Here is a 125,783-nt window from a genome sequence, read left to right on the forward strand (position 1 = left end):
ATTCATTAATTATGAAAAACTTTTTTAAAAAAATAGCAAATTCATTCATAAACATGATTCCGGGTAACTAAAGAAATGAAAAGCAAATTTCTTTTTATTTTTTTAAAATTCATATTTCAAATGTATTTTGAATTTTGAATTTAATTGGGTAAGATTTTTTTTAGTAATGACAGTGCATGTGTATATTAATAGAAAATGGTAGTAATATCCATGCAAGGATTGGGTTAAGAGAGTTTCACGTTGTACCTATTGTGCTTTCACTTTAAAAAAAGATCACGTTAGGGTTAACCCCAAATTGTTTCAAAACAATATAATTATAATATATTTTACGTAGAAAAACTAATCAAAAGAGGATAGAAACCACGGACAAAAAGAAATTTCACTATAATAAAGGAGAGTATAAATGATGGAGAGAATTAAAAGAAAATCCTGAAACACTACAAGAAAAATCCTTCGAAACAAAGAACAAAATTATCTCAATCTAAATATTTTTTTGTTGTGTAAAACCTACCATAATTAAAACCTATTTATAGAATGAAATTCGTAGCATCTAGGTTAATTAGAGTTTGAGTGGGAAACTAAAAATAGAGTTTAACTAGGGGATGAAAAACCAAAATAAATTTTGGTCAAAATAAGAGGTATTCTCCCACAAAGGAACTTGCAATCTAAAACGTTGCATCAACATCTTTATCATTTAGGGTCTGTTTGTTTGCATGTAAAATGTTTTCCGTAAAACATTTTCATTGTTTTGTTGTAACACCCTATACCCGATCCGGTCGTCAAGCCCGAGTAACAGGAGGCTACACCACGGTCACACATCATGCACATTATAAATTGTCTCATTGTGAAGCGAACATATTTTATTTTAGCATTTTGTAAGAAGTTTAAGTCAAACATACTCTAATAATCATTAAAACATAATAAACACTCATCAAGCAAATTTAAAACAAAAGTTAAACATTCTTTTAAATCACTAAAAAAATTATGAATTAATCACGTAGGTAACGATATTGAATCAATGGTATTGATAATACTCATGGATGGTATCGGTACCACCCTGAAAGTGGTACCAAACCAACATTTTATTTTTTGCTTAAAACCAAAACCCAATAATTTATCGATACATTTGAAAAAGTATATGTTTTATTTCCCCGAGTATCGATACTCGTGATATGGTATCGATACCAAATTGTGTTACTAACTTCCTGTAGATTCGAAATACCAAAATGTATCATTTTTAAAACCTGAATATCGATACCTTTGCTCCAAACAATAAAATACAACATAATAAGGCATTGAATTCATTCTAACTAATAACTATTCAACATGCATCAATTACCTCATCAAACCATCGTCAAAATGACCAAAATGACAATTCAAAACATCAAAAATATATCCGAGCTGCAAGAATCATCCTGACACGGTCCAAGTCCTTAAATCCTAAGAGCAATATGATCTGGCAGCTAGACTGCATTTCAGTAAATGTGTCAAATTGACACTATATGGTGTGTAGGGTTGGATGGATATTAAATGCCCTTAACGGTGTGTCGGGATGGTCAGAGATGGTGTGTAACAGATGGGGGTAGGAATAACTGCATATGCTTCTGATATGTTCTGTATCTGAACTGGAACTGTTCTGTTATATAGCTGTTATGTTAATCCTGCACCGAATATTATCTGACTCTGATTGGAACTTGAGATTTGAGAACCTTTAATTAAATTGTGTTTCTAATTGAATCCATATTGATTACACACTAAATTCTCTAGTCACCGTGTGGTTAACTAAATTTCAGGTAACTCACAGACTTGATCGGGTCTGTGTAGGGGAAGCTCGGTCAATCTACGTTATTATCATATTATTTAATTGTAATGTAGTTAAGGTATTTATTAGTGCTACGACTTTTCTAAGATTGTTGAACCGTCTGTTTGATTTAATGGTTTTTATGACTTGATATTGGGTTTATCTATACTTATGAAAGTTGATTTTCATGACAACGTTAATGTAACTCTTCGGACTTGGTCTAGATGCTTTGGTCGAGTTTAGGTTGTTACATTTAGTGGTATCAGAGCCAGGTTAGTCAACACTCGAGCTTTGCTTTCAGCCCATAATGTGTGATAAAAGGTAGTTAAATGAAAATATGATATCTAAGTTACTCTAAAACTGATTTTCTAGTACATGACCGAGCCTACGACGCCGAACCTGTAAGTATCTCTGTGTTATTATGATGATTAACGGAAACACTGTAGTGATTATACAAAATGCATATAACAAAACTGTAAGAGGTGTTTGGAAATGTTCAAGCATTAATCAATTTATTTGCTCAGACAAAAAATTTTGTTTCAAAAGGATTAATAAAAATACTTACGCATATTGGGTTTTGCTATTTAGAGATCTCTTTATTTGTTGATTTCATGTATAAAATTTGAAAAAAAAAATTGTTGAATGATTTTGTTAAAATAATATTTTTTTATATCAGATGATTTAACTAATTATATTATTTCATAATATAAAAATTCATGATGTTCATGCATCATAAAATAATACATATCACAATAAATGGTTACAACGACAAGTCTTATTATGGTGAATGATGGATTCAACATGAGTCATGACCGTGTGCTTCATAAGTTTTATCACCAATCTTTAGTGCATCCAATTAATTGCGAAAGTTGAGAAAATAGAAAAAGCTTGAGATGGTCGAGAAGAGGTAACATGATGATTACCTCCTTTCACCGTTAAGAATTTTAGTAAGTCCCCAAACTCATACTTCAACCCTCCTTCCTGTTAAATATTTATCATTAATTTTATTAAATTAAGAAAGAAAATTTATAGATATAAATAGTGTTATTTTGAGTTGGTTTATTCAATAAGAAAAAACTCATTTCTATGTTCAATATATATGAAATACTGCAAATTTATTTTCTTCTAATAAATGATTACTTTTAAACTACCAAATCTTATCGCAATCCTACCTATTGGCTCAACTAAATATTTAGAAAATATAAAATATGTATAAATTAAAATTTTCGCATTTAAATAAAAATTCAAGACAAGTTGTCTAAATTTTTTGAAAAATATTGTCCACGGCCTAGCATGTATTGGTAAAGCCTATTGAACTAGATAGGTAGCGTGAGCTTGCCTTGAAAGTGCTAATAAAGCCAATCGAGTCAACACTTAAAACTTCTTATTCAAGTTTAAACCCAAGCTGGGTAATCATATCAGAGGGATAGTTTGATAATTAAATATATCTAATCATAATATAAAAAAGGAAGCTAATATATATATAATAGAACAGAACAGATATTACATGTTTATGAAGAAACCCAACCCAGATTCATCCATAACACCCCCGTACCAGTCTTACACCATGTGGGGAGACTACTCGACCCACCCAACCGCTACACACCACAGAAATCGCAGCGAGGCTGCCAGATATTGTGACGAAGTCACCAGATACAGATATTGTGGCAGAGTCATCAGAACAGATGTATGTGGTAGAGCCACCAGATCAGATAATTGTGGCATAGCCACCAGGACAGGACGCTTCCTCAATAGTATAACCCAAGTCCCCATGCAACAGATATATAATCATGGCATACATCATACAGAATCAGATCGTCATGCTTTTCAGTCAAAAGTAACCCTAGGGGTATAATGGTAATTTTGCAGACATAGGGGTATTCAAGTAATTTAACTATTCTTAAGGTTTTCATACATAACATAGCCATTTACGTACGATCAAAAACACTTACCGCGTTTTCTTACCAATTTGGGCCCGTTGGCCCATTATCCCGTTTTTGGCCCATTAAGCCCAAAAATATCGAAATGCACAGAATCGCGCACTCTGCAGTCTTATCACTTTAATTTACCATATACATCAAACTATTAATCTCATGAGCATTCACACACTCACAAGATCTCAAAATACCGGCTTTTTGGCATTTCAACTTTTCGGCTTGTGCCGATCTAGTCTATAAGAGGGTGTTAGTTACACACCTGTTTGCGACGATATGCTGACGAGATCCACACACGAACTGCCTACAATTGGATTACTAACACGTTAATCTAACTATTCAAATACGAACTACGTATTAACCCCTTACAATATTCGGCCAACCACACCTACAGATCATAGTAACTTATAAGAAATCAATAAACAACTCATTAATAAATTTTTGTCAATGTTTACCACATAATCATAATTTTACTGCAAGCTGTCTTCCTGAGCAACAGTCACTAAATCATTTATAACTGGAGCTACGAAACTCCAAATCAAGTGCCGTTAATTTTCCCTAAAAATAGACGCATATATCTTCTATCCATAAAATTTTCAAAATTTTTGGTTTGGCCAATAAATACCAGATTTTTCTTAAAGTTTCCCATGTTTCACTATTTGACTAATCTGAACACTCTTCATTACGAATCAAATTTCTCATTGTAAAGAATTCAAAATATGTTCTCGTTTATTTCATTTGAAACTAGACTCATTAAGCTTTAATTACATAATTTATTCAGCTTCTAATTCATCTCCCACAATTTATGGTGATTTTCCAAAGTCACGTTACTGCTGCTGTCCCAAGCAGATTTATTACCAAATCACTCTTTCACACGTACCTTGCATGCATGTTATTTAAACATGTATATCACCAATCAATCATCACATATCTATGATTTTATTTAAGTATAATCTCCATTTCATCATTTTAAAGCACAACATGTTAGCCGATTTTTCCCTTTAGCATCTAAGGCACATGCATGCTCATTTGTTTGGCTCAACTTCACCTATCTTCCATTTTTCATCAAAAGAACATGAAACAACAACCATTTCCTTCATTTTAATTCATGACTAAATGCTCACAACACAACTAAAAACCAAAATATGCTTCAAGAGTTAAGGTAGAATCAAGAAGAACTCATGAACCTCAAAATAAAAGCAAACTACCATGAACTTACCTTCAATTTTCTTCCCCAAGTGACCGAACATTCAAGAGCTTTCTCCTCTCCTTTCTCTTCTCTAACTTTAGGCTATGATGAACAAAGATGGACAAAACTTTGTTCTTTTCACCCCTTTTTTTTTAATAAAATTTCATATTTCATCCATTTAATTTTTTAATACAAAAGACATGAAATTCCCATCATGGAACATTTACCTAACCCATTATCATGAAACATTTACCTAACCCATTATCAATTTGTATCAATTTGTACCATAAATTATGGATATCAAGTGCACATTTTGTCTACAACAACATGATGGCCGGCCACTTCTTGTAAAATGGGAGGTTTGACATACAAATCCTCCTATTTTGCACTACTATTTATTTGGCCACTACAAATTAGCCTATAGCATTTTCAAACATTTTCACATAGGTCCTATTTCATAATTTCACTCACAAATGACAAAATCAAAGCATGAAATTTTGCCAACATTCACAGAATTCCTGAAAATTAGGGCGTTACAACTCTACCCCCTTAAAGAAATTTCAGCCTCGAAATTTACCTGATCCAAATAGTTAAGGGTATTGTTGACGCATAGTCTCTTCTGATTCCCAAGTAGCTTCTTCCCTTCCATGATTACGCCAAAGTACTTTCACTAACGGGACAAATTTCCATCTGAGAACCTTAACATCTCAAGCCAATATTTGCACAGGCTCCTCCTCAAAGGTCAAATCAGTCTGAACTTCAATTTCTGCAACTGGCAGGACATGAGCAGGGTCAGAACGATAACGCCTTAACATGGAGACGTGAAAAACATCGTGAATCCTGTCTAACTCTGGAGGCAATTCCAACTGATAAGCCACTGGGCCTACTCGCTTCAAAACCCGATAAGGCCCAATAAACCGCGGACTCAACTTGCCCTTCTTACCGAACCTTAGTATCTTCTTCCAAGGAGAAACCTTTAAGAAGACCATATCACCTACTGAGTACTCAATCTCCTTACGCTTCAAATCTGCATACGACTTTTGCCTATCAGATGCTTCTTTTAACCGGTCCCTAATTATTCTGACCTTATCCTCAGTATCAGCTACCAACTCTGGTCCAAGAATTTGTTGCTCTCCTAGTTCAGTCCAACAACTAGGTGTACGACACCTTCGTCCATACAGTGCTTCATACAGTGCCATTCAAATACTTGCCTGGTAACTGTTATTGTATGCAAATTCTGCCAACAGCAAGTAATCCTCCCAACTACTTCGAAAATCAATCACGCATCCCCTCAACATGTCCTCCAGAATCTGAATAACCCTTTCCGATTGACCATCAGTCTGGGGATGGAAAGCCATACTAAAATTCAATCGCGTCCCCAACGCCTCATGCAACTTTTTCCAAAACCGAGATGTAAATCTGAGATCCCGATCAGAAATAATTGAAACTGGGACTCCATGAAGTCGTACAATCTCCGCTACATACAGCTTTGCTAACTTTTGAAGCGAAAAGTCAGTACGTACAGGTATGAAATGGGCTGATTTGGTCAACCTATCCACAATCACCCACACCAAGTCCTTCTTTGATGGTGTCAAAGGCAACCCACTCACAAAGTCTATGGTTACCCTCTCCCACTTCCAAAGTGGTATCTTCACCGACTGTAACAGTCTAGAAGGTAATTGATGCTCAGCTTTCACTTGTTGGCATGTCAGACATTTTCCTACAAACTCCGTTACTTCTCGCTCAAGTCCAGGCCACCAGCACAATTCTCGCAAACCGTGATACAACTTATTTTCTCTAGGATGCATGGCACATAGTCCCTCATGAGCTTCCTTCAATATTGTCTGCCTTAAATCAGAGTCCCTCGGAACATAAATTCTTCCTCGGAAACACAGAACTCCATCACCATTTAAACCGAACTCAGAAGTTTCCCCTTCTTTAACTTGTTGAAAACGAGCAACCAAAGACTCATCTTCCAACTACTTTTCCTTAATCTGGTCCACCCAGGTTGGCCTTACTTGCAATTCAACCAACAAACTGCCATCATCATACAGACTCAAACGAGCAAACATTGCTCTCAGATCAGATACGGTTTTACGACTTAAAGCATCGACTACCACATTAGCCTTGCCTGGGTGATACTCGATCGAACAGTCATAATCCTTAAGCAACTCAATCCATCTCCTTTGCCTAAGGTTCAGCTTCTTCTGAGTCAACAAATACTTAAGACTCTTGTGGTCTGTGTATATAATACACCTCTCTCCGTACAAGTAATGTCTCCAAATCTTAAGTGCAAATATCACTGCCGCCAACTCCAAATCATGAGTAGGATAGTTCCCTTCGTGAGGTTTAAGCTGTCGTGATGCATATGCAACCACCTTACCCTCCTACATTAACACGCAGCCCAAACCCACGTGTGATGCGTCACTGTACACAGTAAAATCCTTCCTAGACTCTGGCCGAATCAACATAGGTGCTTCAGTCAGAACTTTCTTCAACTTCTCAAAAGCTTCCTGCTACTTCTCAGTCCATACAAACGGTAATCCTTTCCTTGTGAGTTTTGTCAGAGGTGCTGCCATCACAGAAAAACCTTCCACAAACCTTCTGTAGTATCCTGCCAACCCTAGGAAACTTTAAATTTTCGACACCGTCCTAGGTGGCTTTCACTCCAAAATTGCTTCAATCTTTCAAAGGTCCACCTTAATCTCTTCGGCAGAGACCACATGTCCTAAGAAGGTTACCTCCCTCAACCAAAATTCACACTTGCTGAACTTCGCAAAGAGTTCATTCTCTCTTAACACTCGCAGCACTATACGGAGATGCTCATCATGTTTCGCTTCAGTTTCAGAATATACCAGGATATCATCAATGAAGACGACTACGAATCGATCCAAGAATGGTTGGAACACCCGATTCATCAGATCCATAAATGCTGCAGGAGCGTTCGTCAGTTCAAATGGCATAACCAAAAACTCGTAATGACCATACCGAGTCCTGAATACCGTCTTATGGATATCTGCCTCCTTGACCCTTAACTGATGATATCCAGATCGGAGGTCGATATTAGAAAATACAGAAACTCCTCTAAGCTGGTCAAACAGATCGTCAATCCTTGGCAGTGGATACTTATTCTTAATTGTCAGTTTGTTCAACTGGTGATAATTAATGCACATCTGCATTGTACCATCCTTCTTCTTCACGAATAGCACCGGTGCTCCCCATGGAGACATGCTTGGCCTAATGAAGCCCCTATCCCACAACTCTTGAATTTGTGCCTTTAGCTCTACTAACTCATTCGGTGCCATTCTATACGGTGTGATAGACACTGGTGCCGTTCTAGGCAATAAGTCGATTCCAAACTCCACTTCTCGGTTCGGAGGCAATCTTGGAAACTCCTCTGGAAAAACATCTTGGAACTTTTTTACGGTCCTAAACTTATCCACTGTCAGTCCCTCCTCTTCCGATTGACTTACAAATGCCAAATAGGCCTCACAACCTTTCCGAATCCACTTCTCGGCTCTTAATGCCGACACCACATTGGACAAATAATCTTTTCGCTCACCTATCACCATAACCTCCTCATCCTTTGTGGTCCTTAACACCATTCATTTAGCATCACAATCCAGGGTCGCCTTATGCTTAACAAGCCAGTCCATTCCCAAAATGAGATCAAACTCTCCGAACGGTAACTCCATCAGATCTCCAGGGAAAATCTTGCCTTGAGTTTCTAAGGGTACATCCCTATATAGTTTGTTTACCCTAACCGAATGACCTAAAGGACTTAACACAGGTACCCCACTCACCATCTTCTCAGAGTGTACACCCAACAACCCAGATATGGCACATGCAACATAGGAATGAGTAGATCCAATATCCACTAAAGCAGTATATGGCATGCCAGAAACCAAGAACGTACCAGTTATGACGTCAGGTGCGTCGCCCTCCTCTCGACGACGAGCTGCATAACCAAAGCTGGCTGTCGAGCTTCAGCATTTTTGACACCCCTGCCAGGTGCCCCCCGACCTTGACTGTTTCCATTTCCACCCCTACCTTGTCCACATCCTCTCGGTGGTTGGGGCCTACCCCTTACGGGTTGAAAAATCCTCTGTTCAGCAACTTGAACCTGATCAGCTTTCTGAGGGCAGTCCCGTACTCTATGCTCCATAGATCCACATCGAAAACAAGAACCAGAGCGTTTCCTACACTCGCCCAAATGTACCTTACCACAGTCTCCACAGATTGATGGTCTGACCACATTCATTGGCACTGCTCGAACTAGTTCCTCCGCTCTTGCTTTCTTAATAATCCTATTTGCACCACCCGAGGGTCCTGAATCCCTCCGAAAATGGTTTCGGTCCTTCTCCAGATTTTTCTTTTCAGCACGCTTAACCTCCTCAGCGATCCTTGCCTTCTCCACCAAGACCGCGAAGTCTCGCTCCCTCTGCGGAGCGATCAACACCCTGAGGTCATCTCTAAGACCATCCTCGAAGCGCACACTTCGCTCATACTCCGTAGCAACTATGCCCACGGCATACCGGCTCAACCTCAAAAACTCGACCTCGTACTCGGGAACTGTTTTACCTTCTTGCACCAGATTCAGGAATTCCTTCCTGCGGGCGTCCACATAACTCGCTCCAACATACTTCCCTTTAAAGACCGTCTTAAACAGTTCCCAAGTTACCCTATCAGCTGGGGTTCCTTCTCTCACAGTGAGCCACCACTGGTAAGCCTCGTCCCATAGCAACGATACGACTCCCTTCAGCTTCTGCTCCACAGAGCAATCCAAGTCATCCATAATTCGTTCTATGGCCTCCAACCAATATTCTGCCACATTCAAGGCGATACCAGGCACACCCCTAAAGATCTTCGCTCCGTTGGCCCGGAGTCGTTCAGAAATCGATCCTCAAATTCTGTTGCCCGAACTTATCCCGGCAACCCTTTTCAGAACACGAAGCATTGCCTGCGACAGGGCATCATCCTCGACACCGCGGTCATGAGACTCTACCTGTTTTGCCGGTGGTATTGGTGCATCCACCATCGACATATGTCCCGAAGACGAAGATCTCGCTCGAGCACTTCCTCGGCCCCGTCCATGGCCTCTTCCACGAGCGGCTCTTGTACTCATATCGTATTATCCGATTATGAATTTTTATGCATTAATTCAATATTCCAGTGTTTATTACGGATGTTTTATGAATCAGACAGTAATTCAGAGTTTGTTTTCGCAGAATCGAAGTCTAGCTACAGTTTCAGTCTCTTATCAGATTTTCCTATGGTTTCAGTATCATCCTATCTAGAGTATCCTAGCAGGATTTCAGTACAGATAGATAAGTCAAAAAAATATTCAGAAGAGTTCAGAGTAATACTTACAGGCTTGGGCCGGAGATTCGGAATGCCACCTTCTAAAGATCTAAATTTTGAAAATCGCATTTTTCGCAATCTTTATAATTTTTTTTTGTTTTTGAAAATCTTTATTTTTTTGTAAACCTATTCCACAGCCGAGTTGTTGCAACCTAGGCTCTGATACCACTAAATATAACACCCCAAACCCGGCCCAGACGTTATGACTGGATCCGACATGCCACATCGAAGCGTTCAAAACATTTTATATTGTTGATCCAGAAAAACTTACTTAGTGCTTTAAAAGATAATTTCATTATAGGTTAAAGTGAATAGAAGCTGTGCACCAGGTAGGAAACCGGAAAAGAGGTGGTGAGTCCATCAGACTGCTTAAGTACCAAGCTCCCTTCGGATCCAATCCTAGACATGCATACCGCCATTGCCACACCTTAACGTCATGGATATTTCTAGGAAACCGATTTGATTAAGTCATTTTTAGGAAAAGTGATTAATTTTGGAAAATACTTTCATTGCGGAAGCTTTGCTTGTTGTCGTGTTATTTTGAAATCAATTGTTGTTTTTGAAAATGCGCCCTAAAGCTATCCAATTTCAACAGTTAAAATAAGTAATACCTATCTTAGTAATACATATTAAAACCATAAAAAATAATTAAGCGGCCTTATTACATTTAAAAAAAATCCCAAAACTTCAAACGTAAAAAAATGGATGTCTAGTTCACCAGAAGAAAATCAAACTTTCGGAACGGGTGGCCACTCCAAATTCCCTCACAGCTCCAAGCCCACTATGGTTGGGGATTACCTGCGTGGATGAAAATAAAAGGGGTGAGTTTGGGGAAACTCAGTGTGTAAATTAACCCAACCATAGCCTATATCAGCTCAAACCACAGAAATAGAATAAGTTGGCCTTAGCCCAGAACAGAATTCAGAATAAAGCCCATAGGCCCATAACAGAACAGAATAGATATTACATGTTTATGCAGAAACCCAACCCAGATTCATCCATAACACCCCTGTACCAGCCTTACACCATGTGGGGAGACTACTCGACCCACCCAACCGCTACACACCACAGAAATCGCAGAGAGGCTGCCAGATATTGTGACGAAGTCACCAGATACAGATATTGTGTCAGAATCACCAGAACAGATCTATGTGGCAGAGCCACTAGATCAGATAATTGTGGCATAGCCACCAGGACAGATATATGTGGCAGAGCCACCAGATCAGATAATTGTGGCATAGCCACCAAGACGCTTCCTCCATAGTATAACCCAAGTCCCCATGCAACAGATATATAATCATGGCATACATCATACAGAATCAGATCGTCATGCTTTTCAGTCAAAAGTAACCCTAGGGGTATAATGGTAATTTTGCATACATAGGGGTATTCAAGTAATTTAACTATTCCTAAGGTTTTCATACATAACATAGCCATTTACGTACGATCAGAAACACTTATTACATTTTCTTACCAATTTGGGCCCGTTGGCCCATTATCCCGTTTTTGGCCCATTAAGCCCAAAAATATCGAAATGCACAGAATCGCGCACTCTGCAGTCTTATCACTTTAATTTACCATATACATCAAACTATTAATCTCATGAGCATTCACACACTCACAAGATCTCAAAATACCGACTTTTCGGCATTTCGGCTTTTCGGCTTGTGCCGATCTAGTCTATAAGAGGGTGTTAGTTACACACCTGTTTGTGACGATATGCTGACGAGATCCACACACGAACTGCCTTCAATTGGATTACTAACACGTTAATCTAACTATTCAAATACGAACTACGTATTAACCCCTTACAATATTCGGCTAACCACACCTACAGATCATAGTAAGCTTATAAGAAATCAATAAGCAACTCATTAACAAATTTTTTTCAATGTTTACCACATAATCATAATTTTTTTCATCCATTTAATTCTTTAATACAAAAGACATGAAATTCCCATCATAGAACATTTACCTAACCCATTATCATGAAACATTTACCTAACCTATTATCAATTTGTATCAATTTGTACCATAAATTATGGATATCAAGTGCACCTTTTGTCTACAACAACATGATGGCCGGCCACTTCTTGTAAAATGGGAGGTTTGATATACAAATCCTCCTATTTTGCACTACTATTTATTTGGCCACTACAAATTAGCCTATAGCATTTTCAAACATTTTCACATAGGTCCTATTTCATAATTTCACTCACAAATGACAAAATTAAAGCATGAAATTTTGCCAACATTCACAGAATTACCAAAAATTAGGGCGTTACACAAAACATCAAAAATATATTCGAGCTGCAAGAATCATCCTGACAGGGTCCAAGTCCTTAAATCCTAAGAGCAATATGATCTAGCAGCTAGACTGCATTTCAGTAAATGTGTCAAATTGACACTATATGGTGTGTAGGGTTGGATGGGTATTAAATGCCCTTAACGGTGTGTCGGGATGGTCAGAGATGGTGTGTAGCAGATGGGGGTAGGAATAACTGCATATGCTTCTGATATGTTCTGTATCTGAACTGGAACTGTTCTGTTATATAGCTATTATGTTAATCCTGCACCGAATATTATCTGACTCTGATTGGAACTTGAGATTTGAGAACCTTTAATTAAATTGTGTTTCTAATTGAATCCATATTGATTACACACTAAATTCTCTAGTCACCGTGTGGTTAACTAAATTTCAGGTAACTCACAGACTTGATCGGGTCTGTGTAGGGGAAGCTCGGTCAATCTACGTTATTATCGTATTATTTAATTGTCATGTAGTTCAGGTATTTATTAGTGCTACGACTTTTCTAAGATTCTTGAACCGTCTGTTTGATTTAATGGTTTTTATGACTTGATATTGGGTTTATCTATACTTATGAAAGTTGATTTTCATGACAACGTTAATGTAACTCTTCGGACTTGGTCTAGATGCTTTGGTCGGGTTTAGCTTGTTACATTTAGTGGTATCAGAGCCAGGTTATTCAACACTCGGGCTTTGCTTTCGGCCCATAATGTGTGATAAAAGGTAGTTAAATAAAAATACGATATCTAAGTTACTCTAAAACTGATTTTCTAGTACATGACCGAGCCTACGACGCCGAACCTGTAAGTATCTCTGTGTTATTATGATGATTAACGGAAACACTGTAGTGATTATACAAAATGCATATAACAAAACTGTAAGAGGTGTTTGGAAATGTTCAAGCATTAATCAATTTATTTGCTCTGGCAAAAAATCTTGTTTCAAAAGGATTAATAAAAATACTTACGCATATTGGGTTTTGCTATTTAGAGATCTCTTTATTTTTTGATTTCAAGTATAAAATTTGAAAAAAAAAATTGTTGAATGATTTTGTTAAAATAATATTTTTTTTATATCAGATGATTTAACTAATTATATTATTTCATAATATATAAATTCATGATGTTCATGCATCATAAAATAATACATATCACAATAAATGGTTACAACGACAAGTCTTATTATGGTGAATGATGGATTCAACATGAGTCATGACCGTGTGCTTCATAAGTTTCATCACCAATCTTCAGTGCATCCAATTAATTGCGAAAGTTGAGAAAATAGAAAAAGCTTGAGATGGTCGAGACGAGGTAACATGATGATTACCTCCTTTCACCGTTAAGAATTTTAGTAAGTCCCCAAACTCATACTTCAACCCTCCTTCCTGTTAAATATTTATCATTTATTTTATTAAATTAAGAAAGAAAATTTATAGATATAAATAGTGTTATTTTGAGTTGGTTTATTCAATAAGAAAAAACTCATTTCAATGTTCAATATATATGAAATGCTGCAAATTTATTTTCTTCTAATAAATGATTACTTTTAAACTACCAAATCTTATCCCAAGCCTACCTATTGGCTCAACTAAATATTTAGAAAATATAAAATATGTATAAATTAAAATTTTCACATTTGAATAAAAATTCAGGACAAGTTGTCTAAATTTTTTGAAAAATATTGTCCACGGCCTAGCATGTATTGGTCAAGCCTATTGAACTAGGTAGGTAGCGTGAGCTTACCTTGAACGTGCTAATAAAGCCAATCGAGTCAACACTTAAAATCTCTTATTCAAGTTTAAACCCAAACTGGGTAATCATATCAGAGGGATAGTTTGATACTTAAATATATCTAATCATAATATAAAAAAGGAAGCTAATATATATATATATAATTAAATGAGTAAACATAAAACCTTGGTTCTAAAACTCCATGTTTCCTCTTTTGTTAACTTGATGTTTAACTCCTCAGCCAACTTTTCCAAATGTTGTAAGGTTCCCTCTGTCGGTATTATACCATCTTGATCTCCACTATAACATGGTAATCATATTAATAAAATAAAATAAAAAAATCAGTCTAATGGCATGAGAATTTCTTTTCAAAATCGTTCACTTTGATTTTTCATACTTAGTTAACTTAATTCAAGAAAGTATTGGAAAGAAAAGCATGGCATACAAATACAATACCAACCTGAATATTGTAATGGGAACAGATTGTTGAAGAAGGTTTTTAAGCGCAGGAAGCATGTCAAGGTCCTTATCAGCTTCGTTGTATTTAAAATTAGCTCTAAATAAATAAGAGCCGCATATAATGAAAATTTTAAGGTTAACAAATTTTACACAATGTTCACCTCAATAAAACAAGTAATTTATTTATTTTTCTTAAGAAAGAAGTGACAATATGGAGATAGAAAAATTTACCGCGAGTCTTAAATTTCGAATTTAAAATAATTTCTAAAAGTAATTATATGAACATATCGGGGAAAAAAAGTTAATTTTGTTTCAAAATTTAGGGGAAAACTTACGTGAAGCAACCCTGCCATCTATACGACAAGTTGGTTCGGTTCCCGTGGAAAGCCTTTTGAACTTCTGGGATATTAAAGTAAAATTGCACCCTTAATGGAAGGCACATGTCTACTTCTGTGCTAACTATAGGAACCTGGACCAAAATATAAAGTTTTACGCTTTTGATATAACCAATAAAAGAAACATACCACAAAATTAATTTTACTCAATTGATTAGTTAATTCGATTCTATAGGAACTTATGTTTGTTATAGTTTCAAATCGAAGTAAAGTAAGAGGAATGTAAAGAAATAAATGAAAACCTGTTTTGTTAAGTTCAAATTTAGCTCATTTTCAGTGCAAGGGGGGCGAAAGACATCAAATAGCTTCTGCGGGGAGTAATTATGAGCATCGGTCTTGAAAGCAGCCAAATCGGCCTCGAACACAAGGTTTTTGCATTTTGTGGTCCAAGTGGTTTTGATGCTAGAAAAGTAATTATTTTCATCAATGGCATTGCATTCTTTCTTGATTTCATTATACAACGAGCTGTTTATCATCTCCCGAGAGAAAAAGAAATCAATTTTTGCAATCTCGTCTAGCTTTTTACGAAGCATTGGGTTTCCCAACTGTTCAAAATAGTTACAATTAGAAAAAATAAAGTTCACAACAAAATCTTTAAATTAACTATGAATTGAACCTAAGCATGTTTACTGGAGAGTTGAGTTGCAACACATGTTATTTTTGTTCTATATGGGCCCAATAAAGTTCCTGAAAGTATTTCAGGATTATTTAAAACTTTTTATGTTAGTGCCGATACTGAATTTAAATAAAAATTTATTGTCTATGATATCAGTAATGAACAATAATCAAAGTCATAACGATTTGATCCTAAACGTAGAAGTCGGTATCCTAATCCAATCTAATAAAGCCTTCTCGAATTAGGCAAGTTACTCAACCATGAACATTTCTCACTAATCCTTCTATGCAAATTTATATTAAAGTGGAAATAAATTTGATTGATTAGATACTATTTTACTTACAACCAATCCTTTGAGATTAAATTTGGATTGCTTGGATTGATTGTTGTCGTCGAGCAAAGCATTAGCAAGATTTGGTACGAAGTGTCCTAAAAATAAAAATCCACAAATTTAGTTGAAGTAATGAACATGTTATATTGTTTGTATTGTTGCGTGGAGACTTATTCATAACTGGTATTAAGTCGAGATAATTTGATTGTTATTTGTTTATTCAATAATTAATTCGACATATTCAATTCAAGAAGTATGTTAAAAAAAATAATTTATGAATTCATTTATATTTTTTTGAATTATTTAAAAAAACAATTGTTACTTTAATAAGAAATTTGATTAATTATTTGAGTTTGAATCTAAAAAAATAATGATGCATGCTTGATATGTAAATAATAAAGTACAATATATATATATTAGAGAAAAAAACTATATGCTAGAGATCACATTATATTTTGTTTCTCTAGTCATTAAGCATATTTTGGTGTATTAAAAATATGTTGATGTGCTACCAAATGAGAAGAAGAAAAACAAAAGAAATTGTTCACCTGCAAAACTTGATCCAGCCATATATAGATCTTTGGACTTGAAGACTGGATACTTTTCATACCATTTTTGCATGAATGTAACTAATATTTTATCTGTAAGAAACAAATAATTGAAAAATATCCATATATATATATAATACCCAAACTATTTTATTTAATAACGAAGAATATACATTATGATCTTACTAGTGCTATCATCTCCGTTATTATAATCACTACTTGAGTTTGAATATGACCATCCAGATCCAATAGGGGAGTCGATGAACAATAGATTTGACACTGAAACATATTTTAGACAGAACTTTATATAGATATGGAAATAGAAAAATATACATATATATAAGAAAGGCAATGCAATTCATTTAAACACGATGAAAACTAGACGTTCTGTAATATTTTATGGTTCTAACACATTTAATATTTTATTATAAATTTATATGGATATGAAAGAAATAACTATGAAACATGATATACTTACACACACAAAAAAATCAATAAAAAAATAATCATAGGAAATTAGACAACCTTTGTTCCAAGAAAAGGAATTTGTTTGGAGACCATGAGCATCTTTCGTAACAATGAAAGGACCAACACTTCCAAAGGCATCTCCAACTGAAGAACACCCTGGTCCTGAATAGTATTACACAACAGATTTTATTGTATGTGAGTAATCAACTAAACTTGTCGGCCAGGCTTAAGTAAAGCTAGAAAAATAGAGTAATGGTTTGATCTAATGTAATGACTAGTCTAATTCGACAAGTATTTAGTATATGTTTAAAGGTATGGCTTTTCAGATGAGTTAAAAAATGATAGTCAGATCAAGGCTATAAATTTAGTGTTAGGGATGGACATAAACCTAAAACCTTTGCATGGAAACGGGCTAAATTGAATCTTTACTTTCTAACGAGGGCCAAAAGTGATAATGTTTCCATTCGAAGGGGCTAAAAGGGATTAAATTTAATTATAAATTTTTGGGAGAGGCTAAAAAAGAAATTGTAACATTGAACCGATGGGGCCGAAGCCCTAGCTTTCCCTTGGCTTTAACTTGCTCATGGTGAACGTTTTCTAACTCATTCATATAGGATACCAACTAGGAAATCCGCATAACATCATAAACTACAATAAAAGGAATTTAAAGAACTTAACCTCCAGTTAACCAAATTGTGAGGGGTTGAGTCAAGGGATCTTTCTCAGCTTCAACAAAATAGTAAAAAAGACTTCGACCATCAACATTTTCATCCACTTCAATATATCCAGCAAATTGCCTAAAATTAACATTTGGTTGTCTTGGCAATTTGCTTATCAAATCATTCGTTGGGAAGGCATTGGAATCAACTCCAATTAGAAGAAAAAGAAAAAGAATAAATATTACTCCTCGAAATTCCATTCGAAATGCTGCTAATATCAAAGAAATAAAGGTAACTAATGCTTATTGAATTCTTTACTTTATAATGCTTAAAATTAATGGAGAGAGCTACCTTATATATAGTGTTTGTCTTTTTTAAACTAAATATGTTGTTTTAATAGTTAACATTTTGAAACTGTGAAACATAGGTTTCGAGTTGTCATTGTTTTTCAGCACTATTTTGTTTTGTTAGTTTTCCCAATAATTTTTTTTATGATGAATAACATTTATGAATTATAGGTTTACTTGATTTAAATATATTATAGGATATAACACCAACATATTCATTAATTATGAAAATTTTTTTAAAAAAAATAGCAAATTCATTCACAAACATGATTCCGGGTAACTAAAGAAATGAAAAGCAAATTTCTTTTTATTTTTTTAAAATTCATATTTCAAATGTATTTTGAATTTTGAATTTAATTGGGTAAGATTTGTTTTAGTAATGACAGTGCATGTGTATATTAATAGAAAATGGTAGTAATATCCATGCAAGGATTGGGTTAAGAGAGTTTCACGTTGTACCTATTGTGCTTTCACTTTAAAAAAAGATCACGTTAGAGTTAACCCCAAATTGTTTCAAAACAATATAATTGTAATATATTTTACGTAGAAAAACTAATCAAAAGAGGATAGAAACCACAGACAAAAAGAAATTTCACTATAATAAAGGAGAGTATAAATGATGGAGAGAATTAAAAGAAAATCCTGAAACACTACAAGAAAAATCCTTCGAAACAAAGAACAAAATTATCTCAATCTAAATATTTTTTTTGTTGTGTAAAACCTAGCATAATTAAAACCTATTTATAGAATGAAATTCGTAGCATCTAGGTTAATTAGAGTTTGAGTGGGAAACTAAAAATAGAGTTTAACTAGGGGATGAAAAACCAAAATAAATTTTGGTCAAAATAAGAGGTATTCTCCCACAAAGGAACTTGCAATCTAAAACGTTGCATCAACATCTTTATCATTTAGGGTCGGTTTGTTTGCATGTAAAATGTTTTCCGTAAAAAAATTTCATTGTTTTGTTGTAACACCCTATACCCGATCCGGTCGTCAAGCCCGAGTAACAGGAGGCTACACCACGGTCACACATCATGCACATTATAAATTGTCTCATTGTGAAGCGAACATATTTTATTTTAGCATTTTGTAAGAAGTTTAAGTCAAACATACTCTAATAATCATTAAAACATAATAAACACTCATCAAGCAAACTTAAAACATAAGTTAAACATGCTTTTAAATCACTAAAAAACTTATGAATTAATCACGTAGGTAACGATATTGAATCAATGGTATCGATAATACTCATGGATGGTATCGGTACCACCCTGAAAGTGGTACCAAACCAACATTTTGTTTTTCGCTTAAAACCAAAACCCAATAATTTATCGATACATTTCAAAAAGTATATGTTTTATTTCCCCGAGTATCGAAACTCGTGATATGGTATCGATACCAAATTGTGTTACTAACTTCCTATAGATTCGAAATATCAAAATGTATCATTTTTAAACCCTGAATATCGATGCCTTTGCTCCAGACAATAAAATACAACATAATAAGGCATTGAATTCATTCTAACTAATGACTATTCAACATGCATCAATTACCTCATCAAACCATCGTCAAAATGACCAAAATGACAATTCAAAACATCAAAAATATAGCCGAGCTGCAAGAATCATCCTGACAGGGTCCAAGTCCTTAAATCCTAAGAGCAATATGATCTGGCAGCTAGACTGCATTTCAGTAAATGTGTCAAATTGACACTATATGGTGTGTAGGGTTGGATGGGTATTAAATGCCCTTAACGGTGTGCCGGGATGGTCGGAGATGGTGTGTAGCAGATGGGGGTAGGAATAACTGTATCTGAACTGGAAATGTTCTGTATCTGAACTGGAAATGTTCTGTTATATAGCTGTTATGTTAATCCTGCACCGAATATTATCTGACTCTTATTGGAACTTGAGATTTGAGAACCTTAAATTAAATTGTGTTTCTAATTGAATCCATATTGATTACACACTAAATTCTCTAGTCACCGTATGGTTAACCAAATTTCAGGTAACTCATAGACTTGATCGAGTCTGTGTAGGGGAAGCTTGATCAATCTACGTTATTATCGTATTATTTAATTGTCATGTAGTTCAGGTATTTATTAGTGCTACGACTTTTCTAAGATTCTTGAACCGTCTGTTTGATTTAATGGTTTTTATGACTTGATATTGGGTTTATCTATACTTATGAAAGTTGATTTTCATGACAACGTTAATGTAACTCTTCGGACTTGGTCTAGATGCTTTGGTCGGGTTTAGGTTGTTACATTTAGTGGTATCAGAGCCAGGTTAGTCAACACTCGGGCTTTGCTTTCGGCCCATAATGTGTGATAAAAGGTAGTTAAATGAAAATACGATATCTAAGTTACTCTAAAACTGATTTTCTTGTACATGACCGAGCCTACGATGCCGAACCTGTAAGTATCTCTGTGTTATTATGATGATTAACGGAAACACTGTAGTGATAATACAAAATGTGTAATAGCCCAAATTTGACCAGGCCCTTAACTAAATAAATAAAATAGAAACAAAAAAAATTAATGTTTATTTATTTTAAAAGTCCATTCGAAAATAAACAGTCCATGTTACAAAGCCCAAACAGTGGGCCCGAAATCAAACATCTCAGACCCGTTTACCCGGATACCACCTAGTAGGCCGAAGGCTACCCAGTGGACCCACTTACAACCTTAACCCAAATACACCCGAAGCCCAGACTTAAACTAGACCCAAACAATAGAGGCCCAAAAACCTAAAATTATCAGCTAGGGTTTTCAACCCTAGCTTTTTCCCCTAGCGTCGCAACAGATTCTGGATGGTTCGGGGAGCGTTTGTCCAGCTCCCCAATCGAGGCCATCACTCGAGGCTCTGCCTCCATAATCAGCGCCTGACCAACACTGTGAATCCACACAAGCACAGTCATTGCCGGATTCCTCGATTATACCTGCAAAAGAAGGAAAGAAACACAGCAGCAAACAAAACAAATATGGAAGAAAATAAAAAGGTTTCTTTCCAAAAATGTAATAGCAACAGTGGCTATAAAAGCCCGAATTAAAACAGTGTAAAGGACCCTTTTTTTTTTACAGAATAGAAATATACTTGTAATATCCCGAATTACGGCCTAATCAGAATAGTGGTTTTGTGACCACAAATCCGAGATAGAAATAATTATTTTATAATTATTTTGATGTTTATGATATGATTTCATAATTTTGTGAAAATTTCGTGAAGAAATTTTTGGCATAACGAGTTTAATTTAAAGTTAGGGACTAAATCGAATAAGTTGCAAAACTTGCATTCTAGAAGTTTTTAGTATGAGATTGCTTTGAAATATTAATTAGGAGGTCTTAAATGGTACTATGACAAATTTTAAGTTCATGGACAAAATTAGGACATGGAAGGAATTTTTTTGAAAGTTTAGTAAGGAGGGGCATTTTGGTCATTTGGATATTAAATGAAATAAAAAGGGCTTAATCAGTAAAAATACCTAATAGTCATAAGTACATGTTAGAGTGTGAATTTGATGTTGCCATAGAAGGGAAAAATTATCAACATGTCATAAAACATAAGAATAAGGGATGAAGTTTAATTCCCGAGCCTAGGGGCAAAAGTGTAATTATGCAAAAGTTTAGGGGCAAAAATGTAATTTTTCCAAAGTTCGTATTAAATGCTGTTTTGATGAATGCATGTATTAAATAAGATTAATTTGGCATTATAGATCAAGAGAAACGAGATTCAAGTCGCGATCGAGGGAAAAACAAAGTTTACGAAGAATAGGCTCGATTGCTAATAATTTTGTACCGAGGTAAGTTCATGTGTAAATGTAGTAACATAATTGTCATTTTAAGCAATTTAATGTTGTTTATATGATATGATGCTGATTATTATTATGAAATATTATGTTTTGTGGTTATTGTTGAATAATATGTAATTATGTGAATTACTTGATGAGTATGAACTATCACCGAAGTATCGATTTCGATATTCCGTGGAAGACGACAAAGATGTGTGATCGAGGAAAATGCCCGTTTGAACCTTGGAAATAGATTAGAATACAAATGACATGTCACTAGGATGGTTGAGTTCCGAACTCGTTGAGTTGAGTCCGAGTTCGTGAGATGTAACTAGGCATCAGAGCTCGTTGAGTTGGGTCCGAGTTCACTTATGGGTGGGTTACATGGTAGCTTGGCTACATAAGTTCTGCAGGCTATTGAGTTTGTCTAACTGCGGGTATGGCTCTTATGTTCATGAGATCCGCGTATTCGAACTATATTCTGATGTGTTCAACGGGTGAATCTTAAGTGAGTAAGAAGAAGGCCTAAAACGAAGGTGACATGTTGGTAAGTGCGGTAAATGAGAAAATTTGACAGGTATGTGCTTAAACCCTCGGGTTGAAAACTTGGTATGATGAAATCGTAGAAAGATATTAAAAGTAAATGAAACATGAATGTCCTGGTGTTGTTTATGCAAATGATGTTTTATGTGAGACTATGTGATTATGTTACTTGCTATTTGCATGTGAACTTACTAAGCATTTGTGCTTACTCCCTCATTTTCTTTCATTGTAGTTTTGACAAGCCGGCTTGAGAATCGGGATAGGTCGAAGACTCGTTCACACTATCCGAAGGCTTAAATTGGTAAAATGGCTTGTGTATTTTGAATGTGGCATGTATGGCAAAACACTCACTTTGTGTAATTGATCTTATGATACGGCTATGGTTTGGTAAGGAAAGGGTTTGTAAATGATTAGCCATTGGAATGGCCAATCTAAGTCATATTTGATGTTATGTATGTTTAAAATGCTATTTAGTCCATGAAAATCCTTAGTAAAGTGAAATTTGCCATAAAACAGAATCAGACAGCAGCATTGATGTAAATTTGACAAATCACTAAAATAGTAGAAATGGAATTAAATGATGAGTAAGTTATGAAATTTAAGCTTAATTAGTCTATTTTCATATGGATTGAACAAAACAGGTATATAAATTATATTTTATGAGATATTTGAATTTTTGTGAAACAGGGCCAGAGTGATTTCTAGATCCCCTGTTTTGACTTTAAAAATTCATCATAAATTGTAAAAAAATAATTAGAAGTCATGATTTATATTTACAGATTCCTTATTGAGTCTAGTTTTAAGAGAAACAAACTTCATAGTCATTGAAATTTTGTACAGAGAGATATCTGAGTCGTAATATACAGAGGTCAGAGCAGTCGAACCCTGAAATGGGGGAAAATTTACTAATAAAATGTACTAATTGGCTTGACCAAAAATTCTAGAAAAAAATTATTAAATATATATATATATGAGTCTAGTTTCATGGAAAATTTACGGAATTGGATTTCAAGTTTTGGAACTCGAGATATGAATTTTTAAGCGACTGTGACGCAGATTGCTAGCTTGACTAGAAATTTTAAAAATAAATTATTTGAGCTGTTTAAGTAATGAATTAAGTCTGTTAACACTTCGTGTTCGACTCCGGCGATGGTCTCGGGTATGGGGGGTTACATTTGGTGGTATCAGAGTAGGTTTAGTCGGTTCTCGGACTACGTGTTGTATGTACGGATTTTACTATACATGCCATATGTATAAATTGTGATAGTGTGACGACTTCTGACCTTTTTAAATGATTTTTTTATATATAGTAAATGGACCCCAATCCAGCTATGGCAGATGAAGTAGAGAGTAATGCGCCAGCTCCGGCTAAAGGGGCAACGCCGACTGAAAATCCACCCCCTACTGTTGGTCAGGGAGGAGGAGAAAGGGATCGGGAAGCCTTTCTCCAGATGATAAGTGCCTGGTATACTGAGTTCGTTTGTACGAACCCGAATGCACAACCTCCCCCACCTCCCCCAATTCCTCAACCTATACCCCCGATGCCTCAGGGTGTGGATATGATAAAATTTCATAAAACTCCAGTTGATAGAATTCGTAAACAAGGGGCCGAAGAATTTAGGGCAAATATTGATGATGATGCCGAGAAAGTAGAGTCCTAGCTTGAAAATTCTATCCGGGTATTTGATGAATTATCTTGTACACCTGAAGAATGTTTGAAATGTGCTGTATCTTTGTTGAGGGATTCAGCCTATAATTGGTGGAAGACTTTGATTTTGGTGGTACCGAAAGAGAGGATAACCTGGGAATTCTTTCAAGAAGAGTTTCAGAAGAAATATATTATTGAAAGATTTATTAATCAGAAATGTAAAGAGTTTCTTGAGCTGAAGCAAGGTAATATGACAGTCACAGAATATGAAAGAGAGTTTGTTCGATTGAGTAAGTATGCCAGAGAATATGTTCCTACAGAGGTCAAGATGTGCCGACGATTTGAAGACGGGCTCAACGAAGACATCAAGGTATTTGTTGGGATCCTTGAACTAAAAGAAATGGTGGTACTTGTCAATCGAGCTTGCAAAGCTGAAGAACTACTTAAGGAAAAGAAAAAGGTAGAATCTGAGACACGAAATTGGAAGAAAAGACCAATGAGTAATGCACCCTTACAGCAACCCGGAAAGTCAAGAAATATGAATCTTGTCCCCAAGTTTCAGCTGGGCAATCATATGGGAATTTTAAGAAGCAAAATGTGGGTCCTAAGTCCTAAACTACTTCGGCAGCCAGTGTAGAGAACTCGAGATTTGTTAAACCCGAGTGCCAGCGGTGCGATAGAAATCATTTTGGTCCGTGCAAAGCAAATGAATGTTTTCGATGTGGTTCTCCGGATCATTTTATTAGAGACTGCCCAGAGAGAGCTGAGAAAGAAAAATTTCAGTATACAAAAGCAAGTGGTGCGGATTCGAGGGAAAGGTATCCAAGAAAAGCTGGGAGTGAAGCAAGCAGTAATAATGTAGCCAGTGATGCAGCAGTTAGACTTGAAGGAAGGGCTCCGGCTAGAACTTATGCTATTAAAGCGCGTGAAGATGCTTCCTCACCCAATGTGATTACTGGTATATTTTCTCTTTATGATGTTAATGTTATTGCTTTGATTGATCCCGATTCTACTCATTCATATGTAATCATGAAACTGGTGTTTAGCATGAATATACCTGTTGAGAACACAGAATTTATGATTAGAGTGTCGAATCCGTTAGGCAAATGTGTGATAGTTGATAAAGTATGCAAGAGATGTCCTTTAATGATTCGGGGTCATTACTTTCCGGCCGACTTGATGTTGTTGTCGTTTGATGAGTTTGATGTTATTTTGGGTATGGATTGGTTGACGTTGCATGATGCTATAATAAATTGCAAAGAAAAGGTTATAGAATTAAAGTGTGAAAATAGTGAAACTCTGCGGGTTGAATCAGATAAATCAGAGGCATTGTCTAGTGTGATTTCTTCAATGTCGGCTCAAAGATATTTGAGAAAGGGTTATGAAGCTTATTTGGCGTATGTAATTAATACAAAAGAAGTTGAAAAGAAAGTTGAATTAGTACCGGTTGTGTATGAATTTGCGGATGTATTTCTAGAAGAATTTTCGGGTTTGCCTCCAGTCAGGGAAGTAGATTTGGTATTGATTTGATACCAGGAACAGCTCCGATCTCGATTGCTCCATATTGAATGGCACCAACAGAGTTAAAAGAGTTAAAGTCGCAGTTGCAAGAGTTGACTGATAAAGGCTTTATGAGACCGAGTTGTTCACCTTGGGGTGCTTCCGTGTTATTTGTGAAAAAGAAGGATGGTTCTATGACGTTGTGTGTTGATTATCAGCAGTTAAACAAGGTGACAATCAAAAACAAGTATCCGTTGCCAAGAATTGATGATTTGTTTGATCAACTAAAAGGAGCGACATGGTTTTCAAAGATTGACTTGAGATCTGGGTATTACCAGCTGTGAGTAAAAGAGTCGAATGTGCCTAAAACTACTTTTAGAACAAGGTACGGTCATTATGAATTTTTAGTTATGCCATTCGGGTTGACAAATGCACTTGCTGTGTTTATGGATTTAATGAATCGCATATTTCGACCATACTTAGACAAATTTGTTGTGGTGTTTATAGATGATATTTTAATTTATTCAAAAGATGAGACAGAGCATGCTGAGCATTTGAGGATAGTTTTGCAAACTTTGAAAGATAAGCAGCTGTATGCTAAATTTAGTAAAAGTGAATTTTGGCTCTGGGAAGTTGGATTTTTAGGTCATATTGTTTCAGGTGATGGTATACGGGTTGATCCTAGTAAAATTTCAGCCATTGTTGATTGGAAACCATCAAAAAATGTAACCAAAGTTAGAAGTTTCTTGGGGCTAGCTGGGTATTATCGGTGGTTTGTAAATGGATTTTCTATAATTGCTGCTCCTATGACTAGACTACTCCGAAAGAATGTTAAATTTGAATGGACGGAAGAATGTCAACAGAGTTTTGAAGAATTGAAATTGTTATTAACAGAGGCACCAGTGTTAGTACAACCCGAATCAGGTAAAGAATTGTGGTGTATAGTGATGCTTCTCTAAATGGTTTGGGGTGTGTACTTATGCAAGAAGGAAAAGTGGTGGCTTATGCTTCGAGGCAGTTAAAACCTCATGAGAGGAATTATCCTACTCACGATTTGGAATTGGCTGCGGTGGTGTTTGCTTTGAAGATTTGGCGACATTATTTGTATGGTGAAAAGTGCCGGGTATATACCGACCACAAAAGTCTTAAGTACTTGATGTCACAAAAAGACTTGAATTTGAGACAGCGAAGATGGTTGGAGTTATTGAAAGATTATGAGCTTGTTATTGATTATCATCCGGGAAAAGCGAATGTGGTTGCCGATGCTTTAAGCAGAAAGTTGTTGTTTGCTTTGAGAGCTATGAACACTCAGTTGAAAATGTCAGATGATGGTTCGATTCTAGCAGAGTTAAGAGCAAGACCGATGTTTTTACAAGAGATTTCTGAAGCTCAGAAAAATGATCAAGATTTGCAAGCCAAGAGAAAGCAGTGTGAAGCTGATACAGGATCAAATTTTAGAATCGGTTCTGATGGTTGCTTGATGTTTAAAAATCGGATTTGTGTACCGAAAAATGATGAATTGATTCAAAAGATTTTGCATGAAGCACATAATGGCTGTTTGGCGATTCATCCGGGCAGTACGAAAATGTATAATGACTTGAAGAAACTGTACTGGTGGAGTGGAATGAAAAGAGATATTTCCGAATTTGTATCAAAATGCTTAATTTTTCAACAGGTGAAAGCTGAACACCAAATGCCTTCGAGATTACTTCAGCCTATTATGGTTCCTGAATGGAAATGGGATCGGATTACAATGGATTTTGTTTCAGGGTTGCCATTGACTCTAGGAAGGAAAGATGCAATCTGGGTAATAGTTGACAGATTAACTAAGTCGGCTCATTTTATCTCGGTACGTATAGATTATTCTCTTAACAAGTTGGCTGAACTATATGTTAGAGAAATTGTTAGACTACACGGAATACCATTGTCGATCATTTCGGATAGAGATCCGAGGTTTACCTCGCGGTTTTGGCAAAAGTTGCAAGACACGTTAGGTACGAAGTTAAATTTCAGTACTGCTTTCCATCCACAAACTGATGGGCAATCAGAGAGAGTAATTCAGATTCTTGAAGATATGCTTAGATGTTATGTATTGGAATTTCAAGGAAGTTGGGAAAGATATTTACCGTTGGTAGAATTTGCTTACAATAATAGTTATCAGACGAGTTTAAAGATGGCACCTTATGAAGCATTGTATGGTCGTAAGTGTCGAATGCCTTTGTATTGGACTAAACTCAAGGAAAATTAGATTTATGGAGTTGATCTAATAAAAGAAACCGAAGAAAAGGTGAAAGTGATTCGAGATTGTTTGAAAGCAGCTTCAGATAGACAGAAATCTTATGCGGATTTGAAACGAAGGGAAATCGAGTTTCAAGTTGGTGATAAGGTATTTTTGAAAGTGTCTTCATGGAAGAAAGTCCTTAGATTTGGACGGAAGGGTAAGTTAAGTCCGCGTTTTATTGCACCATATGAAATAATTGAAAAAGTTAGACCGGTAGCATATCGGCTAGCATTACCACCTGAATTAGAGAAGATTCATGATGTGTTCCACGTATATATGTTACGTCGATATCGTTCGGATCCTTCACATATAATTTCACCGACAGAAATTGAACTACGGCCGGATATGACTTATGAAGAAGAACCGATTAAGATTTTAGCTCGAGAAGTCAAACAATTAAGAAATAAAAGTGTCGCTCTCGTGAAAGTATTGTGGCAAAAGCACAGGGTAGAAGAGACTACATGGGAACTTGAAGAAACTATGAGAAACCAATACCCACACCTATTTACCGGTAAGATTTTCGAGGACGAAAATTCTTAAAGGGGGGAGAGTTGTAATATCCCGAATTAGGGCCTAATTGGAATAGTGGTTTCGTGACCACAAATCCGAGATAGAAATAATTATTTTATAATTATTTTGATGTTTATGGTATGATTGCATAATTGTGTGAAAATTTCGTGAAGAAATTTTTGGCATAACGAGTTTAATTTAAAGTTAGGGACTAAATCAAATAAGTTGCAAAACTTGCATTCTAGAAATTTTTAGTATGAAATTGCTTTGAAATATTAATTAGGAGGTCTTAAATGGTACTTTGACCAATTTTAAGTTCATGGACCAAATTAGGACATGGAAGGAATTTTTTTGAAAGTTTAGTAAGTAGGGGCATTTTGGTCATTTGGATATTAAATGAAATAAAAAGGGCTTAATCAGTAAAAATACCTAATAGTCATAAGTACATGTTAGAGTGTGAATTTGATGTTGCCATAGAAGGGAAAAATTATCAACATGTCATAAAACATAAGAATAAGGGATGAAGTTTAATTCCCGAGCCTAGGGGCAAAAGTGTAATTATGCAAAAGTTTAGGGGCAAAAATGTAATTTTTCCAAAGTTCGTATTAAATGCTGTTTTGATGAATGCATGTATTAAATAAGATTAATTTGGCATTATAGATCAAGAGAAACGAGATTCAAGTCGCGATTGAGGGAAAAACAAAGTTTACGAAGAACAGGCTCGATTGCTAATAATTTTGTATCGAGGTAAGTTCATGTGTAAATGTAGTAACATAATTGTCATTTTAAGCAATTTAATATTGTTTATATGATATGATGCTGATTATTATCATGAAATATTATGCTTTGTAGTTATTGTTGAATAATATGTAAATTATGTGAATTACTTGATGAGTATGAACTATCACCGAATTATCGATTTCGATATTCCGTGGAAGACGGAAAAGATGTGTGATCGAGGAAAACGCCCGTTTGAACCTTGGGAATAGATTAGAATACAAGTGACATGTCACTAGGATGGTTGAGTTTCGAACTCGTTGAGTTGAGTCCGAGTTCGTGAGATGTAACTAGGCATTCGAGCTCGTTGAGTTGAGTCCGAGTTCACTTATGGATGCGAACGCCCGAGCTCATTGAGTTGAGTTCAAGTTCACTTATGGGCGGGTTACATGGTAGCTTGGCTACATAAGTTCCGTAGGCTATTGAGTTTGTCTAGCTGCGGGTATGGCTCTTATGTTCATGAGATCCGCGTATTCGAATTATATTCCGATGTGTTCAACGTGTGAATCTTAAGTGTATAAGAAGAAGGCCTAAAACAAAGGTGACATGTTGGTAGGTGAGGTAAATGAGAAAATTTGAAAGGTATGTGCTTAAACCCTCGGGTTGAAAACTTGGTATGATGAAACCGTAGAAAGATATTAAATGTAAATGAAACATGAATGTCTTGGTGTTGTTTATGCAAATGATGTTTTATGTGAGATTGTGTGATTATGTTACTTGCTATTTGCATGTGAACTTACTAAGCATTTGTGCTTACTCCCTCATTTTCTTTCATTGTAGTTTTGACAAGCCGGCTTGAGAATCGGGATAGGTCGAAGACTCGTTCACACTATCCGAAGGCTTAAATTGGTAAAATGGCTTGTGCATTTTGAATGTGGCATGTATGGCAAAACACTCACTTTGTGTAATTGGTCTTATGATATGGCTATGGTTTGGTAAGGAAAGGGTTTGTAAATGATTAGCCATTGGAATGGCCAATCTAAGTCATATTTGATGTTATGTATGTTTAAAATGCTATTTAGTCCATGAAAATCCTTAGTAAAGTGAAATTTGCCATAAAACAGAATCTGACAGCAGCAGTGATGTAAATTTGAAAAATAACTAAAAATAGTAGAAATGGAATTAAATGATGAGTAAGTTATGAAACTAAAGCTTAATTAGTCTATTTTCATATGGATTGAACAAAACAGGTATATAAATTATATTTTATGAGATATTTGAATTTTTGTGAAACAGGGCCAGAGTGATTTCTGGATCCCCTGTTTTGATTTTAAAAATTCATCATAAATTGTAAAAAACATAATTAGAAGTCATGTTTTATATGTACAGATTCCTTATTGAGTCTAGTTTTAAGAGAAACAAACTTCATAGTCATTGAAATTCTGTACAGAGAGATATCTGATTCGTAATATACAGAGGTCAGAGCAGTCGAACCCTGAAACAGGGGAGAATTTAACTAATAAACTGTACTAATTGGCTTGACCAAAAATTCTAGAAAAAAATTAGTAAATAGATATATGAGCCTAGTTTCATGGAAAATTTACGGAATTGGATTTCGAGTTTCAGAACTCAAGATATGAATTTTTAAGCGACTATGACGCAGATTACTAGCTTGACTGGAAATTTTAAAAATAAATTGTTTGAGCTGTTTAAGTAATGAATTAAGTCTGTTAACACCTCGTGTTCGACTCCGGCAACTGTCTCGGGTAGGGGGCATTACAATACTCACAGATATTCATTCAAAAAATACCAACAGTCTCTCAAAAGGTGATTTAATCGCATATCTCGTGCTTTATTTTGAACATATATGAACTGTTCTAGCATATACAAGTAAGGATCTAAGGGAAAAGGGGTTACCTGTGGAAGGACGAGGGTTTTTAAGCCTTCAGACCACCGTGTACGATGGCGCGTAAGGCGCGTGTGCAAGCACTGCACCGTGGCTGGAGGCCAGGGCCGGGGACCTCTCTCTTCCCTTCTGCAGAGCATTTCAGGACTTTTTTTTTTAGACCGGTGTTAAAATGAATTTTTTAAGCTGCAAAATTGGCTTATATAGCCTCTTTGGAATGACATCGTTTCTGCTTAACTTAATAAGCTCAAAACGGTGTCGTATTAAGCCATAGGATCCGCGCGTTGACCCGGTTACCCGGGGAGGATCCGCGTGTTTTTTAGAATTGGGTTAATTACCCAATCGGTCCTTCCACCTCTTTTAATTTATAATTACGTTTTATTATATTTTTAATTTGGCCCTAATATTTTACAATTGTTTCAATTTAGTCCCAACGGTTATTAAATCACATTCTGGAAAACGGGGCCATTTTGGGAATAGGGCAATTTGCCCAGTGAGTCCCTTTTGTTTTACGCGCGTTTTAATTGGGACCCTAATTCAGTTCTATTTCTTTTGAATTCGCCTTGTAATTTTGCTGAACTTTAAATTTAGCCCTATATATTTATTTTTATTACTATATATATATATTTCATATATTGTTATTTGTTTTTATTTTTAACCTTGCTTTTATATTATATATTGTAAGATTATTTTATTATATATATTAATATTATTTATTATCTATTACTTTTCACAAATTATTATTATTTTACATCATTATTTTTTTATATTATTATATTTTTACTTGTATTACAAATTTATTAATTATTTATATATATTGTTTTTACATATATACTTTCATTATTATATTATATCTATTATATTTCTTATTTTCTATATATATAAATTATATTTTATTATATAACATTTTATTATATTTTTATTTTTATTCTATATTACTTATCATTTTTTTATATATGTTATGTATATCATATATAATCTATTAGATTATTTATGTTTATATTATTCATTATATTATTTAAAATTTGTAAATTTGTAAATTAAATTATATTTTTAACTCATATTATAAACATATTAAATTATTAATTATTTATTTATTATGTATTATTCTACTTTAAAATGATATTTTTATATTATGTGTTATTTTATAAATTCTTTTACATACTTTTATTTTATATATTTTTTAAACCCCATATATTTTATATATAATTATTATTCTTTTATAAATATTTTGTTATTATGTTTTATATATTGTATAGCAAATACTATTTTAAAATTATTATTAAATATTATGTCTTTATTTGTGTTATATGTATATTTTGTTAACAATAACTCATTTCATTTTTTTTTATATATTGCATATATCATGTGTTATATGTTATTTTATATTTATTATTTGATATTACATTTCATGAATATGTACATTGATATTGTATTACTCTTTTTTGTATATCATGCATTATTTAATTATTACTTTTTTGTATATCATGCATTATTTAATTACTACTTCGTATGTTTGTATGTTTTGTTTATTCATTCTCAATACATGCTATATATATATCTTTGCATGCATATTGTTAATATTTGCTATATATGTATATTATTTTTATATGTATGTATCTAATGCACGATCTTTATATTATTGCCATCATTTTGTTTAAATGCATGTATTATTTACCTACTACAATAATATGTTACTATGTATGATTTGTAATGCAATACAATTCCCCACGCATCATTTTTTTAAAAAAAACAAGGCTCCAAAGTTTTCAAAAAATATAAAGGCAATGCTTGGTGTTTGGAAATTTCAAGAAAGTAGTGCCCTAACTTATTGGGTTGCAACTTTTCTCGTTGAGTTTGAATAATCAAATACCCTTCTAAGTTTTTAAATGTTTTCAAAATGTGAGCAACTGTCTTGGAATTGCAAAGCAATATGTCCTAACTTACTGGATGTGGCGTTTTGTTGTTTCGAGATAGAGATTTCTAAAAAGCTAACTTAGTGTCAATACTTTGATACGAGTGAACTCCAATTTACAAAATCAAAATATTTTAAAGAGGATTACATCTTAAAAGTTTTAAATTTCCGACATTAGAAACACTTGGTAATCAATTAGGTACCAATTTTTTGGGCGTTACGAGGGTGCTAATCCTTCCTCGTACGTAACCGACTCCCGAACCCATCTTATGATTTCGTAGACCAAGACTAATGATTTTAACACAAAATGTTTTAAAGGTGATCCAATCACACCTAAAAAGATTGGTGGTGACTCCCGTTTTCGTTTTTCTTAAAGTCGATTCCCATTTTCCAAAACTCGATTTAAAAATGGTCTCGACAAAATGCATATAACAAAACTGTAAGAGGTGTTTGGAAATGTTCAAGCATTAATCAATTTATTTGCTCCGGCAAAAAATCTTGTTTCAAAAGGATTAATAAAAATACTTACTCATATTGGGTTTTGCTATTTAGAGATCTCTTTATTTGTTGATTTCATGTATAAAATTTGAAAAAAAAATTGTTGAATGATTTTGTTAAAATAATAATAATTTTTTTTATATCAGATGATTTAACTAATTATATTATTTCATAATATAAAAATTTATGATGTTCATGCATCATAAAATAATACATATCACAATAAATGGTTACAACGACAAGTCTTATTATGGTGAATGATGGATTCAACATGAGTCATGACCTGTGCTTCATAAGTTTCATCACCAATCTTCAGTGCATCCAATTAATTGCGAAAGTTGAGAAAATAGAAAAAGCTTGAGATGGTCGAGAAGAGGTAACATGATGATTACCTCCTTTCACTGTTAAGAATTTTAGTAAGTCCCCAAACTCATACTTCAACCCTCCTTCCTGTTAAATATTTATCATTAATTTTATTAAATTAAGAAAGAAAATTTATAGATATAAATAGTGTTATTTTGAGTTGGTTTATTCAATAAGAAAAAACTCATTTCAATGTTCAATATATATGAAATGCTGCAAATTTATTTTCTTCTAATAAATGATTACTTTTAAACTACCAAATCTTATCCCAAGCCTACCTATTGGCTCAACTAAATATTTAGAAAATATAAAATATGTATAAATTAAAATTTTCACATTTAAATAAAAATTCAGGACAAGTTGTCTAAATTTTTTGAAAAATATTGTCCACGGCCTAGCATGTATTGGTCAAGCCTATTGAACTAGGTAGGTAGCGTGAGCTTGCCTTGAAAGTGCTAATAAAGCCAATCGAGTCAACACTTAAAATCTCTTATTCAAGTTTAAACCCAAACTGGGTAATCATATCAGAGGGATAGTTTGATACTTAAATATATCTAATCATAATATAAAAAAGGAAGCTAATATATATATAATTAAATGAGTAAACATAAAACCTTGGTTCTAAAACTCCATGTTTCCTCTTTTGTTAACTTGATGTTTAACTCCTCAGCCAACTTTTCCAAATGTTGTAAGGTTCCCTCGGTCGGTATTATACCATCTTGATCTCCACTATAACATGGTAATCATATTAATAAAATAAAATAAAAACATCAGACAAATGGCATGAGAATTTCTTTTCAAAATAGTTCACTTTGATTTTTCATACTTAGTTAACTTAATTCAAGAAAGTATTGGAAAGAAAAGCATGGCATACAAATACAATACCAACCTGAATATTGTAATGGGAACAGATTGTTGAAGAAGGTTTTTAAGCGTAGGAAGCATGTCAAGGTCCTTATCAGCTTCGTTGTATTTAAAATTAGCTCTAAATAAATAAGAGTCGCATATAATGAAAATTTTAAGGTTAACAAATTTTACACAACATTCACCTCAATAAAACAAGTAATTTATTTATTTTTCTTAAGAAAGAGGTGACAATATGGAGATAGAAAAATTTACCGCGAGTCTTAAATTTCGAATTTAAAATAATTTCTAAAAGTAATTAAATGAACATATCAGGGAAAAAAAGTTCATTTTGTTTCAAAATTTAGGGGAAAACTTACGTGAAGCAACCCTGCCATCTATACGACAAGTTGGTTCGGTTCCCGTGGAAAGCCTTTTGAACTTCTGGGATACTAAAGTAAAATTGCACCCTTAATGGAAGGCACATGTCTACTTCTGTGCTAACTATAGGAACCTGGACCAAAATATAAAGTTTTACGTTTTTGATATAACCAATAAAAGAAACATACCACAAAATTAATTTTACTCAATTGATTAGTTAATTCGATTCTATAGGAACTTATGTTAGTTGTAGTTTCAAATCTAAGTAAAGTAAGAGGAATGTAAAGAAATAAATGAAAACCTGTTTTGTTAAGTTCAAATTTAGCTCATTTTCAGTGCAAGGGGGGCGAAAGACATCAAATAGCTTCTGCGGGGAGTAATTATGAGCATCGGTCTTGAAAGCAGCCAAATCGGCCTCGAACACAAGGTTTTTGCATTTTGCGCTCCAAGTGGTTTTGATGCTAGAAAAGTAATTATTTTCATCAATGGCATTGCATTCTTTCTTGATTTCGTTATACAACGAGCTGTTTATCATCTCCCGAGAGAAAAAGAAATCAATTTTTGCAATCTCGTCTAGCTTTTTACGAAGCATTGGGTTTCCCAACTGTTCAAAAGAGTTACAATTAAAAAAATAAAATAAAGTTCACAACAAAATCTTTAAATTAACATTGAATTGAACCTAAGCATGTTTACTGGAGAGTTGAGTTGCAACACATGTTATTTCTGTTCTATATGGGCCCAATAAAGTTCCTAAAAGTATTTCAGGATTATTTAAAACTTTTTATGTTAGTGCTGATACTGAATTTAAATAAAAATTTATTGTCTATGATGTCAATAATGAACAATAATCAAAGTCATAATGATTTGATCCTAAACGTAGAAGTCGGTATCCTAATCCAATCTAATAAATCCAAGCCTTCTCGAATTAGGCAAGTTACTCAACCATGAACATTTCTCACTAATCCTTCTATGCAAATTTATATTAAAGTGGAAATATATTTGATTGATTAGATACTGTTTTACTTACAACCAATCCTTTGAGATTAAATTTGGATTGCTTGGATTGCTTGTTGTCGTCGAGCAAAGCATTAGCAAGATTTGGTACGAAGTGTCCTAAAAATAAAAATCCACAAATTTAGTTGAAGTAATGAACATGTTATATTGTTTGTATTGTTGCATGGAGACTTATTCATAACTGGTATTAAGTCGAGATAATTTGATTGTTATGTGTTTATTCAATAATTAATTCGACATATTCAATTCAAGAAGTATGTTAAAAAAATAATTTATGAATTCATTTACATTTTTTTTGAATTATTTAAAAAAAAACAATTGTTACTTTAATAAGAAATTTTATTAATTATTTCAGTTTGAATCTAAAAAAAATAATGATGCATGCTTGATATGTAGATAATAAAGTACAATATATATATTAGAGAAAAAAAACTATATGCTAGAGATCACATTATATTTTGTTTCTCTAGTCATTAAGTATATTTTGGTGTATTAAAAATATGTTGATGTGCTACCAAATGAGAGAAAGAAAAACAAAAGAAATTGTTCACCTGCAAAACTTGATCCAGCCATATATAGCTCTTTGGACTTGAAGACTGGATACTTTTCATACCATTTTTGCATGAATGTAAGTAATATTTTATCTGTAAGAAACAAATAATTGAAAAATATCAATATATATAATACCCAAACTATTTTATTTAATAACGAAGAATATACATTATGATCTTACTAGTGCTATCATCTCCGTTATTATAATCACTACTTGAGTTTGAATATGACCATCCAGATCCAATAGGGGAGTCGATGAACAATAGATTTGACACTGAAACATATATTATACAGAACTTTATATAGATATGGAATAGAAAAATATACATATATATAAGAAAGGTAATGCAATTCATTTAAACACGATGAAAACTAGACGTTCTGTACAATTTTATGGTTCTAACACATTTAATATTTTATTATAAATTTATATGGATATGAAAGAAATAACTATGAAACATGATATACTTACACACACAAAAAAAATTCAATAAAAAAATAATCATAGGAAATTAGACAACCTTTGTTCCAAGAAAAGGAATTTGTTTGGAGACCATGAGCATCTTTCGTAACAATGAAAGGACCAACACTTCCAAAGGCATCTCCAACTGAAGAACACCCTGGTCCTGAATAGTATTACACAACAGATTTTATTGTATGTGAGTAATCTAAAAAACTTGTCGGCCAGGTTTAAGTAAAGCTAGAAAAATAGAGTAATGGTTTGATCTAATGTAATGACTAGTCTAATTCGACAAGTATTTAGTATATGTTTAAAGGTATGGCTTTTCAGATAAGTTAAAAAATGATAGTCAGATCAAGGCTATAAATTTAGTGTTAGGGATGGACATAAACCTAAAACCTTTGCATGGAAACGGGCTAAATTGAATCTTTACTTTCTAACGAGGGCCAAAAGTGATAATGTTTCCATTCGAAGGGGCTAAAAGGGATTAAATTTAATTATAAATTTTTGGGAGAGGCTAAAAAAGAAATTGTAACATTGAACCGATGGGGCCGAAGCCCTAGCTTTCCCTTGGCTTTAACTTGCTCATGGTGAACTTTTTCTAACTCATTCATATAGGATACCTACTAGGAAATCCGCATAACATCATAAACTACAATAAAAGGAATTTAAAGAACTTAACCTCCAGTTAACCAAATTGTGAGGGGTTGAGTCAAGGGATCTTTCTCAGCTTCAACAAAATAGTAAAAAAGACTTCGACCATCAACATTTTCATCCACTTCAATATATCCAGCAAATTGCCTGAAATTAACATCTGGTTGTCCTGGCAATTTGCTTATCAAATCATTCGTTGGGAAGGCATTGGAATCAACTCCAATTAGAAGAAAAAGATAAAGAATAAATATTACTCCTCGAAATTCCATTTGAAATGCTTCTAATATCAAAGAAATAAGGGTAACTAATGCTTATTGAATTTTTTACTTTCTAATGCTTAAAATTAATGGAGAGAGCTACCTTATATATAGTGTTTGTCTTTTTTAAACTAAATATGTTGTTTTAATAGTTAACATTTTGAAACCGTGAAACATAGGTTTCGAGTTGTCATTGTTTTTAGGCACTATTTTTGTTTTGTTAGTTTTCCCAATAAATTTTTTTTATGATGAATAACATTTATGAATTATAGGTTTACTTGATTTAAATATATTATAGGATATAACACCAACATATTCATTAATTATGAAAAACTTTTTTTAAAAAATAGCAAATTCATTCACAAACATGATTCCGGGTAACTAAAGAAATGAAAAGCAAATTTCTTTTTATTTTTTTAAAATTCATATTTCAAATGTATTTTGAATTTTGAATTTAATTGCGTAAGATTTTTTTTAGTAATGACAGTGCATGTGTATATTAATAGAAAATGGTAGTAATATCCATGCAAGGATTGGGTTAAGAGAGTTTCATGTTGTACCTATTGTGCTTTCACTTTAAAAAAAGATCACGTTAGAGTTAACCCCAAATTGTTTCAAAACAATATAATTATAATATATTTTACATAGAAAAACTAATCAAAAGAGGATAGAAACCACGGACAAAAAGAAATTTCACTATAATAAAGGAGAGTATAAATGATGGAGAGAATTAAAAGAAAATCCTGAAACACTACAAGAAAAATCCTTCGAAACAAAGAACAAAATTATCTCAATCTAAATATTTTTTTTGTTGTGTAAAACCTAGCATAATTAAAACCTATTTATAGAATGAAATTCGTAGCATCTAGGTTAATTAGAGTTTGAGTGGGAAACTAAAAATAGAGTTTAACTAGGGGATGAAAAACCAAAATAAATTTTGGTCAAAATAAGAGGTATTCTCCCACAAAGGAACTTGCAATCTAAAACGTTGCATCAACATCTTTATCATTTAGGGTCTGTTTCTTTGTATGTAAAATGTTTTTCGTAAAACATTTTCATTGTTTTGTTGTAACACCCTTTACCCGATCCGGTCGTCAAGCTCGAGTAACAAGAGGCTACACCACCGTCACACATCATGCACATTATAAATTGTCTCATTGTGAAGCGAACATATTTTATTTTAGCATTTTGTAAGAAGTTTAAGTCAAACATACTCTAATAATCATTAAAACATAATAAACACTCATCAAGCAAACTTAAAACAAAAGTGTCGAAACCATTTTTTTAAATGGGATTGAAAAACGGGGTTCGACTTTTTGAAAAATGAAAATGGGAGTTGCCACCAACCTTTTTAGGTGTGAGTGGATCACCTTTATAAAACATTTTGGTCTACGAAATTCAAGAAAATAGGTTCGGGAGTCGGTTACGCACAAGGAAGGATTAGCACCCTCATAACGCCCAAAATTGGTACCGAATTGATTATTTATTGTCCTAATATCGAAAATTTGAAAAGATTTTAAAACTTGAACAATTTAAAGTTGAAACTTGAGATTCCTTTGTTCCGAAAGTGTACAAACATCACATCCAGCATGTTAGGACACGATGTTTTAAATCCTCGTAACTAAAATTATCTCATGATTTTCAAAATTTATTAAAAGGATATTTGGTTATTTAGTCAAACGAAAAATCGCAACCCAGCATGTTAGGGCACTATTTCCCGAATTTCTAAACACCAAACATTGCCTTATTTAAGAAAAACGTTTTCAATTAAATGAAATATATATTTTTTAAAACAATGAATAATATACAATTTAATAAAAAAATAGTTTGATATAATACTAAAATTATTAAAATATATATATATATAAGAGAATTAAAAATCAAGGAAATAGGGATTAAATCAAAATAAAAAAAAGGTTGAAAATGAAAATGAACAAAGAATAAATAAGAACAAACCGTAGAAAATAAGAACGCAAGAGGGAGTGAAATTTGAGTGAATGCTCTTAAGAATTCTTATTGCTTCCCCAAAACTCAAGTGTGTTTACAATGAAGGGAGAGGCCTCTATTTATAGTTGAGCCTTCCCAAATCCAACGGTACAGATCAATTACATCAACGGTTAAGATTAAAGGATATCTACAAATTAAATCTCCAAGATTACAAAATCATATCTTCTAAGATTGTATATCATATCTAAGATTGCAATCATATCTAAGATTGTATCATATCTAAGATTGCAATCATATCTAAGATTGCAATCAGATTGTATCATATCCAAGATTGCAATCATATCTAAGATTGTAACATATCTAAGATTGCATATCACATCTAAGATTGCATATCATTGAAGATTATATTTCCATATGAGTTAAACTTGTAGATGGACCTTAAATCTTTTCAAGTAATGGGCCATTCCGATCGGGCCAAATTATATTTGTATTTCTGGACTGAACTTGGACTTCGTTTTTTTGGGGGTTTATTATTTTTGTTTTTTGACTTATTTCTGGGCCCGGGCAAAATTGAGTGTCTACAGCTGCCCCTCTTTGCTCATTGCTGTGTAACAGGAATAGAGCAAAGACTATAAAAGACCAATTTTGCCCGGTCTTGCCGAGTCTTGAGTTCTTGATCTTCTTTAAATGGCCTCTTGACGGCTTCAATCTGCTTCTTGCAAACTCATGACTGTCATGTTGATATCTTCGATCTACTCTCCATCGAACACAGAGACGCTAAATCTGCTTCTTCAATTTGTTCCCTGACAATACAGAGATGCCAAATCATCTTAGATTTGCTTCAGCGTAAACACGCGAAAGCCAAATCAGCTATGTCTTCGATTTGCTCCTCATAAGCACAATGATACCAAACCATCTTGGATCTGCTTCAGTCTAATCATCTGAAGGTTAGATCTGCTATATGTCTGTCCTCTGTCGAATATGGAGACGCCAAACTTCGATTTGTTCTCTGACAATACAGAGATGCGAAATCATCTTAGATTTGCTTCAACGTAAACACGTGAAAGCCAAATCAGCTATGTCTTCGATTTGTTCCTTGTAAGCACAAGGATGCCAAACCATCTTGGATCTTGCTTCAGTATAAACATCTGAAGGCCAAATCTGCTATGTGTCTGCCCTCCGTCGAATATGGAGACGCCCAACTTCGATTTGTTCTCTGAAAATACAGAGATGCCAAATCATCTTAGACTTGCTTCAACGTAAACACGTGAAAACCAAATCAGCTATGTCTTTGATTTGTTCCTTGTAAGCACAAGGATACCAAACCATCTTGGATCTTGCTTCAGTATAAACATCTGAAGGCCAGATCTGCTATGTGTCTGCCCTCCGTTGAATATGGAGACGCCAAACTTCGATTTGTTCTCTAACAATACAGAGATGCCAAATCATCTTAGACTTGCTTCAACGTAAACACGTGAAAGCCAAATCAGCTATGTCTTCGATTTGTTCCTTGTAAGCACAAGGATGCCAAACCATCTTGGATCTTGCTTCAGTATAAACATCTGAAGGCCATATCTGCTATGTGTCTGCCCTCCGTCGAATATGGAGACGCCAAACTTCGATTTGTTCTCTGATAATACAGAGATGCCAAATCATCTTAGACTTGCTTCAACGTAAACACGTGAAAACCAAATCAGCTATGTCTTTGATTTGTTCCTTGTAAGCACAAGGATGCCAAACCATCTTGGATCTTGCTTCAGTATAAACATCTGAAGGCCAGATCTACTATGTGTCTGCCCTCCATCGAATATGGAGACGCCAAACTTTGATTTGTTCTCTGATAATACAGAGATGCCAAATCATCTTAGACTTGCTTCAACGTAAACACGTGAATGCCAAATCAGCTATGTCTTGGTCTATTACCTTACTGCTTAGGGGTTAAGGTGCATTGTCTTAGATCTGCTCCTCTATTGCTTAGGGAAATAAGATCTGCAAATTTAACCTGTTACCCTACTACTTAGGGGATTAAGACGAGTCGTCATAGATCTGCTCCGCTACTGCTTAGGGAGATAAGATCTGCGAACCTGTTACCCTACTGCTTAGGGGATTAAGGCGAGTCTTCGATCTGCTCCACTACTACTTAGGGGGAATAAGATCTACAAATTTAACCTGTTACCCTACTGCTTAGGGGATTAAGGCGGGTCTTCGATCTGCTCCACTACTGCTTAGGGAGAATAAGATCTGCAAATTTACCTGTTACCCTACTGCTTAGGGGATTAAGAGGCTGAATTTTGTAATTTTCAATCAATCTTGCTACATTGTCCATTGGGAATCCACCTGTAGAATTGATTTCCTGGAATTTATGCTTATGCCAAATAATTAAGATGCCATGATCGAAATGAGTCAAATGCTCCTAATTAGACATACTATGATGCAAAATGTTTATGAAAATAACTCCTATTTCGGACGTCATCACTCATTCATCTATCGAGCTTCCCACCTCATTTTTCTCGACATATCAATCATACTCTGCTCGTATGCCTCGAATCTTCTCCATCAATTTGGTCTAACCTAACATTCCCCAAATGTTACGACCCACTGAAGATGTTTATGAAATGATCCTTTCTTAAGATCAATATTGCTTAAAACGTCCAACCACCTTTTGGACTAAAGAAGAAAATCTCTCGAGTATCTCCAACCCATACATATAAGAATTCCTTAAACAATTGTCTTGTTTCAATTTCTTGTATTATTTAGAAATTTCCAGAGTAATATGCAAAACTTCATTTGTGAAGATATTTTAGTTCATCTATCATTATTTCAATGCAACATGCTTTATGAATAATGGGAGACAAATAAATTGATCCTGAGGATAATTAAATTTGGACAAATTATTGGAAGGAATGCAAAAATATTAACCTGAGAACATATCTTTCCAAAGATAGAAAATAGGACAGAAATTAGATGCCCCAGATATCGCCGCTTGAGCATCTATACACCAGCTCCATGAAGATTTTCTTGAGTTCAACATGTGTTTAAAAGATCCAAAGTAATTCTTTGATGCCTCAATATGTAACATACTTCACTTCTCGTCGAATCCGGTATAGCAAGGTCACTGCATGACTTTCCAAATTTGAGCTGCCCTTTTGGGTTTTCAACTCAAAACCCCTTTGGTCTCAAGGCGCCCTTTGCGGGTTTTCATTGGCCTCTCTATTTTTCTTTTTTTCTTTTTTTTTTTTTTACTTTTGAAATAGAAGTCCCAAAGTGCCCTTTGCGGGTTTTCACCTTGGCTTCCTTCAGACAAAGTACTCATTGACCGAGTCTGAATTCACTAGATCAGATAAATTCTTCCTATCCATTTCTTGTCAAAATCAGTGCACCTCTAGAGAAAGCCCTCTTCACAACATATGACCCTTCCCAATTCGGCATCCTTTTGCATGGGAATGATCTCTTTCAGCACAAGGTTTCCTTTATGAAATCCTTTTAGACGAACTTTCTTCGTCATAAGTCTATGTCATCCATTCTTGGTACGTTTGCTTAGGATGAATACTTTCAAGTTAAGTTTACTAAAGGTATTCAATTCTTGACTCCATCAAAGCTTGGAGGAAAAATCTTGATTCATAAACCCATGAAAGGAATTGCCCCAGCAGCAGTTCTGGCTGTTGTGTGTCAAACCCTACAAAAAGATAGTTCAATGATTCTCAGCAGACAAGAATGAAGTTGCTGACTTTATCCTTCAACCTAGAAAGCTGAGGTACAGAGATTACTCCCGGAGCATACATCCCACCATGACTCGATGATGTTTCTGAAGCATCCCTAATCTTCATAAATTGCCCCCAACTGTGAAGCTGCCAAATGAGCGTAGAAAATAGGAGCCACAACAAATATGGTGTGGTGCTCTTTTGATACATATAGGATAGAGAATCAACAAACTCTTGCAGATCATCAGCCAAAAACCCATCCTGGTCTAAGAGAATATGATAGTGGGTCTACCTCGTGATTCCAATCATTCCATCGTGGGTACCAAGATAAAAAAAAAACCATTGTTCTTTGGATGGCATATTTTGTTGTCAATGACAGTACCATGTAACACATTGTCAGGAGATCCCTACTAAAAAAAACTTGGTATGATGATTTTTCGTACAACAATAACCACAATCTTTAGGGTTCCACTTCTTGTCAAGGAACTTGCAAGCCTCAACAACTTGATCAAAACTTGATTGAATTGAGACTCGCTAACCCCATCCCTGAAAATAATGATTTGATCAGGTTTCATCTTCCTTGAACTTGTATAAAAGTCTAAGAGAGCTTCCTTCATGATACCGTCATCCACTTTGTCAAAAACTAGTTTTGAAGAAAGAATCTATCATTTTAAGCTTCAGAGACTGTGTACGGCCTGATTCTCCATAGCTGGAAATCAATGGCCACCACCTGGAGCTAACCATCGCAGCTATTGATGGCATATCAGACTGCTCAGGAAAGCCAAACAATGCACCCATTCCAAGGATGATGGTTGGAACCTTTGAAACAACTAGAATTGAAGGTGTTTGCCCCAGCGTAAGCATAGAGAGTAGGCGGTAGTTTCTTATGCCAATTTTTACCAGTCTCGGTCATCTTCTGTAATTTTTTTTCATTTTCTTTTCTTTTGGCAACCTTTGTTGTACTGTGGTATGGCGCACTATCTTTGAAAAGACTGCAAACTATTGGCATTGTGCAGTTATATATAATTTTTTTCTTTTTTTTTCTTTTTTTTTGAAATGGATGACTTTTGACTTTGTAATATTGGCATATGAAGCTATCTCCCCTCTTAATGGAGCAGTTGACGTCCACAAAGATGAGTCATTGTCAGCTTGAAACTTTTGACGAGCTCGGGCCCATCAGTCTTAACTCCTTTAAACCTGGCATTCATTGTACAATTGATGCGATCCCTTTTCATGGTGGACCAATAGTGCCCCAAAACCTCATGTTTATCCTGGCAATTGCAAATCATCCTGCATACGTCTTTGGACCACATTTTTGAATTCCCATAATAGTCTTAACAAAGTCTTGTTTTGTCTCATCAGCTAATTCCGATTTCGTAATCTTTCCTTCCTCTAAGGCTATATTTCCTACCACCACTTCATGGGGTAAAAACCATTTTCAACAAATTCAGAAACAAGTCACATTTTCTGTCACCTTCAAAGTACTGAGATTCCTCTAAACACATATCTCACTCAAAAGGAACTCTAAATCTGTAGTATCGCTGCCCATGTCATTGATATCTAGGGATCTATGATAGGCACACAAAAGAATATACAAGGAATAAATGAATTCAAGAATGACTATTTACATGAAATGAAAATTTATAAAGAATGTCAAAGGTCAAAAGAATTAGAATGAAAGAATATTTACTCGGATAAATAATAAAAGTATATTTTATTGAAAATAAAAATATCTGAACATGAGCCCACTTCTCAAAAGAAATCTCATTACTCCTAGGCTTTAGAGCAATAAGAGTGTTCTGAATATTACTCCATAAAATTCCTAAAGATTACAGGAAGTTCTTCTGCAGTCCAATTGTTTAAAGAACTTCCCAGTTCGTAAGGGCGAATGCCCTCAAGGTTTCTTTGTTCAGTCCCTTCCTCATTGATGATTTTCATTTCCAAACACCCCCTTCTCCGGGTAAGCTATCCCTCCTGACACAAAAGTCGGGGATATGTAAGGGAACGTCGTTAATTCCCATTCAACTTCTTTTTCACTCAACTGTGACCCTCTTCTCTCTCTCTCTTTTTCTTTCTCTTTTTAATAACTTTAACTTATTAGGATCTTTTTATGGATTTAAATGCATGTGATGTGATGCAATGCGAATGCATGAATGCAAAAGAAAAGGAGATGTTGATCTTGAATTCAATTCCATTAGAATAACTTTTCTAGAAAACAGATTTCTTTACATGAAAATAGATTACATATGCGATCTTGCCCTTCTTAGTCCAAGTAAACACTGATCTTTTCTTCATGGTCGAATCCTGTAAATTCTCCAAAAGATGCCTTTGCTAGCTCCTTGCTGCTTAATCTGAGCCTCGATCTCTTGCTTGCTTATCTCTATGATACTCATCAAAAAGTGTCGGCTCTTGGATAATCTTCGTTAGCAATTAAATCAAGTCATGTATTCCTTCGTGGACTTCCGGCTTTCTCTCGTCATGCTCTTGGATAACCTTTGTTGGCTTGAATCTCTGGCAATTACATCATGTATTCCTCCGTGGTTTACCAGCTTTCTCTCGTCGTGTTTACTTGGACTATATTCAGATGACCGCACTATAATCTACTTTATCAAGAAATTTGTTTCCTTATGACAAACTATTCTATTTAGGAATCGAATTTCGAATCAACACCTTCTTTTCTTTGATGTAATGTAATGCAAATGCATGAATGTAAAAAGGTATCGATCTCGTTTCAGTTTCATTTTAGAAAACGTTATTTAAGGAACAAAAGTCTTTTCATAAAACGGGTTACAAATACGCTTTCGCTCGTAGGCCCAGAGTCTTAACCCTATCTAATAACAAAGCTAACTTTCAACCATGATCTGACTGTAGCTCATATTGGTGCTCAACGTGCTCGCCCTTTCTACCAGTATCTGTAAATGATCAGCTATCTTTTGAATTTGAATTACGGCTTCACCTATGAAGTAAGCTCTACAGCCAAAGACACCTCCTCCAATGTCTGTGAAGTTGCTCTAATTACCTTGAAAGAAAGATTGGCGAACAATTAGGCATTCCAGCTCCGCAGCATACTGTCTTAAAATGATATCAAACATCCTCAGTACTTCTTGAGAGTCTTCAAATTTCTGCCCCCACAGAACATTTTGAATTGCTCGCATGGGTATCTTCGTAGCATAGCTAATCTCTACTTTAAAAGTTTTTAAACAATACGATCTTCTTTAATCTCATGCTCATTTAGGCTATCCCGGCCATTAGGTCTTGCATTTCCATTATTTCTGATAGGTACAATCATTCTAAACTACCACAGTAAATTCCAGCTTGTTGTTTGGTAGCAGTCCTATAGTAAGTGAGCCTTTCTACCATCATAAGCAAAATTCTTTCCATCCAATTCAATTTTGTATATCTTATACCCCTACCATCCACGAGGTGACTATCTTCATCTGTAATGGTAGAAGTGTCCCTCAATACTCCCCACGCTCACCTTGAATTGTTCATCTATCTTCATGTCAAACAAATACTGCAATTCCCCATAACTGTTGTAGAACAACTGCTTGGCTTCATTACTCCATTAATCCAATATTTCCTTTAACTCTTGGAGGTTATTTTGCATCACACTAATGAGAGTGTAGTCCCATAATTCTGATGTGCATCCTTCGATAACACTATTTCCTTTTTCTATCTGTGTTTTCTCTGAGCAAGCACAAACGAAAGAGTTGTCCTCCACTTTATTAAGATATTCATTCCCCATTACAAAACTTTCTAACTCAGAAATTGAACCTTGAATCGACATCTTTTAATGATGAATGACATGCAATGTTAGCAAAATAAGAAAAACAAGTCAGTGTCACATATATAAAAAAATATAATAAATAAGAACTTATAAAGTTAGGCACTAAAGGTCATCATCATACTACCTGGGGCGAGCACTTAAAGTTCACTAAATGTAGTTCGGTTCTAAAGCAAGGGTACCTGAACCAGCAGATTCCTCGATCCTCACCAATTATAGGCTCATATGGACCAAGTTCGGTTCAGGGGGACACATTTCCCTATGGCCATGCGGAGATGAAAATCTCACGAAGACATAGGTACGGATGTATCCCGGAAGCAATCCACTAGCCCATGCGGAGGTGAAAACCTCACGAAAGCATAGCTTCTCACTCCCACTTAAGGGTGTGACCATAACGGTCATGCAAATGCAATGTGTGCGTAAACAATAACAAACATATGCAACAAACACATGTAAAAAATGACTTATTTTAAAAATTTTCCAATTTTCTGACATTAAGACAAAAAATAATCAATTTTTGGCTTGACTCTCTTATAGGTCCCTAGTGGAGTCGCCAAGCTGTCGAAACCATTTTTGTAAAGGGGTTTGAAAAACGGGGTTCGACTTTTTGAAAAATGAAAATGGGAGTCGCCACCAACCTTTTTAGGTGTGATTGGATCACCTTTATAAAACATTTTGGTCTACGAAATTCAAGAAAATAGGTTCGGGAGTCGGTTACGCACAAGGAAGGATTAGCACCCTCGTAACGCCCAAAATTGGTACCGAATTGATTATTTATTGCCCTAATGTCGAAAATTTGGAAAGATTTTAAAACTTGAACAATTTAAAGTTGAAACTTGAGATTTCTTTGTTCCGAAAGTATACAAACATCACATCCAGCATGTTAGGACACGATGTTTTAAATCCTCGTAACTAAAATTATCTCATGATTTTCAAAATTTATTAAAAGGATATTTGGTTATTTAGTCAAACAAAAAATCGCAACCCAGCATGTTAGGGCACTATTTCCCGAATTTCTAAACACCAAACATTGCCTTATTTAAGAAAAACTTTTTCAATTAAATGAAATATATTTTTTTAAAACAATGAATAATATAGAATTTAATAAAAAATAGTTTGATATACTACTAAAATTATTAAAAAAATAAAATATAAAAGAGAATTAAAAATCAATGAAATAGGGATTAAATCAAAGTAAAAAAACGTTGAAAACAAAAATGAACAAAGAATAAATAAGAACAAACCGTAGAAAATAAGAACGCAATAGGGAGAGAAATTTGAGTGAATGCTCTTAAGAATTCTTATTGCTTCCCCAAAACTCAAGTGTGTTTACAATGAAGGGAGAGGCCTCTATTTATAGTTGAGCCTTCCCAAATCCAACGGTACAGATCAATTACATCAACGGTTAAGATTAAAGGATATCTACAAATTAAATATCCAAGATTACAAAATCATATCTTCTAAGATTGTATATCATATCTAAGATTGCAATCATATCTAAGATTGTACCATATCTAAGATTGCAATCATATCTAAGATTGTATCATATCTAAGATTGCATATCACATCTAAGATTGCATATCATTGAAGATTATATTTCCATATGAGTCAAACTTGTACATGGACCTTAAATCTTTTCAAGTAATGGGCCATTCCGATCGGGCCAAATTATATTTGTAATTCTGGACTGAACTTGGACTTCGTTTCTTTTTTGGGGGGTTTATTATTTTTGTTTTTGAACTTATTTCTGGGCCCGGGCAAAATTGAGTGTCTACAAAAAGTTAAACATGCTTTTAAATCACTAAAAAAATTATGAATTAATCACGTAGGTAACGATATTGAATCAATGGTATCGATAATACTCATGGATGGTATCGGTACCACCCTGAAAGTGGTACCAAAACAACATTTTGTTTTTCGCTTAAAACCAAAACCCAATAATTTATCGATACATTTCAAAAAGTATATGTTTTATTTCCCCGAGTATCGATACTCGTGAGATGGTATCGATACCAAATTGTGTTACTAACTTCCTGTAGATTCGAAATATCAAAATGTATCATTTTTAAAACCTGAATATCGATACCTTTGCTCCAGACAATAAAATACAACATAATAAGGCATTAAATTCATTCTAACTAATAACTATTCAACATGCATCAATTACCTCATCAAACCATCGTCAAAATGACCAAAATGACAACTCAAAACATCAAAAATATATCCGAACTGCAAGAATCATCCTGACAGGGTCGAAGTCCTTAAATCCTAAGAGCAATATGATCTGGCAGCTAGACTGCATTTCAGTAAATATGTCAAATTGACACTATATGGTGTGTAGGGTTGGATGGGTATTAAATGCCCTTAACGGTGTGTCGGGATGGTCGGAGATGGTGTATAGCAGATGGGGGTAGGAATAACTGCATATGCTTCTGATATGTTCTGTATCTGAACTGGAACTGTTCTGTTATATAGCTGTTATGTTAATCCTACACCGAATATTATCTGACTCTGATTGGAACTTGAGATTTGAGAACCTTTAATTAAATTGTGTTTCTAATTGAATCCATATTGATTACACACTAATTTCTCTAGTCACCTTGTGGTTAACTAAATTTCAGGTAACTCACAGACTTGATCGGGTCTGTGTAGGGGAAGCTCGGTCAATCTACATTATTATCGTATTATTTAATTGTCATGTAGTTCACGTATTTATTAGTGCTACGACTTTTCTAAGATTGTTGAACCGCCTGTTTGATTTAATGGTTTTTATGACTTGATATTGGGTTTATCTATACTTATGAAAGTTGATTTTCATGAAAACGTTAATGTAACTCTTCAGACTTGGTCTAGATGTTTTGGTCGAGTTTAGGTTGTTACATTTAGTGGTATCAGAGCTAGGTTAGTCAACACTCGGGCTTTGCTTTCAGCCCATAATGTGTGATAAAAGGTAGTTAAATGAAAATATGATATCTAAGTTACTCTAAAACTGATTTCTAGTACATGACCGAGCCTACAACGCCGAACCTATAAGTATCTCTGTGTTATTATGATGATTAACGGAAACACTATAGTGATTATACAAAATGCATATAACAAAACTGTAAGGGGTGTTTGGAAATGTTCAAGCGTTAATCAATTTATTTGCGCAGGCAAAAAATCTTGTTTCAAAAGTATTAAGAAAAATACTTACGCATATTGGGTTTTGCTATTTAGAGATCTCTTTATTTGTTGATTTCATGTATAAAATTTGAAAAAAAAATTGTTGAATGATTTTGTTAAAATAATATTTTTTTTATATCAGATGATTTAACTAATTATATTATTTCATAATATAAAAAGTCATGATGTTCATGCATCATAAAATAATACATATCACAATAAATGGTTACAACGACAAGTCTTATTATGGTGAATGATGGATTCAACATGAGTCATGACCGTGTGCTTCATAAGTTTCATCACCAATCTTCAGTGCATCCAATTAATTGCGAAAGTTGAGAAAATAGAAAAAGCTTGAGATGGTCGAGAAGAGGTAACATGATGATTTCCTCCTTTCACCGTTAAGAATTTTAGTAAGTCTCCAAACTCATACTTCAACCCTCCTTCCTGTTAAATATTTATCATTAACTTTATTAAATTAAGAAAGAAAATTTATAGATATAAATAGTGTTATTTTGAGTTGGTTTATTCAATAAGAAAAAACTCATTTCAATGTTCAATATATATGAAATGCTGCAAATTTATTTTCTTCTAATAAATGATTACTTTTAAACTACCAAATCTTATCCCAAGCCTACCTATTGGCTCAACTAAATATTTAGAAAATATAAAATATGTATAAATTAAAATTTTCACATTTAAATAAAAATTCAGGACAAGTTGTCTAAATTTTTTGAAAAATATTGTCCACGGCCTAGCATGTATTGGCCAAGCCTATTGAACTAGGTAGGTAGCGTGAGCTTGCCTTGAAAGTGCTAATAAAGCCAATCGAGTCAACACTTAAAATCTCTTATTCAAGTTTAAACCCAAACTGGGTAATCATATCAGAGGGGTAGTTTGATACTTAAATATATCTAATCATAATATAAAAAAGGAAGCTAATATATATATAATTAAATGAGTAAACATAAAACCTTGGTTCTAAAACTCCATGTTTCCTCTTTTGTTAACTTGATGTTTAACTCCTCAGCCAACTTTTCCAAATGTTGTAAGGTTCCCTCGGTCGGTATTATACCATCTTGATCTCCACTATAACATGGTAATCATATTAATAAAATAAAATAAAAACATCAGACAAATGGCATGAGAATTTCTTTTCAAAATAGTTCACTTTGATTTTTCATACTTAGTTAACTTAATTCAAGAAAGTCTTGGAAAGAAAAGCATGGCATACAAATACAATACCAACCTGAATATTGTAATGGGAACAGATTGTTGAAGAAGGTTTTTAAGCGTAGGAAGCATGTCAAGGTCCTTATCAGCTTCGTTGTATTTAAAATTAGCTCTAAATAAATAAGAGTCGCATATAATGAAAATTTTAAGGTTAACAAATTTTACACAACGTTCACCTCAATAAAACAAGTAATTTATTTATTTTTCTTAAGAAAGAGGTGACAATATGGAGATAGAAAAATTTACCGCGAGTCTTAAATTTCGAATTTAAAATAATTTCTAAAAGTAATTATATGAACATATCAGGGAAAAAAGTTTATTTTGTTTCAAAATTTAGGGGAAAACTTACGTGAAGCAACCCTGCCATCTATACGACAAGTTGGTTCGGTTCCCGTGGAAAGCCTTTTGAACTTCTGGGATATTAAAGTAAAATTGCACCCTTAATGGAAGGCACATGTCTACTTCTGTGCTAACTATAGGAACCTGGACCAAAATATAAAGTTTTACGTTTTTGATATAACCAATAAAAGAAACATACCACAAAATTAATTTTACTCAATTGATTAGTTAATTCGATTCTATAGGAACTTATGTTAGTTGTAGTTTCAAATCTAAGTAAAGTAAGAGGAATGTAAAGAAATAAATGAAAACCTGTTTTGTTAAGTTCAAATTTAGCTCATTTTCAGTGCAAGGGGGGCGAAAGACATCAAATAGCTTCTGCGGGGAGTAATTATGAGCATCGGTCTTGAAAGCAGCCAAATCGGCCTCGAACACAAGGTTTTTGCATTTTGCGGTCCAAGTGGTTTTGATGCTAGAAAAGTAATTATTTTCATCAATGGCATTGCATTCTTTCTTGATTTCATTATACAACGAGCTATTTATCATCTCCCGAGAGAAAAAGAAATCAATTTTTGCAATCTCGTCTAGCTTTTTACGAAGCATTGGGTTTCCCAACTGTTCAAAATAGTTACAATTAAAAAAAAATAAAATAAAGTTCACAACAAAATCTTTAAATTAACATTGAATTGAACCTAAGCATGTTTACTGGAGAGTTGAGTTGCAACACATGTTATTTCTGTTCTATATGGGCCCAATAAAGTTCCTAAAAGTATTTCAGGATTATTTAAAACTTTTTATGTTAGTGCTGATACTGAATTTAAATAAAAATTTATTGTCTATGATGTCAGTAATGAACAATAATCAAAGTCATAATGATTTGATCCTAAACGTAGAAGTCGGTATCCTAATCCAATCTAATAAATCCACGCCTTCTTGAATTAGGCAAGTTACTCAACCATGAACATTTCTCACTAATCCTTCAATGCAAATTTATATTAAAGTGGAAATAAATTTGATTGATTAGATACTGTTTTACTTACAACCAATCCTTTGAGATTAAATTTGGATTGCTTGGATTGCTTGTTGTCGTCGAGCAAAGCATTAGCAAGATTTGGTACGAAGTGTCCTAAAAATAAAAATCCACAAATTTAGTTGAAGTAATGAACATGTTATATTGTTTGTATTGTTGCATGGAGACTTATTCATAACTGGTATTAAGTCGAGATAATTTGATTGTTATGTGTTTATTCAATAATTAATTCGACATATTCAATTCAAGAAGTATGTTAAAAAAAATAATTTATGAATTCATTTATATTTTTTTGAATTATTTTAAAAAAAACAATTGTTACTTTAATAAGAAATTTGATTAATTATTTGAGTTTGAATCTAAAAAATAATGATGCATGCTTGATATGTAAATAATAAAGTACAATATATATACATATATATATTAGAGAAAAAAACTATATGCTAGAGATCACATTATATTTTGTTTCTCTAGTCATTAAGTATATTTTGGTGTATTAAAAATATGTTGATGTGCTACCAAATGAGAGAAAGAAAAACAAAAGAAATTGTTCACCTGCAAAACTTGATCCAGCCATATATAGATCTTTGGACTTGAAGACTGGATACTTTTCGTACCATTTTTGCATGAATGTAAGTAATATTTTATCTGTAAGAAACAAATAATTGAAAAATATCAATATATATAATACCCAAACTATTTTATTTAATAACGAAGAATATACATTATGATCTTACTAGTGCTATCATCTCTGTTGTTATAATCACTACTTGAGTTTGAATATGACCATCCAGATCCAATAGGGGAGTCGATGAACAATAGATTTGACACTGAAACATATATTAGACAGAACTTTATATAGATATGGAAATAGAAAAATATACATATATATAAGAAAGGCAATGCAATTCATTTAAACACGATGAAAACTAGACGTTCTGTAATATTTTATGGTTCTAACACATTTAATATTTTATTATAAATTTATATGGATATGAAAGAAATAACTATGAAACATGATATACTTACACACACAAAAAAAAATTCAATAAAAAAATAATCATAGGAAATTAGACAACCTTTGTTCCAAGAAAAGGAATTTGTTTGGAGACCATGAGCATCTTTCGTAACAATGAAAGGACCAACACTTCCAAAGGCATCTCCAACTGAAGAACACCCTGGTCCTGAATAGTATTACACAACAAATTTTATTGTATGTGAGTAATCAAACAAACTTGTCGGCCAGGCTTAGGTAAAGCTAGAAAAATAGAGTAATGGTTTGATCTAATGTAACGACTAGTCTAATTCAACAAGTATTTAGTATATGTTTAAAGGTATGGCTTTTCAGATGAGTTAAAAAATGATAGTCAGATCAAGGCTATAAATTTAGTGTTAGGGATGGACATAAACCTAAAACCTTTGCATGGAAACGGGCTAAATTGAATCTTTACTTTCTAACGAGGGCCAAAAGTGATAATGTTTCCATTCGAAGGGGCTAAAAGGGATTAAATTTAATTATAATTTTTTGGGAGAGGCTAAAAAAGAAATTGTAACATTGATTCGATGGGGCCGAAGCCCTAGCTTTCCCTTGGCTTTAACTTGCTCATGGTGAACTTTTTCTAACTCATTCATATAGGATACCTACTAGGAAATCCGCATAACATCATAAACTACAATAAAAGGAATTTAAAGAACTTAACCTCCAGTTAACCAAATTGTGAGGGGTTGAGTCAAGGGATCTTTCTCAGCTTCAACAAAATAGTAAAAAAGACTTCGACCATCAACATTTTCATCCACTTCAATATATCCAGCAAATTGCCTGAAATTAACATCTGGTTGTCCTGGCAATTTGCTTATCAAATCATTCGTTGGGAAGGCATTAGAATCAACTCCAATTAGAAGAAAAAGAAAAAGAATAAATATTACTCCTCGAAATTCCATTCGAAATGCTTCTAATATCAAAGAAATAAGGGTAACTAATGCTTATTGAATTCTTTACTTTCTAATGCTTAAAATTAATGGAGAGAGCAACCTTATATATAGTGTTTGTCTTTTTTAAACTAAATATGTTGTTTTAATAGTTAACATTTTGAAACCGTGAAACATAGGTTTCGAGTTGTCATTGTTTTTAGGCACTATTTTGTTTTGTTAGTTTTCCCAATAAATTTTTTTATATGATGAATAACATTTATGAATTATAGGTTTACTTGATTTAAATATATTATAGGATATAACACCAACATATTCATTAATTATGAAAAACTTTTTTTAAAAAATAGCAAATTCATTCATAAACATGATTCCGGGTAACTAAAGAAATGAAAAGCAAATTTCTTTTTATTTTTTTAAAATTCATATTTCAAATGTATTTTGAATTTTGAATTTAATCGGGTAAGATTTTTTTTAGTAATGACAGTGCATGTGTATATTAATAGAAAATGGTAGTAATATCCATGCAAGGATTGGGTTAAGAGAGTTTCATGTTGGACCTATTGTGCTTTCACTTTAAAAAAAGATCACGTTAGAGTTAACCCCAAATTGTTTCAAAACAATATAATTATAATATATTTTAAACAATAAAGCTTACCTTCTTATTTAACCCAAAATTATGTTTGAATTAGTAAAATTGCGTTTCAGTCATGGATGACTCGTATGTTAGATTTAATGGTTTTTATGACTTGATATTGGGTTTATATATACTTATGAAAGTTGGTTTTCTTGATAACGTTAATGTAACTCTTCGAACTTGGTCTAGATGTCTAGGTCGTGTTTAGGGTGTTACATTTAGTGGTACTAGAGCCAAGTTAGTCAAATGTGCTTTCGGCTCATAATGTGTTATAAAAGGTAGTTAAATGAAAATATGATATCTAAGTTTCTCTAAAACTGATTTTCTAGTACATGACCGAGCCTACGACGCTGAATCTATAAGTATTTCTGTGTTATTATGGTGATTAACGGAAACATTGTAGTGATTATATAAAATGCATATAACAAAACTGTTGTGTTAGTATGATGATTAACGGAAACACTGTAGTGATTTAAATATATTATAGGATATAACACCAACGAATTCATTAGTTATGAATTTTTTTATAAAAAATAATTAATTCATTCACAAACATGATTTTGGGTAGCTAAAGAAACGATTTTGGATTGGGTTAATAGAGTTCCATTTTGGACCTGTTGTGCTTTCCCTTTAAAAAGGATCATGTTAGAGTTAACCCAAAATTGTTTCAAAACAATATAATTATAATATATTTTAAACAATAAAGCTTACCTTCTTATTTAACCCAAAATTACGTTTGAAATAGCAAAATTATGTTTCAATAATAGATGAACTAAGCTCCCAAAATAGCCTACTTGAAACAGAAAAGTTAGAAATTTTGAGTAAGTTGTAATTGTAATAGCCCAAATTTAACCGGGCCTTAAAACCAAATGAAATAAATAAATAAATGATTTTTTATTTAACAGTCCATATAAAGTCCAGTTTACAAGAGCCCAAACACAGGCCCAAATACCTCAGACCCGTTATACCCAAACAGACCGGCTACAGCCCAATAGCCTAGACTACCCATGTACCCAAATACACCCGTAGCCCAACTTAAACTAGACAGACCCAGGACTAAAGTGGCCCAACTGGCCTAAACCATTACACCAAGGCAGGAAACCCTAGGGTTTCTGCCTTCTTTCTCCTCGAGCCATCACCGTTTCTGGAAAGTTCGAGGAGCGTTTGTGCAGCTCCTAAATCGAGGCCACCATTCAAGGCGTTGTCTCAGGGTCTATCAGCGTCCCATCAACGCCTCACCGTTTCCACGAATCCTCACCACCAGACCTCATGCCTCCATTAACGCCAGCAGCCCTTGAATCACCGAGATCCTCGCGGTCACCTGCAAGAAAAGGAAAGAAATCAAAGCAAAACTACAGCAAATAGATTAGAACAGGGTAAGGAAAGAAATCGAAAGATTTCTTTCCAAAATAGGCAGTAGATTAAGGCTATAAAGCCTTTTCTCAAATCTGTAAAAAGGGGGACGATAATACACAGAGAGATAAGGAAAAACACACCACAAAAGCATTGTACACCAAACATTTGCAATAATATTTCAGAAGGTGATTATTTTTTCATACCTTGTTTTCTTTTCTCTTTTACGAACATATAAATTGTTTTTTTTTTAAGTAACGATCAAAAGAAAAGGGAGTTACCTGTGGAAGGACGAAGGTTTTAGACCCTCAAACCACCGTGTACGACGAAGCGTGGGGCGCGTGTAGGACCGATGACCGGAGCGTGGCCTACGGAGGCCAGACCCAGAGCTCTTCTCCTCTCCCCTCTTTCAGAGGAAATTTTAAAGTTTTTTTTAACTCGGGTTTCAAAAGAATATAAAACTAAAAATTTGGCTTATATAGCCTTAACAGAACGACGCTGTTTTAGCTTAATCCAATAAGCTTAAAACGTCGTCGTATTAAGACTAAGGATCCGCACGTTGACCCGATTACCTGGGAAGGATCCGCGTGTTTTTGAGGATTGGGTTAATTACTCAATTGGTCCTTCCACCGTGTACGACGAAGCGTGGGGCGCGTGTAGGACCGATGACCGGAGCGTGGCCTACGGAGGCCAGACCCAGAGCTCTTCTCCTCTCCCCTCTTTCAGAGGAAATTTTAAAGTTTTTTTTAACTCGGGTTTCAAATGAATATAAAACTAAAAATTTGGCTTATATAGCCTTAACAGAACGACGTTGTTTTAGCTTAATCCAATAAGCTTAAAACGTCATCGTATTAAGACTAAGGATCCGCGCGTTGACCCGATTACCTGGGAAGGATCCGCGTGTTTTTGAGGATTGGGTTAATTACTCAATTGGTCCTTCCACCTTTTTTGTGTTTATAATTATGTTTTATTTTATTTATGATCTAGCCCTAATATTTTGTTTTAGTTTTGATTTAGTCCCTGCCATAGCTATTTTAAGTCCAGAGTTAAAACGCTGCCGTTTTGGGAATAGGGCGTTTTGTCCAATGAGTCCCTTTCGTTTTATGCGTGTTTTAATTAGGACCTTAATTCAGCTTTATTTTTTTTTAAATTCGCCCCTGTAATTTTATTGAATTTCAAATCTAACCCTATATATTTATTTCTATTATTATATATATAATTTTATTATTATTATTTGTTTTATTTTTAACCTTATTTTTATATTATATATTATATAATTATTTTATGTTATTATTATTTATTATATATTACTTTTCACAAAATATTATTATTTTACATTATTATCTATATATTATTATCATTAAAGGTTTTAACTTGTATTATATACTTATTTTTATGTTAATAATTACTTTACTTATATTCTATTATTATACATTTTGAAGATATTATAATATTATAATTTGTATAATACGTATATTTCATCATTAATTACTTATTTTATATTATTCTAAACTTATATTTATATATATTATATAATTATTTTATTATAAATATAAATTCTTTTACATATTTGGTATTTTATACATTATTTTTCTAAACCAATATATTTTTTTTATTTTATATATAATTATTATTCTTTTATAAATTTTTGTTATTATATATTGTATATTAAATACTATTTTAAAATTATTATTAAATATCATATTTTATTTGTATTATATGTATATCTTGTTAACAATTACTCACTTTATTTTATATTTTTATATATACTATATATACTAACTCTTTTATATTTTTATATTGTATATATCATTTAGGTATTAAATGTTATTTTATAATTATTATTTGATGTTATATTTTATGAATGTGTATATTGATACTATATTACCCTTTTTTTATATATATATTAAATTGTATATCATGCATTTTTTAATTATTACTTTGTATGTTTTGCTTATTCATCTTCAATATATGCTATGTATATCTTTGTACATATGTTGTTAAGATTTGCTATATTTATTTTTTTATACGTATGTATCTAATGCATGATTTTTATATTATTGCTATCATTTTGTTTAGATGCATGTTTTATTTACCTATTACGATAATATGTTATCATGCATGATTTATAATGTAATGCGATTCCTCATGCATCAATTTTCCAAGTTTTCAAAAAATATAAAGGCAATGCTTGGCGTTTGGAAATTTCGAGAAAAATAGTGCCCTAACTTATTGGGTTACAACTTTTCTCGTTGAGTTCGAATAGTTAAGCACCCTTCTAAGTTTTAAAAGTTTTCAAAGTGCAAGCGACTGTCTTGGAATTTCAAGGTGATGTATCCTAACTTATTGGATATGGCGCTTTGTTGTTTCAAGATAGGGATTTTCAAAAAGGTTAGCTTGGTATCAATATTTTGATACAAGTGAACCCCAATTTTCAAAATCAAAATATTTTAAAGAGGATTGCATCTTAAAATTTTTAAATTTCCGATATTAGAGACATTTGATAATTAATTAGGTACCAATTTTTGGGCGTTACGAGGGTGCTAATACTTCCTCGTGCGTAACCGACTCCCGGACCCGTTCTTTTATTTCGTTGACCAAAACTAATGATTTTAAAACAAAATATTTTAAAGGTGATCCAATCACACCTAAAAAGATTGGTGGCGAGTCCCGTTTTTGTTTTTTTTTTAAAAGTCAATTCCTATTTTTCAAAACTCGATTTAAAAAATAGTTTCGACAATAATGATTTTCAATGTTTTGAGCCACAAATTCTTAAGCTTTTGGTAAATCTTTCTGATAAAACGAAAGTTCTAGTTTTAGAATTACATTTTACCTTTAAATTAATATTCTTAAAATTGCAAAATATTTGAACAAGCATAGAGTTTTGATGGCTTAAAACGAGCCAAATAATCATGAAAATTCTAAAATATAAAACACAATTTTTTTTATTTCTTTTTAGTATTATTGTTATCCAAATTATGTTTTATTAAATTAAGCATCATATTAAATTATTTTTCTAAATTTTTTGTTGAATTTTTTATTTAAATATATTACAAAATTGTAGAATTATCACACGTGTTAAGTTACTCGATAAGTTTTTCCACTATCGAAATGCCTTGGAATCGAAATCCCAAACCGAAACCAAATCAAAAACCCAAAACCAAAACTAAAAGTGAAAGCCCAAACTGACACCGAATCTAAAACTCCAAAGTGAAAACTAAACTAAAACCAAAATCGAAACCCAAACTTAAGGCTTTTAACATATTTGGTAACTAAATTTAAGGCTTTTTAAAATCATTTATTGTTTCTCATTCTAATCGAACTTTAAATGATTTCTACTGTATGAAATGTGATCTTTCCGTTGGTCTGTTTTTCTAGCCAAATTGAATTATGTCTTAGATGAACTAAGCTCCCAAAGTAGCCTAATTGAAATAGGAAACCTAGAAATTCTGAGCAAATTGCGGCGATTTGTAATATTTTTAGCACCAAAATCTTAAGCTTTTAGTGATTGGTTTTCATAAAACAAAATTTCTAGTTTTAGAATCACATTTGACCTTTAAAATAATATTCTTAAAACCGGAAAATATTTGAACGAGCATAGAGTTTTGATGGCTTAAAACGAGCCAAAAAATAATGAAAATTCTGAAATATAAAATACAATTTTTTTTCATTTTCATATTATTGTTATCCAAATTATGTTTTATTAAATTAAAAGTCATATTAAATTAATTTTCAAAATTTTTAGTTGAATTTTTTATTATATATATTACAAAATTGTAAAATTATCACACATGTTAAGTTACTCGGTAGGTTATCACACAATTGAAATGCTTTGGAATCGAAACCCCAAACAAAAACCGAATCCAAACCCCAAAACCGAAACTGAAACTGAAAGTGAAAGCCCAAACCGACACCAAATCTAAAACTCCAAACTGAAAACTAAACTGAAACCTAAGTTGAAAACCCAAGTTAAGGGCTTTCAACATATTTGGGTAACTACATTTAAGGCCTTTTAAAACCATCTATTGTTTCTCATTCTTGTCGAAGTTTAAATGATTTCTGTTGTAATGAAATGTAATCTTTCCATTGGTTTGTTTTTCTAGCTAAATTGAGTTTTGTCTTAGACGAACTAAATTCCCAAAGTAGCTACCTAGAAATTCTGAGCAAATTGTGACCATTTGTAATATTTTGAGCCCCAAAATCTTAGGCTTTTGGTGATTGGTTTTCATAAAACGGAATTTCTAGACCTTTAAAATAATATTCTTAAAACCAGGAAATATTTGAACAAGCATAAAGTTTTGATGGCTTAAACGAGCCAAAAAATAATGAAAATTCTGAAATATAAAATACAATTTTTTTCCATTTTATTTCATTTAATATTATTGTTATCCAAATTATGTTTTATTAAATTAATTTTAAAATTTTTTTGTTGAATTTTATTATTTATATATATTACAAAATTGTAAAATTATCACACATGTTAAGTTATTCAGTAATTTATTGCACAATCAAAATACCTTTGAATCAAAACCCCAAACAAAAACCGAATCCAAACTCCAAAACCAAAACTGAAATTAAAAACCCAAATCGACACCGTATTTAAAACCCCAAACCTAAAACTAAATTGAAACCTAAATTGAAAACCTAAACTTTTAAGGCTTTCAACATATTTAGGTAACTACATTTAAACCATCTTACATATTTATATATATATTTCTTCTCCCTTGAATTTTTTATAATATCTAAACTTTTCATGGGTTACTTTTTATTATTTATTGTCACTCTCTCCTCTCAAATAACTATTATCGATACTTACAAACGTATATTTATAATTAATAACTATTAATTTAATTGAGAAATTGTTAGATACATGTTATTTAACAATAAAAATGCTATCAAACTTTTCAACTTCTTAATTATTAAGGATAAATTTTAAATTTATACATAAACTTTAATTTAATGTGCAATTGTATACATGAACTTTAATTTGGTACAACTATACATGTGAAACTCTAATTGTGGTTCAAATGTATACTTGAAACTTTAATTTTGATTTAATCATACACATTTAAAGAAATATATACATCAAATTAAATTTTATTGGATATATATAATTATTTATTGGATATATATAATTATTTATGTATGCAATATATAAACATAAAATGATGTTATATAAATAATTATACTAATAATTTATAAGAATTGGATCAAATTAAAATTTTATATATAAAATTACACAAAATTAAAGTTCATATATATACTTGCACATTTAACCATAATTCATGTATAATTTTAAGATTTATCCCTAATTATTAAATATAAATATTGACATCTGTTGATCCTAGTTTTTTATGTTTTATTTACTTATTCATTCTCAATTTTTGAATTGTAGTAGAGATCAATATTTGTATTCATGTGAATTTTTTTTATCCCATTTTAAATTTTAGTCCAGGAATTACATAAAAAAATGAAGAAGATCGAGAATGTTTCGTTTTCTAGATGAGTAAGCATTGATAGAATTTTTAGAGACTAAAAAAATGAAGAAATTGTAGTTCTTTTAACACAAGCATTTAATAGTCGAATCTCAAAATTATTGTTCTTTCTCAAATTTCAATTTGATTTTTTATTGGTTATTTTCTCTTTTTTGATCAAATTAACTTTTCTATTTAGTTTATTAGCCAAAAAGTGAACTTTTATGTTATCTTTATCTATGTATATATATTGTGGATGTGCCTCGCTTTTTCGGGTAAACCAAAGAACATAATCGGTCACGATGTTACGATAGATGTGGCAACGTGTATTCAACTTAAATTGGATTTCTTCTCTCAGTTAAATTCTATTATCTTTTTCCAATTAAACTTTGAGTAAGTCTAGGAATCTTTTAGTCATATTAGAACTTTAAAAATTAGCCTATTTAAAGGGTCTTTGTATTTAGGTTTTGGGTTTTGCTCTTTGGGATTATTTTTTTCATCTTGTACTCTTAGATTATTGAAAGTTTTATTTACTTGTGATTTTTATCCTCTTCGGAATAGTTTTTCACATAAATTTTGTGTGTTCAATCTTCTTTACTTTTTCTATTTTGTTGTTTATACGAGTCAATCCCAACATATATATATAATCGAACTCCTAGGGAGAATAAAAGAAATAATTAGAATAAAAAAGACTATTCATCACTTTCATTTAAAAATGCCGATAGAGCAATCTTTGATATTTTAGTGAAATTTATTACAAATATTCACATTGTCACTATTTTTTTTAACCCTAAACCTTGGATTCTAACCGAATCTTGGACCCTAAACTTTAGATTTAGGGTCAAAAGTCCAAGATTCAAGGTCTAGGATCTAAAGTCTAAGATTTTAAGATCTAAAGTCTAGGGTTTAAAGTCTAATGTCTAAAGTTCAAGGTTTAGGGTTTAGGATAAAAAAAATTACCAAAATGATGTGTTAATGACATAAAAAAAAATATTGAAATGACATTAAATAATTGGTAAGGGATAGAAGAAGATGTGACACATCTGTTTCATGAAGAAGATGTGGCGCATCTGTTTCATACAATCCTTTCCCATATATATATATGATTCACACTGGAAACATGTTTAAATTTTATAAATATCAAGTAAATTAAAATTATTTAATGTCTTTTAATAGTCTTATTATTTTCTACTATAATCCATCTAACTCCAAGAATATGATATGAAATTTATTTAGAACACCTCCATCAATTTTATTTTTTAATAATTGGGAGAGGGAATGTGATTGCTTGGAATCGAACTCAGACTCTCATGCCTATAATATAATGTTCTTGTCATTAGGCCAACAGATTATCAGCCAATCAAATTTAAAACACGCATGTATTTATCACACTTGTTTAAAAAATAATAATCTTATTAAATTTTAATGCCACTATTTATTTTTTAAGTATTGTAAAATTTTAAAAAAAATAATTTAAATTTTGAATTATAATCTAAAAATGTACTGTGCAAGTAACTTCGAAAGTCCAAGACATGGTGTTTATTTTGACTTTTGACTCCAATCGCAATCTCAATATCAGCCAAAATTAAAGTGTTTGTATTATTCAGATACAAATTTTACGATTATCCTACGTGCAGATTCTAAGAGGATCACTCTCAGTATTTATCTGTATTCTATATCTACTTTAACCCACAGCGATTAAATCCTGGTTATTAAAATTTTTTTAAAAAAAGTTTAAACTTACTTAAATTATATCATTTTTTTAAATTGGTACCTAAATTTTTTTATCACAATTGATTCCTAAACTATACGTTATATCCAAAGTGATACCTAAACTATAATGTCTTTCCTAAATTGATACTTAAATTTTTTTGGGTCACAAGTGATATATAAACTATATTCTGCAACCAAAATTTGATCTAACACCCAAATTACTCTACCGGTAAAAAAAAAATCTCTTAACCAATTATTTTGTGACACGTGCAATTTTTAATTTAAAAAGTTAAATATTTTTTAGTAAGTTTTTTTTTTGTTCTTCACTTAAAAACTCTAATCACAAAAAACTTAAGAACTTGTCGAAAAACTCATCCAAACTCAGTTTTTGACGACAAAACCCAAATCCTGGCAAGCTTCGTTTCTTTTTTTAGGCTTTGATTTCGATTCATTTTCACCTTGATCAAAACTTGTGTATTATTTTTTTTAAAAATAATTTTCTTTTTTTTTTATTTTCTATACGCTTTGCATAAAATAGTTAATGTTAGGTGAACCTTTATAATAACAAAAAGTACATACGGAACATGAAATCTAAATATCGAGAAGAAGTTGAATAGAACAAAAATGATAGGAGGGTTGCAAAGAGAAGTTGCCTAACAATTAAAAACAAGTGCATTAAAAGAGATTTTTTTTACTGCTAAGGTAATTTGAGTAACGAAGTATAAATTAAGTATTATTTTGAGTAATGGAATATAATTTAAGGAGCATTTTGTAATTTAACCCAATTGAAAACCCTGTTTTTTAAAAAAAATCTAATATGGAAAATGAAAAACCCCGAATAAAAACGCAGGAGAGTTAAAGTGGTTAAAACATAAAACGACTTTGCTCATCTCTCACTCTTTGTAGTATCTGGAAAAATAAGTTTCTCCATTGCTAGATCTCTTGGGATTTAAATTCCTCTTTTTTATATTTATCTTTATTTTTATCTTTTTCAAAAAAAATTCTCTTGAAAAAAAATCTGATTCCGATTGATTAAAACCAGTCATGATTTCTTCAAGCAAGATCAAATCCGTCGATTTCTACAGGTTCAGATCTCTCAGTTCTCTTTTTTGATTCGTCAGTTTTTTTTTTCTAGTAAAATTTCTGATTATTGGCTGAAATGAAGTTAAGTTAGTTTAATGGATCCGAGCATTTAATATAGAAAAAGAGCAAAACTAATCGCTGTTTGCTATATTTGGATTGAAATTTTGTTTATTTATTTACTGGAAAATGAAAAACAAATATTACGTTCTAGCATTAGATTGTATTCCTGTGAATAATTTTGGAGAAACTTCTTGTTTGGTTGCTAAAATTTGATAGTAATTTGGTGAATGAGCTTAAATTCTTTTTTATGAATATTGTTTGCTATTTCGGTTGAAGCACATATAGTGGACTAAATTATCTGCTGAAATGCTTAGGGTTTTTACAGGGTTTAAGTAAATGTTATAATGATACTTGTGTTTTATTAATTATTTTTTCATCTATGTGCAGGAAAATCCCTAGAGATTTAACAGAGGCATCTTTATCCGGTGCAGGGTTATCCATCATAGCTGCATTGGCTATGATGTTTTTATTTGGAATGGTAGGCAGCTTTTCTATTTACTCAAATTTGATTTGGTTTGGCATGTTGGTTGATTTTAAATCCCAAACAACACCTTTGCAACATCCTTCTATCGTAATATTTGTTGCCATTTCCTTTTCTTTTCTCGGATGATACTTATCAGATATATTTTTAGTTCATTTGTTCTACTTTTTCCTTGAAATGAAATTGATTCCTCTGTTCTTTTCCTCTACGCGCTTTAATCCATTAAATATCTTTTGCAGGAATTGAGTAATTATTTTACAGTCAGCACCTCTACATCTGTTATTGTTGACAATAGTTCTGATGGAGACTTTCTACGCATTGATTTTAACATGAGGTGCACTAACTTTCTGTAGCAATCTTATTTTTCAATGTTCTCATTTGTGGCTAATATTATGGAAGGTCCAGGTGAACTTCATGTCAAAAGTACAAGCAGAGTGTAATTGTATTTTGTAGATTGAGCATGTGCTTATATAAGCTTTTACTGCTTGCCTTAATTGATACTGATGGCACATTAGCGTAATGGGCATGGGTGGTTTGAACTGTGTTAAATTCCTAGTGATGAGAAATGTACTTACAATCTGGTAAATCTCACATTTCTTTTCAATTGAGCTTAGCATGAAAAGAGATCCCCCATGCAATTGGGGTCCTAACTCAATTGCAACATTCTTGCTTGACTAGCACATAAACAGTGAGATCCATTGCATTATGGTTCTGATGGTACTTTATACTGCTATTGAGATTTCTATACAGATTCCCCCCCCCCACGTTTTTTTTTTCCCAAGAAATGTTGGGATTAGATTTCTGCATGTAAATCAAGATTTATTTGATCATCTTATATGGTTTTTCTTCTAAACTGTTGTAGGTTGCTATTCTGTTGGTTATCTTGATATGCATGTATCTTTTCATTTCTGTAATATCCTTGAACGTAGTTTGAGCTTTATTTTTAATGATAGATAATTATGTTGGCTGACTATTCCAATTGATCTCCAGTTTTCCAGCGCTCTCATGTGAATTTGCATCTGTTGACGTGAGTGATGTCTTGGGAACTGTAAGTACCTATATTAGTGTTTCAATTGCTTAATTTAATTGAAAAAGCAAAATGCTTCTGTTTAGTACTAAATCTTTTGCAAGATGATCCTTGCTTTGCTCTGAAGCTTTTTTACCAAGCTTAAAATTGCACTTTAAATGCCCAATATAGAGTCTGTCAGAAAACTTTAAGATGAGCTAATACTGTTGTGCCCTATATATTTTGAATTTCATATGAATGTATTTTTTATGCTAAATAAAATGAAGTACATCACACCATTTTATGCTGGATATTGTTTGTATTTGACAGTAATACTTTTCATATTCATTCTTCAAGAAGCCTGAATGTTTTTCCTCAGCAGCATTTACCATTCAAAGTTTGGTCCATATGACTAAATTTGTGTCTTCTATTTTCAGAACAGGTTGAATATAACAAAAACAATCCGAAAGTTTTCAATAGATCAACATTTAAGACCTACTGGTGCTGAGTTTCATTCTGGACCTGTTCCACATTCTGTTAAGCATGGAGATGAAGTTGATGAAGAAACTGTTGAGGGTGCTGTACCATTAAATGGTGTTAGCTTTGACAAACTTTCACATGTGTAAGTGGATTAATTCAAAGTTTCAAACCATTTAATTTTGTGTATTGTGTTCCCACTTGGATCTTTCTGCTAAATGCCAATTTTGGTGATACCTCTATGTACTTGATTTGACTTTTTTATTCTTTTTGCAGGTATCCAATTTTAGTTGTAAATTTTTTTGCTCCTTGGTGCTACTGGAGTATTCGCCTGGTAATCTTCCATTAGCATGTGTGATCTTTTGTCTTGAAGATGCTTGCAGAAAGTACTATTGTCTAACACTTGGCTATATACCGTGGTCATTATACACAACTTTTGTTATAGTCATATGATTTCCAATTCTTCTCTTATTAACAATCCATTTTGTGACTTTATGCAGTTCATTTTTATTTTAATAACCCTCTTTTGTTTCTTTTGGATTATTTAGCATTTTAATGACTCCCTAATATATTTTGTGATGTGATATTTTCTGTAGTAGGACCTTAGTTTCTGTGTCATCCTTGAAAGCAAATGCATGTTTGTCTACTTATTCGAAAAAGAGCATCCAGAAATAATTAGACCCTTGTCTCACCATTTTACTTTTTACGTTTCAGAAACCATCATGGGAGAAAACTGCTAACATAATAAGGCAGAGGTCTGAGCATTCATCATTTCTACTCCATGGAGTAAATTTACAGATAGTTTATTGATTTGGCATGAATTTTTCACCCTTGCCTTTTACAGATATGATCCAGAAGCGGATGGGCGTATTCTTCTGGCCAAGGTTGATTGCACTGAAGAAGTTGACTTGTGTAGGAGGTATTTCTTTGTTTGATGTTTTCTCTCATGTAAATTAATGCTTTCTTGTTTGAGAATACGATTATACATCATTATTTGACCTCCATATTGTTGCCTTTCAGTCTTTCTGATATATATATTTAAACATTGCTTTCTTGCTTCTAGTATAGGAATAGTCCCAAATGTTGCATCTTTTTCTTAGCTTTATCATAAGTTTAATCTTCTCTCTTTATCTCTTTCTTCCTTTTCTGGCACATTTATTACTACTATGCTCACTAGGTCTATGTTCTTCATACAGGCATCACATCCAAGGATATCCATCCATTCGTATTTTCCGTAAAGGCAGTGATCTGAGGTAAGAGGAAGTATTATGGTACATATCCTTTTTCACCCTTATGTAAATGACTGAATGTCCTCCCCATTTTTCCACATTCTTCCTCTTCCTTTTCCTTATGTTGCTTATATTCCAGTATGTGAAACTCATTTATGTACTATGTTTTCAGGCATATGTTTAACCCTCCACTTTCCTTTGACCAACTAGATGATTATTACATTCTTCTAGGTTAATTAGTGCTGCTGAACCTTATGTTATATGTTCAATGTGGATTGACCTTTTTTTTGTATATATTTCAGGGAGGACCACGGACACCATGAACATGAATCTTATTATGGAGATCGTGATACAGAAACCCTGGTTAAGGTACACGACTAGTTTTGAATTGGCTATTTGCTTTTACAGTTCAGTTTTAGAAATCTTATAAGATAAACGTGCATGCATGACCTAATGCAGTTGTCTGTTTCTTTCAGGCGATGGAAGATTTGGTTGCTTCTATTCCACGAGAGAACCAAAGGCTGGCTTTAGAGGATAAATCCAATATAACAAAACGACCAGCACCATTGACCGGAGGATGCAGAATTGAAGGATATGTCCGTGTAAAGAAGGTAATAATCACGAGACTAAATTAGAAACTGACCTTTGGATTTTTTACTTATAATTATTTTGTCCAATCGTTTATGTTTACCCTTGAGATACATGAGTAGAAATGTTGTTATATCCTACATTACTCGAACTCAAGTGTCAGTGTAGGATACCGGTATGTGTCTGACACAGGTATGGTCAGATTATCTAAGGTTTTTTCATGTATTTGGAGGTCATATTCCCATATCCATGTGTCATACATGAGTGTCGGACATAGGTACTTTTACAAAAATAAATAATTGGAGCAACAGAGGTTACATAGTCTCTTTGATCTCAAACTTTTGCCAATTCAGAACTGTTTTACTTCATATACCTCAAAGTATTAAGCGACTTGCACTTTGCAGGTTCCCGGCAATCTTATCATCTCTGCTCGTTCAGGAGCCCATTCTTTTGATACTTCTAAAATGAACATGTCTCATGTCATTAACCATCTTTCGTTTGGTAAAACGATTTCACCTCGGTTACTGAGTGATGCAAAGAGATTAATACCTTATCTTGGGAGAAGCCATGACAGGTTGAATGGTCGGCTGTTCATTAATCACCGGGATTTAGATGCAAATGTTACTGTAAGTTTGTTCTTTTATACAGTCCTTTCCTTCCAATTATTTATCTCTTTAAGTAACAAGGTTGACCATGAGCATTTTATACGCATCTTTGTCAAAGCAAATGATGTTTTATCTCTGTGGCTGAGTAAGATAGGCATTGACCTTGGTTGAGAATAAGAAATCCTTATAATCTAAAACTCGTAAATGAACGTAACTGATCATCTTTCTTCACTTCATTTTCAGATAGAGCATTACCTTCAAATAGTCAAAACAGAGGTAGTTACAAGAAAATCTTCTCGGGAACATACGTTAATTGAGGAATATGAATACACCGCCCACAGCAGTCTGGCACAGAGCATATACATACCTGTTGTGAAATTTCATTTCGAGTTATCTCCAATGCAGGTTATTTTCCAAACTGCTTTAATAATTTTTAACAAAGTTTTTACCTTCCATTCTTGTTTTTCATTCGTTTTTCTGTATGCAGGTTTTGGTAACAGAGAACCCAAAATCGTTCTCACACTTCCTCACCAATGTCTGTGCTATAATAGGAGGTGTTTTCACGGTTAGTATCTTAGCAGCATGTCCCAAACCGCCATTCTTTTTTACTTTTACACGAAATCCACGGTCATTGGTGTTTAAATTTGCAGGTAGCTGGGATATTGGATTCAATATTACACAATACAATTAGGTTGATGAAGAAAGTAGAATTAGGGAAAAACTTTTGATAGAGAGGTTAAAGAAATGATGTGTAAAGAAAAAACTAATTAGTGGGGATTATTTTAAGGAAACAGAATGGGAATGTAGCCCTCTTTTACGTATAAAAACGAAACCCAAGAGTTCTATTTCAAGTTGCAGTTGGAAATAATTTCGGTATAGATCTTTGAAATCCCCCATCATCAATGCAACAACTTTGCTTCTTTCCCCTTTGAGAAAAATATGGAGATTTTCTCGGCCCAATGTTGAAAATATTTGGACATGGGTGACTCTAAATTGCAGTGTGGCCATGATCTAGTTTAAAGTATTTGTATGAACCATTAAAATTTACAGAAAACAAAGAATAAAGAAAGAAAATATTTATTATAAATTACTTTTATATTTTATGAATCACTTGTAATAAAATATTATTTATTTTTGTATTTATTTATATAAAAGAAAAAGTAAATATTTTTATAAAACAATAAAATTAAATAATAGTGTAATTAATTATGAATTTAAAATTTATTTTATTTATAATATATATTATTTGTATTTGTATTTGTATTTAAAAGAAAAGAATAATGTAAGAAGAGAAGAAAAAAAATTTTAAAATGATACATGTCAAACTCAGTTGTTGACACATGTCATTAATAGACATGTAATAGAAAAGTTGATGGAATGATTGGCAAAAGGATGTGATTGGAGTTATACTAAATTTTGAGGATCGATTAAAAATTTGATTGATTTTGGGGCCATTTGATGGAATTAATATATATATGAAAATTAAAATTAAAAATAAGATCTTTAATGAACGGAAAGGAAATTTCGCAACCAGAATTAAAAAATTGTTATATGTATCATTTATTTTGTATATATATATATTAATTTTTTTTAATTATATCTACACTCACCTATTATCACCTAGTCTTATTTGTATAGTTTTTAAACTACATCGATTTTGACAAAAAGAAAAAAAAGAACTCACTCATAGTTTACAAAAATAAGTTTTCATCAAAGAATATTTAACTATTCAAATAAACTCCACATTTTTAGTGGAAATCAAATTTTTATTTAAAATAAAGATTAATTAGATTTAACTTACAATATAAATAAAACCTATTTAAGAAAGATAGAAATAAATTTTTTATCATATGAAAAGAGGTTACCTTAATCAGTAGTCGAGAATTCGATCCTTACTCTAGGTATAAAGAAGTTTTAAAACTCATAAACAACATCTACCCCTTAATGGGTTTATTAAATACGAAATACTAATTATTGGGCTCGTTCAGATAAATATATTGGAAACTAAAAAAAAATGAGAAAGGAAGCTGGTATCCCAAAAGGTATAAAATCCATTTATTTATGTGTTTACAAACAAGTACACACCAAATATTATACACACTATATATAAAGCTTATTCCTTCTGTTTTTCTTTAACAATCAATAATCAAGGGAAAAAAAACCCATTTTAACCTAATAGACACAAACTGAGGCAAATCAAACAAAATAAATATATCAAAAAAATTAATAATAGTAGTAATAAAGGAAGAACTCCCCACTTAGAACCCTAAAACAAGAGTTGAAGCCACCAACATTGTTCCCATTGTAGTACTCATCCACCTCAAACAAGTTGCAACATTTGGTGGATGTGACTCTTCACTCGGTGCCGGTGTCGGGTTAACCTCCACTGTCCCCGTCGGTGGAGACTCAGCAGAAGGTGCCGGAGATGGCGGCATTACGTTGGTCGAACCGGTTGGTGGAGGAGAAGGAGCATTGGTTTCGTTTACGGGTGCTGGAGACGGCACCATTACATCGACTAAACCAGATGGCGCGGGAGAAGGAGCGTTGGTTACGTTTGCGTTGGAAGAACGGTTGGTCCGATCAGCTAAGACGACGACCACTAACTTCTCGTTCTTTTGGCAATTGCCTTTGGTACCACTGATGAAATGGTATGGCCCTGAATGATCCAATGAGAAAACAGTGTGGCCATCGGTGTATTTGGACCAGGGTGACTCTACATTGCAGTTCTTGTAGGCATCCTCACTCACATATAGCACTGAATCTTCGTTTGGTGCGTAGTTAAACACTGTGGCATATCATCGCACACATACATTACAATTCAAACAAAATACTTTAACATTATACTAGTCCCTATACTTATATAAAAATTTGAGATTTTAGTCTCTATATCTTTAGAAAGTTAAAAATTAAATCCTTTTCCCTTTTAAGGGTAACCTAATCAATATGCCAAATCTACGAGGTTTTAGGTTCAAATATTATCGTATGTATATATATTTTTTAAATTTTATATAAAAAATAAAAAAAATACTAAAAAAATATTTGTTATTTTATAAAAATAATGGGTTTTTGACAATTTCATAATTAAGTTCGGACTTGATTGTAAGAAATAATTAAACTATTGAATTATCTTTTTAAACCTTATGACTTTTCTTTTTCTCAAATGTGTTCTTCAAAATGTGATTTGTATAGTGGATATTAGCAACTTACCAAGTGAGTCACCAATCTGAAATCTGTTGTGTTCAGCCCATTGATTGTAAGTTTGAGCATTGGAGCCATTATGAAGACCCCAGTTCACTTGGAATTCTCTTGCATAACCCTTTTGAATCATCATCATCATCATCAGACAAAGCAGCCCCACTGCTACAAATCCTTTGCTTTCATAATCTAATGTTCTCAAAATGGAGTTTGCCATTCCTAAAACCAAAACAAACAAACAATGACTCTATATGTGTTTTCAACCAAAACAAACTGAAACTTTGGTGACAACAATGGGTGCCTATACCAGGGTTTTTGTAGGCCAACTTGCATGAAAAGAAATTTAGGGTTAATTGCACCAGATGTCCTCAAACTATAGCTCAAATTCTAAACTCGTCTCGAAATTTTAAAATATTTTAATTGAGTTCTTAAAATATTAGTATCATATCAATTAGGCCCTTTTGTCAGCTTAGCTTTTAGCTTGCGCATTGAATTGTAGCGCGATATGACATGTAGCATATTTAAAAAATGTGTATTTATCGCATATGGACACCTTAGATCTCATGCACCCTCCTAAATTTTAATGAGATTGTCTTGTTTTTTTCAACACGTTAGATTCAAGTTGCTTACATAATAAGTACACACATGTTTACGTATTTTAAATTCACTCCATGTTAGATCTAAGTCAGCATTTAGTGCTCGAGCCAATGGAAGGACCTAATTGATACGAAAATGATACTTTAAGAACTCAATTAGAGCATTTTGAAATGTAGGGCCACTTTAAAATCTAATCTATACTTTGAGAACATATTATGGAATTAACCCAAAACTATATAAACTGTGGCTTACAAGCTTTTGTTTCTTTTCCATATATTCCCTTTCTTTTTTGCTTTGAGGATTTCTTGGTTTCTGGACCAAAGTATAAATCTTCTACTTCTTATAGTTTATATGAATCTTCTTTATATATATATATATTGAATATATGCTTTGCTTGATCATACACAAGAATATCCATGTCTTTCCTTTGGGTTAAACCATTGAAATTCTACATACATTAATGGAATTTGCTTTCACCAATAGAAAATGTGTAAATTTTTTATATAATTAATGTTACTGTAGTAATTCATAGTAAATATCAGTCGTGTCAATGAGTTCTCGATTGAAATAGTAAAGTTAAAGTTCGAATATTTTAAATACTTAGATTCGAATTCCACTTGTGTGAGTTATGTGTTAACGAATTAATTATTTAGTTCAATACATGTATTGAATATTTATGATAATAATAGTTTGATATGATTGTAAAATATAACTTTAAAACAACGAATTAGCAACGAAAAATTAAAATTAAATTTGGTCTAATATCAAAGTTCCCTCTTCTTCAAGTCATTCTTAAATTTTCTTTTATTTTAGATATATTCTAAAATAATAAAGAAAAAAGGAAAAGGAAAAAGAAAAAGAGTGCTTGAGATGGAGACAGGTTTGCAAATCGTAATTGTTGAATTTCATTCCTCATACTTATATGACTTTAGATATGAGATATAATTTTTTCTTAAACAAAATCCTAACATATCTTTATTGAATATTGCCTTTATTTATGTTATTGTTGTGAATCGAGTTTTAATTTAATTGGTATCGATATTGTTATCAGTGCAGAAAGACGTGGTTTCGAGCACATTAAAATTTACTTATCCTTCTACTGAAAGGTTAAGAAGGGATTATAAGTAGTGCTAAACATTGTATAAAAAAATATCTAATATTCTTGGCATAATAACTTATTTGGTCTTCCAATTTTACAAAAAAAAAATCATTTCAACTATTCATTTAATTTATCGCCTCTTTTAGCCCTTGACATTACATTGTTTGTCAAATTACACAAAATGGATGGAAAAGTTAGCGTTTGTTAACTTTCCTAATATGGCATACACGTGGATGCCACATCAATAATTAATATATTTTTTAATTTTAAAAAATTAATTAATTGTCGATGTAATATGCATGTGAATGTCACGTCAGCAAAGTTAATAGACATTAATTGATTTAGCGATTAAAGGATATTTAGTTATATACTTCATTTGGGTTTAAACTTTTAAGGGAGCAAGTGATAAGTCTTTATTTGAGTAGTTCCCTTTGAATGTAACATGTATTATTATTAACTATCTAATTATACAATATCCAAAATAAAGTTATTTTAATTAGAATATAACTTTTTTAACATCAAAACTTTAATTTAAATATAACAAATTTTATTTGATGATATTTTTATTTGCAAAATTCCAAGAAAAGCCAACGAAGCTAATAACTAGTTATAGAACTGATCATGGGTCGAGTTAGGTTAATGCAAAAATTTAGACTTGTTTTCTAGGCTTGAAATTTTGTCCAAGCCCAACCTAGATTAAAAATGTTAAACGCAAACTTGATCCAACTTACTTGTATTAAATTTTTTTAATCTAAAAATTAATTTAAAAAATATAATACATCAAATACATTAAAAAAATCTTTATACTTAAATAACACTATGATAGTTGCAAGTTAATAAGTAAATGTCTCTAAAATAATAGCAGAATTAATAATAAAACAAGAGATACAATATCCACATAATAACAATAAAATAGTAGTAAAACAGTTGATTCGGGCTAGCCCGAACCGAAACCAAAAATTCTACCTGAGGCTCAACCCATTTAAAAAACAGGTTTTATTTTTTGTCTAAATCTATTTTTCGAATTTATATTTTTACTCGAACTCTTTCATTTTTCAAGCTTATTTTCGAACCTGAACGAATAACTCGGTGTAAGACAACATGTAGTTTTTGTTTGAGTGATGGTATGGGTTTTACAACTGTATTCTGTTTTTATTGTTGCAAGTGACCTTTTTTTCAGTTATTGAAAGTTTAATCTTCTAGGTAGAAAAAAAAAACATAAAGAAAATGTCAAATTAAAAAGTCAAAATAAACATTAAAAGAGATTTAAATTTAGGACATAAGACAAATAAGGGAAATTGGCGGTTAAATTTAGACAAGAAGCAGAGAAAAAGAAGGAAAAACGGTTTGTAATTACAAAAATAAGCAATTAAAAACAAATTTAAAAACAGCCCAAGAATGAGAATCCCTTTTTGAGGAAGCAGAGTTGCCTGGGCTTCTCCATTTTATCAAATTTTCCCCTGCATTTTTCTGTTTTGGGTGTTTTTTCTTCTTCCACCCAAAGGTTTTAACTTTTGGTGGAAAGAAGTTTTTTTGTGCAAAAAAGGGGAAAAAAACAGTTTTTTTATTTTTAAATATTTATTTGATAAATGTGGGGAGCTCCAGCAGAACCTGCAGATTCTTATTATGAGGTCCGACCTGAATGTACTGATGTTCCGAACACCAAATTTAAGATCAGGGTTTGTTTTTTTATTTATTTTTTAATTAATTTTTTGGAAATAAATGAGGATTATTTATGGGGGAAAAGAAGTTGGTTAATAAAAGATGATAATATGGTGATGGATGCAGCCTGGAAAAACTCTAAGCGTGAGGAGATGGAAAGCTGCATTTTCTCCAGATGGCCGTTTGGATATTGCCAAAACTCTAGACCGTATACATCGTGGGGTGAGTGGATCTTCATCATACATGCATGCATATGGGCTAATTCCATCCATCGTCCTTAAACTATTCCTCAATTTCTAAATTGGTTTTTATATCAAGACATAAAATATAAATTTAGCCTTCAATGTTTTCATTTTCTTTTGTCAATTTGACCCTTATTCTTTTTTTTTTAAATTAAATTTGGCATTCAACCTTTTAAAAGAAGTCAGAATGTTGTTTTTAATGGAAATACTGACTAAAATATTAATTTTTTAACGTGAATTTTTGTGCCAATATCGTTAAAAAAATTAAGATTTTAGTTGGTATTTTCGTTAAAAAAACGATTTGACTTTTTTTTAAGGGTAATCAAATTTAGCTCAAAAGACAAGTAGAGGCCTTGGTGTCCCTAAAATGGAAAATTTGTATTTTAACCCTTTTAAAATTCAAAAAGTAAAAAATTAATACATTGTAAAATTACATTTTGACCCTCTAAATGATAAAATTGTGATTTAATTTTTCTAAAAATTATAAAATTTTAAGCTTACAATGAAAAAAAGTATTTTGGCTCTCATAAAAAAATTTAATTTAATTTCGATCCCTTTAAAAAAAAAATTTCGACTTCACCCCTAATCAATCATGTTCTTGGGTTGGCATAACCATCAGCTTGAATATTAAATGTCTATTCATATATGAGGCAAAACATATTTAAAAAATAACGATTAAATTTTAATGATTTTGTCTATTTTTTAGAAAAAATTTAAAAAAAATCTATATTGAAAATTAAAATATAAAAACTAAATCCTCTAATTTGATTGGCTCTATTTATGGTTTTAATTATTGGATTGGAAAATGTAGGGGATCCATCCGACAATTAGAGGAGAAGTATGGGAGTTTCTACTTGGTTGCTTTGATGCCGATAGCACATACGAGGAAAGGGATCAGATACGTCAGCAACGAAGGTACTTCACTTCTCTTCATTCCTTTTATTTTTCTATTCAATCTTTTGGAAATTATGTTTTTTTTATCGAGTTAATTTGAGTGAATTTTTTTAAAATTAAACTAACGTGTCTTATTATATAAATTAAACTTGGTTTGAAGTTTTACCGAATCGGTTTAAATAAAAAAAATCGGGTTAAAATATGAAGCTCATTCATGTATGTTGACAAAATTTGAGATTTAATCATTATACTTTAAAAGTTAAAAATCCAATTCTCTTACTTTTTTTTTTAATTTAAAAATCATAATACAACGAGGGTGTAGCTAGGGGGCCCGAACCCCTTAAAGTGAAAAATTTTTCATTTAGGTCTTTTAAATTTGTAAAATTTTAAATTAATAAAGGTAAAATTACACTTTGCCCCCTAAAAATAATAAAAGTTCGATTTAATTCTTTAAAAATTATAAAGTTATAGACTATTTAAATAGTGAAATTGAATTTTTACTATCATAAAAATTAAAAATTAATTTTGGCTCCGCTAAAAATTTGTCAACTTTTAACGTGTTTATTTTTCCTCAACCATATGCCACGTCAAATGAGGGAAGTCTAACCAACATGTTTTATTGATAAATTTTGAAAAAAAGAAAAACTTATGATTTTAGTGATTAGATTAGGATTTTAAAATTAAAAGAGTAGGACTTAATTTTTAGAATTTAAAAAATAGGGATTAAATCTTGAATTTTATTAAAAAATAAGGATTAATTGCATATTTTAACCAAAAAATTGTACCGCAGAGCATTTTGAAAGTTGTTTTTTTTTTTTTAGGGAGCAATATGCAAAAATGAAGAGTGATTGTCGTGAAATATTTCCTGTCGTTGGAAGTGGCAAGTACATAACAGCACCTGTAATAACCGAAGACGGTCAGCCAATTAGTGACCCTTTAGTACTTGCGGAGACAAGTCAAGGTAACTCACTCAACACTTCACTTTTCTTTTTTAAACAAATAGTTGGACCAAATTGAAATAAATATGATATTAAAGATGGAAATGGATATTTTATGTGAATTCAAATATTGTACATTCGAATATTAATGTGTGATTAATTATTCTAAGCGCAGATGATAATACGATAGAAATTGTGAAGGAACTAACGAGTCGCGATCCTTTGGACAATAAAGTAATCCAGTGGCTGCTTACATTGCATCAAATAGGTAAGATTAGGGTTCGATCTTTCAAATACTTTTCTATCCATTATTTTCTAATACACTAACGATGATTAAAATTATATTAGATAAAAATTTGAAAATTATAAGTATATACTTTGTTTTATTTCTTCGAGTCCAATGACATTCCTCATATTCATATTTCGACTCAGGCCTGGATGTGAGGCGTACCGACCGGACTTTAGTATTCTACGAGAAGGAAGAGAATTTAGCGAAACTATGGGATATTCTCTCTGTTTATGCTTGGATAGATACTGATGTTGGCTACTGTCAAGGTAAGTAATACTCGATCTATTTTTTTAAATTGAATCGGATTTTATAGGATGAGTGGTCTAAATTTTGTTTACAATGTCGAGCAGGAATGAGTGACCTATGTTCCCCGATGATTATGCTTCTTGAAGATGAAGCTGATGCATTTTGGTGCTTCGAGCGTTTAATGCGTAGATTGGTACTTCTTTTTTACTTGATTTCCGTATGACATTGCAGTGCTTATCGGCTTTATTGCTGGTTTCTTACAATATCTGTTCATATTTTGAATCTTATTAAAGAGAGGAAATTTCCGGTGCACCGATAGTTCGGTCGGGGTTGAAACACAGCTTTGTAGTTTGGCGACGGTAACTCAAGTTATCGACCCGAAACTTCATCAGCACTTAGGTACGAAACGAAACTTACATAACTTCTTTTTGCACATTTTGTTAATAGTTTTCCTCCTTACATTGGTTTATAGAGACGCTAGGTGGAGGTGATTATCTCTTTGCTTTCCGAATGCTAATGGTCTTATTTCGTCGAGAGTTCTCATTTTGCGATTCCTTATACTTATGGGAGGTATGTTAAATGCTTTGCTCACATTCGAGTTTGAGTGAGATTAGCATTCGTGTTCTAATATTGATTTCTATAGATGATGTGGGCTCTGGAATATGATCCGGACTTGTTCTACCAGTACGAAGATTCGGGTTCAGATATGGAGAAAACCGAAGGTGCTAAAGTAAGACAGAAATCAACACGAAAGTGCGGGAAATACGAGAGGGAAAATATGAAGGTGAAAAACCCTGAAGCTCATCTTCCCATTTCCGTTTTCCTCGTCGCCAGTGTCTTGAAAGACAAAAGCTCAACGCTACTGCAGGAAGCTCGCGGTCTGGACGATGTAGTTCAGGTAAGCTTACATTTTCGTAGTGTTTGTTAGGAATTCGCTTCTTCCGTTCGATATCGATTAACACTAACATCTATTTCCCGGTCCTACTTATCTTAATGCTTTACCTGTGTTGTTTTCTTGCTTTTATACCTTTCCAGATTCTGAATGACATAACTGGGAACTTAGATGCCAAGAAAGCATGCATAGGGGCAATGAAACTTCATAAGAAATACTTAAAAAAGGTACTACTTTTTCCTTCATATGGTGCATAATGTCAAATACGATACATGTGTTTGACATATGTTTTTAAATACATGTTGCATACGTGCTCATGGGTCAGGTCGGACTCATGCAAGATATCTACTTATTTTTTCAAGTTTGGGTCTAGTCTGACCTTAAAAATGGACTTCCTTTATATCAAAGCTTAATGCAATTTAAGAAAAGTAAATATGGGTTCAACCAGGCTTGTCATATTTGATTTTTTGAATTATTTTTATTTAAAAATATTTTTTTAAAAAATATAATACACTAAATGCACTAAAAAAGGCTAAGATAATTTTTTTAAAATTTTGGATTGGTGATTTAGTCGGGTAAATTTTTTTAATATATATATTTATAATTAATATAGTATTTTTTTATAACATAATATATTTAGACTGAGCCAAAAAAATCTTACTCAAAACTCGACCCATATAAAAAACAGACCTAAAATTTTATCCAAGTCTATTTTTCAAACGGACATTCAAGCTTAGGTGAATGACATTACCTATGGGCATGCCTACATACCTTAAACATGTATATTTTAAGAAAAAAGATTGTTGGCAAACCTCTTTAAATAGTAAAATTGTTTTTTAATCCTTTTGAAAATTATGAAATTATTCGCCCCTTTGAATTTGATTCAATTTAGGCCCCTAAAACCTTTTACTACCTTCGCCCTTACAAGCAATGAGGATGAATAGTGTTGTATGATAAAATTTTATACAAGCAAGTCCTTCAACTCAAGAACTCTTTCCATTCATCTTGTGATCACAGGCGCAGGCAACTCCTTCAACTCAGAAGCTCTTTCCATTCACCTTGTGATCACAGGCACAGGCAAGTCCTTCAACTCAAAAACTCTTTCCATTCATCATGTGATCACAGGACAAGATAACATAGCATAAGGGAGATGGAGGCGCATTTTCGGCCCCAGTTGTTTTTTTCTCTCGTGGATTGAACAACTTGGTTTCGGAGAAGAGAATGATACATTTTGTGGATTAGGGATTACAGAATTCTATAGCTGCTGATGCTATAGAAGCATTGTTTACTCCATACCAATCCATTGTTGTATGAGCATTTCTGAGTTTCATTTTCTTTCAAGAAATACAAACAACAACCTAGGTGATTTTGCCATTTTTCATTCTCACTATTTATTTATTGCTATGTTATTCCAATTCTGGCATAAATATAATATACGACGCGAGCAAAAAGATTATATGAAACAGTGACGTCACGTTATTTGTATCTCTTTTCCAATAGTTTAATGCCATATTAGCATTTTCACCCTGAAAAAAATCAAATCCAAATAAAAATCTTAAAATTCAGAATAAAATTACTGATGTAGTATTAAATTATTAGAAAGTAATAATATCCCTATTTCATACAATCCTTTTTCAACAACGCAAAAATCCTTCAAACAAACAATTTGCTTTCAGTTAATGGCAAAAAAAAAAAGTCTGATAATTCTTGTTTGCATTCATGTTAAAAAAAATTACCACGGTGAAAAAATTGAGAAGTTTAGTTCATTAGTTAAGGGTGTTCATCTCGTTCCCATGTCTTGGGATCGAGCAGCAAGAATTGTCTGCTAGTGGTTTGTGTGTAACAATAATTTCCTCTTGTTAGTCGTGTGTGAATTATTAAAAAAAAAGTTAAACTTTTACGTATCAAAGAATGAACTTTCTTAATTTATTATCAGTATGGTTGTAAAAAACGAAATAGTAAGTGAAATTTGACAGTTGAATCATATTGAAAATTTAAGCAACATAAATTAATAATAACTAAGAAAAATTGTAAAAATTCAAGAAAAAAGATAACAAAATAAAATTAGAAAAAAATTAATAAAAATTATATTTACAAAAATATTAAATCATGAAAATGAACCAAAGTATATGGAAAGGTTCATTTTTGTTAAGAAAATCAAGTTAAAAGGAATAACTTAGAAGTTAATTGATGATTAGTGAATAAAATTTAGAATAAAGAAATGTCGCCTATTGTTTTATATTTATAGATAAGGGTGTGCACTCGATTGATTTGAGTGAAAATTTTTCGAATTAATTGAGTTGGCAAGTCTTATTTTATCATCTTAACTTGATTTGAAATTTTTTCAAATTGAGTGAAATAAAATTCGAGTTAATTTGAATCAAGTGAAATTGTTCTAAGTTAAATTAAAAAATTAAACATGTAAAATTAAAATCTTGTTACAGTATAATTAATTCTATATTAGAGTACATAAATTTGAAACCGTATATATTTGAAAATATTTTAAAAAATAATAATGATAAATAAGATACTTTAGTATGATAAGCTTAAATCATTAATTAACTTATTTAAGTTCTCGTAGTGGCGTATTTAGGGAAGCTGGCAGAAGCTCAAATTTATTATTTTAGAAAATTTTTAAATTTTTAAATTTTTTTATATATTCTTTAGAATTTTTTTTAAATATAAATTTTTAAATTTTTATAAATATTTTTTAATTTTTATTGAGAGAGATCAATTTGCTCATTTTCAAAATTGACAGGTATAAAGGTTTCTTTATACCAATTAATTATTCGAATTATTCGAACTACTATTCGAATTTAAAATTCAACTTAACTTGAACTCAAAACTCGAATTACTTATTCGAGTTGATTCTATTAACTCAAATTTTAAATTTTTTTCGGAATCAAATCAAGTTTTGCTCACATCTATTGACAAACATTTCCTTCTAAAGAACCAGTAAATAAGGATGTTCAAACAGTTAACCGATCGGTTAATCGAACCAAATTAATATTAACCCAACTTTTTAATTTTTTAATCGTTAACCAAATCGAAATTTAAAAAATAAATTAACCGAGCCGAACCGAACCGAATTAACCGAAATCTATATGTTTTTTTTGTTAAAATGAGTATAAAACATATCAAAAAATAAATAAATTGATAATGTTTATTTGACCGAATTAACCGATTTAGTAATAGCCTTACATATAATATATAATATTATTTATTAAGTTCGGTTAATTACCTGATTTGAGCCGAATTAACCGTTAACCGAAATTCTAAAAAATCTTTAACCAACCTCGGACCGAACTAAATCGATTAACCAAATTAGATCGATTCGATCGGTTAATTCAGTTTTAACCGAAATTTGAATACCTCTACCAGTAAATATGTGTTAAAACATCAAAATTTTCAACTGGTTCCCCAAATTAGAAAAACCAAAATCCCTACGTTTAAAGAAAAATCAGTTGCTTCTCCCTCTATTGTTCGCCTCTCTAGTGATCCGCCCCATCCATAGCTGTCCATCACTCATGGTTCTCGTTGTCCGGCACCATCCATTGCCCCACTTTGATCTGCCTCTACCTTCTCCCAAACCTCAGCTTTATTCTAGACTTCGGTCTCTTTATTCTGCAGTGGTAATTGAAGTAACTATGTTTCATGTAATATAGGTTTGGAATTGGACACAAGCAATAAGAGATTGTCTTTCTAAAATTGAAAATTGGTCTACCACAGCTGATTTTGAGAAAGTAACACCATAACGGGTTAACAAATTGTTTAGTTTTGATTTTGTGCCCGGCATTCAACTTGGATATCTTAATCTTACGCTCCATAAACGTCAAGGGGTTAATTGGTGATCAAGAAGAGAAATTAAAAGATTACAAAATTTGATACTGCGTTTTACCTCAATTGTCTACTTTCATTAGCTTAGCTTTCCTCAACTAAGCATTTTCCCCAATTCACTAAATGATACAAGCTATAACCTTTACGGCTCCCTATCTTTTTATTAGGCTAATATAGATAATTTCTCTAATTTTTCAAAGCTTAACTAGAAACCCAAAAAATGTAAACAATAAGGACTGCCCAAAGGTAGGTGTTTACGAAATTAAGCTCTCTCAAATACAAATAAATATTTAAATAAAGAAATGCATAAATACCAGCAAGCTTATATCATATTTAGTCATAATCACGTAATATTTTCATTGGCATTTCATGATAATTTACATAACATATCAAATCTCATAAACATGATTTGTATAACAATAATTGATTGAATAGAGATATTTACACTTGGAACTTAGGATAGGTCTTTAGACTAACCTAAGCTCCCTAATAACGCATTGAATTGTGCTTAGAAGCAGCAATTTTGATCACTCACCGGATTGCTTTCGATTGAACGTTAAAGGCTAAGTAAGCTTCTCTTTACCCTTTGACTTTCTCATAGAAGCTCCTGATTAATCCAGAACTTTGCATATATGATAAACACTTTACACACTAATTAATTATCGTCTTTTTCACATCCAAACCATAGCAAAACCGCAGATCTACACACTCTCTTATCATTACTGAAAATTAATTAGTTTTGCCAAAATAAAATATTCTTTGCCAAGTCTTCGTTTCTAAACCTCGAATTTGTTTTCAAACATCCTAAATACCATTTAATTACATATCTAAGCTTTCAATTTCATCTAATTAGTCAGATTTAACTTGTCTTAAAAATTAAGCTCTCATGAACATTTAAAAGAGGGAAAGTGCTTGATTCTTAAAAATTCGTTAACCATCTATTAAATTGAGTTGAAATACCTTATAATTAATTCAAAATGAGTAAAAAAATTTACTTTAAAGTAGTAGGTTTACTTGAGGTTTCGAAATTCACCATTTTTTAATCCAAGCTTGCTTTAAAAAAATTTGGATCTATTAAAATCTCCATACAATCGAGTAACACTTGAATTGAATTAACGAAATGCTTTGTTTGATCTATTTTTCGGTACAACTACAAAAGTATATTTTTTTTGGTACAACTTTCTACATTGAGATGAAATGCATCATCATTTTTTGTTATATTTTTTGTATGAAACAAATGAGAAAATAATGATTTACAGAATTACAAGTTTGATTGATGATGGGCTAGAGTCCATGGAGGCATGATTAAGTGTTGCAAAGCGTCCATTAGGATAGGTACCTTGGATACTCTTACTTATATTATATTAATGTATGAATTAGGTAATTTTAGGTTATAAATATGGAATGAAATTTTGTGATAAACATATGTAAATCTCATGGTTTAAAATATATGAAATAAGTCCATAATGTGTTATGTTAATTGGAATTGTTAGTTAAGTAATGCTTTGTAAAATGAAAATATAACATAGACATATTAATTGTCATGGAAGTGTTTGACATATAAAATTATATTATTAATGTGAAAATATAAACAGTTGACATTGTGGCAAACTAATATGTAAAAGATTAAAAAAAATGAAAATACGGCTTTTCACTTTTAAAAACTATTATATAAAATGGATATGTCTATATGCTTTATAAACATACAATGAATATGTTCAAAAGGCCTTTATAAATATGAATTTGAACATGAATACATGTGAGAACGTAAAATGCCTTATATGATATGTGTATATGCATATATTAATAACATTGATGAATATTTGTTTATTATAATTGTATAATGCCTTGGTAGATTTAATAAAATGTTAGGATTAATTGACATGCCAATTAGGGATATAAATTGTCGAGAGTTCTATTGGAGATTTTGCACTTATGTGTGCTTTATATCGCATTCGGGCATTGCTTTTATGAGCTCCTTGATGTGGTGGAGGAATCTTTGCGATATCTTACTGTTGCTTTTATGAGCTCCTTGATGTGGTGGAGGAATCTTTGTGATATCTTACTGTTTAGCACTTAGGTGCTCGTTGATGTGATGGAGTCCCCTTGGTAACAAGAAGCTTGAAAAGATTACTAGGAGGATCAGATGTTGGGCTACTAAAACTCTTTCATTTTTAGACAAGGTTCAACTTTTGCAATCTGCTATATTTAATTTGCAAAACTTTTGGTATAGAAAATTTTACTCCCATCAGAAGTCATTAAAAAAGTGACTCAATTGTGTTTTGCATTCCTTTGAAAGGGGGAAGAAGGATCGGCCAAGGGTGCTAGGGTGAATTGGAAGGGAATTTTGCTATCCTAAAGCTGAAGGTGGTTTGTGGATCAAGGATCTCCTTACTTGGAACAAAGCTTGTATGTTGAAGAATTTATGGGTTATTATGGCACAGGCATGTCCCTTGCATATTAAAAGAGGACTATGGGATGCTCAGATGAAGCAAGGACAAAGCCAAGCTTAGAAGAAGTTACTGAAGCTAAGGCGTTTGCTGCTGCAAATAGGAACTTCTCAAGTTATAAAGCTAATAAAGCATGGTTGATGTTTCAACAAGGTGGCATAGGGAAGATCAGCTATTCCCAGACATTCTTTTAACTCTTGGTTAGCCATCCTAAACAAGCTACCAACTAACGATCGCTAATCTTCATGGAACCAGTAGGTTAATCCAAAATGTATTCTTTGCAGGTCAGAAGCAGGAACAAGAGACCATTTGTTCATAGGGTGTGCTCATGCAAGGCAATTGCGGAGTCTTATTATGCAAACTGGTGACCAAAATCTTATGCACCATACATGGCATGGCGTGACTGAATGGGATGATTAAGCATGAGGGAAGTCATTGTTTTCACTTTTCAACTATAATAAGATTGGTTTGGATCTCTTAGATCTATGAGCTATGGCAAGAGAGGAATAAGAGTATTCATGGAACTAATCCTAGGCAGGTTGGGATGTTGTTTACTCATATTAGATGGATGGTGCAAACTAGACTAGGTTTATTAGCATCACATAAATCTCATATTCTTCAAAACTTTGCCTGCTTTCAATTCAAAAGAAATCACTCTCAAAAGCTCATACAATCAATTATTGAAACAATTTTAAGCTAAAATAACAACATTTGTTTCAACTTTGAATCATAGAGAAACAAGCTTTTCATAGATTTCAAAAACATCCAACAGTACATAATCCAGTGAACTGGAAAGCAAAAGAAATGATATAACGGCATAGATATTATTATAGTATATCCTGACCGGGTAGTATATCCAGGTTCGAAACAAGGCACACAGATTAGCAGAAAACTTTAAGCTTGCTGCAACTTAGAAACCATGGATTTTGATGTTTTCCTTCTTCACAATGCCAGCCTGGTCCAAAAAAACAAAAGACCGTAGAACTTAGGAACTGAAACACCACAATATATTGCTCCAACTCGTCATTTTCCTTCCTGTCTAAAACCCCTGTCCAAGACATATGCGGAAATGGGCATAGTGATATGAAACTAAACATACTCATGCTAGACACACACCCATAGTCTCGTACCGACACTCACAACTTAGTCCGAGTTACTTTTTGCTTAACATCAACTAATTCCAAGAAGCAATAACAATTACCTGAACAAGGAAGGTGGAGACATTCTTACGCTGGTCACCTTGAAGTTGAATAACCTGAGTGTAAAACCAGAACATAACAAACTTAGACATCAGGTACGAATAACAGATATTATCCATAATCGTTTAAAAGGGTTATACACACACCTGCCCTAATTCTGGGTCCTGAACCACAGTGCCATTGCAGCAAAACTCCTTCTTGAGGTCTTTAAGTATCTTGTTGTAACTGAATTCTTTCTTCAACCCTTGGACAGTCGTCAGGCTTTTCCTACCGTTCCTTTGTTGAACACGGATATGAACATACTCCTTTGCACCAGCACCCGAGTCCTCAGCATTTGCATCAGCAAAGGGATCTAACACAACAAATACAAAAGGCATGTTAAACCTGAAATTAGAACAATTATTAATAGTGCAATGTTAAGGTCGAAACATACCAAAGGCAGTAGGAACCTGGACGTCGAGATCAGACATGAAACTTTGTTTATCAAAGAGGCCTGAAAACAGCCCAAACATGTTAAGCAAAAGCGACATCGAATTTGACTTTATGTAACATATTATCATCAAGAATAAGAATTCATTCACGTAAAATCGAAGAAACACTAATCAGGCAGCCAAAAAACCATTTGGCAACCAAAGCAAAACATGAACGATCAAAGAGGCCTAGCAATAACCCGAATATCTTAAGCCAAACCCCATCAGATTCGACTTTATATAGCATATTGTTATCAAGAATAAGAATAATTTTTCATTTAAAGGCAGCCTAAACACCATTGACAACCAAACCAAAACATGAACTTAGTTGATCAAAGAGGCCTAGCAACAACCCGAATATGTTAAGCCAAACCCCATCAAATTCGGCTTTGTATAGCATATTGTTATCAAGAATAAGAATATTTTTTTCATTTAAACCAAAGAAACAATAAATAGGGCAGCCTAAATACCATTGACAACCAAACCAAAACATGAACTTAGTTGATCAAAAAGGTCTAACAACAACCCAAACATGTTAAACCAAACCCGCATCGGATTCAAACTTCATATAACATATTACCAACAAGAATTCAAATCATATTTCACCAAAATCGAAGAAACAAAAATCAAGCAACCTAGATACCATTTGGCAATCAAACCAAAGCTGGCATCCATTTCCTTCCATTAACAAGTTAATTACAACAAAAGCCTTACAAACTCATAAAATGCAAATTCAAACCATAGAAATATCTAATCATTGTAAAACCGAAACTATAGGCTAAACTGTTAACAAGCAAAGATTCAAACTTCCTAAAATCATTATAATTAATCACAAAATCAGATTATAGAATCAACTAGCATTTAAAGACCAAAGATTCACTACATTTAAATTAAAATTTTCCAGTTTAACGTAACTAGGGAAAAAAAAGTGATCTTGAATATTAAATTTGTTCTTTTTATTCAGGTAAATGCATAGAAATTAAGGAAATAAAAGGAAATCTTCATCATATAGGCAAAACCCATCATCAGAAAAGTTTAAGATCAAACAAAAGCCAAAAAAAAAAAAAGTTTTAAAAAGAACACATAATATAAAACTAGACAAGCTGTAGGGTACTGGTTTACCTTATCCAAGAATCCAAAGCCTTTTTAAAGAATTGAAGTTCGGATTATCAACGAAATGACAAAAGAAATTCCTCGGATAAAGTCTGGGAACAGTCGCTGTGCGTTACGAGGGATGGCGGTGTAGGTTTTTTCTTTTCCTTGTTTGGGTGGCGAGGAAATTAAAGGGAAAGGCCTAGAAAATTATTTATTAATTAGAAATTTATTATTTTTCTATTTTTCGGAGGTTGTACGCAACTTTAGGTGATGGGGGTTATTTACACTCGTCAGATTATGAATTTCCTATTGTACTCGCCAGAAATAGCTTGTGATGATTAAAGGAGGACAGTTGGCAATCCATGAGCATGCGTGCAAAACAAATGATATGGAAAATCTGAGGTATAATGTTGAAATTCGACTGTATTTTGACATAAAAGTTAGAATTTTACGAAATAATATGAAGAATGCATGTGTGTTAAAAGTCAAATAATATTTTATTTTTTATTTAAAAAATATTTAAATTAATTTATTTATATTAGATCAAAGAATAAATTAGTTTTTTATAAAATATTTATTTATTTCTATTATTAAAAATTAGTCTCCTTACATTAGCATGATATACATATGGCACACACAATGTTAATCTGATTATTTTGTTAATCACGTCAATTTTTAACAGTACAAACGTATGAATTTTTTAATAAAAAAGACTAATTTATTTTTAATCTAACGTATAGATAATAATTTACTTATTTTTTAATAGAGGGGATAAAATATAATCTGATTATTTTTCATCAAAATTTTATATTAATTCTTATATTACGTATAATTTGTATATTTAATCTTTATACTAATTAATTATATTAATCATTCCAATTAAAATCAATCATTACAAATATTGAATTAAATAACTTAATTTCAACTAGTTTACTTAATTAACTAGTTAAGCTCACAGATAATTTCACAGGATGAAGGTATATTAAGTTTATTATGCTTGAATATGGTTAACTGTACTTTTCATGTGACATTTTGATAGCACACATGTACGATGTTATTGTCAATAATTATACATAGGTGTTTAAGTTCGGCCATCCTAAAACATGAGCTTTAAATTTTGTTTAATATTATTCATATTTATTAATGATTAACTCAACTTTATCTAGATTAACTCATATTATTATATTTTTTAAATATATTATTTTATTTAATATTTAATAATTATTTATATTCATTTCTTTTATTATGCTTTAATGATTTCTTTCTTTCATTAAATTTATAAATAAAAATTATTAACATTTTTTAAATATTTACATATTTAATTTTTTATATAATATAAATTATATAATATATAAAAAAATAACATATTATAAACTTAAAAACAAGTTAAGTTAGAGTTCAAACTTCAAATATCAAAAATTAAAGTTTGGTCTATATTTTGTACGAGTCTAATTTTTTTGTTTAACTAATAAAACTATCAATTTGAACCTACTAATAACATTATTAGATTATGATACACTCATGATATTGATAAAAAATTATATAAAAATATGTTTATTAAAAACTTATGCAAAGTTAAAATAAAAATTTAGCTAAAATAATAACACTGAATGTTAACATTATAATATTTTTCAGGCCGGGCCCGAGCCTAGAAAATGGGCATAATTTTTTATATTCGACATGATCTGGCTCATGAACAACTCTAATTAACACTTTGACCTTTATAAATAAGTGATAGTTTCTTCATTATATCCATTAAAAATTTAGTTTTAGAGTGGGTTTGGATGGGTGGTGGGTACACTGCGGTGCGTTTAGCTTACTTTTTGTCTTACGCTATAGTATCTAATCTCATAGCCACCATTGTTTTTACACTAACCATAGGCAAATACACCGTCCATCAAATTCATCATTAATCTTATATTAATAAGAGAATGTTCACATCAACTCACTTAACTACTATTATCATTAAAAAAAAATTAGTACTATTTCAATTTAAAAAGTTAATATTAGTCTGATATGTGGTAGGGTTCCAATTCACCTTTACCTATTGAAAATATGTCTTAAAGTTTTCATAAAATACAATTTTTCCAACATTAAGGCTCTCATGTTTTAATCCAACAAACACTCAGCAGTTACCACCTGCATTCCATAGGAAAAAGGAAGGGAAATTGTTTGAAATGATGAATTAATTGCGTTTGCCGGGAGTCGAACCCGGGTCTATTGCTTGGAAGGCAATTATCCTAACCGTTGGACTACAAACGCTTGATGATAATTGTGAAGTGATTTTAAATTTTAATATTTCAAAAGGCTTCCAATGTAGATTGCTAAAATAAAAGATAAAATACTAAAAAATTAAAAATATTATCTTAAAGATAAAATACTAGAATATTAAAACATCATCCTAATGAAAAATAAAATTATTTATTTTACAAATAAATCTAAAAATAATAGTTCTCAAAATAAATCATTATCCATCAACTCATTCTCGACTCAAAACTTTGATAACAGCTCGCATTTTCGATTTTTTGTACTTTCTTAGTTTGCTTTTGTACCTAATCAAAAATAAAATAATAATAGCAACATCTCATTAAAAAATTATAAAAATTAAGCATGATAAACATGTAAATTAGGTGTATTATCACATTTTTAATATTATTTATCAATTATTATTTTATAAACTTTTCATAATATTAAATTAAATTAAACTATAAATCGAGTAATTTATTAATGATGTACAAGTAATTTTAAGAGTATTAAACAACTATTTTTGGTGAATTACAGGAAGGCAAAGCCCTAACAACATTGTAACTCGAACCCAATCTGCACCTGTAGCGGTGAGCACCCTGACCATTAGATCAGCATACGAGGTTCGAGTATTAAACAATTTAAAAACATAATTGAGTGAAATATATGATTAATTGTAAAACTATTATTGAATTAGTCAAATATATTAATGTATTTGTAATGGTGTACAAGTGATTTAGGAGTATTTATCAATTGTAGATTTCTCTAATTACAAATTGAATCAGATAATTACCTACAATTACCTATGATCCCTCCCTAACTCTTTCAATAGGAGGATAAATGTGTTTTAACGTTCTCGAATCCACATACTCCTGCATAGACAATAATACCGATAGCAATGAAACTAAGACTCAATCGACTACAAATATATATATATATATATATATATATTAATCTCAAATTTAATTACGTTGTTTTGATTTACAAATTTTATTATCGTTGTTTTTCTTTCCCACGATATTCGATTTTTTATGTACTAAATGTGTTGATGAAATGTATTTGCAATAATTTTTTCTTTCAATAAAATATATAAGATAATATTTTAAAGCCATAATAATTTTGAAGATCACTATTAAGGCTTCACTACAACATCTAATTATTATTAGGGTAAATTATATGATAGGTTATTTTAAAATAGTATCATTCTTATTTTGGTCACTTTAAATTTTTTTTGTCCATTTAATTACTCTAATTAAGATAATTTCTCAAATTAATCATTGCCATTAAAAATTAAATTAATCTACTAACTTATTGTTGACGCGGCAATTTTTTATGTTTGGCTAGAGCTAGGGACTTCTCTATAATTAGTCCATAACACTTTTTTTTTTTGCAACATGAAGATTTTAATTATGTCATCATCAACATTTAAATCCTTTTTTATAAGCTCGAATATATACCAAGAGGGGTGAATTGGTATTTTAAAATTCTTTGCAATTACTTTTCTAAATAACGAGGGAAGGAAAGAGAAGTTTAGACAAATTGATTTATAGTAGTTCGATCCAATTGCCTACCTTCACACCTTGGTATACCTCATACCTCAACTAAGGGTTTACCAATTCACTATATTTGAATTATTACCTTTTGAGAGAAAGTATAACATTTACAATCTCTATCTTTTTCATGCCAATTTTATCTAAATAATCCAAAAACTTAATTATTTACAAGAACAATACAGGCTCAAAACAATCACTCAAATGGCCTGAATTAGATAGTAAAATTGGGTTATGGACACCATATGGCCGGCACCCATTTAAAATCTAACACAATCATTGTCTGATGATTGTGTCAAATATTAAAAAAATAATTTTTTGGGTTACGGGCACCAGACCACTGGCACCCATGTATTTTTTTTTATAAATTGTATGATATTAGTACTCATTTTATATTAGTGTTAAAAAAAATTGAATTATGGTGACCAAATGACCGACACGACTTTTGTGGAATAAAAGAATATTTTTAAAAATTTACATATAAAGTGATTCCAACTATGCAGTGGCCGGCACTCATTTTTTTTTTCATTAGATAAAAAAGCACAGTTTATTTAACGTGTTCTCTTTCTTATTTTCTTTTGTCTTCCTTAAAGCTCATAAACCAAGTTGAGGTAAACAAACAAAACAAATGGCAACTTCGGTTTTTTTTTTTTTTTAAGCTTTAGGTATTTGAGTTTATTCATTGTGCAGCAACATGTTGCAATACGTTGAATGTTGCAATTTAACTTATCCAATGGAGTCTTGCACCAACAATCAACCCCTTCCACAATAGGCTATCAAGGTCTACACACCCTAAACAGCACGGGCTGTACGCCAACTCAGAAGAAACAAGCCAGCTTGCTGAACTACATGCGCAGCAGTCGGGGTAATGATGTTTCCATAAGGCCACATTAGAAATCTTGGATCATATTGTAATACAATATATATATGCGAGCAATTGGATGTGAGCAAACAAGAGACATCCATCAATTTACCACATGCCTCAATCTTAATCCTTAATAACAACGTTTTGGATTTGAGCAATTTTGTGCCAATCTTCACCCCCATTTTGTCTGTATCTTTTGCTCAACTGCGGGCATTCGTGAATTGCCAATTCTCTAAGGTTGGTGAGGCGGTCTATTCCCTCTACTGGAGCTGACAAATTAAAGCAATACTCAATCTCAAGTTTGTGAAGAGAAGTGAGATTCAGTAGCCACGCTGGTAGAACGGACAATTCTGGACACCAACTAATTCGTAATTGCTGCAAAGTGGAAGAAGATCCTTGAAGAAGCAATTGTGGCAAATCTCTTAAGGCATATAATTCATAGAGTTCGAAAGTTTTAAGGCTCAACTGAAGGTCTCTATCTTCTTCCTCTTTTGGTTCCATTTCTAAATTGATTTTGTCGCAACAAACTATTTCAAGGTGTTCTAACTTGGTTAGGAATTTTAGGCTCCGTCGCAATGAGACAAGTCTACTACAGCCTTTCAAGACAAGTGTTCGAAGTGACTTCAGATACTGCATTCCTTCAGGTAAACATTCTAATTCGAAACACCTATGCAACTTCAAGTATTGAAGAGAAGTCCAACATCCTGCTCGTATTTCTTTCAAATGCTCAGCTTTAATGGTTATTTCTAGATGTCTAAGCTCAATCAACCTTTGCACACTTTCAGGCAACTGCTTCAAACGAGTACCTCGCAAATTTAACGATTGCAAGCTGCGAAGCTTATCGAAAGAATTCGGAAGTTCCTGTATACCCTTGCATTGGACCAACTCAAGGTCTCGTAAGTGCTTCAAGGTGCAAATGGAATTCGGTAAAGCCGTCAATGGTGAATTCCTTAATTCTAGTGCCCTTAGATACTTGAAATTGGAGACACAAAGATTTATAAGAGATTTATCAACAATCTTTGATCTCCTTGAAACATCTTGGATGATTACTGTTCGAACACTTTTCATTTCCTCCAAAACACGTGGAACTTCAACCAATTTCTCATCACATAATAATAAATGTCGAACATTTTCATCAACCATTTCTGTTTCGGAATTCACTGTTTTACACTCTTTTTGAGACACATCCAATGCAAGATCATGTACCAGATCATGCATTTTGAAGGTAAAATTCAAGCAAAAATCCTCCTCCTTTTGGATGAGGCACCTTGACAGTAATTCATTCAAATATCGTTTGCCAACATCCTCCCACTCTTGATTTTGCCTTGGATGCTCAAGCAATCCATTTGCCATCCAAAGACGGATGACTTGGTCACTATAATAGATCTGATCCTTTTTGTACAAGGACAAAAAAGCAAGACAGCGTTGCAAATGAGATGGCAAATGATTATAACTCAACTTTAACACTGGTAAAATATCATTTTCATGTTGCTCAAGTCTCCATATTTCACTCTCTCTTATATAGATCCAATCAGATTCATCAGTTTTCTGAAATAACAGGCTTCCCAATGTTCTTACTGCCAAAGGAACTCCTTTGCATTTTTTCACAATCTCCTCCCCAATTCTAATGAGATTTGGATAATATGTCTCATCACCATCATTAAAAGCCCATTTCGTAAACAATATCAAACAGTCTTCAAGAGGGAGACCTTTCAATATATAAGAGGGAATCGAACTCATTAGTGAGGCCACCTTCAAACTCCGAGTGGTGACAATGATTTTGCTGGGAGAAAATCCATCCGTTGATCTCAACAAATTTCTTAACTCAACCCATTTTGCTTGATTTTCATTCCACACATCATCCAAGACGAGCAAGAACTTCTTATCATTCAAATGGCTTCTCAAACAAGATTGCAAGGCTTCAAGTGTTAAATCATCACATTTTTCTTCTTTATTTATAGAATGAATAATCAGCTTGAGCAATCTAGAAAGATCAAATTCCTCAGAAACACAGATCCATATCTTCAAAGGAAAAAGGCTAGTAACTCGATCATCATTGTATACCAATTGCGCGAGCGTGGTTTTCCCTAAACCCCCAAGTCCAACAATGGGAATGACAGGTACACTTCGTTGCTCACTTGGTTTCATCAACATGTTAATGATGTTCTCTTTATCCTCATCTCTACCAATAACATCAGAAGAATCCACAAAAGAGATAGTCTCTCTGCGAAAAACATGTCGGTTGTCGCTACACTGTCTTAGATCAAAGCTGTTCCATTCAGTGGCAAGTTCGCCTAGCCTCCGATTGATGGCTTTGATTTTATGAGCCATTTTTAAAGCCATTTTTAAAGACAATGGAGTCCTGTTTGCGGAGAGTTTCACACTTGAAATCGTCAATAACGTCCTCAGCATCGTAAAAGATGTCTCTGAGCTTCCACATACAGAGGCGCAGCTTTTCATTTTGGTGCTGTTGCCGCTCAGCATCCAAGAGCACAGCTTTAATGCTGATCATGGTGTCCTTCAGCTTTTTCAGATCGGTTTGGACAGTAAACGCCAAGAAAACTTCGTCTACAGTGAGAGCGGCAATTTTCTCGACAACCCTTTCTGCAATACCAAACAGAAACGTTTCCGCCATAATTGAGGTCTAAGAGCAAAGCTTGAATGATTGAGGGAAAGGAAGGCAAATGAATGATTGAGGCATTCAATAATGATTTTCTTTTTGTTCTTTTCTTAAACAAATATATCGAAGTAGCCTTTGACTAAATTTTGTGGTTGTGGATCAGCCAAACATCTGCACTTGATAGTTGGCTAGGCTGGAACTTAACTATGCTGTGTTGATAATTTAAAAAATATATGGATTAAAAATATTATATAGATTAAATTCATAAATTATATATGGTAATATATTTAAATATTTCCATAGTTAAGTGTTTGTTTTGGATTGATAAAAGTTTTTTTTTTGGTGAAATGGGAAATGTTATATAAAATTTAATAATATCGAATGCTTCATGTTAGATCATTAAAAATAAAAATTAAATGTGGGAGCTGTTGAAATTTTCAAATTTATTGTTTTAACCTTCAAAATTAATACGCAAGTATTTTAGTGAATATAGTTTTCTCTTTTTTGAAAATGAGATAGAGAGATCGACTAGTTTTTCTAAAATTTATGTCTTAATCTGCTAGCTCTAAGATATAATTCGGAAAAAGGAAAAATCCTTAAAATCTTAGAGGAAAAAAGTAAATACTTTTACCGCTACGGAACTCCTAACCGAAAAAAAAAACAGAATTAGTGTTTAACATTTTCAAATCTAAATAAATAGAAATTTTAAATCTATACATTTTATATAAGTGTAAGTTATTGTCTTAGTTGAATCGAACACTTGACATCCTACACCTTGGGCATTAGTGGTTCGAAAGCTTGCATGCCATCAATTAAAATTTAATTAGAAAAAAAAATTGTTTTATAGGTAGGTAATATAAACTTATTCTAGGAGTAGTCACGAACTCTAAATATAAATTGTAAAATATACATAAAAATATTAAAAAAATAAATAAATCTAACTCATAAAATTCATATGAATCATAAAATAGACATAAAAAAAATATTAGAACAAATAAATAAATCCGGCTCATAAAGTTTATAATAAGAATAATATTTTGCCTTATTGTCACTCTTCATTTTTTTTTTCATTAAATACTAATCCTTCAAGAACCATGATTACTCTTAATATTATCATTTCTAATATTCGAATTAAAATTTTCTTTTTAAAAATACAATATGTCTTATCATTACATTTAATATGTTATTTTCAGAACCTTGTGTAATGACCTAATGGTTAAGGATGCTCACTGCCCCAAGTGTGGCTTGGATTTGAGTTGCGCTAGTTATGTTAGTTGTTCAGGTTTTACCCTATTTTTGTAACTCACCAAAAAAAATATGTTACTTTCATCTTTAATACTAGTATGGGCGAATCTGAAATGGGTTTGAGTCAATCTTTTGCAAATATGAACTAGTTTTGACAAAAACTTAAACCCATGTTTTGAGTCGGACTTAAACAAATATAAAATATATTAATATTAGACTTAAACCTGACCCAATTTATGAGCAATTTAGAACTTATAATTTGAACCTCACCAAACATAGAGAACCATATATTATATTTACCACATTGATCATCCTATCGCGACCAAACCCTGGGCAAACTCACCATTATTTCTTATCTTTGTTGCTTAGACTTGACAAACAAATGGCCATAGTTGTGTCCGCGCAACATGGACAAGGACATGGGATATGGGTTGGATTTGATGAATGTAGATTCAAGTTTTTGGTTATTAATATTTTTGTCAATTGTAGTATCAGAAAATATCATCTGTTGTAGAATCACTCCATGTTAAGAAGATTGTGAAACTAAGCTTAAGTAAGTTGGCAAGACTATTAGATTTGCTCCATTAGTAGGATGTCTTGGAAAGTAAGGCTCAAAGGCTCATATATGGATACTGTTAAGAATATTATTTCTTAATGAGTACAAGTGTTTTTTTCCCTCTCTTTCTTCAATGATCAAACCGTGCACTTGCACTTAAGTTTGTGAGTAACACTCTTTACATCTATACCCAGTATTTGTATCAAAATTTGATTTTAATCCAAACGTTAGTATGATTCGCTCATGCTTCGCATTGAATTTCTTATTTTTTAGGGTCAATTTGTGGAATACAAATTTGAAAGTTAGAATTTGTGGAATACATTTGAAATTTGGTCCTTATACTTATTTTCAAGAATTCAATCTCTAGTTTTCAGATTTAAAAATATAAGTACAATTATTAACACTGTTAAAAAATTTTAAATAACAAATGCGTATGTTATGCATAAATTGTTTTAAATCAAATTTTAACTATGATTCTACTACTATGTTTAAATTTAAAACTTCCTGTTTATACTTTACTTTAATTTGACATAATTTAATTCATGTATTTTTATATCATTAATTAATCTAAATAGTTGACACTCTTCATTATTTAAGTTAAAATGCTAAGGTTAATTTTTTTGTGTGTTAAAATCGAACTATTTGATTAAATTATATCAAATTAATATATAAAAACTAAATCCCATATATAAACATAGTAGAGGGATCAAATATGTAACTTATTATTATTCTGGCTAAAAGACTAAATATAGAAGAATTACACACCAGATACGAGAGAAACTTTTGCTCAATATGTTAAGCAAAATAGTTGAAGATAGCATCCATTTGAATTGACTGTAACAATGGTCAAAACTGAAACCCAACATTATATGGTAGGGTAGATAACATTCATCTTTCTTTTTGTATTCTAAAATCAAATTCAAAAGTCTAAACTGTTAGATTACCATATAATCCATACCTGTCATCCAATATCCAACAGGAGAAAATCTTCAAAGAAAAAGAAAAAACTAACACTGATTCGATCTCAAGACTTTGACAACTATTTATGTATAATATGCAACGGTTATCATTGTCATTCAACATCACATATAGCTTAAAGAGTTGACAGCACAAGAAACATAGGATGCAATATATCAGAGTATCAGACTAACATTATAGATAATATGACACCACCTAAATAACTAATACTTCATCGGGTAGCTCTTCCGGCTTAGAAGATGATAGACCTTTTAAGTCTCCTGGAAACTCTCGTAGCCGAGACTTAAAAACCGTGGATTTTGATGCTATCCTTCTTCACAATACCAGCCTGTCCATAAAACGAAAGAGATTGGTTGCTAAGAACTCAAACAACTACGTTGAATCTTCTAGGCAGTTCTAAGAAGATTTAAACCGAAGCATAATGGCAATTACCTGAACAAGGAAAGTGGAGACGTTCTTCCTCTGATCTCCTTGAAGTTGAATAACCTACAAATAAACCAAGTAGATAATAAAATTAACAACGGAGAGGGAAGACAAAGGCGGCTGAGGTCGCTTTCTTAGGAGGTTAAACACAAACCTTTCCTAATTCTGGGTCCTGGACAACGGTGCCATTGCAACAAAATTCTTTCTTCAGGTCCTTGAGAATTTTGTTATAGCTAAATTCTTTCTTCAATCCCTGAACAGTGGTCAGGCTTTTCCTACCGTTCCGCTGCTGAATACGAATGTGAACGTATTCCTTGGCACCAGCACCAGCGTCTTCAGCATTTGCATCAGCAAACGGATCTAGCAGCATACAGTTGATGATAAGTTTGAATTTCCATGCTAAAGGCAAGTTAATACAAGGAGATAAGAGATAAATATGAGGGAGAAATGAGTACCAAAGGCAGTAGGAATCTGGATGTCAAGATCAGACATGAAACTTAGCGGATAGAAACAGCCGAACAACTAGAACACTCAGACCTACATTGCAAGGCCGAATATTCATCAGTAATTTCCTTTCAGTGGATCAAATACAGGTTTCTTCTTCGTTCTCATTATCTCTAAAATAAACATTTTATGACAGAGAAAACAGATATCAATAAAAAAGGAAAGGTTCTGTCCGATAACCCCTAACCCTTTTCGCCTTTTTGCTCTTTGGCCCTTAGTTCACCATTCAATTTTTTCTTCTTCAGAAAAAGAATTTCATCAAAGGGTGCCTAAACAAGGATAAAGTAACATAGAACCACACATAGATTTTCACTTTAATGCATAGCTATGAACTCGTTGCTGCGTTTTCAAGTAAAGGCACTCATTATACAGATCTAATGGATATCTGCAGTTTTATCCTAAAAGAATTTAAGGACACCCATGCTAAAAGGAATAATTTTTAAAACAAGAAGACGAGATTCAAATAAAGATTATAAATTAAAATTTAAAAAAAACCAAAAAAAGTTCTAAAATTTGTTTTTCATTAAGGAAATATATATACATAGATTAAATAAATTATACCCTGAAGCTAACACCATGAATAGTAATAATAGTTTCGAAGAAGCCAAAAAACTTTAGCTAACTACAAAATTTCCAAATTATACTAAAGATCAACATGAAACAAAATTAAAAACCAATCCAACAAAAACAAGAACCGAAGATGATTTAAACAATCGAAGTAACCAATTGCAATTTTTTAATATTTAAAAAAAAAGAACAAAAGAAAAGGTTAAAACATACCTGATCTGTAAAATTGGGGTATCGGGTAATCGGGGAATCGAATTAAGAAACCCTAAATTGATGATCGAAGTCTGAGCTATGTAAGTTCTCTCTCTCTCTCTTGCTGAAATTTGAAGGTTTGGTTTGGGAGAGAGAATCTTTAGGTTTTCGGATATGGTTGGGCACCGAAAGCGAGTGAGTTAATTAGCGCGTAAGCTCCTTTATTTTAGCTGATATCAACTTGGATGGTAACGTGTACGGTCATTCAAATGGGTTAAAATTATTTTTAGGGTTAATGCATTTTTTGGTCTAAATTTGGTAATTGTTGTTAAATTGGGTCTTAAACTTTTTTTTTGTTCAAGTTAGTCCATGAGGCAATTGTTCTAGTATTAGGATCTGAATTTTTTTCATTTTCCAAGTTAGTTTCTGAACTTACCAGTTGTTATCACACTGGGGGCCTAAACTTCTTTTCGGTCTAACATTTTTTCATGGAAAATTCAGGAACTAATTTGAGCCAAAAAAGTTTAAGACTCAATGGGAGAACAATTGTCAAGTTCAGAGATTAACTTGAAAAAATAGTTAAGATTGTAAAGTTTTGATATCATATTGGAAAGTTCAAGTCATAATGTGAAAATAATTGTCAAAACCCCAAATAGTGCATTAATCTTGATTTTCTTTTTACGGGTAAACAATGTAAAATTTATAACGAATGGACAAAAAGAGTAAGGGCAAAGCCAAAAAATTTATTTAAGGAGTCAAAATTAAATTATAATTTTTATAATAGTAAAAATATAATTTTATTATTTTATTAGCTTATATTTTTATAATTTTAAATTAAAATTCTATATTTTTAAGTGGTTAAAATATAATATTATCTTTATTAATTTAAAGGGAAAATTTTCCATTTTACCCCTACCTACGCCCCAGGGCAAGTTCCCTCTCTAAGAAAGCAAGAAACAAAATAGCTCCTCAGTGCAAAACACAAAACCAAGAGCCGAGAGCTAAAGGGGCCAAGGGCGGTCAAAGTAGGGAGCCTTCCAAAGCAGCAGTCACAAGGAAGATATCTTGAGCCCAACAATGAATTGAAAAGTGACTCTCTAGTGAAGACTTTTCTGTTGCACGCCAGAAAATCTTTGGAATGAAAAAAAGACAAGAGACATAACCATAAGTGATTTGGGTTTGAGCCATGTCCTAAAGGATTCAACCATGAGCACGGGCGTCATGCAGTTGGTTAAAGCTAAATCCTCCCTGTAATGCTAGTCTGTCAATCTGGAGGAGGTAAGTAGAATAAGGGCAGCATAAACGGGCAAAAGGAGCAGAATGCATGGAGCTTCGAAAGGATGCGATCCCTAGGTTGGGGTTACTAAGAAAGTTCTTACAGACTAATAAAAGAGCCTGTAGTAAGAACTAATGCTAATGGAGGGTTTTGGTTGGGTTGAAGATTGATGGTTGGAAAGGCCACAACGTTTAGAAGTTTAAGATAATTTACGACGCTTTTTAGGAGCTTTTTGATTGCTCATCACTTTTTCCTTCATTTCTAGCCTTGAATTGGTTGCATTCTTAATTTTCAGTAAGCTCCTCAATCCTAATGGCTTTCCTTTAAGGGTTTTTTCCCATTTAAATGTAACAAGAAGATGAAATTGAGGGTTGGGTGCGGGTGGAGAATCAGATGTTTCTGAGGTTAGATTATCCATGGTGGGTGAAATGGGTTTAGGAGAATGATTTTCTTATTTCCATGGGCTTCAATTTTGGTCTTTTTACTCTACTCAAGCAGTTATAAGAAGCATAGTTGCATATTGGGTCTTTTACTAAATTTGATAGGCTCAAAAGTAGTGGCCCTCATTATGAATCATGGTTTGCTACTTTAGAGAATTAAAGGATTGGCTCATAAAAAATCCCTTTTGGGTTTTAGGATAGCAAAGGACTATAGGAGTCTCGGTAATTTAAGATTTAGTTTAATATTGCTTCTTAAAAGTGGTCGAGGGTATAAAATGGCATTTGTGCATATACAATTATAATTCCTAATGGCGAGGCATGATTTTTACTTGGTGATTTTAACCAGGTTCTATGTTAGAATGACAAGATTTTGTGGAACTATGATCTATTAAGTGCGTATTTTTTTAACAATATCGACATGTATGTGGGTTGGTCGAGCTACATCATAAAGGTCTTATGGAAATTCTGAAATATTGCTCTTTTTTATACGAGCAGAACTATGGAAAAAGAATATAACAAGTGTATGGTTGAATGCCTAGTTTGCGGTACACATAAAGAAACCCTAGTGTTGGCATTTGGGTAACTCAGTGGATAGAAGAGACCGATAGTTCAACTTATCTATCTCCTTGGGAATGATGTGTTATAATACTAAGGCAAATACGGAAGCACTAGAATGAGATTTGCTTTGGAAATGAATAGGTTAATCCTTATACAATGATTCAATGGATTAATTATCATGAGCTTTAAATTTCCGTGACTTATCACACCTATCTTAGAAATCAGGTTTGATTTTTAGAAAACTCAAATCCAATTGAATCCATACCGGACAGAACTTCCCTTGTTGGGTTTCAGTCATTTCAAGCTCCTCTAGTGTTAATTGGAGTGACTATTCTCACTAGCAATATATCCAAAGTCTTTGGAGTGGCGACAATAGTAACAAGAGGAGTTACTTCACCATTAATAACGGGGGTCACACTTCTGGCTGGCAGTCGAAGGCATTTTCCTCTTTTAGTACTACCGTAAGTTTTGGTCAAGCTAGATAATTTGAGAATTAATAAGGCTACCATCATTACTAAAGATAGAAAAGGGAGGAAACGATAGGTATGAGGAAATCGGTCCATTGAACGTTAGAGTTGTTGCAGTTGTATATTTCTCATTTCTTATAGGCATCTTTCATTGTGTTTGTTGAATGGGGTACACATCGAAGCCTGATAAATTGGCTCATCGGGCAGCTGCGGCACATACGTTTATTACCTGACATTAACTTTGGTAACCTTATTTTTTTATCAATGTATATAAAAGTAACAACTTTTAGAGAATTTTTTTGTAAAAAATTTCGTTAAACCATACTAATAAATTGCTACCATGACACATTAGCCAATTGAACGAAGACAGATGAAAAGCCCGAACCCCACCATTTCTCAATGGTACTTCCTTCCTCACAGGGTAGTTAATAGTTAACTTGAGTTTCCGAAATTGGGGTTCTTTGAGTTTCCAACATTCGCTAACTTGAGTTTCGTGAACCGTGAACGTTACAGCTCTTCCGGCATGGGTTTTCTATTCCTCATGGGTACTAACTTAAGCGTTTCGTTTGTGCAGGAAAACTAGATTTTGGATGGGAACATTTGAAATGACAGAAGATAGCCATTTGAGATTTCCATTTTCCCTGTTGCAGGTTTGAAAATGCAATAGGGAGTAAAGATGTGTTTCAACTACAGGAAGAGATGAGTGGCATGCCTTTCAAGAAAGTGTTGGTGTAACTCTTCACCTATTCAGATACTTCTAATTTGGCTAATACCAAAAGAAAATGTTGAAGTTCGTGGACATGTATAATTTAGCACTTCTTTCCCATATGCAATAAGTGTTAATTTTTGTATGCCATACATGTATCTGTTGTCTAAAACTGACTTGCTTATCTTTTTAGTGATGAATCAATAAATAATCTTGGTTAGTCATTTTATTGTCAAAGGATAAAGATAGTTGCATGAAAATGTAGTGTCATCGGTTGTAACATGACATATGGTCATTACCTTGTGGCTTTAGTTTTGTTTGTCATTGATATTGATTGCTGATTATCATTATCATGATCAATGCCGAAGCGACCACAATAACAACCATAAATTGCCACTCTTTAAGTATCTTAGCTTTTCTCAAAGGATGACTGTTTCTCAACTGTGGTTCTAGTTTTCTGAGGTACAGAGAGAAGAGAAAGAAAAAAAAAGTATTTTGAAATAATTAGAGAGAGATTGTTAAACTTTAGTTAAAAGTGAAAAAAAAAAGTGTCTTGTGTTCAATTGGTTAATCTATCACATCAACAATCTATTAGTGTATTAATAAAATTTTTAGTGACAGTGACCAACTCAAACAATTATATTAATTCAAGTGACAAAATTGATAAAAAAAATTAAAATGACCAAAATAGAAACAACACTATTTTAAAGTGACCTTGAGTGTAGTTTGCTTAAGATTATTTTAATTAAATGATGAACTAATATAATATTATGATATTTTAGTACAACAAAAATTGTCATTTTACGGATAGAACCTATACTGACGGCTCAAATTCGTAAAATAAACTTATTTTGACGGATATCAATAACCTGTTAGTATAAGCTAACCTTATACCAACGGACAACACAACCAGTCTATAAATGCATGGTGAAAAAATGCGACTTGTAGCTAGACCTATTAATTTTTATAAGTAATTCATTTTATTTCTCAAAAAAATCGCTAAAATCACTGAAGAAGCCCAATCTCTTCTCTACCACTTTAAAAAGAATCTCTTTTGTACCAATATTTGCCTCTTCACATCTCTAAGGAAACCTACTTTTCCTCTCTTATCTAGCATCGTGATCCGCCCTTCGCTGGTGTTGTTTCGATCCTAAAACACCTCCATTCGGCTCTTCTTCCTCTCCTCTTTACAATTTTCTAACTGGTTTTCTTCGAACAAGTGATTCACACTTTATCACTCCGCAAGTATAGGGATCTTGCCTCTGTACCTAAAAACTAGAACACTCACCTCTAAATTCTTCCCCTAAGAACTTGGGCAGCAAACAATCAACAATGTTTGCAATTCAGTTTGCACTCTCTCTTAAAAATAGTTCCTTAATAAATAGATTAAAGTGCTCTCGATAAGCTCACCTCTAAAACCTAGACAAGCCTCTAAGCATATATTAATATTTCCTGACATAGAATCTAAGTGAATACACAATAACTCCTTGAAAATAGCAATTACAATATTACAATTCAAAGCACAAACAATCGAAGATATGCTCTCCAAAATCAGCAACACAGTCTTGATCGAATCTTCACATTCCAAGGGTTGAATTGATTCACTCATATCCAATTCAATCTTCAAAAACTAAAAATTGGTTTTTATAGATAGACCATAGTATATTTAATATAACATCACATTAACAGGTGCAAAATTGTTTCTTTAAATTGTCAAATCAAATAAGACAAATAATAAACTGCCTCAATGACAGCTTGCAGTAAGCATTGCCAAATGTCACTTAGCTCCAACCTTCACATCTTGCCTCAATGCAGTCCATAAACTTATAGACATATATATTATAACATTAAGAAGTCTAATTAAATGCGTTTTCACTTCAACACAACACTTCTAATTCAATAAAAAAAAGTGCACAACAACCAAATCATAAATAATTAATGTATCTATATATACTATTAATAAAACCCCTGATTGAGTTGATGTCACATGTTAATCAGGTATCAACTTGGTTAGGAAACGACTAATATCCCCTTTTATTAAATGATTCTATTATTATTTTGATGATTTTTTTATCTTTTCATCATTTTATATAGCTTTTTTTAGAGAACTAATATTAATATATCTAGGGATTGAACTTTGTTTAATGGATTTATATAAAAAAAAAATTTACCACTACACAAATAATAATTTTTAAGTAAGCTTTAATAAAAATTTAACGTAAAATATTTTTTCTCATCAAATTTAGTATTGGTGTCACAGGTGAACTCAATATTTAATCTTTTTTTAAAATAGAATTTTAATATTAAAATTTTTTTTCACTAACTTGATAATTTTTTGATAAAGAAAAATGAAACCATGTTTTTTTAAGCACAAGTTAACTCGACAACAACTTAAAATTGATGACAAAACAATAATAAACAACTGTATTCATTTAGTATTCTTAAAACTTTCTGTATATATTTTTTCATTTTAATATCATAAATATTTCATGTTTTACTATTAATTAGTTCCAAACCATTACTTTTATAATTTCTTTATGTTATTTTTACACATACCTCTATATTTTAAATACATAATTTTTATATGCATATACATATGATAAATACATGATTTTCACACACATAAACGTGTGATAATGTTTTTAGTATTTATAATGCTATATTAATAATTTAGTGATTAAAATATGTTAAAATTTTAATATTTGAAATTAAGGGCAAAAGAGAAAAAAACAGAAGAAGGTAAAAGTTTAAAACTTACAACATACAATTGGCACCATGTACGACACCTGAAGTAGCACCATGTGATAGTCATTCTCGTTGATACCCACCATTTGGCTTTTTATATTTTGTTTCCATACACGTATTCGTTTTATGGTACATATTTAGAGTTTAAGGTTGTCTTTCTCAATAAATATTGTTTTTTAACCATATGTTCTTTTTTGATAGTATAATGTACCTTACCATTTCACTTAACTACTTATTGATCATAATAAGCAATTTTTGAAGTAAAAAAGAACATTTTTTTTATGTTTAAATTCAAAATTTGGTCTAATTTAAATTATTTGAGTTAAATTAAATTAATCTCGAATTAAATTTATGTTAAACAAAAAATAATATTGATAGTTATACTTTAAACTTATAATTAACTTTCTTTTCTTATGTATTATAGTGATGATAATATATTTAAGATGAGGAGGAGGAGAATAAATCATCTGAGATTTGGTCTTTCGTGCATCATGCAGTAAGTCTCTTGACACTTTTGGTAATTGTTTTTTGGTAGATCAGTGCTTGTTGTCAAACGTAAATTTCAGTAATATGTTTAAGTTGATGCATCTTTGATAAGTGATTTATTTATGCATCTCTTCCTAGGTTTTAGTTGTATAAACTTACAAAAACAAATCTAATTTCTCACCACCATCTGCATGCAAAAAAACCTACGTGTTGAAACTTGAAACCCTACATTACACGTACTCGCCATGCAAAGGCCTAAATCTATTATAAATATCCTTTCATCCGCCACCCCCATTTTCTTCCCATCACATATATCAATCAATCCAGTTATATATATCAAAAAACGTACCATGGCAAAGTTCGCTCTCCTCGTAGCCACTTTCGCTCTCGCTTTCTTCCTCGTCAACGCCTCCATCTACCGGACCACGGACGGCGACGAAGAAAACTGGTACCGACACGATCGGCGATCGTGTCAAGACCAGATATGGCAGCAAGGCTACCTCCCAAACTGTCAGTGGTACATGAACGAACAGGCCGGCCGCAGCCACAGCGGATATGGCACCCACTACCTCAACTCGTGCTGCTACGAGCTCCAGAACCTAAGGCAGGATTGCCGGTGCCAAGGCTTGAAACAGGCGTTAGGACAACAGCTGAAGCTGCAGGGAGTACGGTGGGAGAGTCGAGAGGCTGAAGATATGTGTGAAGCGGCAGAGACGGCACTGAATAGGTGTCGTTTAGATTCTAGGAGATGTGATATGCATAGTTGAAGACGGCTTTAGATATAAAATCTAAGACCCAAAAATGCTAAACGCAAAATAAGTGTAATGCATGCAATGCATGTTGTTTAGTTGTTCACCGGTTGAGGTTTTTGTAGTATATCTGATATGAATAAAGCACATTATCGTGTGCATTGCGTTTAGTATTTTTAACTCTTATATCTATCCATATTATACTATAATTATAGTTTTGCGACTACATATGAAGAAATGGGAAAATTTTAGTTTAAACCATTTATATCATATTAATCTATGCCTAATTCTCAACAAATTACAACAAATTTTAGTTCACGATTGGATTTGAGTGTTATTTTTTTGTTTCATATTACGGTATTATTAATTTTATCTCATCTACTAATTTCATCTCATCTACTAACGGCACGGCAAGTAAATGTACTCTCTATTCAAACTTACCTACCTTATAAAGGTTACTGATTCGGGCTATTTTTAAAATCCAATAGGAATTAATAAGATTGAGTTTTAAATGTTAATTATATATTAATTATTAATTATATATTTATATTTATATTAAATCAATTATATTTGATAGTGTTTTTTTAATAAAAATAATATTTTAATGAATTTTTAATATGTTAAAAAATTATTTTTTATTTTTAATGTATTAATTTTTATAAAAATTAATTTTAAATAAAATTAATTTGAACAAAAAATAAACTTAATTTTTTAATCGAATCATATTTAAACTTGAAATTTTAATTTAAATACTTTGTATAAATTCAACACAAATCCGACCCCGCCTTATCCATAAACATTTATTATTATATTTTTAAAATATTTATCTATTTATGTATATATATATTTAAATTTATATATTATTGTTTCTTATCACCAATCATTTTTCTTGTTTTTATATATTTCAAAATATATTATTATATCATTTTTAAATTATTTATGTACTTCTATATATTTACTTGAATTTTTTAGATTTAGAATTAAATTAAGATTATTTGTAAATTTTGAGAGTTAATTTTTTAAAATGACTTAATTTTTTAAAATGACAAATAAGTTGATGTGATAAATAAAAATTGTAGGCTAAATTTATTATTATACTGATTTTTTAATTGTTCTGTCAGTTTACTATTTGTAATTTTAGTAGAAGTGACTAAAATGACCGTACTATATAACGTACGTGGGCGCTTAAATTATTAACTTTTATTTTAAATGTCTAAAATAAATTTTTATAGTTTGATAACTATTTATGTAGTTTGTCATTTTCTTAAAATAGAATCATAGAAACTTTTGGCTCATCAGGGTCAGTTTATTTTGTGCACATATAGTATATGATGAAATTGAAATTGACGAAAAATGTATCCATGTATATGTATGAGATAAGCATGCTATACAAGAAAAAAATGTCACATGTATTTATCGTTATATTTTAATCATTTATGATTGAAATCGAAAATAAAAATTTCGTATATTTTTAAAAAGTTTTAGATCTATGATTAACTTGTTTAAATCAAAGTTTTTAATTTTGATTTAGACTTAGTTAGGATGGGTAATGTGTTTACCTACAGTTAGTGTAAAAACAAATGTGGCAGTATGATTAAATACTATAAAGATATTATAGTGTGAGAGAAAAAATAAACTAAACATACCGTACTACACCACACACAACCACCCATCTAAACTGCCCCTTAATTTCTTTCATACTCTGCATTTTAGATTAGTTGAGAAATATTAGCATGGTTCAGACCAGTGGGAAAAACAACAAAAATATCTATTTTTAACTTAGCTTTAGGTCTTAAAACATGATAGCTTTTAGGGCAGGCTATCCTTCCGACATTGTTAATAAAAGTTAAAATGCATAATCACATTTTTCTTCTAATTTGCAAAAATATCATTTTAACCCTCAAAATAAAATCTTGTCAGTTTTTCTTCAAATCACAATGTTCATCAAAATAGCCCAAAATAGATGAAAAACTTAATAGGTCGTCAACTCAGAGGTGAAGCCAAAAAAAACCTTTAGGGGTTGAAATTAAATTGTAACTTTTACAACAGTAAAAATGTAATTCACCATTTTAATAGCCTATATCTTTATAATTTTTAAAAGATTAAATCAAATTTTTATCATTTTTAAGGGAGCCAAAGTGCAATTTTATTGATACTAATTTAAATTTTTTTTGAAAATTCTAAAGAGCTCCTAAATGAATTTTTTTTCATTTTAGGGGGTCGAGTCTCTGCCAACCCCTAGCTACGCCCCTGCGTTAACTATATGATGTGGCACGCCAATGTGTTAAAAAGTTTAACACGTGAGATTTCATGTCTGATACTTTTTGTAATGCTTTTAAGTTTTAGGTTGGTAATTTTTTTGTATCGGGTTGATTCTCAAAAATTTTTTATGCAATCTCGAAGATAGTTTTTTATATAAAATGTAAGTCCCTAAAATGCTAAACACAAAATAAGTGCAATGCATGTTTTTGTAGTATATCTGATATGAATAAAGCACATTGTCGTGTGCATTGGGTTTAAAATTTTTATCTCTTATATCTATCCGTATATATATACTGAAGAAAGAGAAAAGAAATTGTGATTCCACCGTTATCTTTATTTTTTTAATAGAAGAATGATAAATCAGATTTTTCTTTTTAATTTTCAGCTTTTTCCTCCCGGAAAAATTCAAATCCAACTATTAAGAGAAAAATTAAAATTATATGGAATCACAGTTTAAAACATTTGAATTTATTAATGATTTAGAGATCATTATTTAAGGTTTGAATTATTTTCAAAATCAAATAGAATTGGAATTAATAAGATTGGGTTTTAAATTAGCAAGGTAGATAGGTTCATTTAAAATACGAGATTTTTTTAGTGAATTATAATAACAGGACAAAGTCTGAACAACAAACGCAATTAGTGCAACTTGAATTTAAGCCATACCTAAGACGGTGAACACCCTTAACTATCAAGCCATCACATGGAGTTTACCTTAAAATACTAGACTTTAAGCACGTATTAAAAAATAGCATATTAATTATATTAAATATAATTTATATTTATATTTATAATAAATTACTAATTTAATAATAATTGTAAGCGGCCCAATTTGCCCGGGCCCATCAGAAGCAATAAAATAAAATGTAAAAAAACAAAAAAATATTTTAAATTAAATAGTCTAAAAACAGTCCGCTTACAATCTTTACTAGCCCATACAAAATAAAACCAAATAAATAATCTAAGTCCCTTTAAACGATCCAGGACCCAATAGCAGACCAAGCCTAAAACCCAAAACATTAAAACCTAATCCTAGCCCATTACATAGCCCAATAACCTAACCCAAAACTTAGTCCATTGACTCTTTTCAGAAAGTGGAAACCCTAGGCCACTAAGGCCCCGTTCGGCACTACTTGCGTGATGGGCTTTTGGCAAAAAAGTGATTTTTTTGTTAAAAGTAATAAAGAACAACCTTCATCTGTACCACTTTTTTCAACTTAAAAAAAGGACTTTTGCACAGATGAAAAGGAGAAATTTTTGGCTTTTATCAGCCAAAAGTACTTCTTGACAGTATTTTACTATTTTAACCTCTGCTTTTTCTAGACGTTAGAGGATATTATTTTCCTCCTTTCTTGTTTGATTTGTTCTCTGGTTTGTTCTTCTCATCTTCACCTACTGCTTTAAAAGATTTCTTGCAGAACCTATTTCCTCCATTTTAAGTAAAAAAAGCAAAATCATAACCAAAACATGTCTCATCTGTTGTAATTCTTGCAGAAGTGTTTTGTTCCTCCATTTTAATTTTCAACAATATTTTTTTCTCTGGTTTGATCCTCTTCTCCACCACCGGTGAGTTTTTTCTTTTCCTTATCATTCTTCTCTTTAATTTTTTCGTTCTCATCTTCTTCTCTTCTTCTCTCAGTTTGGGGCTTCGCTCACTCACTCTCTGCTTTATTGAAAGCTCACAAATCTTTCTTGCACTCACTCTCTTAAGCTCAAATCGCCCACAAATCTGATACTTTTGATCTTGCTTTCCCATATATTTGATTCCAATCGATTGATCGTTATAGCAAAATCTTGCTCTCTTTTTTCCTGTTGAATTTTGTTGTTAAGTATGCTTCATACTATTTATTTTTGAAAAAGGGTTATTTTTGGGGTCTTCTTTTTTTTATTAAACTGTTTTAGTTGTTTGTAGATTGAAAGAACTATGTCTATGCCTTTTATCTTTATAAAGATTTTGCTTCCAGTGATGGGTTAGTTTTGTTGATAATTTTTCGTTCAAGTTTGGGTAAGATTGTTGAAATTTGGTTTATTTATAGAAAGAAGGAAAGTCAAAAGGTTAGTGTTGCTTCAGCCCAACAAAAAATAGCAGAATGTTGCAAAACAATAGGCCACCATATTAGCTGTAGTCAAATAGAAGACAATGTCTTGAATCTACCAAAGATAGAGCAAAAATTAATCTAAAATTTATTAAAGATGTATGCCTAGATCTTAAAGCACCTAAACCAGGATGTAATAGGAAAGACATAATAAATAATATAAATTATGAGTCAGAAGATTGTTCAGATATTAACAAAATAGATAACATTAAAAGAAGTAAAAAATATCCTTATAAGAAATATAGATACAAGGATTTTAAGAGAAATAAAAGAAGAAATTCTAAAAAAGAGAAATATATGAGGAAAAATACTTTCTCAAAATAATATAGATAATGATAAAAAAATCTATAAAAGAATGTAAATGTTTTAGTTGTGGAAAAATAGGATATAGCTAAATATTGTAGGGAAAAAAGATAGGATTAATGAGATAAATATTAATAATGAAATATTTAAAGGAAGAATTTACAGATAGTGATATTATATATTTATAGTATAGAATGACAGAGAAGTTCATACAGATAAAAAGATAGAGGATGTAGATAAATTTGTACAATTATTAGATTGTCAAGAACAATTTAATCAAGAATCTAAAATTAGAAGAATTATGTTTGATATGAATGAGCTAATTAAGTTTGCTGCTAAAGCTAACTTTGATTTATCACCTAAAAACTATTTTATCTATGTTAATTATTTCGATACCAATTGTCGAGAAAATTCTCAACATGGCTCGCTGCTTGGCTGCTATCTTCTCCATATTTCTACTCCAACATAAAGAAATTAATTCTATAAGCACTTTTAACCAATGCAAAATATTTCAGGTTATTTTATTAATCATTAATAATTTCAGCGTTAAACAGCCTCTTTATGTTTTATTAGTATGCTTGTTTTGTCATTGAAGCTGCATGGTTTAATTGTGTTTGATGTTATTATTAGTTGTGTTCTTTTTCTTGGTTATTATTCCGGTCTTGGAAAGTTGATTTTGATTGAGAAAAAAAAATCCTAGGATCCTATCTTGATTTTGATACACATCTAAAAAAATATACTTTTGTGACATTTGATTTTCTTAATTGCTTTACTGGCTGAAACGAATCTGTTCGTATACACAATAGATGAGTACGTCGGCGATTGAAGTTAGTGGTGAAAAAGTGAAAGCAATGTGGGATAAGAGATTGACAGAAATATTTTGTGATATTTGTATTAAAGAGTTATTGGAAGGCAATAGGCGTGGTACTCATTTCACAAAAGATGGATGGTTGAAAATAATGACTAACTTTGAGAAAGAAACAGGCAAGGGTTTTTCACAAAGACAACTTAAAAATAGGTGGGATGCCTTAAAAAAGAATGGAAAGCTTGGAAGAAACTTAAAGGCGAAGATACTGGTCTAGGGTGGAATCCTATAAAAAGAACCGTTGATGCATCAGATGATTGGTGGGAGAGTAGGCTAAAGGTACATTAATAATTCCCTATATTTTTGTTTTTTTTCTTATTTATGAGTTTATTGATAATTACTGTTATTAAACTATCTTTTGATATGTAGGTTGTGCCTAAAGCTCAAAAATTTAGAACATCGGGCATTGATCCTGAATTCGAAGGGAAGTTAGACCAAATGTTCATGGGGATAGTTGCTACAGGTGATAAAGCATGGGCACCTTCTTCTGGTACACTCCGTAGTGATATTTTTGAAGTTGTTAACAATGAAATACCTGAAGAGAATGAAGAAAAAATGTAAGAAATGATGTTCGCATTTTAAATGATGTTCACATTTCAAATGATGTTCAAATTGATGGAAACGGTCAAAAAAGGAAAAACCCTGAGATATCAAGTTCACATTTTAAAACTGGAAGAAAGAAATCCTCAAAGCAAATTGGAGGGGCTGCAAGATTGTCTAGTCAAATAGAAAAATTATGCAATGCAGCTGACAATATGAGTCAAGCCACATCTAGTTTGACTCATGTTATGGATCCATATGGTATTCCACAAGCAGTCAAAGTGCTCGACAGCATGTCGGAAGAAGTTCCAGAAGCTAGTCTGCTATACTTTTTCGCACTTAGATTATTGCTCAATAAGGACAAGCGAATTATGTTTTTATCAATTAATCCCAAGATTAGAGCTTTATGGCTTAAGAGGGAAATGGAAGATAGCTGAAAATTTTCTAATCTTCTAGGGTTAGGAGATATCTATTATGTGACTAAACAAAAATCCTAAACTAGTTTAATCAATAGTTATTTATGTTTGGTTTTTGGATATTGAATTTATGTTCTACTTATCTATGTGTAATCTACTTTTATTAATAGTTGTTTATGTTTGGTCTTTGGTTATTGAATTTATGTTCTACTTATTTATACTAAATTAGTTTTATCAATAGTTGTTTATATATGATTTTGGATGTTCAAATTTTTTGGCAGGTGATGAGTATAGTTGAGAATTACAACAGTGATGACTGCGATGATGAAAGGGAAAAGAAAGAGATTTTACAACGCATGGAATGTTTTAATCGATTATTTGTTGTTGCATCTTCTTCCGTACAATTATATTACGAGAAGTATATATTAAAGCAGCCATGCATGAATTCAAAACAGTCAGGTGAAACATGGATTCGAGAGATCCTTGACGGTCACGAGTCACGTTGTATGATTAATTTTAGGATGTCTAAAATGGTATTCACAAGTTTGTTGAGAGTTTTGGAGACAAGATACAACTTGCGAACTTCAAGAAACATATCTTCTAGTGAAATGTTGGGAATTTTTTTATACATTTTGGGTACCGGTGCAAAAGTTTCCCAATATCGAGAAAGATTTCAAAGGTCTGGATCAACAATAAGTCAGTACTTTGCAATTGTGCTTGAAAAAGTTTCAAGGATGGCCACTGATCTAATTGCACCCGAAGATCCTTTTTTTAGCTCAATACCCGAACAAATACGTAATGATTCTAGATATATGCCGCATTTTAAGGTTAAAATTTAATTTTATCTTATTATATTTTTAATATTTTTGGTCGACTTAAAATATGCACGAGACTAATATGATTATTTGTTCAGGATTGCATAGGTGCAATTGATGGTACTCATATTGCCGCTATTCTTCCACCAAATGAACAAATTCCCTATATTGGAAGAAAATGTATCCCTACTCAAAATGTCATGGCAGTATGTGATTTTAATATGTGTTTCACCTTTGTCATGGCTGGATGGGAAGGATCGGCACATGACACTAGAATATTTCTTGATGCAATTTGAGATCCAAAATACAAATTTCCGCACCCACCAAATGGTTAGATATTTTATTTATATGTGATTTTTTAAAAATAAAGTATAAGTTCTTTAATTGATAATTTTTATAAAAAATTCTTGAATTAATTGTTTGTTATATTATGACATGTAGGAAAATATTATCTTGTTGATTCTGGATATCCTCAAATGAAAGGTTATCTTGGACCATATAGAGGTCAGCGGTATCATTTACCTGACTTTCGTAGAGGTAGACCGGTATCTGGTAAAGAAGAGGTATTCAATCATTCACATTCATCATTACGTAGTGTGATTGAACGAACTTTTGGTGTTTTGAAAAAAAATGGGCCATTTTAAGAGATATGCCAAGTTATAGTTTTGAAAAGCAAACGATGATCGTTGTTGTTGCAATGACGATACACAATTTTATCCGAAAACATGCCGGCCGAAATGATGCAGATTTTATAGAATACGAAGATATTAACTGGGCCTATGAGAATAATATTGATTTAGAAATTGTGCATGGTCGAGAAAGTGATGATGACGACGACGACGACGACGATGGTGATGATGACGGTGAATCAAACAATTCAAGTGGTTTTGAAATGGAATTAACAAGAGATGCTATAGCTTCTAGTTTAATGAATTCACTTTAAATTGTAAATGCTATTGTAAAATTTTTAGTATTTATATTTGGTATATAAATATTATCCCTTTTTGAAACTTTAATCCAAATATATGTAATATTTTAATTTGTTAGGTTTATATTTTCTATGTTATCTAATATGAGTTTTACAAATGTGTTAAAAGCATTAATTAAAAATAAAAAATAATTTTTAAAAATAATACAATTGTGTCAATATCTAATTACAAATATTTAATTATTATATTTAAATGTTTAAATATAGTTTATATATTCTAATTAAATTTAATAAATAATTAATATTAATTACTTAGAAATATTTAAAATTAATATTATATATTAAAATATTAACAATGAGTTATAATAAATTATTTTTTATATTATTGCTAAAATATCATAATATTAACTAATTTAAAAATTATTTAAATACATATTTGTTACTTTATAATATCATGTCTAAAATAGACATTTTACTTCTCAAAAGCACTTTTTGATAGCAATACCAAACACTTAAAATTTTCAAAAGTACTTCTCAAAAGCACTTTTTCACAGCACTTCTCAAAAGCACTTCTCAAAAGCATTGCCAAACTGAGCCTAAGCCACCGTTCCCATGCACCGCAAACACCATCAGCAGTCCCAAACAGTGAGGCTTCTGGAAGACTTCGCGTCATGCCTCACGAATGGCCTCGCCATGTCAGCAACACCGCGCCATACACACCTGCGAGAAGAAAATAACAGAAAACAACTCACAACAGATTGACAGCAAATAGATCTAAGGGAAATTTTTTGTATTTTTAATGATTATTATTCTTTTTATTCGACTATAAAAGCTTGTGAAATCGAATGTAAAAGGGAGCACAGAAAAATTACGGATACAAATCTGTACAAAAAAAAAGAATTTGAATAAGAAATCATCTCGAGAGCAGTTTTTCACAAGGTGATTTTATTTTCTTTTCGATTCATCTCCTGTTTCTTAAAGCTTTTCTACTGCGTATGAAACCAAATATAAAAAAGTGAGTAAAGGGAAGAGACTTATCCTTTTTTTGAAGCTTCAAAATCCTTGTTTGCTTCGTGGTAATCGAAGCCTAGATGAGGATTGAAGTTAAAGCTGAGAAAAATTTGTGAATTTGCGGCCAGTTAGGACCAGATTAAGCCCTCGTTTGACGTCGTCCGTCGAATATGGAGACGAAGGGACAGTTGTGAAGTTTTAATCCGGCCGAATGAATAAGGCCTTAGGTTTTGGTTTTATTTTGATTTGCTTTTATTAGTTTTAGGTTTTTTTTTTACCTTGTTTTGTGCAGAACATGAAACGGTGTCGTCAGGAGGGAGAAGATCCGCACGCTGACCCTTTTCATGGCCTGGATCCGCAACCTTTTACCTCGAATGGTCAAATTGCGCGACTAGTCCTTCATCTTCACGCAGATCTTTAAATAAATTCTTATTTCCATTTCATTTCGTTTCAAATTTGTCATAGAGTTTGCGTGTCTTTGCAATTTAGTCCGCGCTTATGTCATAGGTTGCGCGTCGGTGCTCGCAACCATGACAAACTGGTGCGATCCATCGTGTTCGAGGGAGGTCATTTAGCCCAACCAAACTGGCCCAACCAAACTGGCCCGGTGATTGGAGAGATTAAAAGCCCATCTCAAGAGCCTGATAGAAATGGGAAGTGTTCTAGAAGATATAATTATGGAAGCTTAGAGTTCTAATTGTATTCAGCTTTTAATTATAGCTATTGATATACTGTGAGGCTCAACTATAAATAGAGACCTCTTTGCTCATTGTATATTCATTTGAGTTATTAATAAGAATTTTGAGAGTATTCACTCAAACTTTTCTCTCAAGTGTTCTTGTTTTTGTTTATCTTTCAAGGCTCGTTCTTACTTCGTTCTTCTGTTGTTCTTCGTGAAAATCTTAAGGGAATTCTATTGAATCCTTTATTGTTGCGAGTGAAGTTGACTTGGGCGTTTTTGCTGCTGAATCTTTTTTTGTTACAAGTTAGGCTGACTTAGGCGTTTTGAGCAGAGAAACTGCCTAAGGCCGCACGGATCGCGTGGGAAAACTCTAAGTCCGTGACAGTTGGTATCCGAGCTAAGGTTCGAAGCCACCGTTGAAAGATGTCAAAAGAAGTTGAGGGAGTGGAGACCCGTGGGAGGGCTAGGAAAGCCAGTCGCTCAAGGGACATATTGTCAGCTTTAGAGGATCGCGTCGTCACTCTCGAGAGTTCAATGGGGGATATCAAGGAGAGGGTTGAAGATGTTGATGATAGGCTCCATGATGGACTGCAGTCCATGCAGGAGCAGCTTAAAGAGTATGTGACGGATAATATGAAACAGTTGACTGGTAGAGATGATGCCATTGAGGCTATGGTGGTGGCCTTGAAGGGAGAGATTGCGGAGCTCAAGGGTGAACTCACAATCTACAAGGTTGCCTTGGGCAATGGTGGGTTAGCGGCTGCCGCACCTAAGCCCAATATTGATGTTCCCAAGCCCAAAGAGTTTAAGGGAATAAAGTCCGCAAGAGATGTGGACAACTTTTTGTGGGGAATCGAGCAATACTTCTGTGCCAAAGGCATCACGGAGGATGTCACTAAGGTAACTACTGCTGCGATGTATTTATCTGACGTTGCTTTGTTGTGGTGGCGTCGTAGGTCCACTGATGTGAGACGTGGTGGGTCTGAAATCGGAACATGGGAGGAGTTTCGATGTGAGTTCAAAGCACAGTTTTACCCAGAGTATGCCGAGGATGAGGCTCGGGCAAGGTTGCGTCGGCTTGTGCAACAAGGCACTGTGAGGGAGTATGTACAGGAGTTTAGCGAGCTTATGCTCCAAATCTCAGATATGGGGGAGAAAGAGGCATTCTTTTCCTTTATGGACGGATTAAAACCATGGGCGAAGCAAGAGTTGCAGCGCCGAGGAGTTCAAGAGCTCACCAAGGCTATGTCAGTAGCAGAATCACTTGCTGAATTTGGTGGGAGGAAAGACAATTCCAATTCTTCTAAACCCAGATTAAAGGGTAATAGTGGGGGAGATAAAGAAAGGCCCACTAGGAACGGCGATGGTAAGAAACCTTGGGACAAGAGAAAGAGTGGGCCTATAAGGTGCTTCCACTGTGAGGGTCCACATATGATCAAGGACTGTCCAAAGAAGGCCGCTCTCAAGGCTATGGAAGCAAAGGGGGAGTCCGATGTGGAGGATAACAACCTTGGATCGATACTAGGGGGTGTCGAAGATAGAATGAGCCATGGTTTGATGTTTGTAGACATCATTGTGGCCGGCAGAAAATTGAATGCGCTCGTCGACACAGGCGCTTCTGATTTATTCATGTCTGAGGAGGCTGCTTGTAAACTAGGCCTCAAGATAGATAATGAAGGGGGTCGGATCAAAACAGTGAACTTGAAAAGTATTCCAATCAAGGGGGTTGCAAAGGGAGTGGATCTTTAGCTCGGCAATTGGTCAGGGAAGGTATCCATTAAGGTAATACCACTTGATGACTATGATTTTGTGGTGGGACTAAGCTTCCTTGATCAGGTTAAAGCTCTTATTGCCCCTTCGAGCAATTACATGGTGATTTCAGATGCGAAACATCAATGCATGGTGAAAGTGACAAGGAAAAGAAGCTTTGAGGGAAAAACACTATCAGCAATTCAGTTTGCTAAAGGTGTACGGAGAAATGAAGTCTCATATTTAGCCACCTTAAAGATCGAAGAGACCGCTGAGTCTGTTAGTGAGACCCCGAAAGAAGTGGGACAATTGCTACAATCATTTCGAGATGTAATGTCTGCTCAGTTGCCAAAAAGTTTGCCACCCAAGAGGGAGGTGGACCACAAAATCGAGTTAGTATCCAATGTGGTGCCGCCAGCAAAGGCCCCCTATCGTATGTCTCCGCCAGAATTAGAAGAGTTACGGAAACAATTGAAGGAACTTTTGGATGCGGGATTCATTAGACCATCTAAATCCCCATATGGTGCGCCAGTGTTGTTCCAAAAGAAGCACGATGGGTCCTTAAGAATGTGCATCGATTATCGAGCTCTAAACAAGATCACCGTGAAGAATAGGTATCCTATTCCTCTTATCGCAGATTTGTTCAACCAGCTTGGTAGTGCAAGATGGTTTACCAAGTTAGATTTGAGATCGGGGTATCATCAAGTTCGGATAGTCGAGGGGGACGAACCAAAGACAGCTTGTGTGACACGGTACGATTCGTATGAGTTCCTTGTGATGCCTTCCGGACTCACGAATGCTCCAGCTACATTCTTCACCCTAATGAATAAGGTACTTCAACCCTTTCTTGATCGTTTTGTGGTTGTTTACCTTGACGATATTGTGGTCTATAGCAAGTCGCTTGAAGAGCACGTAAGACACTTGAGGGAGGTGTTCCAGACTTTGAGGGAAAATGAGCTGTTCGTCAAGGAGGAGAAATGCTCATTTGCCCAATAAGAGGTGTCATTCTTAGGCCACATTGTGGGAGGCGGTAAGATCCGAATGGATAAAAATAAGATTCGAGCCATTTCAGAGTGGGAGCCTCCAACCAAGGTAACAGAGTTGAGATCTTTCCTTGGATTGGCAAATTACTATCACCGCTTTGTCGAAGGCTACTCCAAAATTACCACTCCCTTGACGGACATGTTGAAGAAGGGGAAGGTATGGGATTGGAATCCAGAATGTGAGAAGGCCTTCAACCAATTAAAGCAAGAAATGACGAAGGAGCCCGTACTTGTCTTACCGGATTTTACGAAGCCTTACGAGGTACGTACAGATGCATCAGATTATGCTATTGGGGGAGTACTGATGCAAGATGGACACCCAATTGCTTTCGAGAGTCGAAAGCTTAACGAGACGGAACGTAGATATACGGTCCAAGAGAAAGAGATGACTGCGGTAGTACACTGCTTGCGCACATGGAGACATTATTTATTGGGTTCCAGGTTCGTGGTCCTTACCGACAATGTTGCCAATAGTTACTTTCTAACCCAGAAAAAGTTGTCTCCCAAGCAGGCTCGTTGGCAGGTTTTACTAGCAGAGTTTGATTTCACAATGGAATATAAACCAGGAAGTGCCAACAATGTTGCTGATGCACTTAGTCGAAAGATGGAATTCACAGCAATCAGTCAACCTGATGGCTCTTTGTTGGAACGCATTCGAGAGGGATTGTCCCATGATCCTACAGCCAAAAATTTGATTGAGCTTGCCAAGGAGGGAAAAACAAGAAGATTTTGGCTTGATGGGGAGCTAGTATACACTCATGGACACCGCCTCTATGTGCCCCATTATGGGAAATTCCGTAAGGAAGTCATGAAGGAATGTCATGACTAGAAATGGGCAGGCCATCCAGGGATGCATCGCACTTTGGCCCTTTTGGAGGATCGCTATTATTGGCCTCACATGGGTGCTGATGTGGAAACCTATGTGAAAACTTGTCTAGTGTGCCAACAAGACAAGGTTGAGTTAAAGACTCCAACCGGCTTGCTTCAACCCCTGCCAGTCCCAGAAAGGCCATGGGAGAGTTTATCCATGGATTTTATTATTGGTTTGCCTTAGTCTGACGGGTTTGCTAGTATTCTTGTTGTGGTGGACAGGTTTTCAAAGTATGCGACTTTTATTCCAGCGACCAAAGAGTGCCCTGCTGAGGAAGCAGCTCGGTTATTCCTTAGACACGTGGTGAAATATTGGGGAGTGCCACTATCTATTATCAGCGATCGAGATGGTCGATTTACTGGTCGATTCTGGACGAAGTTGTTCAAGTCAATGGGCTCAGATTTTAACTTCTCCACGAGCATGCATCCACAAACCGATGGGCAAACTGAACGAGTAAATGCACTGTTGGAGATGTATCTTCGGCACTATGTGAGTGCCACACAAAGGGATTGGCCAAAGTTGCTGGATGTGGCCCAATTTTCATATAACTTGCAGCAAAGTGGGGCCATGAATCAAAGTCCATTTGAAATAGTGACGGGTCAACAGCCACTCACACCCAACGCTGTTGTGACCCATTACACAAGACCAAATCCAGCAGCCTATAGATTCGCAAAAGATTGGCAAGTGAAGAATGACTTGGCTAGAGCTTGTTTACACAAGGCAAGTAAGCGTAGCAAGAAGTGGGCCGATCAGAACCGAAGGGATGTACAATTTCAAGTGGGTGACTCAGTCCTTGCTAAACTACACTTGATTTTATGATATACTGGTTTACACAAGGGTCTTGTGCGAAGGTATAAAGGGCCGTTTAAAGTTGTGAAGAGAGTGGGCAAGGTGGCCTACAAGCTGGAGTTGCCACCAAAACTTAAAGTACACCCAGTCTTCCATGTAAGCATGCTTAAGCCGTTTCATGAGGATCAAGAAGAGCCGAATCGAGGCAAGTCCGAACGAGCACCGATGGGGGTAAAAGTCTCATATGATCGTGAAGTAGAAAACATTGAGGCAGATCGAGTAATTAGACGAAAGTACCACCGACCACAGCATGAGTACTTAGTTCGATGGAAGGGACTTCTTGATAGCGAAGCAAGTTGGGAACCTGCTGAGGCATTGTGGCAGTTCCAAGGGAAGATTGACCAGTTCCATAAGGAGGATGCGACGAGGGCGTCGCTAGAACAAGTGGGGGAGAATGTCATGGGTTGCGCGTCGGTGCTCGCAACCATGACAAACTGGTGCGATCCATCGTGTTCGAGGGAGGTCATTTAGCCCAACCAAACTGGCCCAACCAAACTGGCCCGGTGATTGGAGAGATTAAAAGCCCATCTCAAGAGCCTGATAGAAATGGGAAGTGTTCTAGAAGATATAATTATGGAAGCTTAGAGTTCTAATTGTATTCAGCTTTTAATTATAGCTATTGATATACTGTGAGGCTCAACTATAAATAGAGACCTCTTTGCTCATTGTATATTCATTTGAGTTATTAATAAGAATTTTGAGAGTATTCACTCAAACTTTTCTCTCAAGTGTTCTTGCTTTTGTTCATCTTTCAAGGCTCGTTCTTACTTCGTTCTTCTGTTGTTCTTCGTGAAAATCTTAAGGGAATTCTATTGAATCCTTTATTGTTGCGAGTGAAGTTGACTTGGGCGTTTTTGCTGCTGAATCTTTTTTTGTTACAAGTTAGGCTGACTTAGGCGTTTTGAGCAGAGAAACTGCCTAAGGCCGCACGGATCGCGTGGGAAAACTCTAAGTCCGTGACACTTACACGCCATGTTTTGGGATCTGGAATATTTTCACTTTTGATCCCTGGACATTGGCGTGTGTTGCACTTTAGCCATTTACGATTTTACTGGTTTAATTTATTAATTATCCCTCTCATTTTAACTTTATTTTAATTGAATTTCTTTATTTTTATATAATTCATTATTATTCTAAAAAATCCACTTAACATGCATTTTTAATTCTTGATTATTTTATTTTTATATTTCTAGCTACTTTGATAATTTTACTTTATTTGTTTATATCATTATTGTAAAGTTTATTTACATCATATTATTTCAATATTCTATAAATATTTTGTATAAATGTTCTTATATATTATTATTATATATATGTTTCATGATAAAGTTAATTTTATTCTATATACATTATCAATTTTATGTTATTTATACATATAATATCTTTTAAATTTATTCCTATATTTTATACGTATGTTTGACCTATATACATTATTAAATTCACGTATTCCATACATATAGTTTTTCTTTGTATATATAAGTACATTTTTTTTGCATTACATATAATTCATGATAAAATTAACTTAAGCTAATATGCATTATAAATTTCGTGCTAATTTTACAAATAATTAATTCTAGGTCTATTTAGGTACATGTGTGTTTTGTAAATCTATTATTATGTATTTCCTAAAATTATATTTATTATAATTAGTTTTTCTTTTATATATAGTACATTTTTTTTGCATTACATATAATTCATATAATTTAATTCATATTTTAATATTTTTTTTTTTTTTTTTTTTTTTTTATTTTTACATTTTTATTTATTTATTTGATCTAAAAATCTTCATTCTATAGCGCTTATTTTAATGATTACATATATATATCTAGTTTTTTTTCCTTCGAGTAATTTCAAATTCATCAATTTATAAATCATATATATTATGTGTTTATTCGTTCATCACTATTTTAGAATTGCCTCACCACTTTGACTTCAAATTTTCATTTTATTTTGTAAATGTTTTGTGAATTGTTTTATATTGTGCCATATTTACTTAGTCATTGTTTTATCCATTGTATCAATTGTTCTCCATCCATGATTAAGAATTGGGTTACATTTTACTTAGAACAGTTGTACATAACTGTTGGATTTATTAATTGTGGTTTATTGTACTATATTATTTCATGCTCATTAATCCTTATCTATATAATTTTTTTGACACAATGCATTAAGTATTCCATCTATTTTAAAACAAATAAATGCGTTTTGAGTGAATTTCCAATTTTTATTATTATTCAAAAATTTTGAAATAAGGCAATATCCAATATTTGAGAATTCGGAAAATCGTGCTCAATCATGCTGGGTATGATTTTTTCGGTGAACTAAATATTTGGATAACCTTTTTATAATTTTAGTGTACGAGTTTTCAAATGTCAAAAATCAATCGTATTTTTAAAGGTATAAAGGATCGTATCCAATCGTACTGAGTATGATACTGCATATCTTTGAAACGAGAGAATTTTGACCTCTAATTTGAGCTATTCAAACATTTTAAAAAGAATCATACTTTGGAAAATCTTTTCTTTAAAAAACCTTTTGGTATAAGGACAACATCAAATCAATTTGGTACCAATTTTTGGGCGTAACGAGGGTGCTAACCCTTCCTCATGAGTAACCGATTCCCGAACCCCTTTTTTTTATTTTACATGAACCAAATTTATTTTTATGGAATAAAAATGTTTTAGTAGGTGGTCCAATCACACCTAAATCAAGAGATTGGTGGCGACTCCGCATTTTTGTTTTCAAAAGTCGATCCCCATTGTTTTCAAAATAAAAAAGGGTTTCGACAATAATAATTAAATATTACTCAAAATCTAGAAAAAAAATATTAAACTAATTAATGTAAATTTTACAAATTATATTTAATATAATAAAAGTATATTAATTTTTTTTACTTAAAATATTTACAATTTGGGATTTGTGATTTTAGGGTTTAAAATTTGTTTTCTAATTGTTTTGTTCTTTCTCTTCTTGTTTTTTTTTTTTAAATTTCAGACACGGAATATCACGTGTTAAAATTTTTAACACCCTGACACGCATATAGTTAACGGCCCGTTAAGTTTTCCGTCCATTTTGAGCCATTTTGATAAACTTTGTGATTTCAGGAATTTTATTTTGAGAGATAAAATGACATTTTGCACAGTTGGTGAATAAAAAATGTGATTCGTTAATTCACGTAAATTACATAGGAATTATCTCTAAATTTATTAATATATCAAATTACAGTAATATTTTATTTCGATTACAGTTTTATCATGAGTGAATTAGTT

General features: G+C 32.6%; 10 protein-coding genes, 1 long non-coding RNA gene and 1 other non-coding gene across 13 annotated transcripts; 5 read left to right on the forward strand and 7 right to left on the reverse strand.

Moving 5' to 3' along the window:
- Positions 1 to 33,636: 33,636 nt before the first annotated feature.
- On the reverse strand, positions 33,637 to 38,019 carry LOC121228019 (serine carboxypeptidase-like 44). Its single transcript, XM_041111126.1, has 9 exons — positions 37,749 to 38,019; positions 37,128 to 37,232; positions 36,788 to 36,880; positions 36,606 to 36,698; positions 36,068 to 36,153; positions 35,342 to 35,644; positions 35,040 to 35,173; positions 34,431 to 34,545; positions 33,637 to 33,903 (listed from the first exon to the last, which is right to left on the reverse strand). The coding sequence occupies exons 1-9, from the start codon at positions 37,987 to 37,989 to the stop codon at positions 33,766 to 33,768; spliced, it is 1,308 nt and encodes a 435-aa protein (XP_040967060.1). The 5' UTR covers positions 37,990 to 38,019; the 3' UTR covers positions 33,637 to 33,765.
- Positions 38,020 to 52,149: 14,130 nt separating this feature from the next.
- Positions 52,150 to 55,114, reverse strand: LOC107958957 (serine carboxypeptidase-like 44). The gene is made up of 7 exons (XM_016895230.2): positions 54,874 to 55,114; positions 54,253 to 54,357; positions 53,911 to 54,003; positions 53,729 to 53,821; positions 53,184 to 53,269; positions 52,456 to 52,758; positions 52,150 to 52,287 (listed from the first exon to the last, which is right to left on the reverse strand). Exons 1-7 carry the CDS (start codon positions 55,112 to 55,114, stop codon positions 52,150 to 52,152), a joined length of 1,059 nt encoding a protein of 352 aa, XP_016750719.2.
- A 9,996-nt stretch (positions 55,115 to 65,110) lies between these two features.
- On the forward strand, positions 65,111 to 70,659 carry LOC107898549 (protein disulfide-isomerase 5-3). The gene is made up of 15 exons (XM_041110746.1): positions 65,111 to 65,364; positions 65,810 to 65,900; positions 66,143 to 66,237; positions 66,894 to 66,951; positions 67,347 to 67,531; positions 67,663 to 67,720; positions 68,101 to 68,141; positions 68,231 to 68,305; positions 68,583 to 68,639; positions 68,918 to 68,984; positions 69,092 to 69,226; positions 69,608 to 69,829; positions 70,052 to 70,213; positions 70,296 to 70,373; positions 70,459 to 70,659. The coding sequence occupies exons 1-15, from the start codon at positions 65,324 to 65,326 to the stop codon at positions 70,534 to 70,536; spliced, it is 1,443 nt and encodes a 480-aa protein (XP_040966680.1). The 5' UTR covers positions 65,111 to 65,323; the 3' UTR covers positions 70,537 to 70,659.
- Positions 70,660 to 71,839: 1,180 nt separating this feature from the next.
- LOC107898635 (early nodulin-like protein 3) lies at positions 71,840 to 73,392 on the reverse strand. The gene is made up of 2 exons (XM_016824183.2): positions 73,016 to 73,392; positions 71,840 to 72,593 (listed from the first exon to the last, which is right to left on the reverse strand). The coding sequence occupies exons 1-2, from the start codon at positions 73,218 to 73,220 to the stop codon at positions 72,067 to 72,069; spliced, it is 732 nt and encodes a 243-aa protein (XP_016679672.2). The 5' UTR covers positions 73,221 to 73,392; the 3' UTR covers positions 71,840 to 72,066.
- Positions 73,393 to 76,099: 2,707 nt separating this feature from the next.
- LOC107898731 (rab GTPase-activating protein 22) lies at positions 76,100 to 81,236 on the forward strand. Its single transcript, XM_041110747.1, has 12 exons — positions 76,100 to 76,378; positions 76,488 to 76,583; positions 77,415 to 77,518; positions 78,319 to 78,458; positions 78,611 to 78,703; positions 78,868 to 78,990; positions 79,075 to 79,163; positions 79,264 to 79,369; positions 79,443 to 79,540; positions 79,614 to 79,868; positions 80,006 to 80,089; positions 80,880 to 81,236. The coding sequence occupies exons 1-12, from the start codon at positions 76,289 to 76,291 to the stop codon at positions 80,925 to 80,927; spliced, it is 1,326 nt and encodes a 441-aa protein (XP_040966681.1). The 5' UTR covers positions 76,100 to 76,288; the 3' UTR covers positions 80,928 to 81,236.
- Positions 81,237 to 86,879: 5,643 nt separating this feature from the next.
- On the reverse strand, positions 86,880 to 89,219 carry LOC107898813 (protein translation factor SUI1 homolog 2). Of its 2 annotated transcripts, none has more exons than XM_016824399.2 (5): positions 88,941 to 89,219; positions 87,782 to 87,841; positions 87,495 to 87,700; positions 87,351 to 87,404; positions 86,880 to 87,104 (listed from the first exon to the last, which is right to left on the reverse strand). In XM_016824399.2, the coding sequence occupies exons 2-5, from the start codon at positions 87,816 to 87,818 to the stop codon at positions 87,060 to 87,062; spliced, it is 342 nt and encodes a 113-aa protein (XP_016679888.1). In that variant the 5' UTR covers positions 87,819 to 87,841; positions 88,941 to 89,219; the 3' UTR covers positions 86,880 to 87,059. The 2 variants fall into 2 exon arrangements, with proteins under 2 accessions (XP_016679888.1, XP_016679957.1); XM_016824468.2 differs by having other exon boundaries at positions 86,880 to 87,197; positions 88,941 to 89,205.
- A 1,884-nt stretch (positions 89,220 to 91,103) lies between these two features.
- On the reverse strand, positions 91,104 to 91,175 carry TRNAG-UCC (transfer RNA glycine (anticodon UCC)). Its single transcript has one exon. It is a non-coding gene; the product is annotated as a tRNA-Gly (tRNA).
- A 2,017-nt stretch (positions 91,176 to 93,192) lies between these two features.
- On the reverse strand, positions 93,193 to 96,451 carry LOC107898956 (putative disease resistance protein RGA3). Its single transcript, XM_041110749.1, has one exon. It carries the CDS (start codon positions 96,054 to 96,056, stop codon positions 93,696 to 93,698), a length of 2,361 nt encoding a protein of 786 aa, XP_040966683.1. The 5' UTR covers positions 96,057 to 96,451; the 3' UTR covers positions 93,193 to 93,695.
- Positions 96,452 to 99,010: 2,559 nt separating this feature from the next.
- LOC107899041 (protein translation factor SUI1 homolog 2) lies at positions 99,011 to 100,896 on the reverse strand. Its single transcript, XM_016824677.2, has 5 exons — positions 100,679 to 100,896; positions 99,850 to 99,931; positions 99,549 to 99,754; positions 99,404 to 99,457; positions 99,011 to 99,299 (listed from the first exon to the last, which is right to left on the reverse strand). The coding sequence occupies exons 2-5, from the start codon at positions 99,884 to 99,886 to the stop codon at positions 99,255 to 99,257; spliced, it is 342 nt and encodes a 113-aa protein (XP_016680166.1). The 5' UTR covers positions 99,887 to 99,931; positions 100,679 to 100,896; the 3' UTR covers positions 99,011 to 99,254.
- Positions 100,897 to 107,685: 6,789 nt separating this feature from the next.
- Positions 107,686 to 108,102, forward strand: LOC107959765 (2S albumin seed storage protein). The gene has a single exon (XM_016896223.1). It carries the CDS (start codon positions 107,686 to 107,688, stop codon positions 108,100 to 108,102), a length of 417 nt encoding a protein of 138 aa, XP_016751712.1.
- A 5,449-nt stretch (positions 108,103 to 113,551) lies between these two features.
- Positions 113,552 to 114,587, forward strand: LOC107960549 (L10-interacting MYB domain-containing protein-like). Its single transcript, XM_041111127.1, has 4 exons — positions 113,552 to 113,669; positions 113,783 to 113,889; positions 113,980 to 114,167; positions 114,245 to 114,587. Exons 1-4 carry the CDS (start codon positions 113,552 to 113,554, stop codon positions 114,585 to 114,587), a joined length of 756 nt encoding a protein of 251 aa, XP_040967061.1.
- Positions 114,588 to 115,294: 707 nt separating this feature from the next.
- Positions 115,295 to 116,062, forward strand: LOC107952506 (uncharacterized). Its single transcript, XR_005925376.1, has 3 exons — positions 115,295 to 115,393; positions 115,480 to 115,711; positions 115,823 to 116,062. It is a non-coding gene; the product is annotated as an uncharacterized lncRNA (long non-coding RNA).
- The last annotated feature ends 9,721 nt before the right edge of the window (positions 116,063 to 125,783 follow it).

This window comes from Gossypium hirsutum, chromosome A04 (genome assembly GCF_007990345.1).
Source record: "Gossypium hirsutum isolate 1008001.06 chromosome A04, Gossypium_hirsutum_v2.1, whole genome shotgun sequence".
NCBI lineage: Eukaryota > Viridiplantae > Streptophyta > Magnoliopsida > Malvales > Malvaceae > Gossypium > Gossypium hirsutum.

Coding starts and splice junctions, on each gene's coding strand:
- LOC107959765 (XM_016896223.1), top strand. CDS start 107,686: ATGGCAAAGTTCGCTCTCCTCGTAGCCACTTTCGCTCTCGCTTTCTTC.
- LOC107898956 (XM_041110749.1), bottom strand. CDS start 96,056: ATGCTGAGCGGCAACAGCACCAAAATGAAAAGCTGCGCCTCTGTATGT.
- LOC107898635 (XM_016824183.2), bottom strand. CDS start 73,220: ATGGCAAACTCCATTTTGAGAACATTAGATTATGAAAGCAAAGGATTT. Junction 72,594..73,015: donor TCAGATTGGTGACTCACTTG/GTAAGTTGCTAA, acceptor GATATGCCACAG/TGTTTAACTACGCACCAAAC.
- LOC107960549 (XM_041111127.1), top strand. CDS start 113,552: ATGAGTACGTCGGCGATTGAAGTTAGTGGTGAAAAAGTGAAAGCAATG. Junction 113,670..113,782: donor ATTGGAAGGCAATAGGCGTG/GTACTCATTTCA, acceptor GCCTTAAAAAAG/AATGGAAAGCTTGGAAGAAA. Junction 113,890..113,979: donor GGTGGGAGAGTAGGCTAAAG/GTACATTAATAA, acceptor TTTGATATGTAG/GTTGTGCCTAAAGCTCAAAA.
- LOC107899041 (XM_016824677.2), bottom strand. CDS start 99,886: ATGTCTGATCTTGACATCCAGATTCCTACTGCCTTTG. Junction 99,755..99,849: donor CCAGATTCCTACTGCCTTTG/GTACTCATTTCT, acceptor GTATGCTGCTAG/ATCCGTTTGCTGATGCAAAT. Junction 99,300..99,403: donor TCTCCACTTTCCTTGTTCAG/GTAATTGCCATT, acceptor TTTTATGGACAG/GCTGGTATTGTGAAGAAGGA.
- LOC107898549 (XM_041110746.1), top strand. CDS start 65,324: ATGATTTCTTCAAGCAAGATCAAATCCGTCGATTTCTACAG. Junction 67,721..68,100: donor GCTACTGGAGTATTCGCCTG/GTAATCTTCCAT, acceptor TTTACGTTTCAG/AAACCATCATGGGAGAAAAC. Junction 68,985..69,091: donor ATACAGAAACCCTGGTTAAG/GTACACGACTAG, acceptor TGTTTCTTTCAG/GCGATGGAAGATTTGGTTGC.
- LOC121228019 (XM_041111126.1), bottom strand. CDS start 37,989: ATGGAATTTCGAGGAGTAATATTTATTCTTTATCTTTTTCTTCTAATT. Junction 36,154..36,605: donor GGCTGGATCAAGTTTTGCAG/GTGAACAATTTC, acceptor TTTTATTTTTAG/GACACTTCGTACCAAATCTT. Junction 33,904..34,430: donor CATGGAGTTTTAGAACCAAG/GTTTTATGTTTA, acceptor AATATTTAACAG/GAAGGAGGGTTGAAGTATGA.
- LOC107898813 (XM_016824399.2), bottom strand. CDS start 87,818: ATGTCTGATCTCGACGTCCAGGTTCCTACTGCCTTTG. Junction 87,701..87,781: donor CCAGGTTCCTACTGCCTTTG/GTATGTTTCGAC, acceptor TTGTTGTGTTAG/ATCCCTTTGCTGATGCAAAT. Junction 87,405..87,494: donor AGGACCCAGAATTAGGGCAG/GTGTGTGTATAA, acceptor TTTTACACTCAG/GTTATTCAACTTCAAGGTGA.
- LOC107898731 (XM_041110747.1), top strand. CDS start 76,289: ATGTGGGGAGCTCCAGCAGAACCTGCAGATTCTTATTATGAGGTCCGA. Junction 78,991..79,074: donor TGATGTTGGCTACTGTCAAG/GTAAGTAATACT, acceptor AATGTCGAGCAG/GAATGAGTGACCTATGTTCC. Junction 79,164..79,263: donor AGCGTTTAATGCGTAGATTG/GTACTTCTTTTT, acceptor ATCTTATTAAAG/AGAGGAAATTTCCGGTGCAC.
- LOC107958957 (XM_016895230.2), bottom strand. CDS start 55,114: ATGGAATTTCGAGGAGTAATATTTATTCTTTTTCTTTTTCTTCTAATT. Junction 54,004..54,252: donor TTCCTTTTCTTGGAACAAAG/GTTGTCTAATTT, acceptor TATATGTTTCAG/TGTCAAATCTATTGTTCATC. Junction 53,822..53,910: donor CAACAGAGATGATAGCACTA/GTAAGATCATAA, acceptor TGTTTCTTACAG/ATAAAATATTACTTACATTC.